We start from the raw sequence: 144,179 nt of genomic DNA, 5'->3' as shown, positions 1-144,179 counted from the left end.
GTACAGTCGACGTTTTGGGTCGAAACCCTTGATCAGGACTGGATAAAAAGATGAGGAGTCAGATTAAGAAAAGGTTGGGGGGGGGGAGGGGAGGAAGAACCACAAGGTGATAGGTGAATCCGGGAGTTGGGGAGGGATGAAGTAAAGAACTGGGAAATTGATTAGTGAAAGAGGTACAGGGCTGGAGAAGGGGAAATCTAGTAGGAGAGGACTGAAGGTCATTGAAGAAAGAAAAGGGGAGAAGCACCAGAGGGAGGTGATAGGCAGGAAAGGAGATAAGGTGATAGAGGAGAATGGGAATGGGGAATGGTGAAGTGGGGAGGGGCACTACTGGAAGTTTGAGAAATCAGCGTTCATGCAATCAGGTTGGAGGCTACCCAGATGGTTGCTCCTCCAACCTGAGTGTGGTCTCATTGCGACAGCAGAGGAGGCCATAGACTGACGTTCCGGAATGGGAATGGGAAGTAGAAATAAGATGGGTGGCAACTGGGAGATCCCGCTTTTTCTGGCGCACGGAGCGTAGGTGCTCAGCAAAGTGGTCTCCCAATCTACGTCGGGTCTCGCTGATATACAGTAGGTACACTGGGAGCACCAGATACAACAGACGATCCCAACAGGTGAAGTGTCGCTTCCCCTGGAAGGACCACTTGGGGCCCTAAATGGTTGTGAGGGAGGAGATGTAACACTTGTTCCACTTGCATGGAAGAGCGCCAAGAGGGAGATCAGAAGGATGAATTAACTTCTCATTTTAACGTGGTAGTCAGAGACAAGTTAACTATCAATATGATCTTGACACAACTCTGTTCCACAACTCAAAGTATCCGCAAAATAATGGAAAGCATGTTTCGTAATCCTAAAGATTATTTCAGAAGCTGCAAAGAGAAAAGTTGTTTTCTTAGAATAAACAAAAGTTCCACAAAGGCACTTGGCAATGTGTATAAAATTCTATCTGGCAGGGCAGCAATTGCCATAGCAACAACAATTTATATTCATACTCCTTTCATTGTCAGTTTCACCTTTTGCATTGAATTATTATCACTTGCAATATGAGGCAGAGATGGTTATGCTGTAGTAACAAGAGTAAGGCTTCTTGCAGCCTTTCTCCATGCTTTTCAACATTTTTTTACTGTTAGAAACTAAAATAATATTCAAAGCACATTTCTTTCATTGACCTCTTTCACTTTGAAAACAGTACAGATTGTTTTCAATGCATTTTCATGGCAAACAATTTGTCAGTCAATCACACTGAACTCAAAGTGACCCAGTTTCAGACTCTGCTTTTCAAGAAACTTTTCAATTGGGCCAAAATTTGCGTGTAGCACAAGGTTACGTTTTAGTGAATGTGTAAAAGCATAGTTCTTTTACATTCAGCTTGCACATTCTTTAGCTATTCTAGAAAATATCTAGCCTACATGTAAAATGAAAGGTATTCCTTCTTGTAAAAAACACAAAACTATTTTGAGCAGACAATTTCATCTTATCAAGTCCACAAAAATGCATGTTCAATTATTGAATTAAATTTTGCTGTGTAAATTTAGATCATATGGATTTGATCTCACCCCACGCTCCAGTATAGGTTTCTGCCAAATGGACCACGGCACATACCGAATTATTATGTTAGTCACACCCACAAAATGCTGGAGGAACTCGGCAGGTCTGGCAGCATCTATGGAAATGAATAAACAGTTGACGTTTGAAACCAAGACCTTTCTTCTGGAATGGAAAGGAAGTTGGAAGTTGCCAGAATAAAAAGGCGAGAGGAAGGGAAGGAGGATAGCTGAAAGGTGATAAGTGAAGCCAGGTGGGTAGGAAAGGTAAAGGGCTGAAGAGGAAGAAATCTGATTGGAAACATGACTTCCTGACTGGGAGACCTCAGTCAGTCTGGATTGGGAGCAGCATCTCCAACAGCATCACACTGAGCATGGGGGCTGCCCAGGGCTGTGTGCTCAGTCCACTGCTGTTCACTGCTGACCCACGACTGTGCAGCAATACACAGCTCGAATCACATCAAGTTCGGTGATGACCCGACCATGGTGGGTCTTATCAGCAAGAACGACGAGTCAGCATACAGAAAGGAGATGCAGCGGCTAACAGACTGGTGCAGAGCCAACAAGCTGTCTCTGAATGTGAACAAAACAAAACAGATGGTTGATGACTTTAGGAGAGCACAGAGCGCCCACTCTCCTCTGAACATTGACAGCTCCTCTATTGAGATTATTAAGAGCACCAAATTTCTTGGTGTTCACCTGGCAGAGAATCTCACCTGGCCCCTCAACACTAGCTCCATAGCCAAGAAAGCACAGCAGTGTCTCTACTTTCTGCGAAGGCTGAGAAAAGTCCATTTCCCACACCCCATCCTCACCATGTTCTACAGAGGCTGTATCGAGAGCATCCTGAGCAGCTGCATCACTGCCTGGTTTCGGAATTGCACCATCTCAGATCACAAGACCCCGCAGCGGATAGTGAGGTCAGCTGAGAAGATCATCAGGGTCTCTCTTCCCGCCATTACAGACATTTACATTACATGCTGCACCTGTAAAGCCAGCAGCATTGTGAAGGACCCCACGCACCCTTCATATAAACTCTTCTCCCTCCTGCCATCTGGCAAAAGGTACCGAAGCATTCGGGCTCTCACGACCAGACTGTGCAACAGTTTCTTCCCCCAAGCCATCAGACTCCTTAATACCCAGAAACTAGACTGACATCTACATTATTTATTATTATATTGTAATTTGTCCTCTACTGTGCCTATTGTCTTGTTTATTAATTATTGTACTGCCCTGCACTGTTTTGTGCACTTTATGTAGTCCTGGGTAGGTCTGTAGTCTAGTGTAGCCTTGTGTTGTCTCACTTAGTCTAGTGTAGTTTTGTATTGTTTCATGTAGCACCATGGGCCTGCAGGAACGTTGTTTCGTTTTTACTGTGTACTGTACCAGCAGTTTATGGTCAAAATGACAATAAAAAGTGACTTGACTTGAAGAGTTGACCATAGGAGAAAGGGAAGGAGGAGGGGACCCATGAGCAGGTGATAGGCAGGTGAGGAGAGGTAAGAGGTCAGATTGTGCAAGAGAAGGGGGGGGCTGGGAAATTTTTTTAATCAAAAATAGAAATCGATACTCACGCCATCAGGGTGGAGTATAATGTGTTGCTCCTCCACTCTGAGGGTGGCCTCATTGTTTCGCAAGAGGAAGCCATGGACTGCCTTGTTGGGATTGAAATCAGAATTAAAATGTTTGACCATTGGGAAGTTCCATTTTTGGTGAATAGAGCAAAGGCGCTCAATGAAGAGGTCCCCCGATTTACGGTAGGTCTCACCAACATAGAGGAGACTGTATCAGGAGCTCCAGACACAATAGATGACCCCAGCAGATTTCAGGTGAAGTGTTGCCTGAAACACTTCACCTGAAATGTTTGGGGCCCTGAATGGAGGTGAATGGGCAGGTAGCACTTTGGCCACTTGCAGGGATAAGTGCCAGGAGGGAGATTAGTGGGGAGGGGCAAATCACAGAGGGAGTGATCCCTGTGGAAAGCAAAGAGGGGTAGGCGTAAATATATGCTTGGTGGTAGGATACCTTTGGAGATATCAGAAGTTGAGAAAAATGATGTGTTGGATGTGGAGGCTCATGAGGGGTAAGGACAAGAGGAACTGTATCATTGTTAACGTGGCAGGAAGGTCGGGTGACTGCGAATGTCTGGGAAATGGAGGAGATGTGGGTGAGTGCAGCATCAATAGTGGAGGAAGGTAAACCCTGTTCTTTGAAGAAGGAGGACATCTCTGATGTCCTGGAAAGGAAAGACTCATCCTGGGAACAGATGTGGCAGAGATTGAAGGAACTGAGAATAGAGAATAGCATTTTTACAGGAGACAGGTTGGGAAGAGGTATTATCAAGGTAACCATGGGAAGTGATAGGTTTAGAAGGAACTGAATAAAAGGGAATAGTATTTTTACAAGAGACAGGGTGCGAAGATATATTATCAAGATAAATATGAGATTCAGTAAGTTTTTAAGAGATGTTATTGGACAGTTTGTCTCCAGAGGTGAAGACGGAAAGGTCGAGAAAGGGGAAGGAGGTGTCAGAAATGGACCGAATAAATTTAAAGAAAGGGTGGAAGTTGGAGGCTAGGTTGATGAAATTGATGAGTTCTGCATGGGTGCATGAAGCAGCATCAATGTGGTCTTCAGTGTAGCGCAGGAAGAGTTGAGGAGCATTACTGGGGAAGGCTTGGAACATAGACTGTTCTACATAACCAACAAAAAGGCAGGCATAGCTGGGGTCCATGTGGGAGCCCATGGCTGCTCCTCAAGTCTGAAGGAAATGGGAGGAACAGAATGAAAAATTGTTGAGGTTGAGCACCGGTCTTGCCAGACAGGGCTGGGTGGTGGTGGAAGGGAAATGCAGTTGGTTCTTTTATTCAGAAAAAAGCAGAGAGCATTAAGGCCTTCTTGATGGAGTGGGTGGAAGTATATAGGCACTTGATGTCCAAAGAAAAAATTTGGCGGTCTGCGCCAGGGAATTGAAAGTTAGTCAGGAGATCAAGAACATGAGAAGTGTTGCCGATGTAGATGGTAAGGGACTGAATCAAGGGGAATAGAATGGAATCAAGGTATGAAGACATGAGTTCAGTGGGTTGGAGCAGGCAGAGACAATGGGCCTACCCAGAGAGTCAGGTTTGTGGATCTTGGTTAGAAGTGAGCATGGAGAATGTGGTTTCCTTCCTCCACTATTGATGCTGCTCTGTCCTGCATCACCTCCATTTCCCATACATCTGTGCTCACTCCATTTTCATGCCACCTTAACAGTGATAGAGTTCCTCTTGTCCTTACCTACCATCCCATGAGTCTCTGCATTCAACAGATCATTCTCCACAGCGTCCGCCATCTCCAAAGGAATTGTACCACCAAATTCACCTTTGCTTCCCCCCACTCTCTACTCTTCACAGCGATCACATCCTCTGAGATTTCCTTCTCCATTCGTCCCTCCCCACTAATCTCCCTCCCAGCATTTATACCTGCAAGTGGCCAAGGTGCTACACCTGCCCATTCTCCTCCTCCATCACCTCCATGCAGGGCCCCAAACAGTCCTCCCAGGTGAAGCACACTTCACCTGTAAATCCGCTAGTGTCATTTATTGTGACCAGTGCTCCCAATATGGCCTCTTCTACATTGGTGAGACCCATAGTATATTGGAGGACCACTTTGTCTAACACCTTCACTCCATCTGCCAAAAGCAGAACTTTTTAACTTCGATTGGCATTCCCATTCCGGCATGTCAGTCCATGGCTTTCTCTTGTGCCAAGATGAGGCCATCCTCAAGGTGGAGGAGCAACACCTTATATTCCGTCTGGGTAGCCTCCAACCTGATGGTATGAATATCGATTTCTCCTTCAAGTTTAAAAAAAAAATTTCCTCCCCCTACCCTCTACTTCTATTTGCTACTCTGGCCTCTTACCTCTTCTCACCTGCTTATCTCCACCCCTTGGGTTCCCTCCTCCTTCCCTTTGTCCACTCTCCTCTCCCATCAGATTCCTTCCCCTTCAGCCCTATACTTTTCCTACTCACCTGGCTTCATCTTTCTAGCTATCCTCCTTCCCCCAATCTTTTTATTATGGCATCTTGCTCCTTCCTTTCCATTCCTAAAGAAGGATCTCAGCCTGATTTCCAGCATCTGCAGAATCTCTTGTGTTGATTATGTTAGTCAACTAGTAAGGATGATAAGAGCTGGAATTTTTATGTTCCATTCACACCTGATGAGAAACCAATTTCCCACCCACTTTTTCATGATTTGTCTTGAACAAGCCCTTTGGCCCACAATGTTGTGCTGAACCAACTAAATTAGTAATCAACTGGCTAACTAAACTAATTTCTTTTGCCTACACAATCTCTGTTTCTTTCCATTTCCCTCACATTCTTGTGCCTATCTACAAGTCTCTTAAGAGTCGCTAATGTTTCTGTATCCACCTCCATCCCAGGCAGTGCGTTCCTGGCATCCACCACTCTCTGTGAAAAAACTTGAACCTCACATCTCCTTCAAAATGACCCTCTCACTTTCAATGCATGCTTTCTGTATTATACATTTCAACTCTTGGTGAAAGATATTTACTCTATATCTCATAATCGTCTGAACCTCAGTCAGATCTCTATTAGAGTTGGAGAGGGTCATCAACTTTAAATTCCTCAGCAATATCATTGCAGAGCATCTGTACTGCATCCACCACATAAGTGCCATTACAAAGAAGGTATGACTGCATCTCTACTTTCTTAGGAGTTTGTGAAGATTCGGCATGTCATGAAAAACGTTGACAAACTTCTATAGAAGCATGGTGGAGAGCATACTGACTGGTTGCATCACAGCTTGGTATGGGACACTGATGCCTTTGAACAGAAAAGCCGACAAAAACTAATGAATACAGCACAATCCATCACAGGTAAAGCTCTCCCAGCTATTGAGCACATCAACAAGGAGAGCTGTTGCAAGAAAGTAGCTTCCATTATCAAGGACCCCCACCACCCAGGCCTTGCTCGCTTCTCACTGCTGCCATCGGGAGCCTCAGGCCCTGTACCACAAGGTTCAAGAACAGTTGTTATCCCTCAACCATCAGGTACTTGAACCAGAAGGGTTAACTTCTCTCACCCCAACACTTAACTGATTCCACAGCCGATGGACTTACTTTCAAGGACTCTAAAATTCATGTTATCAATATTCATTATTATCTTTTTTTTTGGTATTTGCACAATTTGTTGTCTTCTGCGCATAGTTGTTCATCTTTGGTGTGTGCAGTTTTGTATTGATTATATTGTGTTTCTTTGTATTTACAGTGAATGCCCTAGAGAAAATGAATCTTAGGGTTGTACAGTATATGGTGACATATAGGTACTTCAATAGTAAATTTACTTTGAACTTTGAACCCAGCCTATCCAGCTTCTCCTCATAACTGAAACACTCTATTCCAATCAATATCCTGGTGAATCTTGTCTGTGTCCTTTCCAGTGCAATTGTATCCTTCCTATAGTGTAGTGATTGGAAGTACACACATTACTCATGTGGCGAAATCAATGTTTTATCAAGTTACACCATAACCTCCTTACTCTAATATTCTATACCCTGACTAATAAAGGTCTCCCAAAATGTGTCAACTTGCACAAATCAAAGTTAAGTTCCAGCTGCCATTTTTCTGCTATTATATTAACTCATTAATATCGCTCTATTACTTAACAATAGCTTCCTCACTATCAACTAACTTTTGTGCTATATGCAAAATTACAAATCATACCACCTGTAACATATTAAAATCATTGATATATGTAACAAACTGTATGCACCCCGCATCAATCCTTGTGGATAACCACTAGTTACAGACTTTCAATCCCGCTGTCATTCAACCAGTTTTAGATCGAATTTGTCAATTTGCCCTGAATCTCCCAGACTTTAATCTTTTGGGCCAATCTCCCATGTGGGTCCTTATGAAAGGTCTTCATGATGTCCATGTAAGCACCATCAATCACATTCCCCTCACCAATTTACATTGTTTCTTGTTCAAACAATTCACTCAGTCACACTGTCCATCTTTGATTAATTCCCGCCTTTCCATGTAGCGTGATTCTGCTCATCAGAGTTATTCCTGAGGACCTCACTAAAACTGCTGATAGACCCTGTTATGTAATTACTTGGCTTATCTTGGCTGCTTGTCCTGAATAAAAGTAATAAAATTTGCCCTTCAATCATCTGGTATATCAGCAATGGCCGAAGAAGATTTAAAACCTCTAATAGGGTCCCTGAAATTTTTTCCCTTGCTATCCATGGCAGCCAGGGATGCCTCTCATTGGGCCCTAGGGATTTAGCCACCTTTATGATTTTTCAGATATCTGATCCTCCTCATTTTTTAATGATTACTTGTTCTGGAATTCTACTGTCTCCTCTCTGAATTCTCCATCTGTGTTGTTCTCCTGAGTGAATACAGTTGAGAAGCATTCATTTAAGAGCTTATCAAAACCTTCTGGCTTCATGCACAGATTACTTCTTTGTCCTTTATGGACCTGAATTTTTTCCTATTTCCTTTGCCCTTTTAATAGTAATAAAATGCTTTGGAATATTTGTAGTTAGTCTTCATGATACTTTTTGTTCCCTCCTTGCCTTCCGAACACTTTGTTAGAATCTACCCCCCCCCCGCCCCCCCCACTACATTTTCCTGTCTGAGCGTGTTAGCATATGCAATCAAGTTTGAATTTTTACCACAAAAGTGTCGGTAAATTAATGGAAACTGCAGTATCTGAATATCCTGCTTGAAAGTCAGAAAAGTATTTTAATGAGTGTTGGTAATAAACTTCAGGCACTCTATCAAGCTACTCCCTACTTAATGAACATAGTGCAATAAGTGGGCAGATAATTTATGTAGATACATTAGCTGAAGATACCAGGAGAGATTTCTTGCTCTTCTATGAATAATGCCATGAGGTCTTTCAAATCTGTTCAATGAAATAGACAGGACCCAAGTTTAACATACAATCCAAAAGATACCAGAGCAATCCCACATCAACAAAAAAAAATTAATGAACATTGTTTAACATTTTATAAAGGTGATTAAGTATGTGCTTAGCTATAGAAGATATTTTAAATGTTTGGATTTAGATTTATTAACTGCATAAGTGGGAATAAAATTTCACCTCCTTGTTAAGAGAGTCTTTAATATTGATTATTAGTTGTCATTTATTTTGGTAAGCAGATCATTCAACTTGTTAATTTTATCCTGATGATTGAAGTTTCTTTTATTTCTTACCATATAATTATTAATAAAAACTTCTGAAAAAACAATACATATAAAATCCTGTAAATGAGAAATAAAAATGGTTCTAGTGACAAGTCAACAATTTAAAACATTTTCTATTTCCTTTTCTGTAGATGTTGCCATTTCCAGTGTTTTCTGCTTTTTGATCACTGCCGCAACTATCTCGATTTGGTTCCACTGCCATATTCTTGATTTTGAATAGCAGATGGTACACTGACTGCAGTAAATTGTTTCAGTGCCTTCATAAAGGACAAATAATTGTTAAGGACATTATGTACTGTATGATCTGTTAGACCACAATACTAGCTGTCGATTGAAGTGTGTAGAACATAGAGCAGTACAGGAACAGGCCGCTTGGCCCATAGTATTATACCGAACCAATTAAATTAGTAATCAAGTGGCTAACTAAACCAACCTCTTCTGCCTACACAATGTTCACATCCTTCCATTTTCCTCATGTTCATGTGCCTATCTAAATGTCTCTTAAAAGTCTCTAATGTATCTGCTTTTACCACCACCCCAGGTGGCGCATTCCAGGCACCCACCATTCTGTATTAAAAAAAAACTTGCCTCTCGCATCTCCTTTGAACTTACCCCCTCTTTCCTTAAATGTATGCCAAATGGCATTAGACACTTCAGATCTATGTTTTAACCTGGTAAAACAACTCCATCACAATTTTAATCCTGGTGTCATGTTTAATATTTGTCTTCTCAGCCTGTTTACTTATTGCAACCTGAGATCTTTTGTATACAAAATGACCTCCTGCTCTCCCACCAAAGAACAGCATCCATTCTCAGAAAACTTAACTGCTTTTCAAATGCTATAGAATGTCCTGCAACTCTTTCCATTTTTTCCCTTTCTTCTGTCATTTCACATACTCAGGACTCTGTGGGTTGGGGGGGGGGGGACTGTTTAACCTTGTTTCTGTTCTGTTAGATTTCTCATTTATTTCCTATATACCTACATTTTTGATCCATAGTCTGAGTACTTTCACATCTTAGATCAAGAAATTCTTAATTGATATTCTAATTAACTCTCTCAATTGGCATGTCTTGTTGGAAAGAAAACTAATTCAACCCAGCTCAACAAAAAATTATAGATTTCAATATTCTTCAAATTATAGATTAACCATTGGGATGGAAGTTAATTAATTCACTTTATATTATTATCAGATTAAAAAAATAAAACTACCTGTGGTAATATAATTGGTCATATTGCTGTTTTGTATGTAAACAAATCAATATCATACATTACATCAGAACATGTAGTCATCCCAACACAGAAAATTTCTTAGAGCTCATTGGGTGAGCTACTGGATTCCTATTCTTCCGCTTAACTGGACTTTTGAGTTTATTGCCATGTGCAGAAGTGCAAGGAAAAACTTACTTGCAGTAGCATTACAGGCTCGTAGTATCAAAGACACAATATTCAAGAGAAAAACATGAATTGAACATAAATCGTATGAAATAATAATGGCTGTAATAATAATAACTTATTGAGTAGTTTTCATACAGTCGATGTAGTTCAAAGTGCTTTACAGGGGGATAAAGTACAAATATGAAAATAAAAGACAAAAGATGTTAGTTAAAAACAAGGTTAAATAAATAGATTTAATTCATAAATAAGTAGAAATTATACAAGGAAGAACACAGTTAGAACAGACCCAACAAAATGCATTATAGTACTAAATGGTCATTGTGTTGCTAGACTGAAGTAGTGATTACTGTTGTGAGGATGATTCAAGAGCTGAATTGGTTCTTTAAGGTTGTTATTAGCCAGCTGTAGTAATGAGGGCAAGCCCCCGCTACCTATTAAATGCTCACAAAAGCGTACACTTCAAGTAGCCTCTGCCTATCAAGTCCAGCTCCAGGCCTTCACATGTGGCTTACTGTAGCTACTCTGCCCTGTGGAACTATTTCTTCTGACAGGAGAAGGGGTAACGGTGGGTTACTAGCGCCTTAAAACCAGTTGCTTTGGGCAGATGGCACCCATTAGCTGTAGTGGGCAGCTCATCTAGGAGAAGGAAAACTCTGATCTCACTTATGGGGCAGGCTTTGGGAGTAAGCCCCGAAGGTAAAATCCAGACTTGGAGTTCTTGCCAGTCCTACATTGAGTTCACTGCTGACTGGCAACTTTTGCAATGGTGCTGGTGCCAAACTGTATCAGTCTCTGCTATTTCTTTGGGCTGATCAGATGCACGGAAAGGGCAAGCTTGCTACATAGGCAAGAGCCTGCTCTCCGTATCGTATTTCCCAAACTTGCATATCTGGACAGCTAGGGTGCAACATCCATGCTCAGCCCTGACTGACAGAGGCTTCATTCTCTCACTCATGAACTGAATGGTTGAAGTAAAGTAGCTGGTCATGCACCAAGTAGTGTGGCACGATAGATATTTTTAACTCCTGTGCGATGGCATGACCAGGATGGTGGGGATAATATCTTCTTGCCACAGTGTGACATGACAGATACTTCCCATGGTGGGAATCAGGATCAAAGTCAGGTTTAACATCACTGGTATAAGTCATGAAATTTGCTGTTTTGCAGCAGCAGTACAGTGTAATACATAATTCTTTAAAAAACTATAAATTGCTATACAAAATATTGTATTAAATTAAATAGGTAGTGCAAAAAGTCAACAATAAATACATAAATAGTGAGGTAATGGAAGTGGATTCATTGTCCATTCAGAAATCTGATGGTGGCAGGGAAGAAGCTGTTCCCAAAATATTGAGTGTGTGTCTTCAGGCTCTTGTACATCCTCCTTGATGGTAGCAAAGAGGAGAGGGCATGTTCTAGGTAAAGCAGGTGCTTAATGATGGATGCAGCCTTTTTTGTTTTGAAGATTGCTTTTTGAAGATGTCCAAGATGCTGGGAAGGCTAGTGCCCATGATGGAGCTGGCTGAATTTACAACCTCCTGTGGCTTTTTCTGATCCTGCAGTGGCCCCTCTATACCAAACGGTGATGCAACCAGTTAGAATGCTCCACGGTACAGCTACAGACCTTTGCAAGACTCTTGAGTGACATTTATTGATAATTTATTAACAAAGTACATATATGTCACCATATACCCCACAACCCTGAGATTCATTTTCTTGTGGGCAATCTCAGTAAATACAAGAAACTCAACAGAATCATATAGAACAGAGAAAATTACAGCATATTACAGGCCCTTCAGCCCACAATGTTGTACCGACCATGTAACCTACTCTAGAAACTGCCTAGAATTTTCCTACCGCATAGCCCTCTGTTTTTCTAAGCTCCATGTATCTACCTAAGAGTTTCTTAAAAGACTCTATTGTATCAGCCTCGTCATCAGCAGTGCATTCCATGCACCCACCACTCTCTGTGGCCTCTTTTGTAAATTTTAAGGTATTTCCTTTTCCAAGAGTAAACAGGAATCCATCAGCATTTCCACAATCAGCTGTCCTCTTGAATTTGATTTTGCAATTGCGTCCTCCAAGACACAGAGCCCAGCTTTGCCATTGAGTTGCTGATGTTAGTGGAACACCCTTCTGTGGACTGAAAATGGACACTTGTCTTTGATGATCAGTTACGAGGGTAAACTCTCTCCTATACAAATATTAGTTGAAATGTTCTAACCCCAAAGCTGACTCAAGGCCTCTCTGTCAATCTGTGCATAATTTTTCTCTGTAGCAGTAAGGGAAAATAATGCAAAGTCTATGGGCATTCAGCTCCATCACTCAGAACATGGGACATGACTGCATCTGTATTATAAGGTGGGGTGTCACAGGGGAGCTTCACTGGATGATGTGAATCACAATGTGTGAGTACAGTGTCTGATGTCACCACTTCCTTTGACTTTTGGAAAGCCACCTCACACTGCTTTGTCCTTTGCCATTTCTTCCCGATCTGTTGTAATGAGTTCAAGGAATGAAGCACAGCAGCCAGGTTCGGCAGAAACCTGTTAAAATAATTGACAAATTCTATAAAGGAATGCAACTGTGACATATCATTTGGTCTTGGAAAATCCACCACTGCTTGAATTTTCTCAGCACATTTTTCCTCTGACCAACCTATTTTTCTCGGCTACTAGAGCTAATGGTGTTACACACCATGGACTCAACTCAACTTTGGAAAGAACTCCTTCAGCCTCCATGCAATCTAGCTCACTGGCTACCTTATAAGAATATGATATAAGAAACTGAATTGGCTCTGTAAAATTTGGGAGTGGCATTTTCATTTTACAATATTTTACCCATGATACGTTTGTGTTTTCCAATGCCATCTTTGAACACTGCCATCTAATGCCTTTTTAAATTTTGCTTTTAATTGATTCTTTTGCAGGGAATGTGGCATGCAAATAGTGGAATGGTGTCCAATAAAATTGTAGTTGTCTCAGCCATTCATGACACAATGGCAGGAATGAATTCTCAATATTCCTGGATTTCAGTGCTTTAAAAGGGATAGAGAGATGGGAAAAGGGGAGGAGGGGTGGCATTACTGATCAGGGATACTATTACAGCTACAGAAAGGGTGGGTAATGTAGCAGGATCCTCTTTTGAGTCAGTATGGGTAGAAGTCAGGAACAGGAAGGGAGCAGTTACTCTATTGGGAGAATTCTATAGGCCCCCTGGTAGCAGCAGAGATACCGAGGAGCAGATTGGGAGACAGATTTTGGAAAGGTGCAAAAATAACAGGGTTGTTATCATGGGTGACTTTAACTTCCCTAATATTCATTGGCACCTGATTAGTTCCAATGGTTTAGATAGGGCAGAGTTTGTTAAGTGTGTCCAGGACCAATTCCTGTCACAGTATGTTGACAGGCCAACTAGGGGGAATGCCATACTAGATCTAGTACTAGGTAATGAACCGGGTCAGGTCACAGATCTCTCAGTGGGTGAGCATCTGGGGGACAATGACCACCACTCCCTGGCCTTTAACATTATCATGGAAAAGGATAGAATCAGAGATGACAGGAAATTTTTTAATTGGGGAAGGGCAAATTATGAGGCTATAAGGCTAGAACTTGCAGGCATGAATTGAGATGATGTTTTTTCAGGGAAATGTACTACGGACATGTGGTCGATGTTTAGGGATCTCTTGCAGGATGTTAGGAATAAATTTGCCCCGGTGAGGAAGATAAAGAATGGTAGGGTGAAGGCACCATGGGTGACAAGTGAGGTGGAAAATCTAGTCAGGTGGAAGAAGGCATCATACATCAGGTTTAGGAAGCAAGGATCAGATGGGTCAATTGAGGAATATAGGGTAGCAAGAAAGGAGCTTAAGAAGGGGCTGAGGAGAGCAAGAAGGGGGCATGTGAAGGCCTTGGCGAGCAGGGAAAAGGAAAACCTCAAGGCATTTTTCAATTATGTGAAGAACAAAAGGATGACAGGACTGAAGATAGGACTGATTAGAGTGAAAGGTGGGAAGATGTACCCAGAGGCTGTGGAAGTGAGCAGGTCCTCAATGAATATGGTATTCACCAATGAGAGGGAATTTGATGATGGTGGGGACAATATGAGTGAGGTTGATGTTCTGGGGCATGTTGATATTAAGGGAGAGGAGATGTAAATACATTAGGATGGATAAGTCCCCGGGGCATGGCTGAATATTCGCCAGGCTGTCCTTGTTGTCCACGGAAATGGTACTGGAGGATTGGAGGGAGGAAAATGTTGTCCCCTTGTTCAAAAAAGGTAGTAGGGATAGACCAGTGTGCCTTATGTCTGTGGTGGGAAAGCTGTTGGAAAAGATTCTTAGAGATAAGATCTATGGGCATTTAGAGAATGGTCTGATCATGGACAGTCAGCATGGCTTTGTAAAGGGAAGATCGTGTCTAACAAGCCTGATAGAGTTCTTTGAGGAGGTGACCAGGCATATAGATGAGTTGTAGTGCAGTGGATGTGACCTACATGGATTTTAGTAAGGCATTTGACAAGGTTCCACAAAGGGTTATTCAGAAAGTCAGAAGGCATGGGATCCAGGGAAGTTTGGCCAGGTGGATTCAGAATTGGCTTGCCTGCAGAAAGCAGAGGGTCATGGTGGAGGGAGTACATTTGGATTGGAGGGTTGTGATTAGTGATGCCCCACAAGGATCTGTTCGGGGACCTCTACTTTTCGTGATTTTTATTAACGACCTGGATGTTGGGGTAGAAGGGTGGGTTGGCAAGTTTGCAGATGACACAAAGGTTGGTGATGTTGTAGATAGTGTAGAGGATTGTCGAAGATTACAGAGAGACATTGATAAGATGCAGAAGTGGGCTGAGAAGTGGCAGATGGAGTTCAACCCGGAGAAGTGTGAGGTGGTACACTTTGGAAGGACAAGCTCCAAGGCAGAGTACAAAGTAAATGGCAGGATACTTGGTAGTGTGGAGGAGCAGAGGGATCTGGGGCTACACGTCCACAGATCCCTGAAAGTTGCCTCACAGGTAGATAGGGTAGTTAAGAAAACTTATGGGGTGTTGGCTTTCATAAGTTGAGGGATAGAGTTTAAGAGTCACGATGCAATGATGCAGCTCTATAAAACTCTGGTTAGGCCACACTTGGAGTACTGTGTCTAGTTCTGATCGCCTCACTATAGGAAGGATGTGAAAGCATTGGAAGGGGTACAGAGGAGATTTACCAGGATGCTGTTAGCCATTATGATCAGAGATGAAGGGAGCTAGGGCTTTACTCTCTAGAGTGGAGAATGAGAGGAGACATGCTAGAGGTATACAAGATATTAGAAGGAATAGATAGAGTGGACAGCCAGCACCTCTTCCCCAGTGCATCACTGCTCAATACAAGAGGACATGGCTTTCAATTCAGGGGTGGGAAGTTTAAGGGGGATATTAGAGGAAGGTTTTTTACTCAGAGAGTGGTTGGTGCGTGGAATGCACTGCCTGAGACAGCGGTGGAGGCAGATACACTAGTGAAATTTAAGAGACTATTAGACAGGTATATGGAGGAATCTAAGGTGGGGGCTTATATGGGAGGCAGGGATTAAGGGTCGGCACAACATTGTGGGCCGAAGGGCCTGTACTGTGGTGTACTATTCTATGTTCTGTAATGCTGGCCCTCCTGTTTTTACCACATACAAGCCCAATGTGACTTGTTGGATGTTATATTTCACTGCTACAAATGTCATCCCCACAGGAATTATCTTTTCTCCAGTATAAGTTCTTAGTTGGATATCTGCAGACTTCAATTCAGTATCTTTGAAATGCCATTCAATCTCATTTTATGGAATGACTGCAACAGTTGAGCCAGTATCTAATTCATCTTCAATTAATTCCACCTTTTAAATGTGAGTTGTGCTTCAGTTAGGAGCTTTTTTTGAACGCTTCCTTGTAAGATTCCACAAACTAAACGATTTTTCAGTGCACCATTAAGCCCATTAGTGAACTGGCAATGCTGAGACAACCTCTTTAATTCAGCCACATAAGTTGTAATGGACCCCCTTTCCTCTTGATTCCATTTATGAAACCTAAAGTGTTCAGCAATTAACAATGGTTTCAGTTCTAAATATTCTTGTATTACTTTGACACTGTCTGCAAATCTTATTTCAGCTGCTTTGGTTGGAGCAGTGAAATTTCTACATTGCTTTTCCACCCAATGCACTCAGGAAAAACTGGCAGCTGCTTTTCATTGGTTATTTCATTTGCTTCAAAATACTGCTCAATTCATTCAGTAGGCAATATCCCGTTATCAATGTGGCCAGCCATTGCTGCTTTATTTATTGATGATTATTATCACCCAGAACTCACTGTTTATAAACCCATGAATTTTGTTCATTTTTTACCTTTTTTTTTAAATCAGCCATCATGCTGCACATTGAAAGGGGAAAAAAAAAATGTGCTGGAGAGCATGCAGAGATTTACAAAGATACAACCTGGACAAGAGGATCTCAGTTAAAGAGAGACATTGCTCATGGTAGATTTTTATTCCTTGGAGTGCAGAAGAATGAGAGGTGCCCTCATAAAAGTCTATAAAGTCATGACGAGTATGGATAAGGCTGACAGACACAATCTTTTCTCTAGGGCTGGAGAATCCAAAACTAGAGAGCACAGATACAAAGTAAGAGGGGAGAGATTTAAAAGAGACCTGAGAGGTAACTTTTGCACAGAGAGGATCGTGAGTAGCTGGAATGAGCTGCCAGAGGAAGTTGTCAAGGCAGGCTCATTTGTAACATTTAAGCGGCATTTGGATAGATACATGGAGAGGTGGGGTTCGGAGGGTTATGAGCTGAACACAGGCAAGTAGGTCTAATAGGGAGGATGCTTTGGCCGGCATATACCAGTTGGACCAAAAGCTCTGTTTCTGTGCAATATTATTCTATGAGTCTATAACAGAAATAGCAACAAAAAATCATAATGGTACCATACAGCTAGTTTTTGTTCAAATTTGCTTATAGTGTGAGTGGAAGTAATGAACTTCCATCTACCATTCAGCTTAGGTTGACCTGTTGAACAGACACGCACATTCCACCTTAATCTCCCAGCAAGAAGGAAATATTTTCAAATGGATTACAGGGTCTAAATAGAGGTTTTCAAAATGGAGAGATGTGGATCAGAACAGACTGAGACTTGGCAAGAGGCTGGGGGAGCCGTGAATTAGTTGGGTTTATCAATAAATGCATTCTACAAGAAATGTTTTTTTAAAAATATAAATTATGATATTTGGTGTTTTACTCACAATTGCAGCATTCAGTTAAAATATTTACCAAATGTTGCAATGGCTAAAGCAAACATAACAATTTATTAACTTTCTAGTTGTGTACTATTCTTGTTCAGTTGTATTTCTGGTGAAAATCCCCTGCATTGCCACACAGGAGTTGCCTTGCTTCTCTAGTAACAGCCCAGAGGTATGACCCTGATTCATCAAAAGCCTTGGAATGTTCAAGGACTTTATCGTCAGTCAATTTATTTTATGAAACATGTGAAGTTTTGAAATACAACTAAGGGAGAATTATTCCAATTGTTAAGCTTATTTTTGGTGCAGCAAAAATCTTCAAAAACATGGAAAGAGAAGGATAATAAATTCCAAAAACTGTTCATACTATTGGCTAGAAAGTGTAGCAATATTCCATTTTGCAAAGCCAATCCTTTTAAGTTCAGTGGGAGTCATAGAGAACTACAGTACAGAAACAAGCCCTTTGGCCCACATACTCCATGCTAAACTACAACAGTCAACTCCAATCGACTCACACCACTCCCATTCATGTATCTAGGCAAATTTCTCTTAAATCTTGAAATTGAACTCGTATCCACCACTTCCACTGGCAGCTTGTTCCACTCTCTCAACACCCACAGGTTCCCTTAAATATTTCACCTTTCAACCTTAACCTCCAACCTCTAGTTTGTCTCATCCAACCTCAGTAGAAAGTGTCTGCTTGCATTCCACCCTACTTATTCCCCACATAATTTTGTATACCTCTATCAAATCTCCCCTCATTTTCCTATGCTCCAGGAAATAAAGTCTTAACCCAATTAACCTTTCTCTATAACTCAGATCCTCATGTTCTGGCAAAATCCTTGTAAATATTCTCTGTATTGTTTCAATCTTATTGATATCCTGTTAGGTACATAATCAGAACTGTATACAATACACCAAATTAGGCTTCATCAACATCTTATATAACTTCTAGTTCTGATGTGGTACCAGAAATTTTACATTGAGTTTGATTTTAAGCACCATCAGGAGCACCGATACATATCCGTATGATTCATTTGGCACAAAAAAATATCACAACAGATAAGAGTGTAAGAAATATAGATCAAAATTCACTTTGCCTTTAAAATCAATCCTCCTCGTGACAAAGTTCAAGATTTTAAAACAAACATTAAATGCTGTATGACTCAATATTAAAGATATATCTGCTTCCTTATTCAGCAGAACAAGCACTAGCTGTGTCAGAATGCATCACATTCCTTTGATCAGCTGATGTAACTTTGATACTTCGGCTGTGTAGTGCTTAGAAAGACGTACAAACGTAGGCTGATTGGAATCAGCCTATGAATCATGATAGCTTATGAACTCCTGAGAATCACTGAAACAGTCAAAGATCGATCAGTCCTTTAGTTTTCTCCCACATTCTTCATGATTTCTACCTCAGTTTTATTCACCCACCTTTATTTCATAACCTTTGACACTCATCTAACAATTAAGTGCTGAAAATTGTAATTAACCCAGTGTATTTTCAGAAGAGACACTGCCAGATTCTTACCTACCCTTTTAATGATAAAACAGATTTATATTCAAATTCTAAATGGTTCTTCTCTGAACTTTAGCATATTTACTCTAAATCTCAGTTTTGTGACTGTAGGCAATGGTTTATTTGTTCATTAATCTTTTAAAATAATTTAAATAACAACTCGGGGTGTATGGGATGTTCAGGGAGAGGTAGAACCCCTGGGTAAGGGGCTTGTCGTTTTCATTCTGGGGCAGCTAATTCACTGAGCTTGAACCTGTGGCTCCAATTAGCTGTTTGCATGTGGTAGTGGCCACACGCCGGTACACCGCTTCGACAGATGGGCTGAACCAGGTGAAGGTAGCCGGTGACCTTATGCCCTGGCGAGATACGGATATGCCTGTACTAGCGTGTGAAGTCAGCTCTGGTGGATTGGACAGATGACATCTATAGTGAAGTCCAACTGCCGGGATGGCAGTTCTGTAACACTTCATGGAGAGTAAAGGAACAGAAGGCGTCATGGTCATCCACCGGAACCAAGGAAGACCGCGGTCTGTGATGCTTGCTCACACCACTGACCTGGACTTCTGGAAATTACCCAGTGTACCAGCTTTTCCACTTTAAAAACTCACATGCATAGGACAGCTGCACAGACACAATGGACAGCCACCACAATTGACAATTCATATCACCTTCAGACTCAAGGGAATGAAATAAAGTTTGTGTAATCTCTCAAGTTAAACTGGTATTGTTCTGGCAAGCCTGTAATTAAATCACTGCAAGACCAATTTGCTCATCTTAGCCTCCATGCATCTGAAACTTTACCTCCTCATTCTGCTATTCCTGATCCCCTGAGATAAAAGCCAGTATTCCATTAACTCCTGATTACCTATACCTATTCATAATCTCTTGGTGGTTTGTGGGAATATTCATGGCTACTCATCTTCTGTAATTAGGAAATTCTCACAGTTGTATTTCTCAGTGCATATGGGAACAGCATTGCACCCAGTTCTGGAATTTCCACCTCCAATAGTTTTCTGATCCTCACTCAGAAATGTGGTTTAGCAATGCAGCTGATTATTTGCATAAATTCTGACTTCTGTTAGTCATATAAAATTCCATCAGTTTTTCACAGGCTGCTCTTTATCATCACCAGCTATGCTGAGAAGGGTCAACCTTCACATTTCCTTGCACAGGCAGCTATTCTTCAACATAATATATATATTTAAATTCATCTTTCAGGATATGGGCATTGATGGCAAGACGAGTATTAATTACTTATTCTATTAGCCTGAACAAATAGCATACTGGAAGATGAAGAAATCAACCATAGTAGTATGGCTGAAGTTACACACAGGGCAATGACTTGAACCAGTAGCCCCTCCGAGGGCAGCAACTCAAACCTAACGGCCTCTCCCAGAACTGTTCGCTCTCCTCTGCATTTGCCTCATTGTTTCAATCTTCCTTGATGCTTTAGCCGGCGAGAAATGTAGTCGATCATGGCCCCTCACCTCGTCACTGAGCTTCTTGTGATAGCTTGTGCTCACACGTCTCTCTTGGAGTTTTCTCAGGGACAGAGCGCTAGTTCACTTAATCGAACTACAGACTGTAAGTCGCAGGTTCCAACTGTTTCAAAGGCAAAATTAAGATCAAAAGAATAAGTAGAAGACTTGGAAAAACCAAAAGGATTAGCTATCTGGAAGATGGTGCCCGTTGTTCATTGGCACCATCTTGACTGGAAGAGAATGAAGGACAATCATGAACTGGATGTCTTTACGACAATCCACACTTCTCTTAATATCACTAAGGGTAATTATTTTTTTTAAAGAAAAGGTCCAGATTTTTAACTTAGTTTCAATTCCACAGAGGCTTTAGGGGAATTTTGTCAGTTCTTTATTAGTCCAGACCTCTGTGTTACTTGGCCAACTGACCAAGATTTCTTAGACAACACCTTCCAAACCTGATTTCACTAGCTTGAAAAACCAGGGCAATAAAACATGAAGACTACACCTGAAAGTTGCCCTTCAAGCTGCACATCATCCTGACTTGGAAATATATCACCATTCCTTCAATGCTGTGTCAGAATCCTGGAGCTGCCTCACTAACAGCACTAACACACACAGACTGCAGCGATTAAAGGCAACTCAACAACCCCTTCTCAAGGACAATTACAGATTGGCATTTAAATGCTGAATCAGCTTGCAAAGTTCATATCACTTAAATGAGTAAAAGTAGTAATTTAACCACTGCACTACCAAGATAAAAGAAGACAAAGCAAAGTACTTCAAAGGCATTATCAGTAGATAGGTGATTTATCAGAAGATAGTTCAATCATCATTTCGTGTCAGATGCCTGAGCTTTAGGCAATGTTAATTTTCTTTCTCTTCTATCTCTAGTCACTGAGATCATAAAATGTAGTAACTTCACTTCCCTTTTTCCTGACCCCAACCACTGACGGTGGTGGTGGGAAAGATGCTGGAGTCAATTATAAAAGATGAAATTACGACACATCTGGATAGCAGAAACAGGATCGGTCCGAGTCAGCATGGATTTACAAAGGGGAAATGTGCTTGACTAATCTTCTGGAATTTTTTGAGGATGTAACTATGAAAATGGACAAGGGAGAGCCAGTGGATGTAGTGTACCTGGACTTTCAGAAAGCCTTTGATAAAGTCCCACATAGGAGATTAGTGGGCAAAATTAGGGCGCATGGTATTGGGGGCAGAATACTGACATGGATTGAAAATTGGCTGGCTGACAGAAAACAAAGAGTAGCGGTTAATGGGTCACTTTCGGAATGGCAGGCGGTGACTAGTGGGGTATCGCAGGGTTCAGTGCTGGGACCGCAGCTGTTTACAACATATATTAATGATTTAGATGAGGGAATTAAAAGTAACATTAGCAAATTTGCCGATGACACAAAGCTGGGTGGCAGTGTGAAATGTGAGGAGGATGTTATGAGAATGCAGGGTGACTTGGACAGGCTGGGTGAGTGGGCAGATGCAGATTAATGTGGATGAATGTGAGGTTATCCACTTTGGTGGTAAGAACAGGAAGGCAGATTATTATCTAAATGGAGTCAAGTTAGGAAAAGGGGAAGTACAACGAGATCTAGCTGTTCTTGTACATCAGTCACTGAAAGCAAGCATGCAAGTACAGCAGGCTGTGAAGAAAGCTAATGGCATGCTGGCCTTCATAACAAGGGGAATTGAGTACAAGAGCAAAGAGGTCCTTCTGCAGCTGTACAGAGCCCAGGTGAGACCACACCTGGAGTACTGTGTGCAGTTTTGGTCTCCAAATTTGAGGAAGGACATTCTTTTCTTTCTTTTTAAATCTTTTTATTGAGTAAGTATACAAAAAAGGTAAGCCATATAAACATTAATACAATGTTAAAGTATAATAAAATTCCAAAAGATAACAATACCAAAAAGAAAATACTACAAACAATGTAATTTAAGCATAAGAAACCAAGATAACATAATAGTATACTAGATTTTATATATATCAATGGAAAAAAAGAAAAAAAAACCCCAAAAAAAAACCCACCGTGCAACTAACTAAAAGCAAAGCAAAGCAATGGGCTAACTTGAAACCAAACAGAGTTAAACTTAAAATCACTTCCTCAATCCCGACCTCCATTAAAACAGTGAAAAAAAAAACAAGAAGGGTAAATATTACATTAAATGAAAATATCGAATAAAAGGTCCCCAAATCTGTTCAAATTTAAATGAAGAATCATAAAGGTTACTTCTAATTTTCTCCAGATTCAAACATAAAATCGTCTGAGAAAACCAAAAAAAGGTAGTTGGAGCATTAAGCTCTTTCCAATGTTGTAAAATACATCTTTTCACCATTAAAGTAAGAAATGCAATCATTCTACGGGCTGAAGGGGAAAGATTACTAGAAATTTTAGGTAGTCCAAAGATAGCAGTAATAGGGTGAGGAGAGATATCTATATTTAATACCTTAGAAATAATATTGAAAATATCTCTCCAAAAAGTTTCCAAAGTAGGACAAGACCAAAACATATGAGTTAAAGAGGCTATCTGCCCCGAACATCTATCACAGAAAGGATTAATATGCGAGTAAAAACGCGCTAACTTATCTTTGGACATATGTGCTCTATGAACCACTTTAAATTGAATTAGGGAATGTTTAGCACAAATAGAGGAAGTATTAACTAATTGTAAAATCTGCCCCCAATCATCCACAGAAATGGTAAGCCCCAATTCCTGTTCCCAATCTACCCTAATCTTATCAAATGGAGCTTTCCTAAGTTTCATAATAATATTATAAATCATAGCCGATGCACCTTTCTGACATGGATTAAGGTTAATTATCGAATCTAAAATATATATAGGAGGAAGCATTGGAAAGGAAGAAAGTATAGTACTTAGGAAATTTCTAACTTGTAAATATCTAAAAAAATGTATTCTTGATAAGTTATATTTATTAGATAATTGTTCAAAAGACATAAGGGAACCATCTAAAAATAAATCCAAAAACCGTAAAATACCCTTAGTCTTCCAAGTTTGAAAAGCGCGATCCGTAAAAGAGGGAGGAAAAAATATGTTACCTAAAATAGGAATCGCTAACCCGAATTGATTAAGATCAAAAAATTTTCTGAATTGAAACCAAATACGCAAAGCATATTTAACGATCGGGTTAGAGACCTGCTTAAGGCGTTTCGAATCAAAAGGAAGAGATGAACCTAAAATAGAACCAAGTGTATAACCCTGAACAGATTGTAATTCCAATGCTACCCATTTAGGAATAGATAGTATGTCCCGGTCAAGTAACCAAAATTTCATATGTCGAATATTAATAGCCCAATAATAAAATCTAAAGTTAGGTAATGCTAAACCTCCATCTCTCTTAGCTTTCTGTAAATGTATTTTACCCAGTCTCGGATTCTTATTCTGCCAAATAAATGAAGAAATTTTAGAGTCGACTTTATCAAAAAAAGATTTAGGAACGAAAATTGGTAATGCCTGAAACATATATAAAAATTTTGGCAAAAAAAACATCTTAACTGCATTAATACGACCAATCAAAGTTAAATATAAGGGAAACCATTTAGATGAAAGTTGAGTAATATGGTCTATTAATGGTAAAAAGTTAGTCTTAAATAAATCTTTATGTTTACAAGTAATTTTAATCCCAAGATATGAAAGGTAATTATTAATCAATTTAAATGAAAATTTATAATATAAGGGAAGATGTTTATTAATCGGAAAAAGTTCACTCTTACTAAGATTTAATTTATAACCTGAGAAAAGACCAAATTGTGCTAATAACTCTAAAACAGCAGGAATAGATCTCTCAGGATTAGAAATATATAAAAGTAAATCATCAGCATAGAGTGATAATTTATGGGACTTTAATCCCCGAGTTATCCCAGTAATATTTGAAGATTCTCGAATAGCAATTGCAAGAGGTTCTAATGCAATATCAAATAATAGGGGACTAAGAGGACAGCCTTGTCGAGTACCACGAAAGAGAGGAAAAAAAGGTGAGTTTAAAGAGTTAGTACGAACCGAGGCTACAGGGGAGTGATATAACAGTTTAATCCAGGATATAAATTTCAAGCTAAAATTAAACATTTCAAGCACCTTAAATAAATAAGGCCATTCTACTCTATCAAAAGCTTTCTCGGCATCTAAAGAAATAACACACTCAGGAACATTTTGTGAGGGAGTATAAACGATATTTAACAATGTACGAATATTATAAAAAGAGTAACGACCTTTAATAAAACCCGTTTGGTCTTCCGAAATAATAGAAGGAAGTACTTTTTCTAGTCTATTTGCTAATAACTTAGAAAAAACTTTAGAATCAACATTTAATAAAGATATTGGTCTATAAGATGCACATTGAGCAGGGTCTTTATCCTTCTTTAGTATTAAAGAAATTGATGCTCTATTAAAAGATTCCGGAAGTTTACCAAGTTTCAAAGAAGCCTCAAAAACCTTATAGAGCCAAGGAATCAATAAAGAAGCAAAACATTTATAAAATTCAACGGTAAACCCATCAGGGCCAGGAGCTTTCCCCAGATTCATAGAAAAAATAACATTCTTAATCTCATCCATTGTAATGGAAATATCTAATAAAGAAGACATATCCTGTGAAATCTGAGGGAAGTCTAACTTATCTAAAAAATCATTCATATATTTAGAATCTCGAGGAGACTCTGATTGATATAAAGAAGAATAAAAATCACAAAAGGTTTGATTAATCCCCACATGATCCAATATCAATCGATCATTTTGGTTATAAATCTGATTGATTTGAGATTTAACATAATTAGATTTCAATTGATTAGCCAGCAGCTTGCCAATTTTATCACTGTGAACATAAAAATCACTTCTTGTTTTCTTTAATTGGTTTACAATCGAGGACGAGAGTAGTAAACTGTGTTCCATTTGAAGTTCAGTTCTTTGTTTGTATAGCTCCTCAGAAGGAGCCATAACATATTTCTTATCAATTTCTTTAATCTTGTCCACAATTGCCATCTCCTCCTGCTTCTGTTTCTTCCTCAAAGCAACGGAATACGAAATAATCTGACCCCGAATATAGGCTTTAAAAGTGTCCCAAAGAGTGTTAACCGAAATATCTTCTGTATGGTTAATTGTAAAAAAAAAGCTCCATCTGTTCATTCATAAAATTAACAAAGTCCAAGTCCTGAAGCAACAGCGAATTAAAACGCCATTGTCTATTGTTTGGTATATTGGCCATAATTTTAATAGAAAGCTTAAGTGGAGCATGATCCGAAATGGTTATAGAATCATAATCACATTTAATCACTGAAGGAATGAGACGAGAATCAATAAAAAAATAATCAATTCTTGAATAGGAATGATGAACATGTGAAAAAAAGGAAAAATCTTTTTCCTGAGGATGCAGAAAACGCCAAATGTCCGTCGACCCAGAATCAGAAAGGAAAAAATTAATCAAATTTGCAGATTTATTAGGTAAAGTCCGTAAAGGAGCCGAACGGTCCAAAGCTGGAGATAAACAGGTATTAAGATCTCCGCCCCAAATCAATGAAAACTCGTTCAAATTCGGAAACTGATCAAACAATGATTTATAAAATTCTGGACAATCCATATTAGGAGCATAAACATTAACCAAAACTACTTTTTTATTAAATAGTAAACCACTAACCAATAAAAATCTACCATTCGGATCAGAGATAATATCCTGTTGTATAAAAGTAACTGAGGAATCTATAAAAATAGAGACGCCTCGAATCTTAGCATTGGAGTTCGAATGAAATTGTTGTCCCTTCCAGAATTTGAAAAAACGTAGTCTGTCCCCCCTCCGTACATGGGTCTCTTGTAAAAATAAAATTTGTGCTTTAAGTCTCCGGAACACTTTAAAAACTTTTTTTCTTTTAATAGGATGATTAAGACCATTAGTATTCCAGGAGACAAAATTAATAATAAACTCCATAAATCCTAAAGTCAACCCACAACAAGGAGGATTGACAATAGGCGCGACCCACAAACCCGGAGAGGAAACAGAACATACAAAAGATACCGGGGAAAAGGACGCAACCAGTACTTCAATAATGTATATAGTCCAAAGAAAAACAAACTAAAACGTGAAGCCCCTCCCACCACCCCCCACCCCAAGACCCCAAGGCAAAATCTAAAGCAGACCCGCCAGAAAGAAGCAAGCGCTAAAACTACCCCCATGACTTCCGGTATACGCTCCCTAAAAAAAAGGTATAAATATGAAAAGGATCAGCTAATTGTAAAACAGTAAAAAAATAAGTAAAAAAAAGTTAGCTCAGAGGAAGGACATTCTTGCTATTGAGGGAGTGCAGCGTAGGTTCACAAGGTTAATTCCCGGGATGGCGGGACTGTCATATGTCGAAAGATTGGAGGGACTGGGCTTGTATACTCTGGAATTTAGAAGGCTGAGAGGGGATCTTATTGAAACATATAAGATTATTAAGGGATTGGACACGCTGGAGGCAGGAAACATGTTCCCGCTGATGGGTGAGTCCAGAACCAGAGGCCACAGTTTAAGAATTAGGGGTAGGCCATTTATAACGGAGTTGAGGAAAAACTGTTTCACCCAGAGAGTGGTGGATATATGGAATGCTCTGCCCCAGAAGGCTGTGGAGGCCAAGAATCTGGATGCTTTCAAAAAAGAGATGGATAGAGCTCTTAAAGACAGTGGAATCAAAGGTTATGGGGATAAGGCAGGAAATGGATCCTGATTGTGGATGATCAGCCATGATCACAGTGAATGGCGGTGCTGGCTCGAAGGGCCAAATGGCCTACTCCTGCACCTATTGTCTATTGTCTACTGACTAAAATGAATTACCTTTATAGATAACGGAGTTGAACCTGAGTTCAGTTAGTTCATGTACCTCGCTACCAATGCTATGTTACAAGGACCTCTTGCAATTAGGAATATAACTAAAGTAAGTTAACTAAATTTATATTAATAAATTTAACTAAATTTATCAGTCCTGAAGGAGGGTCTCAGCCTGAAACATCAACTGTTTACTTTTTTCCACAGATGCTGCCTGGCCTGCTGAGTTCCTCCAGCATTTTTTGTGTGCTAAGTTTATCATATTGGTCAATCAGGAGTTTTGTTCTGAGTGCCTGCTTGGGATGGATTTTTATTTTTATACACTTGGGTTACTTATTGTAAAAACCAGTCTGGCCTGCTTCTATTCTGTTTAACTTCATAGGACAGTGTAATATATTCCACTGTAATTAGATAAATACATAATTACTGCATGTGTGGTGTACAAGTGCTGAAGTGCTTTTCAAAGCAATTTTATTTTTGCATAAATTTCTTCACTTTTTCTGTTCACAGATGCACATTTTCTGAGATTCAAGTGCTCTGTCCAATCAAAATTATTTTTACAAATTCAAATGTAACTTGTTAGTTTGTGTATTAAATATAAATTTCACGAGCAAGAATCAAAATAAAATGATACTTAGGGATGATAGTTTTTAAACTTCCTAAAGTTCTCTTTTAATCAAGTGACTTTGACAGGAGACACTTTCTGCCAGATATTGTAATTTGTTGACTAATTCATGAAAAGCCATGTGGGTTGTAAGAACCCACAAAGGGAAGCATTTATTACATCCCCTTGCTGAATAAAGGATTTGTTCTATGCACATAAGTTTAATTAGAAAATACATCTATTATTAACTTTACAATTGCAAAGACCATCTCAGCTTGCAGTGCATACACAAGGTAAATGGAAAACAAATGTGTGTCTTTAGAATGCAGCATAGTGCATCATTGTGTGCATCATTAATTATAATGAATATAAACCAAACTATTTACATTTTGTGGTCAGCAGGCATAAAAGACATTTTGTGCACTGAAAACATTGTTTAGTTTATTTTTCCGAGTTAATAACTGCATGAGTATTGCTTCAATGGCTTGTTTCTTCTGTTATTGTTATATCCCTGTGCCTCTGCAGACAGTTCTCAGGCAGATGACCTACTTGTTCGCTGCATTGGTTTTCAATGCTACATTATATGTATGTGGCTGCACATTCGTCACGTCTGAGGTCTGCTTTCTGGAAAAAGACCCGAGGGAAATTAATGTTGCGTAGTGAAGAGCATTATTAATTAGGATCAATTACTGTGTTTTTCTATTCATTGAAGAACATTCAGATGTCAATACTAATTTATTTCAATACACAATGCCTAATGTGTTAGGGTGAAAGAAAGTATTCATATTTAGAGAAGCTTATTAGATAATGAATTTCCCACGTTATAAGGCAGGGGTGTTTCATAATTATTCCATAATATTCCAATTTAATCACAACTGCTTAAAGAACATACAGTAGCAATTAGGCATGGTCAATGCTAAGGATTGAGCTGATATTTGTCCAGTAATAATTGTGCTATGGAAGTCCCAGGTAATAACTTAATTACTGGAATTTACTGGCATTTCTTTCACAAGGTCCCACGCTTTCAACATTTAAAAAAAAACTTAAAAGAATGACCCTTTAAGTACACCACAGAGAAGCCTAAACCATCCAACACATCTTATTTGATTGGCCCTCCATCCACTCCACTCAAAAGTCACTCCCTCAATCTTCAGTTTTCACTATGGCTGCTGTGTGTGCCATCTGGAAGATGCACGGCAGCAACTTGCTCTGATTACACTTGCAAAATATGACCGAATGCACCTACAAAGACATAAGGACTCCACGCCTGTGTTTAAGACTTAAGTTTACACATCATCCCTCTTTAGAAATACTTTGTCAGATGTCATTGCTTCAAGGTAAAAATCCTATAACTCCTCTAAGCTACTAAAAATTGCTATATTTATGACTGCCACACAGAATTGTCTGTTTTTTTTCAGTCTAAGCATCCTTATTAGGAAATGCTTAAAATATGGTTAATTGGAGTTTCTAAAACATTATGAAATATAAAATGCATTGGTTAAAAAATTGCTTTTGTAAGAAATCCTCTGTCCCCCCATTTCTAGGCATTCTGCTCCTTAATCCTGCTTCAACTTCCTGTGATATTTCTTTTGATAGTGTGTGGATTGCAGAGTGTTTATGGGAAGTAATAACAAGTTATTTATATACAAATTTGATTCCACATTTGCTTTTGGATATTGGCTGGATATCAGAATGTGTTGAAGAGACGTATGTGAGCCCAGACAACACTAACAAGCCCATGATCTTGGATTTCGGCTTTGACATGATATCTACTCGCATAACCTTCAACATCCAGGTTACATTCATCCAATCACTTGTAAACAGCAATGGTACTTACTGGTGTCCATAATATAGTAAAACATCTGAAGTGTTTTAAAGGAGTATTTTCCATCAAAAGTTGATACTGTAATGCATAAGAGGATAGTACGTCAAATGGCCAGGAGCTTGGTAAAAGAACTTACATCCATTGAGGTAGCTATTCAAGTTCTCCATCATTTCACTGGTGTGTCGTATCCACTGCTAGCCTTTCCTTCACACCCTACAGCATGGATTCAAGCTGAATGACATAGAGGTCAATGGGAGAATACGATGGAGAATTAAAGTGATAGACCTTGCAGACTAAGTGCAGGTATTCTGCAGTGCCACCACCAAATTTGTGTTTGGTTTTTCCAGAAGACACTCTGTCATTAATATCAAATACTGAAAGAATTGCGAGTGAATCCTTCTGAATGGTGAGCAGGGAAGTGGTAAAAGATTAATTATTGTGGCTGTATAAAATTATTCCTTTGTACATTTCAAAAATATTTTGAGATTAATTACTTAAAATTTGAGAAAGTAGCTTGACTGAAATTGATCTGAAGTTAAAACTAAGGTATTTTGTTTAATAAAACCATAGTGACAAGAAATGCTGGAAACACTCAATAGGCCATTCAGCATCTGTGAAGATATTGCTTCATTGAGGCCCTGCATTGGTCAGGGTCAACCATGAATGTTGCATCCCAGCTGTCTACATGATACACAAGCCAGTGCAGTACAAGATGTTGCCCATGAAGCAGGCTCCCCCTCTCCGTGCAGCTGATTAATGTAAAGGAACAGCAGAGACCATTATAGTTTGGCACCAGCAGCATCACAACAGTTGCCAGTCAGCATTGAACTCAATGTAACTACAGTTGCCTTAGGGACTCCAGCTCTGGATTTTTCCTCAGTGTTTACTCTGAAGCCTTCCCCATGAGGGTCTATAGCGACAAGGCCATGTTGGTTTGAGATCAGTGTTTTCCTTTTCCTAGATGAGCTGAAGAGCTGCCAGCCACAGCTAATGAGCCCTGTCTGCCTGAAGCGACTGGTTTAAAGACACCAGTAACCTGCCTTTGCCCCTTCTCCTATCAGTAGAATAGTTCTGCTGGGCTCAGTAGCTATCTGTATGTGAAGCCTAGGACTTGGTTGTCAGAGGCTATTTGAGACACACGCCATTGGTAGTATTTAATAGGTAGTGGGAGCTATCCCCATTACCACCCCCGATTATAACAACCTTAAGGAACAAATTTAACTCCATTACGAAACAGCTAAGAAGGAAGAGAGAAAAGTGGAAAAAAAAGCAAGAAGCTTAAAGAAACAAAGTTTGTCTTTGAGATCTTGAGATCAGGGGCATGACTCCATGAAGAGGATGTGAAGTTGGTTTTAACTGAGAGACAAAAAAAGATTTCAGCCTGGGTAAAGAGAGAGGGAAAAAACAACTGGGCATTAAGTTCTTTAGTATCTCCATTATGAACGTCACACAGCCTATCTCACATTGCAGGAATATCTGTTGAAAATCATTTACTGTGTTCGGTGCTCCCAGTGTGACCACCTGTACATCGGTGAGACCCAACTTAGATTGGGAGACTGCTTCACCAAACAGATAATCTATGTTCCATCCATCAGAACAAGCAGGATCTCCCAGTGGCCACCCATTCTAATTCCACTTCCCATTCCCATTCCAATATGTCCATCCATGGCCTCCTCCACTGTTGTGATGGGGCCACACTTAGGTTGGAGGAACAACACCCTGTATTCCATTTGGGTAGCCTCCAACCTGATGGCATGGACATCAATATCTCGAACTTCTGGTAATGCCCCCCCAACACCCTTCCTACATTTCCCATCCCCTTTTCCCTCTCTCACCCTATCCCCTTGCCTTTCCCTCACCTCCCTTTGGTGCTCCTTCCACCTTTTTTCTTTCTTGCACGGCCTTCTGTCTCTTTCACCAATCAACCTCCCAGCTCTTTACTTCATCTATCCCCCTCCAGGTTTCACCTATCATCTGGTTGTTCTCTCTTCCTTCCCATCACCTTTTAAATCCACTCCTCAGCTTTTTCCCTCTAGTCCTGCCAAAGGGTTTTGGCCCAAAACATCAACTGTACTTCTTTCCATTGATGCTTCTGGGCCTACTAAATTCCTCCATTTTGTGTGTGTTGCTTGGATTTCCAGCATCTGCAGATTTTCTTTTTTTTCCTGTTGAAGAGGAATTTGAAGAAATTTGTAAATGGATGGATCAGCTATTACTTCTGGAACGCTAGAGTTTACAACTTCTGCAGAATTTCACCCTTCTCTTATCTTTTTCTATTTGTACAATGCAACACTAGTTACTGTTTATTCCTCTTTATTCAAAAGTTTTAATATTAAATTATATTATTTGAATTATTTTCCAAGTAAATAGAAATTCCATTGCTTCAGCATTTAAACTATTAATATAAAATTACTAATTAGAACTTGCATTCAGCAAAGAAATTTGTGTCTAGAGGAACCTGTGTCATGTGATTAAGATATGTTCCTCTGTTCTATCCTGGTTTGGGATCTGATAAAATTATGTCAATTTATTTAATTTTCTGGAATCAAATAACACCAACATTCCTCACAAATCAAGAACCCTTTTTATTTTAGTGTGTTCATGAGTTTTTCTTACAGCAGTGCATTGATGCTTTATATTTCAGCATTTTTTGACTCATGAACTCCCAATTCTTTGTCCCTGGTCACCCTTCCCCCTCTTCCTCCCACCCCCCCACATTCACAAAGCTAAATTTATTAAAGTCATTCCTCTTTATTTTGTTATAAAATATAACACACAGCAGGTAGTATTTTTACATGATTATGAGGTACCAAGAAAAAAATGTATAACACCCAAGATTAGAAGAGTGCAGCGTCATACTCTGAGCTTTTGCAGCAAGTAATAAATTTCCAAGGGTTAATTTAAGAATGAGATGAAGTGCAAAATTAAGTTAAGACAAGTTACTGATGCATTTCTGTATTTTGTCAATGTCAGTCATTTGAGAGCTTTTTAATTGACACTGTTGTATAAGCTCATTAAGATAGAATTCTTGGCTTGCTCCGCATCCTGGATTGGAACACTGATAACTTAGAGACCAATACTTTAAAGTTCAAAGTAAAATTTATTATCAGAGTATATACTTTAAAGTTCAAAGTAAAATTTATTATCAGAGTACATACAAATCACCACCCTGCGATTCTTTTTCTGCCGGCATACTTAGAAAATCTATAGAATGGTAAATGTAAACTTCAGAAACTGTAAACTGAAAACAAACTGTGCAAATACAGATGTAACTAAATAGCAATAAGTAATGAGCACGAAATAACAATATAACAGAGTCCTTAAATGAGTGTAGCTATCCCCTTTGGTTCAAGAGACTGATGGTTGAGGGGTAGTAACTGTTCTTGAACCTGGTGGTGCGTGTCCTGAGGCACCCGTACCTTCTACCTGATGGCAGCAGCAAGAAAGGAGCATGGCCTGGGTGGTGAGGATCTTTGATGATTAATGTTGCTTTTCTACGGCAACATTTCACGTAGATGTGCACAATGATTGGGAGGGCTTTACCTGTGATGTTCTGGGCTGAATCCACTGCCTTTTTAGGATTTTCTGCTGAGAGGCATTGGTGTTCCTATACCAGGCCGTAATGCAGCCAGTCAGCACACTTTCCACCACAGATCTATAGAAGTTTGCCATGGTTTTCGATGGCATGCCGAACCTCCACGGACGCCTGAGGAAGTAGATATGTTGTTGTGCCTTCTTTGCAATAATATTTATATGATGGGTCCAGAACAGATCTTCTGAGATAGTGACACCCAGGGGTTTAAAGTTACCTCCCCTCTCCACCTTTGATCATCCAATGATTACTGGCTCATGGACCTCTGGTTTCCCTTTCTTGAAGTCTACAGTCAGTTCCTGGTCTTATTGACATTGAATGGGAGGTTGTTGCTATTATACCACTCGGCCAAGTTTTCAATCCCCTCTTTAGTACAGCCCACAACAGCGGTGTTGACAACAAACTTGTATATGATGTTGGAGCTGTACTTAGCCACACAGTCATAGGTGTAAAGAGAGTAGAGCAGAGGGCTAAGTGCACATCCCTGCAGTGCCCCTGTGTTTGCGGAGATTGTGGAGGTGATATTTTTGCCAATCCGAACAGACTGGGGTCTACAAGTGAGGAAATCCAAGATCCAATTTCATGAGGAGGCATTGGGATCCATGTCTTGGAGTTTACTGATAAAGTTTTGAGGGGATGATAGTGTTAAATGCTGAACTGTAATATCATCTGCTGTAGAGCTGTTGGTGTGGTAGGCAAATTGGAATGGATCCATGTCACCATTCTGACAGCAGCTGATATGCTTCAACACCAGCCTCTCGAAACGCTTCATCACTGTGGATGTAAATGCCACTGGATGATGGTCATTTAGATAAGTTTCAATGCACTCCTTGGGCACTGGTATAATTGAAGCCTGCACGATGTAGGTGGTAACACACACTGCCGGAACAAAAGGTTGAAGATATCTGCGAATACACCAGAAATACATCTGTGAAAGCATCTGTCCAGACCGGATGCTTTCTTTGGATTCACTCTCTTGAAGGCAGCCCGCATGTTGTCAATGTCAATGATTCTTACCAATGTTCACAGCAAGGACATAAAGTACACAGCTAGATCAAGGAAAGGAAAATCAAAATTAAAAACGAATAAATAAAATTATCTCAAATACTTCCCATTTTGCTTTATTCTTCGTAGGCAAAACAGGACCTAATGCTCAGTTTGCAAATCAGTTTTAAATTTGAGATTTGAGATCACAAATACAACATTTTTATTTCTAGGACTAATACACATTGGGAGTCTTTATTTCTAGTTTTTCCACCCCATTTTCATTGAGCAAGTACCAATGCAGTCTTCTTGGTACTAATATATCATTTGAAAAAAACTATATCTTTGGTGACAATTCTTGGTTTTCCAATGTTAGGTACTTCTAAACCATGAATGTTAGATGTAATAACAGCAAGCGCTAATAACATTATTGTTATTTTCTGGTCATTTCTGACCTACAATGTAGAGTTTAACTGTTGCATATTCAATGAAAAATAACACCTTTAATTGCTGTGTTTCCTTATATTTATAAATTATAATCTCACTGCATTTACCTGGCATAGCACATTTAATGCTGTGAGAATTGTGTCTCTCTCTCAATGCTTTCACAACCTTTATACAGGATTGTGTGCCATGTTATATAGATGCTGAGAAATTTTGCTCCCCAGGTAAACAGAGAAGATTTCACAGTATGATTTGCAAACCCACATAAAACAGCTCTGATGTGAAATGGTCTGTGTAATATCACTGAGCTGGTGCAGGAAATGAACATTACAATCACCTTCACTGGCTCTACAAGGGCATGAGTAATGGTGCATGATGCCATATTGATCCTGAGATAGACCCAGTATTCTTATTAAATATAAATCAGTGATAACTGCAACAATTAATTAATATTTTGCTGAGACATTTCTATTCAGTTTTATAGTTCTAATTGTGTTTTCCTTCTCATAAAGATTCAAATAATTTATGTTGTAGGTGCTGCTTTTATGATCCTATGTGCCTTTGATGTAGCTGCAAGCAAATTTTACACTGCACCTGTGCTTACAGCAATGAACTCAACTTTGATTCATTTATACAGCATCATGACACGAAATGACTCCTTTTATTTACCGTATTAACCCACACACTAATTCTGTAAATAACATAATTAGATGCAAGAAAAGTCCATTAAAATCAGGTACTGGATTCAATGAGAGGGTCTCAGATTTTCTTGATTATATGAAATGCAATGACAAGAAAGATATTTTGTTTCATGGTACAATTTGTCATGCACCAATACAGCGAAAAAGAGTTTGCAACTCTCATACTCAATGCTATAAAACAAGAAATAAAATAAATAAACAATAAATAAAATCAAGTAACCAGCCAGTACAAGCGATGTCCAGCAGTACAAAAACACAACTCAGGTGCATGACAGCCATAAAACCAGTATTAAAGTAGCAATTATAACAAATGGATGATGCTTCATCGATTGGTTCAGAGCAACTATAGCTCTGAGGAAAAAGCTATTTTTCAGTCTGAAAGTGCGGGCATAGAAAAACTTGTAACATCTGCCAGATAGAAGAAGTTCAAACAGATGATTGCATGGGTGTGTATTGTCCTTACAGATGCTTGTGGCTTTCCTTAGGCAGCAAGAGCTGTAGGTGTACTCCAGGGCTGGGAGCTGTGTCCCGATGATCTTCTGTGCACTAGAGACGACTGCTGAAGTGCTTTCCTATCAGCTGCTGTACAACTGAGATACAACACAGAGATGCAGTATGTTAAGATGCTCTCTATGGTACAGCGGTAAAAGGTCACCAGCATCTGTTCAGGTAGACCAGCTTTCTTCAACGTCCTGAGGAAAAACAAGCTTCTTAATAGTTTCTTAACTATTGTAGTGGTGTTAGTGGACCACGTAAGGTCTTCTGAATTATGTATTCCCAGAAACCTGAAACTGGGCACTCTCTCCACTATGTCTCCCTTAATCTAGACTGGAGTGTACTCGTCATCCCGTAACTTTCCAAAATTGATAATTAGCTCCTTAGTCTTTGCTGTATTAAGAGACAGGTTGTTCTCTGAGCACCAGCTCACTAAGTTCTGTACCTCCACTCTGTACGCTGATTCGTCTCTGTTGGAGATCAACCCGATCACTGTTGTGTCATTGGCGAATTTGACGATGGTATTGGTGTTAAATGCAGGTACACAGTCGTAAGTGAAGAGGGAGTAGAGTACGGGACTCAATACACAACCTTGTGGTGTACCAGTGTTCAGGATAGAAGTGGAGGACAGGTGAGGGCCTGTCTCACTGCCTGTGAACGCTCTGACAAGAAATTCAGGACCCAGCTGCAGAGTGATGAGCTGATATACATTGGAGGTGGATGTTAAACGTGTATTAAACCAGTGTTGTATTTTGCTGTAATGCAAGTGAAAACAAAGTAGTTTCCATAGTAAGTCTTCAATCACCCTGCAGTAAAGTTTGTTTTTAATTAGTAAATTTGGATCTTTGCTGCTTTTGTTAGCCACCAGTTGATGTGAGCAAAACTGATCTCTGTAGATCTGTTGAGAATTCTGGCAAAGGCGATGTTTGCAAGCTTGTTAAAGCGCTCATGCATCAATCATTAACAACATCTAGAGTTGGCATATCATGATGTCAATCAGCATTGAAACTTGAGATCATGCCTGTGCGGTTTATGCCTTCTCATAATCTTACTCAGATCATCACAGTTTTAACAGTGTGATAGACTATTTAAAGGGATTGCAAACTGTTTACAAAGTTTACTGCTGGATTATTTTCCAATCATACGTGGCTTAGATGCATTGCATAGAGAGTTAGGGAGTCATAGAGTTTTACAGCATGGAAACAAACCACTGGCCCAACTCATCCATGACGACCAAGTTGGATAACTGAGTTAATCCCATTTGCCTGCATTCACCATTAGCCCTCTAAACCTTTCCTATCCTTGTACTTGTCCAAATGTCTTATAAATGTCAAAACCGTACCTGCCTCTTTCACTTTCTCTGGCAACCTGTTCCATATACGCACCATCCTCAAGTCCATTTAAAATGTTTCCCCTTACCTTAAACCTGTACTCTGTTTTGGACTCTTCTTTCCTGGGGAAAAGCCTGGGACCATTCATAGAAAACTAAAGCACTGAAACAGCCCCTTCGGGGCATCTAGTCCTTGTCAAACTATTATTCTACCCAGTCGTATTAAACTGCCCCCGGACCATAGCACTCCATATTCCTCCCATCCAAATTTGACTTAACTGTGGAAATCGAATTATCACCCACCAATTCTGCTACAGCTCATTCCTCACTCTTACCATCCTCTGAGTGAGCAAGTTTTCCCTCATGTTCCTTCGAACATTTCACCTTTCACCCTTAACCTGTGATGCCACTTTCAAGAAGTTATGGATCTGTATTCCCTCTGTTTTACCATACTGCTCAGTGCCCTTCTATTCACCACGTAAGTCCTAACTGATCTGTCCTCCCAAAGTGTAACATCTCACACTTGTTTGAATTAAATTCCATCTGTAATTTTTCAGCCCATTGTTCCAGCTGGTCGAGATCCTGCTGCAAGCTTTGACAACCTTCTTCGCTGTCCACTGCACCCCCAGTCTTGGTGTCGTCTGCAAATCTGCTGATGTGGTTTACCACATTTTATCCAGATTGTTGACATAGATGATAAACAACAATGGATGCTGCACTGATTGCTGCAGTGCACCACTAGTCACAGGCCTCCAATCAGAGAGGCAACCATCTACTACCACTCTCTAGCATCCCCCATGAAGCCAATATCAAATACAATCTACTACCTCTTCCTGAATGCCAAGCAACCTTGTCAAAGGCCTTACTAAAGTCCATGTAGACAACATCCACTGCCTTTACTTCATCAATGTCCTGGCAACTTGTTTAAAAAAAATTCTGTAAGATTGGTTAGACACAAAGCTACATTGACTATCCCTAATCAGTCCCTGTCTGTCCAAACACTGTGGATTCCAGTTAATTGGGCCATCAGTTAATCCAGGCAGCCACTTATTTGGGACAACTCTTAAAGAAAAAAAATTTGAGAAAATATTTGGGACTCTCTCTGTTTATTTGGAACACTGTGAAACTTATTTGGAGCAGAAGACTGTTGCTGAACCATTTCTAACTAGTATCAGTCAAGTGCACGTCATGTGGCTGTTAGACACTACACTGTGTTTAGAGTGAACAGTTTTCAAACAGCATCACTTGTATGTTTGTGTTCAAATATCAGTGATTTTTGTCACTGATAGTTGGTGAGTAATAAACAGTATGACAATGCAGAATTTTTTAGCTCACTACAGTTTCAAACATTCAGGGTTGGAGATGCCAGAGTGGCCAGGAGTGAAAATGAAACCATTTCACTACTTCAACAAGTTAGGAATGTGAAGGTATCAACTGTCATCTTGAATGTTAAAATGATAATGAAGAATTAGAGGATGAATCTTCAAATATTACTGGGATAACTCGGGGATTAAAGTCCCATAAATTATCACTCTATGCTGATGATTTACTTTTATATATTTCTAATCCTGAGAAATCCATTCCTGCTGTTTTAGAGTTATTAGCACAATTTGGTTTTTTTTCAGGTTATAAATTAAATCTTAGTAAGAGTGAACTTTTTCCGATTAATAAACATCTTCCCTTATATTATAAATTTCCATTTAAATTGATTAATAATTATTTCTCATATCTTGGGATTAAAATTACTTGTAAATACAAAGATTTATTTAAGACTAACTTTTTACCATTAATAGACCATATTACTCAACTTTCATCTAAATGGTTTCCCTTATATTTAACTTTGATTGGTCGTATTAATGCAGTTAAGATGTTTTTTTTGCCAAAATTTTTATATGTGTTTCAGGCATTACCAATTTTTGTTCCAAAATCTTTCTTTGATAAAGTTGACTCTAAAATTTCTTCATTTATTTGGCAGAATAAGAATCCGAGACTGGGTAAAATACATTTACAGAAAGCTAAGAGAGATGGAGGTTTAGCATTACCTAACTTTAGATTCTATTATTGGGCTATTAATATTCGACATGAAATTTTGGTTACTTGATCAGGACATACTATCTATTCCTAAATGGGTAGCATTGGAACTACAATCTGTTCAGGGTTATACACTTGGCTCTATTTTAGGCTCCTCTCTCCCTTTTGATTCGAAACGTCTTAAGCAGGTCTCTAACCCGATAGTTAAATATGCTTTGCACATTTGGTTTCAATTCAGAAAATTCTTTGATCTTAATCAATTCGGGTTAGCGATTCCTATTTTAGGTAACATATTTTTTCCTCCCTCTTTTACGGATCGCGCTTTTCAAACTTGGAAGACTAAGGGTATTTTACGGTTTTTGGATTTATTTTTAGATGGTTCCCTTATGTCTTTTGAACAATTATCTAATAAATATAACTTATCAAGAATACATTTTTTTAGATATTTACAAGTTAGAAATTTCCTAAGTACTATACTTTCTTCCTTTCCAATGCTTCCTCCTACATATATTTTAGATTCGATAATTAACCTCAATCCATGTCAGAAAGGTGCATCGGCTATGATTTATAATATTATTATGAAACTTAGGAAAGCTCCATTTGATAAGATTAGGGTAGATTGGGAACAGGAATTGGGGCTTACCATTTCTGTGGATGATTGGGGGCAGATTTTACAATTAGTTAATACTTCCTCTATTTGTGCTAAACATTCCCTAATTCAATTTAAAGTGGTTCATAGAGCACATATGTCCAAAGATAAGTTAGCGCGTTTTTACTCGCATATTAATCCTTTCTGTGATAGATGTTCGGGGCAGATAGCCTCTTTAACTCATATGTTTTGGTCTTGCCCTACTTTGGAAACTTTTTGGAGAGATATTTTTAATATTATTTCTAAGGTATTAAATATAGATATCTCTCCTCACCCTATTACTGCTATCTTTGGACTACCTAAAATTTCTAGTAATCTTTCCCCTTCAGCCCGTAGAATGATTGCATTTCTTACTTTAATGGCGAAAAGATGTATTTTACAATATTGGAAAGAGCTTAATGCTCCAACTACCTTTTTTTGGTTTTCTCAGACGATTTTATGTTTGAATTTGGAGAAAATTAGAAGTAACCTTTATGATTCTTCATTTAAATTTGAACAGATTTGGGGACCTTTTATTCGATATTTTCATTTAATGTAATATTTACCCTTCTTGTTTTTTTTTTCACTGTTTTTAATGGAGGTCAGGATTGAGGACGTGATTTTAAGTTTAACTCTGTTTGGTTTCAAGTTAGCCCATTGCTTTGCTTTGCTTTTAGTTAGTTGCACGGTGGGGTTTTTTTGGGGGTTTTTTTTCTTTTTTTTTCCATTGATATATATAAAATTTAGTATACTATTATGTTATCTTGGTTTCTTATGTTTAAATTACATTGTTTGTAGTATTTTTTTTGGTATTGATACCTTTTGGAATTTTATTATACTTTAACATTGTATTAATGTTTATATGGCTTACCTTTTTTGTATACTTATTCAATAAAAAGATTTAAAAAGAAAGAAAGAAGAATTAGAGGATGCAATTGTTGAAAGCACTATTTGAAGGCAGTCCACTATCTGCACCAGGTGTCTGTGCTGATTTTGTTCATTCACACTCAATCAAAAGAACACACTGGATGAATTCCTCTGTCAATAACTATTAGGAACTAATACACAGTTTTATAGTACTATAGTAGTTTTGACAGTGTTCTAATTTGGTCTATATTTCATTTAAATACATAACTAGCTACTCAGTTAAGCAATAGTTTGTCTTTTTGAATTGAACTGATTTTATTGCTTACATCCTTCATATACATGAAGAGTAAAAATCTTTATGTTACATCTCCATCTAAATGTGTAAAGTGCAATTAATAGTAATTTGTAATACATAGTATGTACAACAGGACAGTCAATATAACATAGAAATACAATTGTATCAGCATGAATTAATTAGTCTGATGGCCTGGTGGAGGAAGCTGTCGCAGAGTCTGTTGGTCCTGGGTTTTATGCTGTGGTACCGTTTCCCAGATGGTAGCAGCTGGAACAGTTTATGGTTGGGGTGATGGGAAGTTCACTTCTACAGATGCGCTGGGATGTCTGCACCACTCTCTGCAGAGTCTTGTGATTGAGGGAAGTACAGTTCCCATACCAGGCAGTGATACAGCCAATCAGGCTGCTCTCAGTTGTGCCCCTGTAGAAAATTCTTTGGTTTTGGGGATCCATACCAAACTTCTTCAACCGTCTGAGGTGAAAGAGGTGCTGTTGTGCTTTCTTTCACTACACAGCCAGTACGTACAGACCACATGAGATCCTCGGTGATGTGTATGCCGGGGGATTTAAAACTATTCACCCTCTCAACCCCAGATCCATTGATGTCAATAGGGATTACCCTGTCTGCATTCCTCCTGTAGTCCACAACCAGCTCCTTTGTTTTTGCAACATTGAGGTTGTTTTCTTGACACCACTGTGTCAGGGTGATGACTTCTCTGTTGGCTGCCTCTTTATTATTTGAGATCAGGCCAATCAGTGTCGTGTTGTCAGCAAATTTAATTAGCACATTGGAGATATGGGTGGTGACACAGTCATTGGTATACAGACAGTAAAGGAGGGGGCTTAGGACATAACTCTGAGGGGCACCTGTGCTGAGGATCGGGGGCAAAGGTGAGTGACCCCACTCTTACCACCTGCCGGCGATCCGACTGGAAGTCTAGGTTCCAGCTACATAAGGCAGGGTGAAGGTCAAGATCCCTGAGCTTCTTGTCAAGCCTAGAGGGAATTACGGTGTTGAATGCTGAACTGTAGTCCAAGAACAGCATTCTCACATAAGCATCTTTCTTCTCCAGATGTGTAAGGACAGTGTGTAGATCTGTGGCCATTGCATCATCTGTCAATCGGTTGTGCCATTAGGCGAATTGTAGGGGGTCCAGTGTGGGTGGTAGCATGCTGCAAATGTAGTCGTTGACCAGCCTTTCAAAGTATTTGCTTATTATTGAGGTGAGTGTGACAGGATGCCAGTGTTCAGACATGTTACCTTGGTCTTTTTAGGTACAGGGACAATGGTGGATATTTTGAAGCAGGAGGGCACTCTACACTGGGAGAAGGAGTATTTTATACATTTTTTATACCTTTTTAACTATTTCCATGAAACTTATGCTAATTGGAGCAGTTGCTTAATTGGACCAAAATGTACTGGTTCCAATGTGTCCCAATTAACTGGAATCTGCTGTACTTGTATATCTGGGTCGTTAGTATACCTTCTAGTAACTTAGCCCCCACTGACGTCAAGCTCACCAGCCTATAATTTCCCGATAATTCGTCTTACCTATTGGTCTTATGATCTTTCGCTGGGAGAGGATGAGAAGAAGAGGCCTCAGTTGAAGGCCATTTCTGAAGAGAGTGTTTAGGAAGCATATCTGTAACAGAACCAGCTGGAGTGCGCTGAATATCCTTTTACACATTCTTAGCTTGCATTGCAACAAGCTGGGATGAGAGGAAACAGCCTGAGCTCTGACTGCAATCCTCAGATGTTGGCTCCATCCAGTTTGTGCTGCAGTGGATGCTGAATCAGCATCATTTCTGATGCAGTCCTATGCTGGCTTGGTGGGTGCATTGATGGAGATGACTTATTAATCCATCCTGGAAAGGATGAGCTCCCATCATTGTATCCAGTGGGTATCAAGCTTCTCTGTGTTCTGACCAGTGTGGCCAGAACATCAATCCACCTTCTTCTGCCGTCAGTCCATTTAATTTCCCACTGAGCTTTTTGCAGACAAGTGCCAGTGCGGGATGGAAATGTTAAATACCGGAGGGCTTGATTTAAGGAGACGGGGGATAGCTAATAGAGATTTACGAGGAAAGATTTGTTTTTTTAACACAGAGGAAGGTAACTGGAAATGCTACCATGGGAAGTTTTAGAAGCAAATACAATAGCAATACTTAAGAGGCATCTAGACAGACACATGGACAGGAAACTGATGGAGATAGACCCTGTGCAGACAGATTTGCAGTTTAAATTGTCATTATGATCAGTGCAGACTTCATGGGTTGAAATACATGTTGCTATGGTGATAGTTCAATGTTCTATGTGCAGCCTTGGTCTCTAATACTTTTTGCTGCAGGACTGACTCCAAGTGATTTTCAAAACTCTAAAAAAACAAAAATGCTGGAAAACTACCATAAAAAACAGAAGATTCCAGAAAAATTCAGCAGGAGAAGCACAATCTGGGAAAAGAAAGTGTTAATACACCAGGTCCAATATCCTTCCTCAGAAAGGGAGAAGGCAACTTAGTATTCAATTGGAGAGAAGGTCAGAGAGAGATGGGTGATAGAGTGAGACCAAATGGGTTACTGTGACAGAAGAAGATTATGTTTCTTTGTATGTATTATGTTCTGCTAATATGAGTGTTATAAGACCATAAGACATGGGAGCAGTATTAGGCCATTTGGCCCATCAAGTCTGTTCTGCCATTTCATCATGCCCAATCCAATTTCCAGCCCCAATCTCCTGTCTTCTCCCCATATCCCTTCATTCCCTAACCAATCAAGAATTCATCAACCTCTGCCTTAAATATACATAGAGACTTGACCTCCACAGCTGCTTGTGGCAACAAATTCCACAGATTCACCACTCTGTGCCTAAAGAAATTCCTCCTTATCTCCATTCTAAAAGGATTCCCCTCTATTCTGAGGCTGTGTCTGCTGGTCTTAGACTGTCCCACCCTTAGTAATTGCCCTTATTAATCTTTTAACCATACATAAACAACTGCAATCTTGGTCTCACTCTATCAGAGAAATTCCTTTGTCCCTATCAAGTTCATACTCTTATATGTTTCTTACATTTTCCAGTCTTGCTGAAGGGTTTCTCCTTCCATATATGCTGCCTAACCTGTTGTTTAAATATTTTTGTAGTTTCTTGACTTTAGTACCACCTTCAATGCTGTCTCCATTTTAAGAACTGTATCATGTGACCATCTCCAAGATAAAGTTGAAAGGGAGTAAGATTTATAGAAAGTATTTGAGTGAAATCCTGCTGGCTAAGTTTGTGAACTGTTCCATAAATAAAATACTTTTAATATTTTAAATGACTGCCTATTTTCAGCATTTTAGAGAGTTAATCAGGGATTACTGAGGCCCCTACCTTTGGTATAACAGAGTATTGTTAAACTGCAATGGAAGAGATGAGGACTGGCTGTATAAAGTCAACCCAGGTTCAGGCCAAGGCGACAGTCTGACCAAGTGAACCAATATTATCACTTTCCATCATTAACTGCACTTCATGACTTTTCTAAGACCTGATGGAACACTGAAATAAGACTGGCAGTGTCAATGGCATTGAACGTCACAACCCTACTACAAATCCAGCAGTATAGGCCAAAATATCAGGAATTTTGGCAGGTGGCAACTGAGGTATCTCTATTGTCATTACCTCAGTCAAAAGGCTTTCCTGGATTAGCACCGGAGGAGATAATAGGGAAACCCTGGCACCGACCCAGGCAGATCATGTCTAACAGCATAAGGGATTTGGTACTGACATTCTATTTGCAGTGTGGCTCAGTTCCTACATTTTACACTAGTGGCCAAGTCCTTATTATTTTGTGTTTGGTTTCTCTGGAAAAAAAAAGTACTGTCTTTAATTCACAAAATGGCATCCAGATCTGTTGTGTCAAAAACACAAGAGATTCTGTAGATGATGGAAACCCGGCATTTTGTGTGTTTATTCAGTTCTGTCAACTAATTAAGATGCTTAAACACTGGAGACTAAACCAGTTTTGAAAATAAGAATTATTCCATCACATTAAGGAATAGGTAATAAGCAGATCGAAGGTCATTCATAAGCTACAGTGACTGGTAATTTACATCAAGTTTTATATCCTTAAGTGCCTGCCATATCTTATAATGAATAACTTTTGCTGATAATATTTAATTTTTCACAGATAATAAAGCCATGTCGAAGTAACCAAAGTCAGCGTACAAATCCTGGAATAATTATTTGTGGAAAAAAATGACTCCTGCCTTATTCTGTGCTGAATTATGATCTGAACCCCTCTTCAAATGGACAGGCATGTAATATACAAAGTTTTCAATCTGCTCTTAAAATGGAGCATCTGTGTAGAAATGACTCCTTCCTTTGGTATCTAAGGCATGCTATAATTGTTTCACTGTGTGTAATTAAGATGCAAGTAACATTGGCAAGGCATCATTTATTACCTGTTGCTTTTTGCCTGTGGGTTTTAATACTCATTTGCATACACGTGGGGCTAGAGAGGCATCAGTGAACTGGTTGAGAATGCTTAACTAAATATCACGTTAACAAATTACTGGATTATTGAGTTCACTTTGACACCTTGCAGGATTTTAGCATTATAACCTCTGGGTTGCTTATCCAGTTCTGTAAATCTGGTTGGGTCACCTTACCATGGGAGTTATTTTTTCTGCTGAGTATTTTCTTTCATCTCTGGCTATTACACATAACACTGAGGTCAATATCCAAAGACTAACTGGAGGTTAACTCATTCTATAAAACCTGTGGTATAAGTAAAACATTCCACAGTGCCCAAAAGGATGTAGTAAAGTAAATAAGTAAATGAGTTACCCAGCAGAAACAAAATCGTTCCACATATGAAGCACAAGGCATGAATGGAAACCCAAGGCCATGGGGTTTGAGTGGGGCCATTAAAAGAGGACAAAGCTGAGAATTGTTGTTCCAGATTACTGGGAATCAGGGATCAATATTATCAGACATCAGCAGTGAAGGGAGATGGGTGGGGGTGGGGGTGGGGGAGTGAGGAACTGGGGTCTCAAACCGAACCTCCCAAGGAAGTTATTGAAAAAAAACCTACCTACGAGTCAATGAAAGGCTTGTACTCCATGGCAACAAGCTAAGTAAGGTTTTAACTCTCCAGTGAAAGCATACGTCCGTGTGGGTGGTCCATGTTCCTGGTAGATATTAAGTGTGCAAAGAAATGACTTACTATTTGGCCCATCAGGTGATGTTACCTCACAGAGAAGCCATCCCATCCAGGTATTCACTCTCTCTTTATTTCCCTGTAGTCTCACAAGATACTCTCTCTCACATGCCCATCAATTGTCATTTATTTCCTTTTCTCAGTTACCTTTTCCAAGGGGCTAATTCACAACAGCCAATTAACCCACCAGCACAAACCAGGGGACTCACCAGAAATTCAGCAGTCGTGGGGAAAACACGCAAACTCTGCACAGATGCACCTTGGCTCAGGGTTGAACCTAGGCCACTCAAGTTTTGAGATAGCTATACATTATATTTTACATAATTGCTGCCAAAGCTTGTAATTCAAAAGCAAAATATTACATATGGGAAAAATCTGAATTTTTTTTTAAATTGAAAAAATACACAGCATGTCATACAGCACTGGGGAGAGAAACATTAAGTTTCAGGAAAATGAACAGAAGTTCTGACCAGATTTTCTGATTTATTTTTGTTAAAATGTGTTGTATGCTGTTTTGTGTCCTTGCTCATGCTCAATAATCTCCATGTTTATCTGAACCATATAATTGAAGCACCTATATATAATTTGGCATTGCATGCAGTCATAGGCCCTTATAATCTTCTATTTTCCTCAGTACAGCATCCAAAATATGCATTAGAATTCCCCTCCAAGTTAGTATTTCCTTTCACCCTTTAGTCAGCTCTGCTCTTTTCAGGATTGTTATTGAAAATTATAGTTATGTATTATTTTCCACTCTAAAAACAGTTTCTTAACATCAAAAGCAAGAACAAGAGGGAGTAAGAGGTACAGTCGATGTTTCAGGCCGAGACCCTTCGTCCTGACGAAGGGTCTCGGCCTGAAACGTCAACTGTACCTCTTCCTAGAGATGCTGCCTGGCCTGCTGCGTTCACCAGCAACTTTGATGTGTGTTGCTTGAATTTCCAGCATCTGCAGAATTCCTGTTGTTTACAAGAGGGAGTAAATAGCTTAGACAAGAAAGAAAGCATCAACCACATAACACTAGAGGCATTAAGAATTAACTGACAACCCTTATGGTGTTGCAAGTCAATTGTGAATGCATAGTTGCTTTCACTGTGCTTTTTGATTTTCTTCTCTCTCATTTGCTGTTGTCAAACAGGCTTTTTGTTAAAGGGGTCTCTGGTGCCATCTGTTGAGCAATTGAGAATGTTTCACAACAACATCTTCAACTGAGATCAATTAACAACTCACATTTGGAGCGTGGTTTTCATAAACCAAGGACACCCCTAACAATTTATCAGCCATCTGCAACCATGGAAATGTGGCAGCCAATTCTGATAATAGTCAAGTCCCACAGTCATCTCTATGATAACAAAAAATTCATCTGTTTCGGTGGTGAAGACTAAAGGCGAGGGGCAAGAGAAAGCTCTGCAACTCTTCTTCAAAGTAGTGTTGTGAGGTTTTTTTATAACTAAAGGATTGGATGACTTTTTGGGTTTAGCATCTCAAATGAAACTTCTAGAGTCATAGAGTGATAGAAAAGTACAGGCACAGAAACAGACCATTCAAATCTCTAGTCTGTGACTAACCATTTAAACTGCATACTCTCATCAACTTGCACTGGGACCAGAGCCCTCCATACCCCTACCAGCCAGATACCTATCCAAACTTTGCATAAATGTTGAAGTTGAGCTTGCATGGCAGCTCATTCCACACTCTCACAACCTGCTGAGTGAAGAGGTTTCCCCTCATGTTCCCCTTAATCTTCTCACTTTTCACCCTTAACCCATGACTTCTAGTTATAGCCCCATTCAACCTCAGTGGAAAAAAGCCTGCTTGCATTTACCCTTTCTATACCCCTCATAATTTTGCACACCTCTATCAAATCTCCCCTCAATCTTCTACGTTCAAAGGAATAAAATCCTAACCTATTCAATCTTTCCTTATAATTCGGGTTCTCCAGTACCAGTAACATTCTTGTAAATTTTCTCTGTACTCATTCAACCTTATTTACATCTTTCCTGTAGGTAGATGACCAAAACAGCACACAATAGGCTTCACCAACATCTTGTACAACTTCAACTCAACTTCCTATCTCCTGTATTCAATACTTTGATTTATGAAGGCTAATGTATCAAAAGCGTTTTTTAACAACCCTATCTACATGTGATGCCACTTTCAATGAATTATGAACCTGAATTCTAGATCCCTTTGTTCGACAGCATTCCTCAGTGTCCTGCCATTCGCTGTGTAAGACCTACTCTGATTAGTCCAACCAAAGTGCAACACTGTTCACTTGTCTACATTAAATTCCATCTGCTATCTTTCAGTTCATTTTTCCATCTGATCCAGATCCCAATGCAAGCTCTGATAGTCTTCCTCGCTGTCCACTACACCCTTAATCTTGGTGTTGTCTGCAAATTTGCTGATCCAGTTAACCACATTATCATCCAGATCATTGATCAACAATAGACCCAGCACTGATCATTGCAGCACTCCACTAGTCACAGGCCTCCAGTCAGAGAGGCAACCGTCTGGCTTCTGAAAGCCACTTTCTGGCTTCTCCCACAAAGCCAATTTACAACTTCATCTTGAATGCTGAGCAACTGAACCTTCTTGACCAACCTCCCATGCGGGACCTTGACAAATGCCTTACTAATGTCCATGTAGACAATATCCACTGCCTTGTCTTCATCCACTTCCCTAGTAACTTCCTCAAAGAACTCTGTAAGATTGGTTGGACGTGACCTACCACATACTAAGCCATGCTGACCATCCCTAATCGTTCCATGTCTATCCAAATATTAATATATTTGGACTTAGAATGCTTTCCAATAACTTTCCCAATATTGATGTCAGGCTTATCGGCCTATCGTTTCCTGGTTTATTTTTAAAGCCTTTCTTAAACAGCGAAACAACATTGGCTATCCGCCAACTCTCCAGTACCTCACTTGTCACTAAGGATGACTTAAATATCTCTGCTAGAGTCCCTGCAATTTCTGCACTTATATCCTACAAGGTTCTAGGGAACACCTTGTCAGGCCCTGTGGATTTATCCACCTAATTTGCTTCCACACAGCAGGCACCTCTCCGCTGTAGTCTGTATAGGGTGTATGACCTCACTGCTGCTTTGTCTCGAGACAAATTAGGGTGGATAAATCCCCGGGGCCGATACGGCGTTTCCTTGCCACAATGCAGCTTGCGCAATGTAGCCCGCTCTTCAAATTGTTTGTTTATTATGACACAGAAGGAAACTATTTGTCCATGTTGACTCCTGAATGAGTAATGCATCGGTTCAATCAATCTCTTGCATCTCTTCCTCCCTTCAATGTATTCTTTCACCTGTCCATTTGAATTTAAGACACAGGGGAAGGGGAATATCCAATAAAAACATACACAATCTCAAACAATTAAAAAAACACAAGTAAATAGAAGCAAGAGAAGCCCACCAGATCCCTCAAGTTGGTTCTGCCATTTGATATCATCATGATTGATTGATGCTGGCCTTAACTTCTATCTTTGTCAGCTCCCAATCATCCTCAATTCCTTGAGCTTACAAGTACATCCCTAACTCCACCTCAAGTATATCTAATAATATCTATTCCACTAACCTCAGAGGTAGTAAATTCTAGAGATGCATATCCTCTGAGAGAAGAAATTTCTATGCACGTAATTTTAAATGACTTACCCTTTATATTTTAGCTATGTCTGCTTGTTTGTGATGCTTCTGTTGGTGGAAACACCTCAACATAAGTTGTTATGGGATTAATTCCTTGAACAGGGACTCTTACTGAACACTGCCCACACATTCATTAGGTGTTTGCAATCTAGCAAAAAAGTAGAAGCAGAAGTGTCTGTGGTCATTGGTATCAAAGAATTCTATATATCAAGAAAAGGTCATGCAGCAAAAAAAAACAAGTTCAAACAGCTATTAAAGTAGCCTTGCTATTTGCTTAAGATATTGTATCAGAACCAACCAAATACTAGTCCCATCACAAACCAGAGAAAATCTGCAGATGTTGGATATCCAAGTAACACACACAATGCAGGAGGAAAGCAGCAGGCCAGGCAGCATCTATGGAAAACTGTATAGATGATGTTTTGGGCCAAGACCCTTCACCTTTTACTGATAGTAGTAACCTCAATGGTCTTAAGCACCAGTTAAGTCTGTTAATCATGACCAGGGGTTTAAGAACAATATACTGACAGCTACTGCAACTTTCTTTCATGCAGTAATGATCGCAATTGGCGATGTTTTTCTGTCCTTGACTCTAAAATACTTTCTCTTCCATTTCCTTAGTCAACCAGGAAGGCTGCAATAATTTGTGATCATGTCTTCTAGCTAACCACCAGGTTCAGGAACAGTTACCACCCCTCAATTATCAGATTCTTGAACCAAAAGGGATAACTTCCCTCAACTTCACTTGCCCCATCACTGTAATGTTCCCACAACCAGTGGACTCACTTTCAAGGGCTCTTCATCTCATGTTCTTGATACTTATTGCTTATTTTTATTATTATTATTGTTCCTTCTTTTTGTTACTGCACATCTTGTTGTCTTCTGCACTCAAGTTGAATGCACTAGTTGGTGGTCTTACATTAATTCTGTTATAGTTGTTATTCTCTAGTTTGATGCATATGCACACAAAAAATGAGCCTCACAGTTGTATATGGTGACATGTATGTACTTTGATAATAAAATTTACTTTGAACTTTAGGCTACCATCACAATGTTTCTGATTTCTTGCTTTTTCTTTTGCAGTCAGTACCTGGTAAGCAGAACAGGCACCCACCCCACCCACCCGTAGTTTTTCAAACCCCTCTATGGTTGCCACGCACTATGTTCCCTCATCCCTACATCCATCCAAGATCACTGAATGATATAAGCATTCTCAGCCCAAACTTTATTTAATATCTTCATAACTTTGATAAAGAAATGTAAAGTAATATTCAGTGTTCTTCTTTATTGACACATTTTAATTGGTTTCATTTTGTATATTCTTCCAGGCTTTCCATTGTATTGAGATAGATATTGTAGATAGATACCTTATTCATCTCAAAGGAATTTACAGTGTCACAGTAGCATTACAAGTGCACAGATATACAAATATTAGAAGAGAGGTAAGAAAGTTACCTTAAAAATAAGATGTACAAGATTTATAAGTGAAAGTTTACATGATCACTTCCCTGGCTATAGGTTAACTCATTATAGAGCCTGAAGGCTGAGGGTAAGAATGACCTTATATAGCGCTCTTTGGATCAGCACAGTTGTCTTAGTCTATTACTAAAAGTGCTCCTCTGTTCAGCCAAGATGGCATGAAAAGGGTGAGAAACATTGTCCAGAATTGCCAGGATTTTCTGTAGGGTCCTTTGTTCTACCACAGCCTCCAGTGTGTCCAGTTTGACTTCTATAACAGAGCCAGACTTTCTAATCAGATTATTGAGCCTGTTGGCGTCACCCACGTTGATACCATTGCCCCAGCACACCACCACATAGAAGATTGTACTGGCAACAACAGACTGGTAGAATGTGTAAAGGGTGGTGCTGTCAATGTCTCAGAAGCTTTGTTTTGCCTTTATGCACATTGTCATCTATGAAGCCCTAAAACTTAGCAGTCCCCAACCTTTCTCTTTGTGGAATCATTTACTTTCAAGTAACTATCTCTAGTGTATTTCACTTTTTTCTCCAGTAAAGTCAACAGCTCAATGTGACAGAAGTGAGATGTATAATAAATTTTCTTATCTATTTCTTTCAATGCTAGATTAACCTTATACCAAATAAAACTTTACAAGTAACAACTGCCTGGTGCAAGCATAAAATGCAATAAAGTACTTAAATATTCAAGCTTTTAAGTAAACTCTCCTGCTACAAAGTTATTTGGGATGCAATGTTTATGGCGTTAGCAGTTGTTAATGATTACACAGGGGCTGCAGGAAATGTTTATGAGGTACTTTGATACTAAACTTTGAAAGAGTGGCTGGGGTCAACTTGTCAATCATTCTCAAATTATGGTGAATGATGTCAGTCCTGACAATGGTGAATGTCGCTGAAGATCTCCCAGTAGAAAAGTCTTAAATTAGCTGTTCACAACAGCAGTTTTTATTATGATTCATCTGTTCAAAGGATGTGATTATAACAGGCAAGAGCATTATTACCTTTTCCTAAATTATCCCGAATTGCATAGCCTCCCAGGCTATTACAGGTTTAAACTCAACTCATTGCTGCAGGTTTGAAGTCACATGTAGGCTACACTAAATAATGATTACAGATTTTTGCCCCCACTTCATACAGATCCCATTATTGACATTTTCTTTTTGTTCCAATTTATTTAAAATTTTGCTTGAATTTACACTCCGCTGCTGCCAAGATGGAATCAATTAATTACGTCAGTAAGCAAGCTCTCTGCACACTGGTCAAAAAGCAAACTAAATTTTAAAAAAGAGCTATAAGTCTGCCTTATGGTAATTTAATAGCAGAAACAAAAGATTGTGTAGAATGGAGGAGAGGACAAATTTGTGTCTTTACCTATTGCTGCAAATCAAAGTGTCAAATGAAACATAGAAACACAGAAAACCTACAGGACAATACAGGCCCTTTGGCCCACAAAGCTTTGCGAACATGTCCTTACCTAAGAAGAGGTACAGTTGACGTTTTGGGCCGAGACCCTTCGTCAGGACTAACTGACCTCTTCCTAGAAAAACTGCCTGGCCGACTGCATTTTCCAGCAACTTTTATGTGTGTTGCTTGAAATTCCAGCATCTGCAGATTTCCTCGTGTTTGCGTCCTTACCTAAGAACTACCTAGGTTTACCCATAGCCCTCTGTTTTTCTAAGCTCCATGTATCCATCCAGGAGTCTCTTAAAAGACCCTATCGTTTCCGCCTCCACCACTGCCACCGGCAGCCCATTCCACGCACTCAGCACTCTTTGTGTAAAAAAAAACTTACCCCTGACATCTCCTCTGAACCTACTTCCAAGCACCTTAAAACTTTGCCCTCTCGTGCTAGCCATTTCAGCCCTGGGAAAAAGCCTCTGACTATCCACACGATCAATGCCTCTCATTATCTTGTTCACCTCTATCAGGTCACCTCTCATCCTCCATCGCTCCAAGGAGGAAAAAGCCAAGTTCACTCAACCTATTCTCATAAGGCATGCTCCCCAATCCAGGCAACATCCTTGTAAATCTCCTCTGCACCCTTTCTATGGTTTCCACATCCTTCCTGTAGTGAGGCAACCAGAATTGAGCACAGTACTCTAAGTGGGGTCTGACCAGGGTCCTATGAAGCTGCAACATTATCTCTCGGCTCTTAAACTCACGATTGATGAAGGCCAATACACTGTATGCCTTCTTAACCATAGAGTCAACCTGCGCAACTGCTTTGAGTGTCCTATGGACTCTGATCCCAAGATCCCGCTGATCCTCCACACTGCCAAGAGTCTTACCATTAATGCTATGTTCTTCCATCATATTTGACCTACCAAAATGTACCACCTCACACTTATCTGGGTTGAACTCCATCTGCCACTTCTCAGCCCAGTTTTGCATCCTATCAATATCCCACTGTAAACTCTGACAGCCCTCCACACTATCCACAATACCTCCAACCTTTGTCATCAGCAAATTTACTAACCCATCCTTCCATTTCCTCATCCAGGTCATTTATAAAAATCACGAAGGGTAAGGGTGCCGAAACAGATCCCCGAGGCACACCACTGGTCACCAGCCTCCATGCAGAATATGACCCAGCTAGAACCACTCTTTGCCTTCTGTGGGCAAGCCAGTTCCAGATCCACAAAGCAATGTCTCCTTGCATCCTATGCCTCCTTACTTTCTCAATAAGCGTTGCATGGACTACCTTATCAAATGCATTGCTAAAATCTATATTCACTACATCTACAGCTCCACCTTCAAAGTGTTTAGTCTCATCCTCAAAAAATTCAATCAGGCTCGTAAGGCATGACCTGCCTTTCACAAAGCCATGCTGACTATTCCTAATTATATTATGCCTCTCCAAATGTTCATAAATCCTGCATCTCAGGATCTTCTCCATCAATTTACCAACCACTGAAGTAAGACTCACTGGTCTATAATTTACTGAGCTACCCCTACTCACTTTCTTGAATAAGGGAACAACATCTGCAACCCTCCAATCCTCCGGAACCTCTCCCATCCCCATTGATGATGCAAAGATCATCGCCAGAGGCTCAGCAATCTCCTTCCTCATTTCTCACAATAGCCTGGGGTACATTCCATCCGGTCCCGGAGACTTATCCAACTTGATGCTTTCCAAAAGCTCCAGCACATCCTCTTCCTTAATATCTACATGCTCAAGCTTTTCAGTCCACTGCAAGTCATCCCTACAATCGCCAAGATCCTTTTCCGTAGTGAATACTGAGGTAAAGTATTCATTATGTACCCCTGCCATATCCTCCGGTTCCATACACACTTGATTGGTCCTATTCTTTCACGTCTTATCCTCTTGCTCTTCACATAATTATAGAATTCCTTGGGGTTTTCCTTAATCCTGACCGCCAAGACCTTCTCATGGCCCCGTCTGGCTCTCCTAATTTCATTCTTAAACTCCTTCCTGCTAACCTTGTAATCTTCTAGATCTCTTTCATTACCTAGTTATTTGAACCTTTTGTGAGCTCTTCTTTTCTTGACTAGATTTACAACAGCCTTTGTACACCATGGTTCCTGTACCCTACTATTCTTTCTCTGTCTCATTGGAACGTATCTACGCAGAACCCCATGCAAATATCCCCTGAACATTTGCCACATTTCTTCCGTACGTTTCCCGGAGAACATCTGTTTCCAATTTATGCTTCCAAGTTCCTGCCTGATAGCCTCATATTTCCCCTTACTCTAATTAAACATTTCCCTAACTTGTCTGTTCCCATCCCTCTCCAATGCTATGGTAAAGGAGATAGAATTGTGATCACTATCTCCAAAATGCTCTCCCACTGAGAAATCTGACACCTGACCAGGTTCATTTCCCAATACCAGATCAAGTACAGCCTCTCCTCTTGTAGGCTTATCTACATATTGTGTCAAGAAACCCTCCTGAACACACCTAACAAACTCCACCCCATCTAAACCCCTTGCTCTAGGGAGATGCCAATCAATAATTGGGAAATTAAAATCTCCCACCACAACAACCCTGCTATTATTATTATTACTCCTAGAGTCTGTCTCCCTATCTGCTCCTCGATGTTCCTGTTACTATTGGGTGGTCTATAAAAAAACACCCAGTAGAGTTATTGACCCCTTCTTATTCCTAACTTCCACCCACAGACTCTGTAAACAACCTTTCCATGACTTCCTCCTTTTCTGCAGCCGTGACACTATCTCTGATCAACAGTGCCACGCCCCCACCTCTTTTGCCTCCTTCTATGTCCTTTCTGAAACTTCTAAAGCCTGGCACTTGAAGTAGCCAGTCCTGCCCCTGCACCATCCAAGTCTCTGTAATATCATACATCATAGCTCCAAGTGCTGACCCACGCTCTAGGTTCATCCACTTTATTCATAATACTCCTCACGTTAAAATAGACACATCGCAAAGCATCGGTCTGAGTGCGTCCCTTCTCTATCACCTGCCATCCTCCCTCTCGCACTGTCCCCAAGCTTTCTCTATTTGTGAGCCAAACTCCCTTTCCTCTGTCACTTCAGTTCAGTTCTGACCCCCCAGCAATTATAGTTTAAACTCTCCCCAATAGCCTTTACAAGCCTCCCCGCCAGGATATTGGTCCCTCAGGATTCAAGTGCAACCCATCCTTTTTGTACAGGTGACACCTGCCCCAGAAGAGGTCCCAATGATCCAGAAATCTGGGTGCCTGCCCCCTGCTCCAATCCCTCAACCACGCATTTATCCTCCACCTCATTCTATGCCAATACTCACTGTCACGTGGCACAGGCAATAATCCCGAGATTACTACCTTTGAGGTCCTGCTTCTCAACTTCCTTCCTAACTTCCTGTAGTCTGCTTTCAGGACTTCCTCTCTTTTCCTACCTATGTTGTTGGTACCAATATGTACCATGACCTCCAGCTGTTCTCCTTCCCACTTCAAGATATTGTGGATGCGATCAGAAACATCCTGGACTCTGGCACCTGGGAGGCAAACTACCATCTGCGTTTCTTTCCTGCGTCCACAGAATCGCCTGTCTGACCCCCTAACTATAGAGTCCCCTATCACCGCTGCCATCCTCTTCCTTCCCCTACCCTTCTGAGCCACAGCGCCAGACTCTGTGCCAGAGGCGCGACCACTGTTGCTTCCCCCAGGTCAGCCATCTCCCCCAACAGTACTCAAACAGGAGTGCTTATTGGTAAGGGGGATAACCACTGGGGTATTCTCTAGCACCTGCCTCTTGTCCTTCCCTCTCCTGACTGTTATCCACTTATCTGTCTCCTGAGGCCCCGGTGTGACTACCTGCCTATAGCTCCTCTCTATCACCTCCTCACTCTCCCTGACCATGCGAAGGTCATTGAGGTGCATCTCCAGTTCCCTAACGCGGTCCCCAAGGAGCTGCAGGTCGACACACCTTGGCGCAGATGTGGCCGTCCGGGAGGCTGGGAGTCTCCAGGACCTCCCACATCTGACACCGAGCACACAAAACTGGCCTCACACACGTTCTTTCTGTCTGTATTCTAAACAGATAATCTACCTTGCCTCAACCCATTATCGCCGAAGCCCCATTGAACCAAAGCTTTCCTACTCTGTCTCCCTCTACTGACACCATCTCCCCCAATGCCCGCTCTGTAAATCTGTCTTCTTTTTAAACTCTTCCCGCTGTTCTCACTGGCGGACCTCCACGCGCTTGTGCAGTCGTGCCCCGTTTAAACTGCTGAAGAAATAACTGTCACCTTTTCAACTCTGCTCGCTTTTAAACTCTTCCCGCTGTTCTCGCTGGCCGACCTCCACGCACTTGCGCAGTCGTACCCCGTTCAAACTGCTGAAGATAATGAAGGCAGATCAAAATATAAAATGATTTATTGACTTGAAACATTAAGACTGTTTCCCTTTCCATGGATGCTGCCTGACTGTTGAATGTTTCAGGCATTTTCTTTTTTATACAAATTACTCCAAATGATCAAAATAAGAGAATAAGCATGTGTGAATAAGAAACACTGTCAGCATATTTTGAAGGAACAGATAAAGTTTTGACAAACAACACATTCTGTATATGAAATTAGTATGCAATAACACGACAGAACATTTTACAATGTATATGCATCTTAAATTATATTGCTAATATCATTAATCCATTTAATTTGTGAGATTACATTAATGGTTGCAGTGCTGTTGAATATTGGCTGATGTGATAATACAAAAAAGCATCAAGAATTACATAATTAATATGCATAATATGATCATATCAACATTCAGTAATTTTGTGTGAATCCGCCTTCCATGCCAATGAGAACAAGTTGACTTCTGTTCTGCTTAAGCTTGAAAATTAATTACATATGCATACCTAAGATATATAGATCAACTGAGCAAACATATTATACAAAATATAACAGTAACCCTTCAAATAACTTCTAAATCATATTAAGGGTTGTATGTACTCAGGCTTAAAAAGGCTATTCAACTTTATTTCTTCACTCCAGTGCTTAAAAAGAAACTGCAATTAATATCTCAAATCAAAATAACTGTGGATAAGGAATCCACTTTATTTGAGTTACTGTCGTTTTCCTGTCAGCTTGAACTAAAGGCTGATTTATACTTGTGCATCAAATGTATGCCGTAGGTACGGTGTAGCAACGTATCTACGCTGTACTCTACGCCAAACCCTACGCCGTAGTCTAATGCGCACCTCTCCCAAAATGTAATTACGTGTTGTGGCGACGCAGACCTCAGCAAGTGTAATTGGTCCACTTGGTAGCTTCGCATTTCTTCCTACGCTCCAATAGCTTCCCATTGGGTGACTGAAGGTCGGGGAAGGAACTCTGGCTGCAATGCTTTCCATAAAGCTTGACAGACCTCCGAAATTATAGAGGACCCTGTGCTTGACACCAGTTTGTAGCTAACTGCTACAGCCTGTTGACTTCCACCTGAAGCTAAAACTCGAATGGTGATTGCCAGTCTCTGAGTACACTGTGCGTAGACTGATGCGAAATAAATGGTTAGAGACGATGAACCAAATCGTCAAATCTATCTGCCAACATCCAAAAATATTTGAAATGCATTTCCTTGTCCATGTCTTTCAATGGCCGGACAAGCACAGAAAATTCACCCTCCTTCAGTTTCAGTCGCCATTGTTTGAAGTTTGAGTTTCTTGGTGTTGAGTTTCAACACGAAGAAACTCAACACAGTGACATAGAAACCCTACCGCCAACTAGCGTTTTGGCGGTGAATTGAAGAGCGAAGCAGACACATCAACACACAAGTGTAAATGCTCACAACACCATAGCCCACTTGCGTAGGCACTTGCATAAGCTAGTACACACAAGTATAAACCAGCCTTAATCTGGCCACTCTCCTCTGACCTCTCTCGTTAACAAGGCGTTTTCACCCACAGAACTGCAGCTCATTAGATATTTCTTTGTTTTTCATACAATTCTCTGTAAATGCTAGAGACTTTTATGTGTGTAAATCCCAGGAGATCAGCAGTTTCTGAGATACTCAAACCACCCCATCTGGCACCAACAATCTACATTTCTTCTCCATTCTGATGTTTTGTCTGAACAACAACTGAACTTTGTGATCATGTCTGCATACTTTTAAGCATTGAGCTGCTGTGATATGATTGGATGATTAGATATTTGCAATAACAAACAGGTGTACCTAATAAAGAGGTCACTGAGGATATGTCGTAAAATGTGTTGCTTTGCAGCAGCAGTGCTGTGCAATATATAAAAATAAACTAAATTACATGAAGAAATACACATGTAAGGAATTAAATTAAATAAGTAGTGCAAAAGAGCAAAAAATAGTGATGTAGTGTTCATGCACTGTTTCAATGTACTTAGTAAATCAGAATACTAGTAAAGAATAGTGTATTTTCAAAGTGAGAAAGTGTTTCATTGAAAGAAAATGGCTATTAGAATAATTGTGCAGTTCCTTCTGTGCAGATATGATAATCTGGTTGGTTTGTTAATTGTAAGTGTTTAGATGTCATGTATATCAACAATTCTCCCATTAAAATCATTAAGAAATTGGTAGATTGGTTTATTATTGTCATGTGTACTGAGGTCTTGCTTACTGTTCGTACACATCAATTCACAACAGTAGTGCATGTAGGTAGTTCAAGGTAAAGCAATAACAGAATTCAGGATCAAGAGTCACAGTTACAAAGAAAATGTAGCGCGGGTGGAAAGTGAGATGCAAGGACATAACGAGGCAGTTTGTGAGGTCAGGAATCCATCTTACTGTGCTAGGGAACCATTCAGTGGTCCTATAACAGTAGGATAGAAGCTGTCCTTGAGCCTGGTGGTATGTGCTTTCTGGATTTGGTATCCTTTGTCTGATGGGAGGAGGGGGAAGAGAATGTCCATTGTGGGTGGGGTCTTTGATTATGCTGGCTGCTTTACTTCAGAAGTGAAAAGAATAGACAGTGCATGAAGGGGAGTGTAATATTGATATGACTCGGACACCGCTGTAGATTGAACAACCGTATTTATTCAACAGACTTCCATTTTTTACCTCTCAACGTCCTGACGTCATACACACTCTGACACTACGAATACTCACACAATACATTACATCCCCCTTCTCAAGATTTTTTTTTAACAACACTGAATTACCAAAACAATGCCTCTAGGTGTGCCCTTCTTACAGTGCAACAACCATGACATAAACTAAAAAAAATCTTAACTTGTACTGTATTCTGCATTGTATCTTTCACTGCTGTTAGTATTGTATTTTCTTTTACTAACGTAGACTAATAAACCTTTTATTTCACATCTTGGAACTTCTGGCATGTGTGACTTTGCCTCAAACTGTGTGAGACTGTAAGTATGTCTAGTCTCTGTATCTAGCTGGAAGTTTGACTTGTCTCCCAGACCGCGTGTGATACAACTGTGACTGTGCTTGTCCTTCATCCGTGTCAGTCTCTCCAGTGACCTCTGTGTCTTTGCGGTCTGCATCACGCTTGGTGTCGTTTGTTTCCATGTCTGTAAATGTGGAAATGTCCTGTGCATCTGTACATGGAAACTCACTCTCGCCTGTCTTCAGCAAATGCTTCCTGTTCCTCCTGTAGACTCTTCTATCCGGCGTGCGAACTATGAAGGATCTTGGTTCCTGATGTCTGTTCACAACCACAGCTGGTTGCCAAGTGTCTCCTCTCTGTATTCTGACATTTTCACCTGTATGCAGATCTGGCAACTGTCTTGTATGTCTGTTATAGTAGCTCTTTTGCTTTATTTGCTCGTACTTTTGCTTGTCATTAACTTGAGCATTACCTTCAGGAGTCAGTAGAGTTGTGTACGTTGGCAGTTTGGACTTCAGACGACGTCCCATCAACAGCTGCGCAGGAGAGAACCCTACACCCTCAGTTGGTGTGTTGCGGTATTCAAGCAGAGCAATGTAAGGGTAACGGTTGCTGCTTTGTGCCTTCTTGAGCATGTTCGTGACAGTTTGTACAGTTCTCTCTGCTTGTCCATTAGACTGAGCGTGCCCTGGACTGGATGTAACATGTTGAAATTCCCAGCTTTCTGAGAACCCTCTGAACTCACCACTGGCATATTGTGGACCATTGTCACTAATGACAATATCTGGAATAACATGTCTTGCAAATGTCGACCTCATTGCGGTAATGACACCACGACTGGATGTGTCACTTAACTTGGTGATCTCCGGATATTTTGAATAGTAGTCCACACAAAGCAGATATTCTGCACCATTGTAGTGAAAGAGATCTGTGCCAATCTTCTCCCATGGTCTTCCTGGTAGTGGATGGGGAAGCAGAGGCTCTCTTGGATTGCTGTTTTTGTTTTCATTACAGACAGCACACTGAGACACAATCTCCTCTATCTGAGTAGACATGCCTGGCCAATAGAGAATGTCCCTTGCTCTTTCTTTATGTAGCCCCCACCCCCCCGGCCACCCTCAGGCTCGCTGGGCTCGCTGTCGTCTAGGGAAACAGCCTCGGCCCCGCCAAACTGGATAATTCGTTTGTGTGGATGCTGTGTGAGGTACCCCACCCCGCCCAAATAACAGACAATACACCAGATACAATTAAATGATTTACAGTTTATAGATATTACTGGAACTATATAATTAAGAGAGAATAAAATATAAAAGGAAAATAAAAGGCGCCACACTTATCAAAGTTCAATCTCTTCGTGCACAAAAACCGTTGGAGCTCAAGGACCTTCTTCTTCACCCCGCGACCCCTCGGACCACCTGGGACCAACAACGGTGGTCGACCAGACGCTCCACACGAGTCCGTCTCCGTCTCCTCGCCGAACGTCCCGCTCGGGGTCCGACCCCGTTAGCGGACATCACAGCATCTCGTCCATCCTCTGTATCGCTCTCCTGCCTTCTCCCCCAAAACCCCACGCATACAGTATCTTCAAATACACCAAAACCATAACAACTATCCCAATTGGTTAATAGCACTCTCTTATCACACACTAAAGAAAACAAGTTACTAGCACAAACTTTCTCAACGTTTAACACAACAAAGCCACATTCCCCAGATTAACATAACAAAAACGCCATTTTAATTGGCCTCCGCAGTAACATAAAAGTCGAAACCCCCTTACATTTACATTTCACTATCCCCAGGTGTGACTCATGAAGTCTGTTGAGCATTTTCTGTCTCATTTGGTTTCGTACGATGGGTTTTGCCGTTTTGAACATTAGTCTTGATGCATAGCTGATTTCCTCTTTAAATGTCCAGTATTTCTGCATTTCCTTTGGAACATCTTTTCTTTCTGTTGGCCATCCATTCATTGTAATGCCTCTCAGCATTTGCATTTCAGGATTATCTGCAGTCACTTTCCTGAACATGTTCATCTTCTCCTCAGAGATGGGTAGCTGAGGTGTAACCCAGTTGACCTCCAGCTCTTTTCCTAGCAACTCTTCCTTTTGCTCTTTGAGGTAAGCACAGCTCAAAGCATCAGCGATGTACAGTTCTTTTCCTGGCTTATAGGTGACTGTGAGAGTGTACCTCTGTAGCCTGAGAAGCATCCTTTGCAGTCTCATAGGAGCTTGGTGGAGTGGCTTTTTAAAGATGCTCTCAAGTGGTTTGTGATCACTCTCAATCTGGATTTCTTTGCCATATACATTTTGGTGGAACTTCTCACACCCATAAACTACGGCGAGTAATTCCTTCTCGATTTGAGCATATCAGCATTGACAGTCCATAAGTGCTCGTGATCCATACGCCACAGGCCTCCCACCCTGTAGTATAACAGCTCCTATTCCTTCCGAACTGGCATCCACAGACATTGTCACCGGTTTATTGACATCATGGAACTTGAGTGCTGGTGCATTGGTAACCAACTGCTTCAATGTGTCAAAACTTTTCTTTTGTTTGTCTTCCCAATGCCATTCAGTGCTGCTCTCTAGTAGCTTTCGGAGTGGAGCGCTGACCTCTGATAAGTTGGGAGTGAATTTGGCAAGATACTGTATCATGCCCATGAACCTCAATAGTTCTTGCTTGTCTTCGGGTGGTGGTAGCTGTACCACAGCTCGGACCTTTTCATCATCTGGTGTTAGCCCATCAGCACTGAGCACATGACCTATGTATTTGATCTCTGTACTTCTGATCTTACATTTACTTTTGTTCAGTTTTAGGTTGTACTCACGTGCTCTCTCCAGGAACTTCCTCAGTCTCTGATCATGTTCCTCAATTGTGTCACCCCATATCAGCAAATCATCAATGATATTGACCACCCCATCCAGACCTTCAATCATTTGTGCCACAGATCTCTGGAATACCTCTGATGCAGAAGAAATCCCAAAGGGTAGATGCAGGAAACGATATCTCCCTATGGGCGTGTTGAAAGTGCATAATTTGGAACTTTCTTATCCAGCTTGATCTGCCAGAAGCCTTGATTTGCATCTAATACTGAGAAGTATTTCGCATTAGGCATGCGGGAGACAACCTCTTCAACCGTGAGCAGCGGATAGTGCTCTCTTTTGATGGCTTGATTGAAATCTTGTGGATCCATGCAAATCCTCGTCTTTTGTCTTGTGACCACTGTCACCATACTATTCATCCAGTCAGTCGGTTCTATTTGTCTTGTTATGACTCCCATCTGTTCCATTCTGTGTAGCTCCTCCACTACTTGATCCCTGAGAGTTACTGGAATCTTTCTCGGGGCATGCACGACTGGTGCAATAGTTGGATCAATCTGGATATGGTGTTTCCCTGGTAAACATCCTAATCCAGAAAACAAGTCATCAAAGTCTTTGAGAATATCATTTTCTTTTTCAACACCATAGATTCGCTTCACCAGGCCTAGCTTTGTGCATGTTGCTTTGCCCAGTATTGCTGAAATATGTTGCTGTACTATTTCAAACTCGATCTTGTATTTTTGTCCTTTGTACACACAGGTGAGTGTTTTATTGCCCTATGGCACCGTCTTGTGGCCGAAATGTGCAACAAGCTTGCGGGTGGATTTTCTCAGTCTTCCTCTGGTGTCCAGTGAGTTGAATGTTTCTACTGACATTACATTGCACTTTGCCCCAGTGTCAAGCTTAAATGTCACATTCCTCCTGTTTATTATCAGATCTTGGGTCCAATCATCTTCATCCTCCATCCCTGTATTGTCACTATTCTTGATGCATACCTCCTGTTCCACTTCAACTGTGCCAATGAACATGTCACTGTTGCCCTCACTCTGTTCCACAGCATGCATTTTCCTTGCGTGCTCCTTCGATTTGCACATCTTTGCAAAGTGATTTCTTTTCTGGCATAACTTGCATGTCTGACCAAAGTCTGGACATTTTCTGTATCCATGTTTATAACCACATCTGTTGCAGTCAACTTCCTTTTGAACTTCCTGTGGAGCTGGCTTTGTCCTACTCTTGTCAGTTTTCACAGTTTTTACTTTGTGCACTTCAATCTCTTCATTGAGCACTTTAACCTGACTTGACGTGAAATCACTGGCATGGCAAACATCAATTGCCTTTAATGTAAGATTTGCCTCTCTCAATAGCCTGCCTCTCACTTGATCATCTCGTATGCTGCATACAATCCTGTCACAAATTAAAGAGTCATACAGTTGTCCAAACTCACAGTCTTTTGCCTTGTTCTTCAAATCTGTTACATAGGCGTCTCTGGTCTCTATTGGTCCTTGAACCCCCATGAAAAATATGTGTCAGATGTACGGTAGGATTTTTCTCGGTTCACAGTAATCTTGAAACTTTTTCTTCAACACTTCAATTTTATCTTGCTCGTCATCTTGGAAGGCAAACGTGTTGCAAAACCTTTACTGCGTCTTCTCCCGCCACATGCAGAAACATAGCACATTGCACTTTCTCCGTCTGTTCAGCTACACCGCTAGCGATGCAAAACAGCTCAAACTTCTGGATCCATATTTTCCAGTTCTCAGCAAGATTACCTTGTAGGCTTCAACTTGACGGAGGCTGTAACTGTGACATCTTTTACGTGTCTTCTCTCCCTGTTTTTCGCGATTTCTTCTGACACCATGTAATATTGAAGTGACTCGGACACTGCTGTAGATTGAACAACCATGTTTATTCAACAGACTTCTATTTTTTACCTCTCCACGTCCTGACGTCATATACACTCTGACGCTACGAATACTCACACAATACATTACAGGGAGGCCGGTTTCCGCGCTGTGCTGAGCTAAGTCCACAACTCTCAGCGCTTTGTTGCACTGACAGGCAGAGCAGTTGCCATACCAAGCCATGTTGCATCTGGATAGGATCATTTCTATGCTGCATTGATAAAAATTGATGAGGGTCAAAGGGACCTGGCGAGTTTCTTTTGCATGAGGAAGTAGAGCTGTTAGTGTGTTTTCTCGGCCATGGCAACTACATGGTTGGACTCGGGCAGGCTGCTGGTGATGTTCACTCCGAAGAACTTAAAGCTCTCAACCCCCTCAATCTCAGCACCTCTAATTTAGACAGGAGCATCTGCACTACCCCCTTTATTTCATTCTTCTTTTCTTTCTTAGTTTATGTTTCAATGAGGAAAATAATTAATAGGGTCGGAACTTAATTACATATTAATTCTCAATACAGGAATTGTGTCAGGAAATAATCAAAATGCACTTTTTAAAATTGTTGCAGCAGGTCTTTTGTTGTCTCAGAATTGCTAAATTCCTGGTCTAGGTCATATTGTTAGTTCTGGCAATGACCCAGGTGCTAAGTCAAACCTGGTACAAGCACAGCACTGACCTCCAAAGCTATAACACAGCGGAGTACAGCATGCAGGCTTTCTCTGCACAGGAAGCTTGCTGCTCTCATAAAACACTTTGATGGTTTGTGAGGACTTACCCCCTGGCTCACCAGATGTCAAAGCTACCAGTGTTAATGGTAGCTTTACTGAAGACTTGCTTACAAAAAAAAAGTAATTACTAAAAATTAAAATGTATTTTACAATTCTTTTACAATTAATGCTCTAAATACTGTACATATTTACAAAAAATTTAAACTAGTTGAAACAAACAATAAAAATTAACTACTAATCTTTTTCCTACCTGATGCAGACTTCCACTGATGTTAAGTGGAACAGCTGTTCCTATTGCAACCTCAGCAGGCAGGCGGCTGGATATGTCCACAGGAACAGAATAGAAACAACCAGCTCAGGAGGCAAGTTGGAAAATGCTGCTGCTGGGTTCAGGCTCATACCAGTGCTGGAAACTGAGATTTCAGAGGGAAAGCATGGTTATGTCCCAACATTAGTGCTGCCTTGGTTACAGAACTTCTACGTCAATTGTTTTTTGTAGCTGTAAAGTCTGCCTGGACTATTATTTCTGATAATCACAATCCCCATCTCCCAGTTCAGCTAAAATCATGCTCTTTGAACACCAGTACATCTAACCACACTGCATATATGGTATTGCAGGACTATGCTTGAAACCAAATGAAGTCTCATTAATTTCCCTTCCCAGCCCTAGCTTCCTTAGGCCTAGCATTGCAGAGGTTGGGCAAATAGTTCACATTTCAAAGAGAATTACAGTGACATGCAAACATTTGGGCACCCCTGGTCAAAATTTCTGTTACTGTGAATAGCTAAGTGAGTAAAAGATGAACTGATTTCCAAAAGGCATCGAGTTAAAGATGACACATTTCTTTAATATTTTAAGCAAAATTACTTTTTTTTTATTTCCATCTTTTACAGTTCCAAAATAACAAAAAAGGAAAAAGGGCCTGAAGCAAAAGTTTGGGCACCCTGCATGGTCAGTACTTAGTAACACTCCCTTTGGCAAGTATCACAGCTTGTAAATGCATTCTGTAGCCAGCTAAGAGTCTTTCAATTCTTGTTTGCCCATTCTTCCTTGCAAAAGGCTTCTAGTTCTGTGAGATTCTTGGGCTGTCTTGCATGCACTGCTCTTTTGAGGTCTATCCACAGATTTTCGATGATGTTTAGGTCGGGGGATTGTGAGGGCTATGGCAAAACCTTCAGCTTGTGCCTCTTGAGGTAGTCCATTGTGGATTTTGAGGTGTGTTTAGGATCATCATCCTGTTGTAGAAGCCATCCTCTTTTCATCTTCAGCTTTTTTACAGACAGTGTGATGTTTGCTTCCAGAATTTTCTGGTATTTAATTGAATTTATTCTTCCCTCTACCAGTGAAATGTTCCCCGTGCCACTGACTGCAACACAAGCCCAAAGCATGATCGATCCACCCGTGCTTAACAGTTGGAGAGGGGTTCTTTTCATGAAATTCTGCACCCTTTTTTCTCCAAACATACCTTTGCTCATTGTGGCCAAAAAGTTCTATTTTAACTTCATCAGTCCACAGAACTTGTTTCCAAAATGCATCAGGCTTGTTCCTTTGCAAACTTCTGACACTGAATTTTGTGGTGAGGACACAGGAAAGGTTTTCTTCTGATGACTCTTCCATGAAGATCGTATTTGTGCAGGTGTTGCTGCACAGTAGAACAGTGCACCACCACTCCAGAGTCTGCTAAATCTTCCTGAAGGTCTTTTGCAGTCAAATGGGGGTTTGATTTGCCTTTCTAGCAATCCTACCAGCAGTTCTCTCAGAAAGTTTTCTTGGTCTTCCAGACCTCAACTTGACCTCCAGCATTCCTGTTAACTGCCATTTCTTAATTACGTTACAAAGTGAGGAAACAGCAACCTGAAAATGCTTTGCTATCTTCTTATAGCCTTCTGCTTTGTAAGCATCATTTATTTTTATTTTCAGAGTGCCAGGCAGCTGCTTAGAGGAGCCCATGGCTGCTGATTGTTGGGATAAGATTTGAGGAGTCAGGGTATTTATAAAGCTTTGAAATTTGCATCACCTGGCCTTTCCTAATGATGATTGTGAACAAGTCATAGCCCTAACAAGCTAATTAAGGTCTGAGACCTTGGTAAAAATTACCTGAGAGCTCAAATCTCTTGGGGTACCCAAACCTTTGCATGATGCTCCTTTCCTTTTTTTCACTCCAAAATTATACAAAACAAAAATAATACACTAATCTTGCTTAAAATGTTGAAAAGAATGTTTCTTCTTTAACTTTATAACTTTTGGAGATCAGTTCATCTTCTACTCACTTAACTATTCACAGTAACAGAAATTTTGACCAGGGTGCCCAAACTTTTGCATGCCACTGTACATTTGAAATATTAACTTTATTCTCTTGTAACAGTTACTGTCAGACCTGCTGAATGTCTATACTACATTTTGTTTTTTATTTCAGCTTGCCAGCATCTGCATTTTTTTGAATTACTGTACTAATATGACTTTCACTTCTCTTTAAATCACGGCACGATTATAGGAGGCAAGGATGGTTAGCACCCAAGTATTGGTGTATCCAAAACTAGAATCGAGACATGATACGAGACTGAAACAGACAGGGTTCTAAACTAGATATTAGAGGAGATTCCAAAGTTGAGCTGACAGTTCAGCACAGAACCTCAGTTTCAGTGCTCTTTAAATATTAAAATCTTGGCTCCACTAAATAGAGGGGTGGGCCTGAATCTTTAAAGCCAGCTATCCATATTCCAGAGAATTGGAGTGTCTAAACCATGGAAGCTGGCGGGGTCAGGTGCATATCGTAACAGGACCCCTTCGTCTACTGCTCACTCCTGATGGCCCTGGCTGCTCGGAGAGACAATGATGATAGTCATGGATGAGAGCCGGATCCAAGATTTCCCTTTCAGGAAACAAGCACCGTTCCTTGGGCCCAAATCCTTCCCAGTCCACAAGGAACTGCTGAACCCCCTGAACAGTTTGGGAATCCAGAATTCTTTTACAGTGAAGAGCTGTTCCCCCACTGACAAACCTGGGTGGTGGCAGGACTGATGGTTGTAGGCTAAAAGGGCTGGTGTTTACAGGTTTTAATTTGGAACTGTGGAAGGTGGGATTGATCTTGAGAGTCTTTGGGAGTTACAGGGTGTAAGCCACCAGGTTTACTTTCTTGAGAACTTTGAAGGGTTCATTGAGCTTGTCTGCCAATTTCCTAGACTCCACATGGAGATGCAAGTCCTGAGTAGACAGCCAAACTTGTTGACCAGGCTGCAAAGCTGGTCCCTGTCAACTCTTGTGGTTAGCCTTTATTTCAGATTTCAGGGTAGAAGCCAACAAAAATCTCCCTTTTTCTTAAAATCTCCCTTGCTCTAGTGCATTTTTCCTTGCAGCATCAGATGATATCTTCGGCTGCAGGAACCCCAACCTCAGCCTCCTACTCAGGAAAGAGTGGCGGAGTATACCCAACTTAGGATTCAGCTGGGACATCCCATACATAGAATGCTGTAACATGTTGTGGGCAACCCCCTTCCCACATCAAATGGTCGCACAGCTCATCTGGTTCCTCTGAGGCCAGGCGTCTTGGGGTCTGTTCCATATCCTGGTTCACCCACTCCATCTGGCCATTGGACTGTAGGTGAGACCCTGAGGAAAGACTCCTTGTTGGCCCAATCAGCATACAGAGTGCCCTCCAAAAACATGACACGAATTGAGGGCCACGATCTGACACAATGTCTACCAGAAATCCATTGACCTGAAGACCTGGTGCAGGACAATTTTGGCCTTCTCCACTGCAGATGGCAATTGACTAAGGCAATGAATTTGCAGGCCTTCTACAATTACCATGTTGACGGCCTTTTCCTTGGAAATTGGAAGACCCGTGATAAAGTCGATGGAGATATATGCCCATGGTCTGTCGGGAACAGGTAGAGGGTGAAGAAGCCTTTGAGTTTGGGGTATGGGGTCCTTGTTCTGGGCACACACCTCGCAAGCCTACATGTATTATCAGACATCTAACGTCATTCCAGGCCACCAGTATCTTCTTGTAATGAACTCGAGGGTCTTGGCAATTCCTGGATGGGCGGTCATTCTTGATGCGTGTCCCCATTGAAGTACTTGAGAGCTGATGGAACTTGGGACAAACTGACAATCCGGAGGACTGTTCTTGGGAATCTCCCCTTGTTCCTGGGCCTTGTGAACAAGTGAGTCGATTCCTCAATGAATTGGCACTATCATCTTAGCTTGGGGCAAAATAGTGGTAGACTATACGTCATTAGGAGTTTGAAGAGATTTGGTATGCCAACAAATACACTCAAAAACCTCTACAGATGTACCGTGGAGAAAATTCTGACAGGCTGCATCACTGTCTCGTATGGGGGGGTGGGGGGAGCTACCTCACAGGACTGAAAGAAGCTGCAGAGGTTTGTAAATTTAGTCGGCTCCATCTTGGATGCTAGCCTACAAAGTACTCAGGACATATTCAAGGAGCGGTGTCTCAGAAAGGCAGCATTCATTACTTAGGACCTCCAGCACCCAGCGCATGCCCTTTTCTCACTGTTACCATCAGGTAGGAGGTACAGAAGCCTGAAGGCACGCACTCAGCGATTCAGGAAGAGCTTCTTCTCCTCTGCCATTCAATTCCTAAATGGACATTGAACCCATGGACACTACCTCACTTTTTTAATATATATTATTTCCGGCTTTTGCACAATTTTTAATCTATTCAATATCCATATACCATAATTGATTTACTTATTTTTTATTATTATTTTATTTTTTTCTTCTATATTATGTATTGCATTGAACTGCTGCCGCTAAGTTAACACATTTCATGATACATGCCAGTGATAATAAACCTGATTCTGATTCAGGTTCGTTGAGCCGACAACACAAGATATCTGGTTTCTGATTCTTTGTCTCCAGTCGATAGGTCAGGATGAAATTGAAGCAGTTAAAGAAAAGAGACCATCTGGCCTGACTGGAATTCAGTCATCTGCTCTCCTGAAGACAAGCCGGGTTCATGTGGTTCTTGAGCCCCTCAATCCAGTGCTGCCATTCCTCCAAAGCCAACCTAACTGCAAGTAGTTCTCTATTTCCGATGCCATAGTTCTCCCCTGCCAGGGATAGCTGGCTGAAGAGGAATGCACATGGGTGCAGTTAACTGTCCAAAGATGTCTGTTGAGACAACACTGCATCCATTCCAACGTCCGAGACATTCACCTCCACGATGATGGGAAGGTCCAGTTAGGTGAAACCAAAATGAGAGCTGTCGAGGACCACTGTTTAAGCTCTGCAAAAGCTTCAGTAGTGCAGATAAAAGAGCCGGTGAATCTCTTAGTCTCTTAGTTAGTGCTGTCAGTGGCACCACTACTGAGCTGAAATTCCTGATGAATTTTCTGTAAAATCCCAGGAATCGTTGGACTTGTTTCATATTGGATGGTTGTGGCCAATCTCTCATTCCCTGTGACCTAGTAGGGTTCATCTTGAGGTTGCCATTAGAGATGAGAAATGAAATGGTGGTTACGTGAAACTTGGATTTCTCCAGCTTGACATAAAGTACATGATCTAGAAGCCTCCTTAAGATATCTCTGACGTGAGCAATGTGCTCATCCATGGACTTCAAGAAGATTGGTATATCATCCAAGTAGACTAAGATGTACTTGTGGAGAGCTCCCTGGAGCACGTAATTTATAAAGGCCTGAAAAACTGCTGGCGTGTTTGCAAGACCCAGTGATCTGACCAGGTACTCATAGAGCCCTGTCAGTATGTTGAATACAATCTTCCTCTCATCCTCTTCCTTTTTTTGGACCAGATTGTATGCACTCCACAAGTCTAGCTTCAAGAATACTCTTGCCCTTTGGAGAATCTCGAAGGCAGTGTTCATGAGTGGAAGGGGGGTGGGGTAATGATTTTTGGCCCATATTCAATTCAGCCCTCTATTATGAATGCATATCTGCAGGCTCCTGGACAAAGAAGAAGCCAGCACTGGCTGGAGAGCTGGAGGGCCAAATGAATTCCATTGCAAGAGCCTCCTTTATGTATTCCTCCATAGCACGTCTCTCCAATCCTGAGACCACATATAATTGACCTCGCGGAGGACAAGTACCAGGCAGTAGATCTATAGCACAGTCGTAGGGATGATGCAGTGGAAGAGTCGAGGCCTTCCCTTGCTGAAGACGTTTTCCAAATTCTTGCAGATGGAAGGGATTTTTGACCCATTTGGGTGTTGCAGCTACCACTGAACCTCCCTCCAAGGATGACTCCTAAGGCTCCTTTGGTAGCGGGGGAGATTCAGCAAATCTGAGTCTCCTCCATAGGTTCAGCAGAATCTTTAGTTGAAACTGAGACCAAATCAGAATCCAAATCCTCATCCACATCTGCAAACAATGGCAATGAGGCGCTACAAATGGTCTTTGTGCTACTGGGACTAGGCTCCAAGGATTTACATTTGGAGCCTTTCCCTTAGATGAGACCTGGTTACTGGATCCTTAAGACTTGGCCAGTAGAGCTCCAGACTGCTTCAGCATCTCCTTGGCTCACTCCTGAACTAGAGATCCTCTAGCTAAACTAGACAAGCACCCCAAGTTAAGCTGACCCAACCACACTTCAGGTACTCCTTAAATATTAAAATTCTGCTGCGGAAACACAGCTGCCAGTTAGAGTGATGGGCCTGTATCTTTAAAGGGGCTGCACAAGCTATCCATATCCCAGAGAGTTCGAGTGTCTAAACCCCACAGGTTGCTGCAATCAGGTGCGTGTTGTAACAGGCTAATGTCGTAATGTTAATCATGCCTGTTGAGTCAGAAACTGCGGAAAATTAAGTACATGTGCACAGGTGACTGAAATTATCATTGCTGGACCTTAACAGCCTATTTATAGTTCTGTAGAATAAGCAACAAAATTTTCATCCACTGATTTGTGAAACCTGCTTTCATAATCCCAACAATTTGTTGGAACATTCTTTTAAAAGGAAAACTACAGACTTTCTGGACAAAACTATAGACAGCAACTCAGTATCAAAATATTACACACAAAATATTGTAATGTTTCATGATGCAAACAGGAGTATTTTGTGATGTAAATTTTCTACTTGCAAGGCAAATTACAAGCTTATTTACAATCTTCTTTCAAGATTACTACTTCCTTTTACAATATAAAGAGGTAGGGTTATAAATCTGACCACCTACAAATGCAGATATTTCAGAAACCTTTCTACTTAAACCTAAGCATTGAAAACATTTCACCCCCTGCACTCCTGTACAAAAGCAGGACTCTGATGTGGTGTTGACATTTGCCCACTGACACTGATGCAGGCAACTTGCCCATGTTGCACTGCTTGCTAGTTATTTGATTGTGTCATATTTAACACAAAGCACTGTGTTCAATGGCTAAATGCACCAGCAGGAGGGACAAATTTTAAGATGGCAGATTTTAGTGATTACGTTCTTACTGAACTCTATAAGCTATTCTAGCATCTCTGGAAATCATTAATGTTTCAGATCCAAGACCTCCAAAACTGATAAAGAGTCTCAGAAAACCTGTGGTTTTCTTTCCATGGGTCTGCCTGCCTTGCTAATTATTTCGAACTTTGTTTTTGTTTTTATACAGTGAAAAGTAAGTTGTTTCATTGGTTGAAATCTGAAGCAAATGTATTTTGGTGACAGCTTTTTCAAAAAAAAACAGCTAAGGTAATATTCTTCCTGAGTAGGAGACAAACCATTTAGAGAAGTCAAAATACCCTTTCAGCAAATAAAGAAATAATTTCAAGGGAACTGCTTCAGCATGACTGAGCTATCATTTCTAATATTTCCAAAGACTGAATGGATTGCTTCCATTCTCAATTCCTATGATTTATTAATGAATTCCCATACATTAAAAGCAATTAAGTGTGTGCACAAAGAATGTTTTATGCAGCTTCGACAGGCTGCTCACTAGCTGCAACCACTGGTAGGATTTAGCATTGAGTATAACACAGGGAGCTCATGCTGAACCTTTATAAAATATTGAACTGACCTCGGGTGGAGTACTATGTTCAATCTGGCTGTCTTATTATTGCAGGTGGGACGTGAAAGCATCAGAGAGGGTCTACAGAAGATTTATGGGAATAGTTGTTTGCATGAGGGACAACAGTTTCAAGGATAAATTTGAGAAGTTGAAATTGTTTTCTTTAGAGGAGACTGAGGGGGAGATCTGATAAAAGTACATCAAATAATGTGGGATTCTAGACAGTGGCTGGTGGGGGGTGGGTTTGTTTCCCTTTATTGATGGTTTGAGTACAGGAGTTCACAGGTATAAATTAAAGGGGAAGATAAATAAAACTGACATGAAGAAAACATTTTTACTTATCATATGGTTAAAATCTGGAATGTGCTGTCTGTAGTTGTGGTGGAGGCATTTTCCATTACATCTTCAAAAGGGAATTAGACTAATTGCAAGGTTTTAGGGAAGGGTTTGGTGAGTGGGGTGAAAATAGAGTGCCAATAAGGATTTGATGGATTGAATGGCTTTCTGTGCTGTAATCTTTCTATAACTCTAAAAGTCCATACGTTCACTGGTCCGCCTCTACAATTTAACAGTTTGCTAAGCACTTCATCGGTGAGTCACTCCCCACATCACCATTACAACTTCTCTATGGGTTTGAAGAAATGCAGTTTTCCCCAAAGTGGGAGAAGGTGAAGGCCTAAGAACAAGAATACAATGCCATGAACTATTTGTGAGATACATGAAAAATCTCCTAAGTCTAGCCTGTTGTCATCAGCCCTGCCAGCCTTGCACCTGTATTTGTTAATTGTCATTTTATCTGGAGTCGTTAAAGCCCTTGTGCTTTCTGTTTAATCTTAGTGAGTTTATTTTGACTGGCATGGGTCTTCGGCCTGCTGTGATTATTTAAAGTGGACTCTCACTTAGCGCTTATTGCAGGGTCCTTGTATGTGTTTCGAGCTTGATTCGTCTCACGGCATTGCTCGGTCATGCCACCGAAGTTTAGTTGGAGTTCCAATGAATACACTTGTTTGTCATTGCTCCACGCCTGGGTTCAGTCACCATGACAATGGTACTCTGCAAGGATTGTGGAGGTCTGCATATCTGGATTATTGTGCTCAGCGTCCCTGTCCCATGAGTGCTCACGGGGCATGTTAGAGGTTTAATCAACATTCCTAGCGGCTGGAGTCCAGGCTGTTGATGCAGTTGACATCAACTGATGTTCTAATTTAAGACTGAATCATTAATGAAGGCATGCTATGAAATACATCCCCATGCAAAGCTTTAGGCCTGAAGCAGCAATCAGAAAATAAGAATCTCAAGTGCAAATAAAACTGATTTGCCAGAACTTTGAGGGCTGAATTACTGGATGGCATTTTGGGCACCCCATGGTGGACATTTGTAGAAAAGTTACATTCAATACCTCTAAACAAATTGTCATTTCCTCCACCTTTCATTTTCCCCTCTGTGCCCTTCTCCCCCATTACTCCCAATGCCCTGCACTAAACTTTTCAGAACTTCAGAGCTTTGAAGACTGTGGAAAAATAGATTCTTTTAGCAACGTCAACTCGAGAAAACCAGAGTGTTGTTCTTGGCTGACTGCAGAGAAAGAGCTTTATTCATTGCCTCAGGTAGTATTTATTTGACCATATTGATGCTGAGTTTGGCTTCAAAGATGATAAAGGTTTGTTTTCTCCAGCACTCATTTACCTCACAGTGCCTTCCATAAAGAAATAATAAACTAAAATTTCTATAATCTATTTGTCCCTAATCCCTTACAAGATATTTCTGGTTCCTGTCCAGCTTTATGTGTATTCCTGCATCCACGACCTGTGTGCGTTCTGTCAGTTGGCAAAGAACATAGAGAGAAAACAGCAGTATAAGCAGTTGGAGAACAATAGAATTGTAGAACAGCAGCATAAAAAGACTGCTAATAAAATGGTTGCTAAAGGAGGAGCTAACAGAAATCAATGATCAAAACTTTGATCAAGTAGGTATGGCCTAAGTGCTTATTAAGGGAAGAAAGAATAATACAATCGGCTGATAGTATTTCTCACAACTGGGGATCCACAAAGGGTCACAGTGGGAAGGAAGAGGCAAAAAAGGTGGAGGTTACTTTACGAGAACTTGACAAGGACATAAAAGAATTTAAAGCAAGAAGATGCTTATTTTAAATTCATCATTTTAATTACAAAGGTTAAATTACAGATTAGCAGGGGTGAGATTTCAAGTTTTAGCCTCCTTATGGATTTAATTTGAAAACTCAGGCCTCTTTTTTCAGTCACCCTCAAATCCTATATCATTACCCCCTCATATCTCCAGTGTTCCTAGTTAGTCCATTTCCAACCTTGGCAACCCCAAGCTGACCTTTTGCCTTTGTAGATAGTTCCCTAGAAATTCTGATGCAACTAAGAACAGAGCAAATATAAAAGGGAGCTTTATCATGAGCATATCATAAGCTGCTTTCCACAGGAAAGGGCTGTGAATTACAGAAGCTAACAGGAGGCACCACCCTTCACAAGTCTAGTCAGCTGTCTGTTGAAGTGCATTGCGGTTACAAGACAGCTTCATTGCAGCAGATGTCTTAACCTTCCCAGGAGTGATTCATGCAGATGGAACTGCGTGGTTTCTGTCTCTGTTACTGAATCCTTCTGCAATGTACTGGTAAATAAGTTACAATGATACTTTTAAGATTGCCGCAGAAAATCTATTTCCAAGCTAACATTGCAGAAACTTCCAAAATAACTGACAAATAGAGTGGGTGGTCTAATAAACTAAACCATACTGGTGCAGGAAAAATACCATGATTCTCAGTATTCTATCTCAAAGATTCAAAGTACATTTCTTATTAAAAATGTATAAATTATACAACCTTGAGATTTGACTGTGTACAGGCAGCCACAAAGCAGGAAACCTGAAAAAACCCAATTTAAAAAAAATAAAGAGCAACACCCAACGCGCAGAGAGAGAGAAAAAAACACAAATTGTGCAAACAATAGAAATGAGCACAGCATCTAAACCAGATTGAGTCCTTAGATCCAAATTGTCGGAGGAACATGGAGTAGGCCCAAGCCTCAGTCTCAGTTCATCATATTAACTGGGCAAATCACTGCAAAGCTCACAGAGATGAAGCACAGCAACCGGGGTAGTCTCACAGAGAAAGCAGTGAACATCACTGGAGAGCAAGCGAAATCGGCCTGACTCTCAACTCCTGTCCCAACACCCTGCCTTTCCAGTCTATATGGGCCGGTGTCTAAATAGCGGACAGTTTGACGAGCTTTGCATTAGGACCCAAGCCCCGCAACAGCGTAACACTCCGGGCCTAGATTTGTTATGGGCCTATATTTTGCCACTCAGCCAGAAGCCGCTCTCGACTCTCCATGTGGTTAGAGTGATCCAATCTTGCATCCGGGTTCCTTCGTTAAAAAAGGAGCTATATTTGCTTTGCTACGCGGTGTTCTTCTTTAATAAACTGAGGTTTTCTACTTCAGTTTCTAAAGCAAAGCAATACCAATAGCAATCAGGAACATTTAATGTTCATTCTGGTCACATCAGACTGCACTACCCTTCTTTCAAAGGGTGCCCCAGTGGGTCACCCCGTTGTGTTATTATTAATAACTCACTATCATTTTAAAAAATCTTCTGAGCGATGAAACAGAAGTGTCCAGGTGAAAGACATTTTAGAAATTCCTGTCCAATGTCCCAAACATACAAAGCTGTACCCTACTTTCCTGGAATTTACAAAGGTAGGTTGATACACAGACATGGGTGTAGAGACATTAGAGCAGTGGGCTAAGTACACATCCCTGGGGTGCACTGGTATTGATTGTCAGTGAGGTGGAGATATCGTTTCCAATCCGTACAGATTGTAGTGGTCTGCTTAGGAAATGTTGTAGCCAGGAGGAAAAGGTTTTCTATTATTTATTCAGTGTTTAGTTGGCTTCAACTGCCAGTCACCTCCAAGGAGACCACAACTTTGCTATAGGGTTTGGAGGCTTGCATTTCTCAGAGAGCTGGAATCAGGGCCTTGTGCTTTGGCTCTTGGTAGGGTCACCCATGCCAAACAGGTAAAAGGGCAGAGGCCAGGCTAATATTGGTCCACTGGTCCTCCAGGTTTGGAGATTCAGCTCAGGGCTAACAACCCTGACTGGTCAGGAAAAAAGAGTTACAGAAACAGCAATGAAGTATCTTTCTACATCTGTGTGTGTGAGGTCCCTGAGCCACACCAAGGCACAATAGAGAAGATGGCCAAGGACAGACAGAGATAGAAGAACTTCACTGCTGCCCTAAACATAACTAACAACCAGTCAGTAATATCTTCTGCTTCCCTAAGCAGAAAAATTTGAAACAATACTAAATCAGGTCTGGTACACTATATATGGCCTCAACTAATTCTGCAGACCTCTTCACCAATGGAGAAAGTCTCAATGTAAAGGTGGTGGTGAATCTTTAGAAGAGTCACCTCATGATCAGGTCTAGGTTACAAGAGAACGCATGTAACACTGTCATCCTCAAGAGAAAACACTGCAGCACAATGAGTTGCCTGGGTTCCAGGGGCAAGGGCTACACTTCACTCCTTTGCTTTCTATAGCCGTGCACTCTCCAATCACAGAAGCTGAGTGCATATATGAAAGTCAAGCAAGTACCAGAATTTCTACAGATGTACCATGGAGAACATGCTAACGGGTTGCATCACCATATGGTATGGCGGAGCCACTGTACAGGACTGGAAAGAGCTACAGAAAGTTGTAAGCTTAGTCAGCTCCATCATGGGCACTAGCCTCCCCAGCGTCAAGGACATCTTCAAAAGAACAAACTGGGATCTTCCTTGGTTGCAGTGGATTGCTGTGACATCTTCAATAATAGATTAAGTGAAGGTATGACTCAAATAAGTACAGAATTGTATACATACAAAAATATGAAAAGCTAGAAATGATACATGGATTATTAAATGCCTCAGATAAATACAGAAAATAATCACAAAAGCTTATGTGATATGGAAATTTCAAAACAAACAATAATATTGGAAACACTCAAGTCAGGCAGCATCACTGGGAAGAGAAGTAGAATTAATACGTCAGATTCAAGATTCATTGTCAGATACTTGTGGAATACTGGCCTATAATGGCCAAATGACTAAAATGCAAAGGAATCAAAAGTATGTTCCAATCATACCAAGCCTAGGTTAGGACAATTGTGAAGAACGATATATACTGCGTCTTTGGAGAACTATGAAGAAAGATTTACCCATGTAACTCTTGGACTTCATGAATTTAACAACAATGACAGGTTGTGCAGTGTGAGATATTAAAAGTAACTTATAGAGTAGATAGATAGAAACTATTCCAACAGTTGCTAAATAAAGGATGTGGAAATGACTTCTGAAAGTTGAACTCAGCTCATTCAGGAGTGAAGTTTGGGCAAATTTCTACTTGTACAGGGTTATGGGAGACCGCTACCCCATCAAAAGAAACAAACAATTTTTCATCTAAGATTGCTAAAGTTTTGTTGATCAAATTTGTTGGGTGACAAGGGACAAATGCAATGGAATTAGTTCAAATACCAGTTAGCTCAAATTATTGTTGAACATGATGGGTGGGGAAGAATGGACTATTCAATATTCTGTGCTCCTACATTTCTGTAAATTAGTTTCATTGCATTTTCACTAGCATTTTCCTCAGAATATCTCCACAAAAGTCACAACCAAATCCAACAAAATTAGTTTGACCTAATTAAGTTTTTAAAATTTGGATTTACCTACTGCTTTACTCCTACTACCTATCGAACTAATAAAGTTGGTCACTAGATGGCAATAGATCCCAATTTAAATCAAGCAAGTCAACCCGTTAATATATTAAAATGGTACTTTTAATGTAATGTTGTTGGGATTTTTCTTCATTTTTTTTATTTCTTGAGATACAGCGCAGAACAGGCCATTTCAGGCCTTCGACCCATGTCGCCCTGCAACCCCCAATTTAACCCTAACCTAATCACAGGGAATTTACAATGACCAATTAACCTAACGACTGGTATGTGTTTGGACTGTGAGAAGATACCTGAGCTCAAGGAGGAAACCCATGGGAAGACAACAAATTCGTCACAGACAGTGGTGGGAATTGAACCCTGGTCAACCCTGGTCGCTGGTACTGTAAATTGTTGAGCAGGGCGGCACAGTACTGTAGCAATTAGCACAGGGCTTTATAGTACAGATGACCAGGGTTCAATTCCCACCATTGCCTGTAAAGAGTTTGTACATTCTCCCCATGACTACGTGGGTTTCCTCCGGATGCCCCAGTTTCCTCCCACATTCCAAAGACTTACTAGTTGGTAGGTCAGTGGCTAGCAATAAAATTGGGGAATTGTTAGATATCATGGCTCAGAAGACCTATTCCACGTCAATAAACAAATAAATAAATGACCACTACGCTACCAGGTCACCATTGAAATTAAGAAACACTAATAAGATTACCACAGGTTCACTGACATTATGTCCCTTTTTTTCAGAAAACTGTCTCCCTCCTCTCATCCTTTTTAATATCAAAACCAACTTGCAGGGAAGGGGCTGGTTAACAGAATACCCCCAGTGGGGCAAACAATCAGAAATCTTTAGCACTTTCCACTCCAGTAATTATGATCAAAGTTTATTTTCTCATTCTCTTTCCTTTGTGTACTTGGCCATTAAACATAATTAAGGAGTTGGTCCAAATGTAGAAAACTCACTGAAGTGACAATCTGTACACATGCCAATGATGTGGAAATTATGGTGAGGTCGAGTTGTTAGTCCATGTAATTTGGTTTCAGATGTGTTACTCAAATTTTTCAGAAGCAAGTTCTTCCATTTGCTCAAAAGCAAAGTACACCAGATGCTAGAATATTGAACTAAAAGTAGAAAATTCTGCAATCACAAGCATTATTATGGTTTAATGCCACCTGAAAAAATTGTATTTGATGGACTAACTGTTATTTGTTTATTTTGCTGGAAATGAGTGCAATTTGCAAGGCCAGCATGTGTTAATCCTTGAAAGGATGTTGGTGACCCAGTTTACTGAGCATCCCTGATGAGAGTTGCAGAATTTAGATCCAGCGACCCTGAAGGCAAGGGGCTATATTCCAAGTGAGGATGTCATGCCTTCATAAACATGCAGACAGGTCTTTTGTTGGTAACATCCACTTGGGTTTATTGTCGGTGATATCCTCATCTGTTATTAGATCATCGGGCACTTCTCCTCACGTGTTATGGGTAGTGGGCTGGTCTTTATTCCACGCTGAGCCAATTTTGAAGGAAAGTGATCTTCTGAATTACTGGTGCCCTTTGCTTGCCTGGTCGCTTGAGGGCGGCAGTGTTGCGATGCGGTGAGCAGGACTGGCGCTACCTGGTGTTCGCTCATCGGAGGGAGGAGATCTCAGTCTGCGGTGATCAAATGCAGCAAGCTGATTCCACAATGTCCGAGTGATGGGCTGCGGGACGAGTAAAGTGCTGCCAGAGTCGCCGAGGAACTGCTATGTGGACTTTGTGAAGACGGTGGTAAACTGCAAGTCCAAGGTGTGTGATGACGGACCACACAAAGCGGAATCCAAGGGACTGGGCAGTGGGCAGAGCGACGCTGGTTGTCCCGAAGGAGCAAGTAAAACCAAGGTGGCAAAGTACCGAGCCAAGTTTGACCCGAAAGTCACAGCAAGGTAACCGGGCAAACAATTCTCAAATTAGTTTTGAGGGGAGCAGCCGGTTTAGACCAACCTATAACCTAATTAACATTCTCTTTATTTTAATGAATACCAATTACTGCAGTTTCTTATCTATAGGTTATAACAGTTGTTAGTCGCTGTGCGCCGAGTCGCAGGAAGGAGTCCACGCTTCTCAATCATAGGTTACTGGTAAAGCAAAAAAAGAGAAATAGATGCTGGAAAAGAAGCAGAGAGCGCAGAAAATTACATAGCAGAGCAAACTTGATTTGTGGAGAAAAACAGTTAACACCGAGAGCTAATTCTGTTCCTCACATCACAGATGTTGCCCGCAACTTGCTATTTTTATTTGTCAAAACATTTAGTCATTGTGCCTAAAGGCGCGTGTATCCCAGCTCACCTTGTTCCATAAATTGTGCTCTACAGTGATTAATAAGGAGTGGGAAATGGCATTCTGTGTTAGTTTCCGAATGAACTTCCCTGCACACGGATGGTAAGGTCAAGATTCTTCCATCCTGAACGGTGGCGAGGATGGGGGCAATTTGGAGAGAAAATGCTTGGTTACAGAATTCGAGCACTGACTTTTGTTTTCTTATTCTTATCAGTAAACTCCGCCATATCAACGCAGTTGTTATTACGATAAAACGGTTTGTTTTTGTGAAGAGGATCCGAGATGTGGGAGCATGACCTTAGTGCAAGAGACCACCAAGCGAATAAGTGACAGTTCAGAGGTTGCGGGCGGATTATCCAAACGTGAGTGTTATTTTGAGGGGGCAAATGACCTGAAAGAAGTGAGAAGTTGTACAGTTATCAAATCCCGAGAAACGAGTTGAAGTTGGTGCGATGATGGTTTTAATGGTAAAGGGATTGCGCTTCTATCAGAAACTCGGATGAACGGCATCAACAGTGGGGGTAATCCAATGACTGGCACCGCAGTGACAGAGTGGGAAGGCATGTTGTGGACCGGAGCATGCTGGGGTGTGAGTCTCTCCAGCCATTTGTACGCTCTGTCAAACAATCATTTATAAAAAGTGTGAAACTAAAGCAGCAGATCTCAAACTATTCCCTGATGATCAATGAGTCGTTGTAGGGCAGTGGCAGAATTAGAAAAGGATACATAGAAACATAGAAAACCAACAGCACAATACAGGCCCTTCGGCCCACAAAGTTGTGCCGAACATGTCCCTACCTTAGAAATTACTACCATAGCCCTCTACTTGTCTAAACTCTATGTACCTATCCAAAAGTATCTTAGAAGACCCTGTCGTATCCACCTTCACCACCATTGCTGGCAGCTCATTCCATGCACTCACCACTCTCTGGGTAAAAAACTTACTCTGACTTCTCCTCTGTACCTACTCCCGAGCACCTTAAACCTGTGTCCTCTTGTGGCAACCATTTCAGCCCTGGGAAAAAGCCTCTGACTATCCACACGATCAATGCCTCTCATCATCTTATACACCTCTATCAGGTCACCTCTCATTCTCCGTCGCTCCAAGGAGAAAAGGCCGAGTTCACTCAATATATTCTCATAAGGCATGCTCCCCATCCAGGCAACATCCTTGTAAATCTCCTCCGCACCCTTTCTATGGCTTCCACGTCCTTCCTGTAGTGAGGCGACCAGAACTGAGCACAGTACAGTACTCATACAGATACAAAGTAGGCATGCATGTGAATTTTAAAGCTGAATTAAATAATAAAATGAAAGGTCATTATCTAGAACCTGTCCTCCCAGAGTACCTATAGTTAGAAATATTGCAGATAGCGTTCCACATGTAGCCATTAAAGGGACATTTAGGATGTTAGATGTGCAAGCTGTTCATTTAATTGTCTAAGCCTTTACCACAGCACTATCCCACAAAAACATTGTAGTGACAGTGTGTTTATATCATTTCATGTTTAATTTTAATGTCGTCTGACTGTACATTTATACAACCAAAGGAAACAATGTTCCTCCAGACTACGGTGCACCCACACAACATATATCACACACAGAACATAAACCAAAATATTATTATATAAATAAGTCAATAAAAATAATTCAAAATGCATGTAGAAAAATACAGTACAGATGAACATCTTGCTGACCTAGTGACAAGACCTCGCTGGTGTCAGGGTACTCATTCATCTCACAGTCTGAGGGAAGAAGCTGTTACTCAGTCTCCTGGTCCTAGCCCTGATGCTTCTGTACCTCCTTCCTGACTGACGGGAGTGTGTCAAAGAGATTGTGAGATGGTAGTGGGGATCCTCAACGATGCTTTGGGCCCTTCGTCTGCAACATACCCTGTAAATATCACAAATGGAGAGAGGGAGACCCCCGCTGATCCTCGCGACAGTTTTTACTGTCTACTTTAGGGCCTGCAGTCCTCTGCCTTGCAGCTTCTGTACCACACAATGATGCAGCCAGACAGGGCACTCTCCATGGTTTCTCTGCCATTTAATGGTTTGCTATACAAAGTGACTAGTCAAGGGTTGTACACCATGGCATTTGAATGGTGAAAAGATAGTTTGAATGATGCTTTCAATAGTTGAAAGGAACAGAAAGGATAAATTCCACTCTTAGTATCCAGGATGAGGAACAGGATTTAAAGTAAGGATACTGGTACCAAAACTTAGAATATTTATGTAAGTAACAGTTGAAGAATAGGCGGAAATATTTAGAGTTAATTAATAGATCATCTCTTTGGTGAGGAAACAGGTTAGACAAATAACCTGTTGCAACATAATTGTTGACCTTTGTCAGTCTATCAACAGCACACTTACAATACTTGATGGCCGCTCTTCACTGAGTTTTAATGTTTAGTAAAAGTGGTTTAACTGAAGGTCTTAAACTAAATATTTGCTTTTTTCAAAATGTGTGGACAGTATTAAACTAAAAAAATAGAATAATAGGTGACCACTGTCACCTGGGTACTAGAACCGGAGTTCTAGTGAATTTGAATTGGGTAAACAGATTCAATGTGATTGATGTTCAGCAGGAAGTAATAAAGAAAATGCTGAGGATGGAACCAATAAATAAATACTGGTAACAACAAAACAGAATAGTTCCTTCATTTTCCGTAATTTGAAGGAGCAAGAGGCAGAACCAACTAATTCTGAATGGAATGGAAATGTTATTCCCTTGTGCAAATATTTCCCTGCCTAGCCCATTTGGTAATATGTTTTATTCTTTCGCAACTCCTCAAAATAATTTTTCCCTAATCACTGCTCATTTATTTAACTACATACACTAATTTTCATCTTCTTGGCAGTGGTGATACTTATATTCTATTTATTCTATAAAAATCCTTCGTTACTTTAAAAATTGAAATAAAACTCCTCTTCACCCTCATTACTCAAACAGCAGTAATTGCAAAAGGAAATTCTCATCATATACTGAGAGCCTTTTGAGGGTGAATCAGTGCAGTAGCTTTCCTATACTATTTGCTGCTTCTGAAGTTGAGGACAGAGGACACTATATTTTCAACCTGACTAGCAGAATTGGATTGAAACAAGTTACTAACTACAAAAAAAGTAGCATTTGTTATTTCTATCAATTTTACCTAATTTTAGTACAATTAAACAAATAAGTGAAACTTAAATTCATAGTTTTAGCATTCACATTTTCCACATACAAAGGGAGATAGGCCCAAACTCAATATATTTACAGCATGAATCAAAACCAGCAAGAGTAGTTAGTATAAACCCAACAAGACATGCCGGAAAAAGGAGATCCTCTGGAAATTCACTGTCAGATTATGCTATACAATTGCAAACAGCTAATCAAAATGCAGTCAACTAAAACGTAAACAAAATAAGCAGAAATGTTGGCAATCCTCTACCTAATTCAATGGCTGAAAATAGATTCAAATTTATCACATGTACATCGAAGCTTACAGTGAAATGAGAGGTTTGTATTTTTTAAAACAACACATCTAAAGGTGTCCTGGGGCAGCCCTCAGGACTGGCTACACATTCCAACACTCACATAGCATGCCCACAGTGTTCAGCAAAACAACATGAGCAACAACAAAACAGAACAGCAACAGAAAAGCATGCACCTATTCCCCACTGTCACCAGTCATCCACTCACACAGTCTCCAACTCCAGCATAGGCTGCCTCTGGGCCTCCAGTCCTAGGTCACAGACTCTCAGACTCACAAACATAGAGCCTTTGACTTCCTGACATGTTGACTCATGCGGCTTTGATATTTGTGCCTTGACCTCTGGAATCTCCAACTTTGGGCTTCTAACTCTGGACTCAATTTGGACACCAGGACTTTGATTGGTGAGGTCAAGAGAGGCAGAGGAGTACTTACAGGGCTGCTTTGAATGGGTGGACTGGACAATATTCAGGGATTCATCTCCAAATCTGAATGAATACAGCCCAGTTGCCATCAACTTCATCAAGACCTATTGGTTCAGTGTGTGCCTTCGAGAATGTACCAGACAAAAAGTAGCTGTGGATGACCCAGAAAATTTGTAGTCTGCTGAGGGCTAGATCTGTGGCATTCACGACCGGTGATCCAGAGCTATGGAAGTAGTCCTGGTACAACCTATAGAAGGCTATTGTTAAGAGCAAAAAGACAATTTCGATTGAAGTTAGAGATGGAATTGGATGCATGTCAGCTCTGACAGGATTTGCAGGCCATTACTTCCCACAAGGTGAAACTTAACATTATGAATGGCTGTGATGCTTCGTTCCCAGATAAGCTCAATGCTTTTTATTCATGCTTCGAAACTACACCGTGTGAATCCCTGCTGACACCAACGTTTCTTTTGAGAGCATGAGCTCTCACAAGGCATCAGTCCTGGTAGGGTACTGAAAACTTATGCGACCCTCTGGTGGGTTCAAACTCTCAATGCTGCAGTCAAAGGTCCCCACCTGCTACAAAAGGACAACAATTATACCTGTGCCCAAGAAGATGCGGGTGAGCTGTCTCAATTACTATAGACTGATTGCACTCACATCTACTGTGCTGATGTGCTTTGAGCAGTTGTTCATGGCCAGAATCAACTCCTACTTAAGCAAAGACCTGGACCTACTGTAATTTGTCTATCGCCACAATAGATCTACAGTAGATGCAATCTCACTTGCTCTCCACTCAGGTACGGATCACCTGGATGACAGAAATACCTACATCAGGCTGCTGTTTGTTGATTTCTGTTCAGCAGTTGTCATCATCATCCCCTTTGTACTCATCAACAAACTTGAAAATCTGGGCCTCTGTACCCCCACTCTGCAACAGAATTCTTGACTTCCTCATCAGGAGACTACAGACAGTGTGGATCAGAAACAACATCTCCTCCTCACTGACAATCCACTGTGGAATAACTCAAAGATATGTGCTTATCCTAATGCTCTACTGTCTCTACATCCACGGCTGTGTGGCTAGGCAAAACTCAAACTCCATCCATGAATTCGCCAATGACACAGCTATTAGCAGAACTTCAGATGGGGATGAGGATGCGTACAGGAGAGAGATAGATCAGCTCGTTGAGTGGTGTCGCAACAACTATCTTGCATTCAACATCATTAAGAGCAAGGAATTGATTGTGGACTTTTTCAAGGGGAAATCGAGGGAACACTGACTAGTCCTCATTGAGGGATCAGCAGTGGAAAGCACGAGTAGTTTCAAATTCCTAGATGTCAGCATGTTTGAAGATTGATCCTGGACCCAACATATTGATACAATTACAAAGAAAGTATGGTAGTGGCTATATTTCATTCGGAGCCTGAGAAGATTTGATATGACACCAAAGACTCACAAATTTCTACAAATGTACTATGGAGAGCATTCTAACCGGTTGCATCACCATCTGGTATGGAGGGGTAACTGTACAGGACTGGAAAAAGCTACAGAAAGTTCTAAACTCTGCCAGCTCCATCAGGAGTGCTAGCCTCCTCAGCATCCAGGACATCTTGAAAAAGTGATGCCTCAAAAAGGCAGCATCCATCATTAAGGACCCTTATAACCCAGGACATGCCCACTTCTCATTGCTAATATGAAGGAGTTTCATAGGTCTGATGACACTCACTCAATACATTAGGAACAGCTTTTTCCTCTGTATTATATGATTTCTGAATGGACAATAAACCCACACTACCTCACCTTTTTTCCTTTTTGCACTACTTTAATTTTTAAAAATATATTTCTTAATTGTAATTTATAGTTACTTATTAGCATGTATGGAAATCTATTGCTGCTGCAAAACAGCAAATTTCACGAATATGCTAGTGATATTAAATATGATTCTGATTCATGGGACTTTGACCTCGACACCAGAACTCGCCAATCATGGGGCTTTGGCAACTGGGCTTTCATACACCTTTGACCCAGGGACTTGCTGACCTCAGGAGGTCACCGGACCCTGTTTCTCCTGTCCGCATGGACTTCCATCCCTGGGGCTAGGCAACCTGAGGGGTTACTGGCCCTCATGCTGCCTACCTGTATGGTCTTCTGACTTGGGAATTATTGGTCTCTGTCCTCAGCATCTGCCAATCTGAACGTTGGATAATTGGCCTTTTGACCACTCAGCGCACTGACCTGGACACCGAAATTCAGCTCCTTCCCTTAACTCTTCATTGACTGCCTCTAAACCCTAGCTCCTCCTCATCCCTTCACTAAACCCTAACCTGACCCTCAACTCCCTGGCACCGCCACAAAATACTTTATTCTTTATACTTTATTGTCGCCAACCAATTGATACCAGAGCGTACAATCATCACAGTGATATTTGATTCTGCGCTTTGCGCTCCCTGGAGTACAAATCGATAGTAAGTATTAAAAATTCAAATTATAAATCATAAATAGAAAATAGAAAAGGGAAAGTAAGGTAGTGCAAAAAAATTGAGAGGCAGGTCTGGATATTTGGAGGGTACGGCCCAGATCCAAGTCAGGATCCGTTCAGCAGTCTTATCACAGTTGGAAAGAAACTGTTCCCAAATTATCCCTCCATAACTAAATCTGTGCACAATCTGTTCAACTTCATTGCAATTCAGCAATAAAGATGTCAGCAATAATTCATGCAAATATTCTGCCTGTGATGCTTTTGATAGTTGTTCTTTAGTGTTTAGACACTACACTGGAAATCCATTTGAATTTATTGCCTTCTACCTCCCCACATTTCAGGTGTTTTGAATATAAAGTTTTGGTCAGCAACTGTGATATCTCTTTATAGTTAGTTGCTAAATTCTATTTGGTAACTCTCCTGTGAAGTGCTTTGGAATATTTCAACATAAGAAAGGTATCATATACTGTAAATTCAACATTTTTATGATTGTACAGATAGAGAATGAATTTCTTTTTTCACAATGTGTAAAGTTATGCAACCAATTCAGTGGCAGCGCCAGAGATTTTTTCTTGCTGGTGCTACAGTGGGGCTGAATGATTCAGTGATGGTGCTAAGGGATATACTGTATGGTAATATGTATTCACAAGGCCAGACGCATGGCGTTCAAAAGTCAGTTTCAAGCATTATGTGCCTGCTATAAATGCCGCTGTTGATTCACAAGCAACAGCAATTGATAGATATAATATGGAAGTGAACTGTGACAGTGTCAACAACATCGGACACAACCTGAGCTACACAGAGCATAAACAAACAAACCAACAGAGCATCTGACCCACAGCGCACAATGTGAATCACGCACCAATCCCGCAATCAGCGTCAAATGTGTCCTTTTCAACTGAAAAACACAACACTAACCCACAACGTCCACTGCTATTCACAATACATAGACAGACAATGCCAAAAGATACACCATTATTAAAGTCAAATAAGGCAAACAACAGATGCAAGGCTTTACCAGGAGTTGGACAAATCGTACTCTGACCATGCAATACCTCAATTAATTCAGCTACTGAATTTAAAACAAAAATCAACAGAATCACCGCTTGGAGGTCTAAGTAAAACCAGTAGGCTTAATAGCAGTAAGTGTAATATTTTAAGATTTGCAGGAAACATGAGGACTATGGGGTATCCACCACAAAATAATAGTAATAATATTCAGCATTAGTCTTGGCCCAAATTTTTTTAAAAATTAACTGCACTCAGCATTGAAGTTTTCAGAGAAGAACAATCCATCTGTTGTTGTGATTGGTAGTGAAAGCATCAATGATTTTCTGGATGTCAAGTGCTTTGGTCCTCCGGCTGTTTATGGCCAACAGGGCCAAGTTGCTGTTCCAAGCATCGCCGCTGCTATTCCTTAGGTAGTTTTTGAGGCATCTGAGGCAAGAGAAACTCCGTTTGCATGAGGCAGATGTCACAGGTAGAATCAGTGATATGCAGATCTGTTTGCATAAATCTATAAGTGCATTGCGGTAGGGTCTCATTGGAGCTAGAAATTCCACTGTGTCATTCACTGTCTGTCCTTGCTTTTGTTTTGTTTCCAGCAGACACCGAACCTGATGTAGCTCTGCAGTCAGGTTCACTTCAGTCACTCCATAGTATTGGGCCATTGACCAAAGACAATCATCAGAGGATGTGACAGGTGTGTTCAGTTTATGCCTGAACAACAAAATCATGTAGGCAGCGGGGTGCTGGGCCTGTCTCCTTTCATGTGCTCTGTATACCGGCCTTGACACACAAGTCCCTAGCTCTTCCCTGAATTTCACTCCATGATTCCTCTCCCCATTTTGCTGAGAGTGCATTGATAACAGACTGAGCCAAGTCCACAGCAGATGAAAGCTCCAAACTGGGAGATTGTAGCTGGTCTGACATGAACTTGGTGACTCGGAATAAATCCTCAAACAGAGTGAGAAGTAAAGCAAACTGCTTGTCAATCAATCCATTTACAGCTCTGGCCTCCGTTTTCCTCCGTGCATTTGGTTGACCCATAATATCCTGTAGTGTAGCTAGAATGGCAGGGAGTGATTTCCTTATAGCCCACAAAGCTGTATACTGCCATGCCCAGCATGTTTCTGACAATTTCTTCAACTCAACAGGCTGTGCAGTTGATTCCAGTTCTCTCTGTTTCTTCATGAAAAGATCGTGGGCAACAGAGTTTGAAAAGAAGTTGTAAAGCAGCTGCACAGTTTCAAAAAACTCACCTGCTCGTTATACATTGCTCACAACATCCACTAAAACAAGGTTAAGTCTGTGAACATGGCAGTGTATATATAATGCCTGGGGACCTCTTTCCTGAACCTCTCTTGTACTCTGTTATTGCACCCGGACATCACTGCCACCCCGTCATAACACTGACCTATACACGCGTTCTTATCAATAACACACTGGGCGAGTGTCTGTTCAACGCTTTTAAGAAGCGACTCAGTGTCCAACCCTTCTGCTGGAGTGAAGTGCATGAATTCTTCAAGCACTGTTTCGTTATTCAAATACCACACCGCCACTGATATTTGCTCTTTTTTACTCAAGTCTTTACTTTCATCGACCATGATGGCAAAATATCCAGCTTCCCTGATTTCTGCACTTCTTTGACGTCTGACCATATCTGCCATAATACCTATAATTTCATTTTGGATACAGTGATGGGTGTCCTTTGCATTTCCAGGATTGTCCTCTTTTTTTTTAGCTACAGTCTTATCAAACTTCCCAATTACACTGAGCAACTCAACAAAGTTTTCCCTATTGCCAGATCCATCATCCTCTGGTGTCCTCGCTGGGCAATGCCTTGTCACGCAGTATAGCGTAGAGACACAACCACTGCTCTCATATACCCACGATTTTCTTGGACAATCTTTGCATGTCATTTATCAAGCATATTTCCCAATCTTGAACCGTCTTGTTTTCTCAATCTGAATTCGGCCCATGCCTCCATAGCAAACTTATAAGCTGCACTTACATGGTGGGTTTTCAAAGCTGTTGTAGCTTTCCGCCAGTTGCGGTAACCGGTGATAGTGAAGGTAGACTCAGAATGGAACCCATGTCCTCCACACAGGAAATGCCTGCATGCGAAGCAGAACGTAGTATCTTTCGTGATCGAATATTCCAACCAGGAGTACAGGTCAAACCAGCCATGAATAAAACTCCTTTGCTGATTGCCAAACTGTTGCAAAGGGTACTTTTTCAATGCTGGCCGACGTGGTCCTTCCTCAGGCCGCTGGCTAACATCGCTGACAGTATTCCCACTAACACTAAAGAGCAGATTCATCCATGTTCTCTTCTGAATTCCACTCCATTTCTTGTTCCTCTACTTCACCCTCACACTCCTTCGATGAACTGCTGTCATCCTCATCCCCACTTACTTCTCTCTGCATGTCAGTTTCAATTAAAACAGGCTCAGGCTGAGAAACCACTGATTCCTCTGGATGAGGTCGTTTTCTGACTAAAAATCAATCCATTTTTCATACCGGCCAAAATAATGCACGTGCCAGGCCCACGCTCGCTTGTAAAAGCACAATGTGTGTGTGTGTGTGGCATCCATTAGTCTCGCGAGACCATGGATCTACGCCTGGATGTATACTATCAACCTCTCACGTGAGTGAGAGTGAGTGATGTCACCACCTTAAGTGATCTTAGATCAGCTTAACTGATCTGAGGACAGCAACGGCAAGATACTGACAATGAACAAATAAGCAGAAGTGTAGAGTGGATCTGACCTTAGACCAGCACAGAGTTTATAACTTTACTGCTGCGTGGGTGCTATGGTAATTGGGGGAGCTGCTTCACTAGATCAACTGGAGAGACAAGCTGTGTTCAAAATTATACAGAGAAAGCAAAACAGCTGTAATTTGTATGTCAAATTTCAGTTAATTTCTTGGTGGTGCTATGGTAATTTCTGCTGGTGCTATAGCACCAGCAAGCACCACCTCAGCACCACCCCTGAACCAATTAGTCTTTACAGTGTGGATCAAATAGCTAGTCTCGTGGGAGTTAGTCCTTTGGTTGAAATGTGCTCCCTTCTAACACTTGCAAATATTCCTTCCACAAATTGAATAATAGGCATAGGTATCAAAAACCATCAGCTTCCTTTATTCTTGATGGCTCTATATTCCTCCCTTTCTGTCTCTTATATTGTTAGCAGCAAACCTTCAGCTTTGTAGGCCAGGTTTGTGGAATTCCTTTTGTGTTTGCCTTTGACCATAAATGAAAATATTTATTGTCCATTCTTGTCCACCGTGCCTTTGAAGCAACTTGGAGCTTATTACCATTTTACAAACCCCAAATCCTGAATTATTTGTTCATGGCTTTTAAGTCTTAAGAATTCATTTGTTTTATTTCAGATTTCTTCAGTATGCAGTAGAAAAAAAATCCTTTGCTACATGTTTGACATAGAGCACCAAATCAAAGTGAACTTTTGAACGAAATGCAGAATGAAGATTCCTGTCTAAATCCATCCATCACTCTATACTTCAGTGGAGATACCATGCAATGGTACTTTGCTTGCTAAAGCACTTCATTAGACTATCTGGATCAAGTCTCTGGTAATCAGAAAGTCTGAAGGCATGACAGATGGCTATCTGTATAAGGAGGGTGGCTAAGTGTGAAAGATTCTGCTCTGTGGACCATTCCCCATATTGAAAACAAATATCTGTATATTGCTGAGATATAGTTGTAAAGTTGATCAAGAACAATGGAAAGAGGTTGCTGGAAGATCTTCCCTGAAATAGAGATGTACAGACACGCAGTTGTATATCTAAAGTTTGATGATTATCCCACTCGTTTTGAAAAGGGGCAAGACTATGGGGGAGGGGTGAATCCACCATTTTGTGAGAACCAGCGTGTAATCAGGCTGTATTTGGAACATTAACAACAATATACTCAGAATATATTTATGGTGGATTGCTGCATGTGACAATTCCTGGAATTTGCTGTTTGTCTATTGACAGTTCATTACTGTTATTTATCCAGTTGTTAACTTGGAAACGTGTGAGTTACGTGGTAAATATTAAAGGACAAATTATCCAAAAAATACCAGTTGGTAGAGCATTTGGGGACAAATCAAATATTAGGGGCAGACTCAGAAATTCAATGCATAGTCTAAGTATCTTCACAGTATTGTTTACTTATGATTGGCCAATGAACAGGTAAAAGTTTAATCTATGCTGATACATCAAATGTTTCCAACTTCATAAAAGAAAATCTGTGGTCTGGCAACTGTATGCCTGGTGGGGAGTGATGAAGCAAGCTTTATCTAAGTTTCTATCTAGACAAATGAGCTCATTTATTTTCAGGTTAGGAAATGCTCTCCGTTTGATATTTGCCTTATTGACTTTGTTTATTCTCATGAAATACACACTGATTGAATAAGCAGGTAAATTTAGTTAGGAGGGATTAAGTTGAAGTTTACATTTTTATTATATAATTATATGAATATCTCTTGTAAGGAAAAAACATAAAACTTGGAAGTTTTGATTTATTTATTGTTTTTTTACCCATTGCGTGTACATACTTGTCCAAAAGCCCGAACATTTAATTCAACTTTGATTTTTACGGTTCTGCCAAATGGTCTCCAACTTGAACTGTTAACTTTGTTTCTTTTGCCACCAATGTTGGCTGACTTTCTGAATGTTTCCAACATTTTTATTATTTGATTCCAGTCATATCTTGTCAACTGTAAATTTGAAACAATACATTTTAAAGAGATTCTATCCAAAAAATGTAACCAAAGTTACTGCTCATTTTAATCAGGTATGACATCAAGGCTCTTATTGGAAGAGGAAGTTTCAGCAGGGTGGTGAGAGTTGAACACAGGGCCACCAAGCAGCCCTTTGCCATCAAAATGATTGAGACCAAGGCAAAAGAAGGAAAGGAAGTTTGTGAGTCTGAGCTCAGTGTGCTCAGAAGGGTCAGTCACCGCAACATCGTCCAGCTGATTGAGGTCTTCGAGACTCAAGATCGCATTTACATGGTGATGGAATTGGCGACTGGTGGAGAACTTTTTGATCGTGTCATTGCCAAAGGATCGTTTACAGAAAGAGATGCCACGAGGGTACTGCAGATGGTTTTAGATGGGATAAAATACCTACACACCCTGGGGATTACACATCGAGATTTGAAACCGGAAAATCTACTTTATTATCACCCAGGATCAGACTCCAAGATCCTCGTCACTGATTTTGGACTAGCCAATTCTGGGAACAAAGGTGGAGATTGGTGCATGAGGACCACTTGTGGTACACCAGAGTACATAGCACCAGAGATCCTACTGAGAAAACCTTACACCAATGCTGTTGATATGTGGGCTTTGGGTGTGATCTCTTATATTTTGCTGAGTGGAACTATGCCATTTGAAGATGAAAACCGGACCAGGCTTTACAGGATGATTCTCAAGTGCAAGTACAGTTACGTAGGTGAGGTAGGTGAAACTTATGGAATAGTTTGTTTAAAGTTGTAACTCATTTTTAAAGTCTTTAAACTTTAAACTTCTCAATTACAAGCTGTGAGCTGTTCATTTCTTGACTCTGTATAGCCCCTTCTCGAAATAACCATACATACATAAGCCCTTTAGAATTCTAAGGCTGACTTTAATGATAAAGGTAAAATTAGTTTCTATTTTGACAGCCACTGTCCACTTGAATACTAACATCTTGAGTGAGGGAATATTGACCTTCTGCAGCAACTCATGAGGTACAGTTTTTGGATCAGGATGCAATATTGTATTGTAATGTGTGCAATAAACATGATTGCCTCCTGCTGCACTGGCCTTCAACTTCTGTGGAGACAATCTTCACTGTGCTGAATGATTTGTAGAATATCAGACTGGCCTAGTGCCCTCATGCCTTATATATGAAGTAATTTGTTTCATTTCCCCTTTTTGACAATATTAGCAAAAATAGCAAATGAACAAGAAGATGTAACTTAGAGATAACGTGCTAATTATTGTTAAGATGAGATTTTTTTAAAAACACATCCAATGGAGATAGAGACACCCACACCTTGATCCTCATCCTGGTCATGCCAGAGTCCAATGTTCTCTAACCCTATAGTTCCTCAGCTGGACTGCAGGTGAATACTCCTCTATGCCTTTCATGAGTAGCAGGATGAACATAGAGGACTCTGATAGATACTAGAATGCTTTATGGATCAATGGCTTCCATGCTCTAGATTCATGCTGTCAAAAGTAAAAGTCCTGCAGTTAAGTTAGTTAACACTATGAGGCAAACACTGCAACTCTCAGCAGTAAAGCTTTTGAAAAATGTTGTGCTATCTCAGGGCTTGCATTCTTAACTTTTGTGCAAGAGCATTATTCTGGCACCAAGAGCTCATCCTCTGTACTTCATCATTATCAGTACCAAAGCATATATGACATGTACGACCTAGATTCTGTGAAAATCCTGAGAAGCTGGACACCAACAACTTCCACCCAGATGATCTATATTTGATCGCATGGGCTCCTGCTTTGTGATGGGAATATAAGATCCACCTGGGGTGACCAGGCAGTTGATTTTAGGGATAACCTTTCTAATCTTATTTATATTTGGTTTACTATTGTCATATACTGAGATATCCTGGAGAACTTTGTTTCAAAGGTACATTTAATGTCAGAGAAATATACATCCTGAAATGCTTTTTCTTTGCAACCATCCACAAAAACAGAGGAGTGCCCCCAAAGAATGAATGACAGTTAAATGTTAGAACTCCAAACCCCACCCCCCAGCTTTCCTCCCTCCTGCCGTAAGCGGCAGCAAGCAACAATACCCCTTCCCCCCCCCACCATGGGGAAAAAAAGCATTGGCACCCACCACTGAGAACTCAAGCGTGTAGCAAAGCAACAGCAAAGACACAGACATGCAGTACCCCAAAGACTACTCATTCACCCAGTATTCAACATACCACAGGCTCTCTCTCTCCCTAATAAGAGAAAAAGAAATGTCTCCATTTCACAGCGAGGGGGGAACGTACATCTTCGCAGATTATTTCATCACATCAGTACATCAAGGCAGTGCAGGGAAGGAACAATAACAGAAGGTGCAGAATATGATGCTACAGTTACAGAGAAAGTGCAGCTGAACAAGTAGGTGCAAGCCTTTAACGAGGTAGACTATGAAGTCAGGAGTCCATCTTATCATACAAGAGGTTCATTCAACGGTCATAACAGGGATAGAAGCTGTCCTTGAACCTGGTGCTTTTTCCACTGAGGTCGGTGGGACTACAACCAGAGATCATGTGTTAAGAGTGAAAGGAGAGAAGTTTAAAAGGAACGTGAGGTGAAACCTCTTCATTCCTGAGTGTGGAATGAGCTACCAGTGCAAGTGGCGCATGCGAGCTCGATTTTGACGTTTAAGAGAAGTTTGGACAGGTAATGGTTAGTAGGGCTGTGGTCCAGGTGCAGATTGCTGGAAGTAGGCAGTTTAAGTGGCTTCGACATGGACTAGATGAGCCAAAGGGCCTGTTTCAGTGCTGTACTTCTCTATAACACATGACGTAAGGCTTTTCTATCTTCTGCCCAATGGGAGGGGTGCAGAGAAGAGTGAATGTCTGGGGTGGGAGAAATCTTTGACTATACTGGTTGCTTTACCAAGGTAGTAAGAAATGTAGACAGAGTTTATGGAGGGGAGGCTGGAAAAAGTCAGTGTACAGAAGGATAACTTCTCACTGACTCCTAACTGGCCACACTCAGCAGGACCCACACTTTAAGTGGAAGAAGCAATAACAAAAAATGAATACAAACGAATAGTTGAATGCTGTACCTATTTGATTTTAAGTAAAACTGAGCTTGGTAAGATCGCTGTTAGTAGTGATCCACATACATGGCTGTCAAGTCGATATCATTGACTTGTCAAAGACTAGACAACATAACAGCAGTGTTCTTTCAGAAAACAGACTAGGTTCTGGGGTAGGATTCCACAAAGGCAAACTCATTTGTATTTAATTACCACAGCCAACAGCATCAATATCTAAACATCCTAAGGACTGGCCCAAAAACAACTTTCTAGCAAATTAAGTATTTATGTTCTGATATAACGTGTTCCCCATTCTACAGCCAGACGGCGAATAGGGAGCAAGTGAAACTCTAAATCTGATACTGCACCTACCTTGTCTGTCAGGTTTTGATCAATTGACTGGGTTCAGAGTTCCACAGCCTTCTGCATGTTGGCCCTTATCAGTTTTTGTACTAAATAGATATTGGCTTACTAATTCTTCAGTGCCTCGAAAGATGCATGGCTGATTCTGGAAAAGTTTAAAAGGAGCTTGGGTTAGTCATGTTGCAGAGTGCCAGTCGTTGCAGGGAAAAAGGCTTGGTAAGTGGGTCAGACTAGAAGAATACAGACACCATTGAAGTTTTATCTGGGCATTGAAAGGATGACTGGGCTAGCAAACAAATTGCAGTGGCAGGAAAGGTGTTGTGACCATGGAAGTTTTTAAACAAAATAGACTTTATTAATAATTTTTAAAATACTTATAAGAATAAACCATTCACTGCCTTTTCATTCTTTACATTCGCAGTCAATGCTTTCCATACTGTTCAATTGCATTGGTACTCGTCAGTGGTACTGCTGCCACTGGTGGCACTCTGGGGTGGTACACTGCTACAACAATAATTAAGTGGCTTCTTTCTCCAACCGGGCCCCTTCGTCTCCTGCAGGTGAAGAACCCCACAATGTGGTCCTTCCCCACTAAGTCCTTGTGGTGGCTGCAACAAACTTCAGTGGATCCTTCAGCACGTATCCCTGCAGCCTAGAAAGTGCCAATCAGCAGCATTCCTCCACAGACATTTCAGTGTGCTGGTAGACCAACAAATTTCGGGCCGACCAAAGAGCATCTTCCACCAAGTTGATGATCTGCCAGCAGCATTTGATGTTTGTGTGTGTGTGTGTGTGTGTGTGTGTGTGTCTGTGTGTGTGTCTGTCTGTGCATCTGTCCGTCCCTGGGAATACCCTGTAGGTCAGAGACTCCTCTGTCATGCAGCTGTTTGAGCTGTTTAGGATGAGCCGTGACACGGGTGCAACTGTGGAAGTTGGGAAGCCCAACCAGGAACTGTCATTAAGTCAGGTTTCCAGTGGCAGAATTCATGGTCTAAGACCAGATCAGGCAGGCTCCCTTTAAGTCCTGATGACTAAGCTCTCATCTGCTGCAAAGGACTGTTTCCACATATGTGGCCATATCAACTCTGGTTGGTTGAGGGCATTAAAAATGTGGCAGAACAGGAAGATAGGCTGATCAGTATTAATAAGGGATTGAAGAACAAATCCCCACGGGAGAAGATCAATCCAGCAGGGCCCAATTTAGGCCCTGGCATGTGACTAACAATGAAGCAGCATGCCTCTATCCAGTGGATGAGGCCCACACACCATTAGAGCACCTTATATACGCGTTAGAATTTTGCACAGGTGGTATTTACATATTTGACAAAAATGCTCATGCCTGCAGATGCCTTGCATGTATATTCTCACAAGTGTGTCACTGCCACACAAAGTATTCCGTGTCAATTTGTGGTAACCCTTCTAAACCAGGGATCTTTCATAGTATTAGGCCAGCATTTATCCTTCAACCAACATCTTAAAGATAAAGGTGACCTGATTGTTTCCTTCTGTGCCATTTGTAGGACACCAGTTGCTATTTTTCTGCATTCTTCATCATCATTATGTGCCATGTTGTATGACCATGGTTGTTCTTGGCAAATTTTTCTACGGAATTGGTTTGCCATTGCTGCCTTCTGGGCAGTGTCTTTACAAGATGGGTGACTCCAGAAATAATCAATATTCTTCAGAAGTTGTGTGCCTGGCGTCACTGGTTGTATAACCAGGACTTGCGATATGTACCAGCTGTTCATATGACCATCCACCGTCTGCTGCCGTGGTTTCACGTGACCTCGATTGGTCGGTCAGGGGGTGGGGGGGGGAAGCTAAGCAGGTGATACACCTTGCACGAGGATGATTTGTAAGCTAGCAGAGGGAAGGAGTTCCTTGCACCTCCTTTGATAGAGTTGTATCTCTACCCCACCACCCATTTTTCTGCATTACAAATCTCAAAGAGCATTTCATTGCCTCAGAACTGTTTTTTGTTGACATCTCGAAAGGTGTTATATGAAAAAAACATTGTTTTTTTCTCTTTAACTAATACTTCTACACTCACCAAGTGATGAGTGTAGTAGTAGAGCAGTTGATACTTCGATCTGGACCTGCCACATATGAATTTTCATTGAGAAACAGGTGGATGCACAGTTTGTAACAGCATTCAGTCTTCCAACTTGCAATTATATTGTTTGGACAACGAAAGGTGTTTGTTTTGTAGATTTCAACATTCTCCTTTTGTTGTCTTATTCAATTATATTAAAGTTGATTGGACACAGAAAATTGATGAAGGATGATTATGTTTTTCCTCATTTGTTAAATGCTCTCTCCCATAACCTGACTTGATCCAACCAAGCAGAGTTCACTGCCAAGAAGGCCCACCAGTGCCTTTACTTCCAGAGAAAACTAAAGAAATTTGGCCTGTCCCCTAAAACCCTCACTAATTTTTATAGATGCACCGTAGAAAGCATTCTTCTAGGGTGCATCACAACCTGGTATGGAAGTTGTCCTGTCCAAGACCGAAAGAAGCTGCAGAAGATCGTGAACACGGCACAGCACATCACACAAACCAATCTTCTGTCCGTGGACTCACTTTACACCACATGCTGTCGGAGCAGTGCTGCCAGGATAATCAAGGACACGACCCACCCAGCCAACACACTTTCCGTCCCTCTTCCCTCCGGGAGAAGGTTCAGGAGCTTGAAAACTCGTACAGCCAGATTTGGGAACAGCTTCTTTCCAACTGTGATAAGACTGCTGAACGGATCCTGACCGAGATCTGGACTGTACCCTCCAAATATCCAGACCTGCCTCTCGGTTTTTTTGCACTACCTTATTTTCCATTTTTCTATTTTCTATTTATGATTTATAATTTAAATTTTTAATATTTACTAATTTCAACTATTTTTAATATTTAATATTTGTAATCCAGGGAGTGTGAAGCACAGAATCAAATATCGCTGTGATGATTGTACGTTCTAGTACCAATTGTTCGGCGACAATAAAGTATAAAGTATAACCATACTCAAATGTAGCTTAACTTTGCAATTTTCAGACTACAAACACATTTGATATAACGTTAATCAATGGCAAGTCCTGAGTGAGGCAGCCAAAGTCTCACACTGAGGTTCATTTAAAGATTTTATTGTGATAATGTGTCCATAATTTTGTGCATGTGATAGGTGAATTATCAAATATTAAGATTATTCTGCCAGTTCAGTAAGGTATTAAGTTCTCCACCATAACTGAAGGATTCTTATTAGTTACATCTTCATTTTCTATTACTTTCCTCTGATGAAAACAGTCCCTCAGAATCCTGTTTAAAAATCATTCCCTTACAGTCAGCAAATTAAAGCATACGCCCATATTTTCTGTGCTATTGGAAAATGAAGCCCATTGAGAGTCCGTGCAATTTATATACATTCAGTTCCTTGAAAAAGTATTCATCCCCTTTGTAGTTACTATGCCAACTCTCCTCATTAGCAATATATTACTGTACCAATGCATCCAATATGTTGATGTAGAAAATTGGAGGATCACCTGTTTTCAGTGAATTCATAAGAATACTGTACACCACCTCCTTGTAATCCAATAGTACAGTAGGTTTTCAATAGACCAAACCAAAATGAAGACAAAAGAGCATTCAAGGTGATTCATGGAAGTGATAATAGAGAAGCTCAATTCTGGGGAAGGGTACAAGACCATCTCAAAGGCACTGAACAAACCTCAAAGCTCAGTGCAGTCCATCATGAAATAGTGGAAAAAATATGAAACCACAGCCACTTCCTATGTCAGGCTGAACCCTCTAATCAGTCGCTGGAGAAAAATAGCACTGTATGAGAGGCAGCTGTGGCGCCAACCATCACTCTGAATGAGCTACAGAAGTCAGTGGCTGCAACTGGAGATGATGTTAATGGTTCCATAATCTCTAAGTCCTTGCACAAAAAGGGTATTTATGGAAGAATGGCAAGGCATATCCTTGCCCATAAAGACTTTGCAAAGCATCACTTAGAGGATATCATAAAGTTGTGGAAGAAGCTTTTGAGGTCAGATGAGACTAAAGTGGAACTTTGTAGACTCAACACTATGCAGTAGATCTAATACTGAATCAACCAGGTAACACCATCCCTACTGTAAAGTATGGCAGAGGCAGCAGTGGGGACTGGAAATCTAGTCAGGACTGATGGGAAGATGAATGCTGTTATATACAGAGATTCTGGATTAAAAACCTGTTAGCATCTGCCAAAGGAGTTAAACTGGGAAGGAATCTGGTCTTTCAGAAGGACAACAACCCAAAGGACACCTCCAGAGCAACCGTGGAGTGGCTTCAAATGAAGAAAATTAATGTTCTTGAGTGGACCTGTCGGAATCCTGACCTTAAGGCGATAGAACGTCTCTGGCAGGACCTCAAGGTTGCTGTCCACCACTGCTCCCCAGATAACCTGACACAGCTTGAGCAATTTTGCAAGGAGGATTGAGTAAATCTTGCTCCATTTCATTGTGCAAAGCTAATAGAGACTTTATCCCAAAAGACTACTGGCTGTAATAGCTGCAAGAGGTGGTTCGACTAAGTGTTGAGCAAAGGGGATGAATACTTTTGAACAGCTGACATTTCAGTTTTTAATTTCTCATTCTTTACAATCTTCCCTGATTTTTGGGCTCTACTGTGTGTGTGGTGGGGTGGTGGAAGGAGTATGTGATTCACAAATAAAAATTCTCATTTAAATTGATCAAAATCCCTAGTTGTAAATACTCATTTATGTGAACAAAGGGTTGCGGGTGAATACTCTTTCAAGGCACTGTATAATACCTTTAACCTGGTAAAACATCTGAATCCATTTCATATGAGCATTATTGAGGAAAATTGAGCTCTAAGCTACACAGGGAGAAGTCAGGGCAAGTAACCAAGAGCTGCTCAGTTTTCAAGCAAAAGTACTGTATGTGTCACTTGTAAATCAAAAAGATTTTCAATTTATTGACTTTTTACATGCCGGACTCTACAGAACTGATCTGATCATTGGAAGCTGATACATACATACAATTTTCATTGTCTCCATTTGTGTTTTAGATGATTTTAAGGCAATTAGGATTTCTCAATTGCAAATCTTTGCACTGACTCTGTCTACTATACCTATGTTAACCTCTTTCAGTGAGAGTCTTCATCGTGTTTTATTCAGTCTCTAGTGTAACCAAATAGACAACCACTGAATTTATTTTCCAAAACCCTACACTGAAAGGCACAATAAACAAGCCAATATATGGAACAGCCATCAAAAGGTCTTTCTTCCTTTGTAGTTCCCAAATCTTTCCCATTACAATATTTTAAATATATTTTTCGACTCATGGTTTGCAGTTTACTGAAGCAGATTGGGTATATTCATTTCCTGATTTTCTATATGTGTTGACATTACTTGGATATGTAACTGCTTCTATCCACCTTTTTTAAAAAAAAACATCCTTTTTTCATCGTTTATTCATTTCACATAGTCAGCGGCAAAGAATATGTTTTGTTTTTAATTTTCCTAAAGAATCATTTTTATTCAGCCAAAATATCCACTGAAGGTATAAAAGAGTCAAGGTATTTTGAAAAGAGACAAGTAATTAAAATGTTTGTGAATATTGTCCTTCATTGCAAGAGATGGGGAAGTTTGATACAAATTTAAACGGCAGTGGCAACCCTGCACCGAGAGTACTGCAGAAAGTTTTACTTTCTATATTTAAGGAAATACAGTGAACATAGTGGATTCCAGTTAATTGGGACACATGGGGATCAGTACATTTTGGCCCAATTAAGTGGCTGCCACAATTAGACAAAGTTTTGTGGAAGTAGTTAAAAAGGTATAAAAGACACAAACTGAGTAACAAATTATGTATTTAAATGAAATACAGAGTACTACCATTCTACTACAGCATTATAAATCTGTGTATTAGTTCTTAATAGTTATCGATGGAGGAATTCATCCAGCGTACACTGCCATGTTCTTTTGACTGTAAGTGAACAAAATCAGCACAAACACTTATTGCAGATAATGGACTGCCTTCATGCAATGCTGTTGACAGCTGCATCCTCCAAATCTCCAATGTCATTGTAACAGTCAAGATGATTGTCAGTACCTTCAAATTCTTTATAGTTCCTAACTTGTTGAAGTAGTGAAGTTATTTCATTTTCACTCCCGGCTATTTCTGGCATTTCCAGGCCTGAATGCTTGAAACCACAGTGAGCAAAACAGTTCTGAATTGTCTTACTGCTTATTTCTTGCCAACTCTCAGTGACAAATATCACTGGTTTTTGAACACAAACGTGCATCTGCCGCAATTTAAAAACTGTTCGCTCAAAGCACTGTGTAGTGTTCAACAGCTATGCAACTGACATTAATTAGAAACTGCTCAGCAACAGTCTTCTGCCCCAATTAAGCAGAACAGTGTCTCAAATAATTAAAGAGAATCCTGGCTTTTTTAAAAATTAGTTTTTGTTCTTTAAGAGTTGGCCCAAGTAGGCTGCTACTCTAATGGGTCAATAGCTCAAATAACCATAATCCACTGTCCTTGCATTACAGCAGTGCCGAGGTTGATTCCTGAGGTTAAAGGGTTGATGTATAAAAAGAGCTTGTGCAGGTTGGTCTTAGACTTAATGGTGTTTAGAGATAATTTTATCGAGGGGGGGAATTGACAAGGTGGATGTTCAAAGAATGGTTTTGTCCACCAAGGATTCCTGGAACCAGGGGACATAGTTTCAGAATAAGAGGAGAACAATTAATGATTGAAATGAGGAAGAATTTCTTCTCTGAGGGTTGGGACTCTCTGGAATTCAGGAGTGGAGTTATTAAATATATTCAAGGCAAAGCAATAAATATTTGACAACAAGATAGTCAAGAAGTAGAGAGTAGGAATGGAATGTTGAGGCCAAGACTGAAATGGCAATGACCTTATTGAATGGCGAGACAGGCTTGCAGTCCAATTGGTCTGTACTTGATCCTGTATGTGCTTATACAAACCTGCTATAGTTGTCTTTCAGAAAAGGCTTGTACCAGAAGAGAGATGTTGCTGAATCCAGAATATCTTCACAGACAGAAAATAAGCTGGAATGGCAGAGGGAACCTTAAAATACAAAAGCACAAAAATGTACAGGAAATTAAAAGTTTCTAGTGAAAAAAAACTTTATTTCAGAATGATAATCAAATATTTTCATTGTAACTAATTTTTTAACAAGATCCTGATTCAAAACCTGTAACTTACAGTACACATAGTAATTGTCAAGCAGATTCTAATTTTGCTTTGGGTTTCCAATGAGCAGTATTTTATCTATGAAACACTTTGGTTTCCTCGGCTGCATAAGTCTAGGGAAGATAATCTCTGGCCCCACCAAGCGTGTGAGATTGAGGCGCGAGCCTGCCCCAAGACCCCCTGTCTGTGTGGATACTGTGTCATTTACTACCCCGTTACAAGTCAATGAAAACACTGCATACAATTAAAGAATTACAGGTGTCCCCCGCTTTTCGAATGTTCACTTTACGACACCTCGCTGTTACGAAAGACCTACATTAGTTAACTGTTTTCGCTAACAGAAGGTATTGCCACTGTTACGAAAAAAGGCAGCGCGCGCCCCGAGCAGCCAAGCTCCTCCCCAGGAACTGCATTCTAGCCGGCATTGCCTGTGACCATCTGTGCTTTATGTGGATTTATTTTGCGCATCCGTTAGCAAGATGAGTTCTAAGGTATCGGAAAAGCATTAAAAGAGCTTGTAAGGGTGTCGCACTTAGTGTAAAACTAGACATAATTAACTGGTTCGATCGTGGTGAACAAAGTAAGGACGAAGTAAGTTTGGCTTGTGGAAGTTGACGAAGATGATGTTGGAAGAGGTTTTGGCATTCCCTGACCAAAATGAAGAGCTAATGCAATTGGAAGAGGAAAGGATAACAATCAAAACCGAATGCAGCAGCAAACGGACCAAAAGTGAATTCGTCCAAGGACTGAACGTGAAGCAACTGCGTGAGATTTTCACTGCAATTGACAACAATGATTGCAGAAAAGTACGACTTTAATTTTGAAAGGGTACTTAGGTTTAGGGCATATTTGCAGGATGGTTTGAGTACTTACAAAGAACAGTATGATAGAAAAATGCGCGAGGCTAAGCAGTCAAGCATACTGTTGTTTTTCAAGCCTTCCACAGCAGACGACGAACCTCAACCTTCGACATCGAGGCAGGCAGACATAGAAGAAGATGACCTGTCTGCCCTGATGGAAACAGACAACTATGAGATGACACCCCAGTTTCCCACCACCCCAACCTCCGATGACTCAGCCTAACACACCAACATCAGTGTACTCACTGTCTTCCCAATTCCGGTTAAGTGATACTACACTGTACATACATTATTTCTACTTTATATAGGCTGTGTATTTTTATGTGTTATTTGGTATGATTTGGCAGCTTCATAGCTAAAAGGTTACTGGACAGAGTGTTTCTGCCGCGAGCGCTTGTGCCGAGTGTTTCTGCTGAGAGCGCTTGCGTGAGATTTCGCTATGGTGGACATGCAGAAAAGAATTTCTACCTTATATAGGCTGTATATTTATCATATCATTCCTGCTTTTACTATATGTCACAGTTATTTTAGATTTTATGTGTTATTTGGCATGATTTGGTAGGGTTTTTTTTGGGTCTGCGAATGCTCACAAATTTTTCCCATATAAATAAACGGTAATTGCTTCTTCACTTTACGACATTCCAGCTTACGAACAATTTCATAGGAACGCTCTACCTTTGGATGGCGGGGGAAAGCTGTATATTTATGAATCTTAAAAACGCAAACAACAGGAATTCTGCAGATGCTGGAAATTCAAGCAACACACATAAAAGTTGCTGGTGAACGCAGCAGGCCAGGCAGCATCTCTAGGAAGAGGCGCAGTCGACGTTTCAGGCCGAGTCCTGACGAAGGGTCTCGGCCTGAAACGTCAACTGCGCCTCTTCCTAGAGATGCTGCCTGGCCTGCTGCGTTCACCGGCAACTTTTATGTGTGTTATTTATGAATCTTAACTGAAGGGGTTAGTAAAGAATAACAAGAAGAAAAGGGTCCATTCTAATTAAACAGTCAAATGTGCACAAGTTGGAGCTCACGTTCAACTTCTCTGTCACTCATACGCTGGGCCCTTGGTCAACGTGAAAGCACACACCACCTTCCAAATGTCGTTCGCAATCCATCTTGAACAGGGTCTCCCACTGGATCGTATGCTACGACCGGTTCTTCCCAGCTTCTTCTCTCTTCATCTCTTCTCAAACAAAAGCCCAAGACCAACCTTATTGTCCCTCACCAAGAAAAACCTCCCGCTAATTGGATGGCACTCATTCGACATCACCCCTTATCTTCAACAATAACCCAAACAGGCTGAAAGCAGAACAGACTTCTCTTATAGAGCTGCTAAATGAAATACCTACAGTATAACAGTAAAGATGTGAACTAGAGCATTACATCTAAATCAAAATAGGATGTTCCTAAGCAGTTAGTTATTTATCCTATGATGCCTTCATTTATTTAAAAAGTATTTTTTATTCCTTATATATTAATGAAATAATATTGATGAAATTACTGAAGGACTATGCAAATCAATGTTATCTTGAAAGTGTGAGAAAATGAAAGAAATTCATTCAGGTCCACTGGTCAAAAGTCGCAGTTATCCTGAAAGAGCACAAGCTGCTCCACACGCCCAGAGAGAGTTTAAAGTGTTGTACAGAAGCACTGCTGCTTCCTCATCTTGGTATCTCAGCAAACCTAATAGTCCATTGATGGAGAGATTGCTGGATCGCCATGACATACACTATATGCAAATTACTTTCACTGTGGCATCCAAAGACATGGCCGAAACACTCTGCCTTTGCGTGAAAATCGTGCTTGCTTGTATTATAATTAGCTGGCATTGAATGCTAAGCAATGCCAAACATAAAGGCATGACAGTGAATTCTCATGAGAGTTCAGTAGCCAAGTGGTATCACTTTCCCTACCTGTTTACTCAGTCAGGTAGAACCTCTTGATGTACAATTCTGTGTGCTGTTTGAACTATGTGTTCAGGGCATTTTCTCGTGGGGGAATGTCATCCCCACCGCGTCTGCTATATTGTACGTAGAAATATATTTAATATATTCCTAAAGTGTTTAAGGTGTATACAGTAATCGTCTGTATGGACTGAATGCAAAACAAAATTTTTCACTGTACCTCACTACATGTAACAATTGTAAAACAATTTACCATTTTATTTGTTTAAATTATATATTGTTTAATAAACCTGGCTTTCTGTAACATGAAATCAACAAGCTAATGTTTTCAGCATGTATGTGCCAACCCTGAGAATTATAGAGGCCGAAGAGGATCTTCAATCTTCAGGAAAACTTTGCCTGTGCCCCAGTGAGAAATAAGCTGATCATTCTTCGTGATCTTAGTGTCAAATTCAGAAAGGACACAGAGCATCGGAACAGTGTACGTGTGCCTGTATGCCCATACAGCAAAACCTGTCAAAGCAGGAGTTGGGCAAAGCGAATTCCAGTGGAGTTTTCTTAAATATTGCTTAGAAAGTGGTTGTGCCATAACTAGAGTTCTGATTGTTACCAATAATGGTTGGACTGACTACTGCCTCTTCCAGGAGGACCACAACCATGTGGTTTGGAGGCTTGCATGCCTCAGTGATGACCTGGAGAGCTATGTTGGCTGGAGTCAAGGCTTTATGCTTTGGCTCTTGGTAGGGTGACCCATGCCAAACAGGTCAAAGGGTAGAAGCAAGAGTAAAAGTGGTCCACCAGTCCTGCAGGTTCGGGGGTTTAGCTCAGGGCTGACAAACCTAACTGGTAAAGCAGAATTGTTACGGAAACAACAATGAAGAACCCTTCTATACCTGAGTGCGATGGTATTCCTGAGTCTCCACCCAGAACTTGAATGACTGACAGCAGAGAAAGCTGAGCTTACTGACATGATGAAGGAAACCCTGAACACTGCTAGAGATGGAGGACCTTCACTGCTGCCCTAAATGCCAATGCCGTAATGGGCAGTAGAGCTGAATACTGCCAAATCCACTCAGTTATCCCCATTGGAAGCACTTAAATCTGTTGCAAGAAATCAACATCAAAAGTCTCAAGGACTCCACAAGGAAAACCCTTCTTAAACTTCACCTACCTCACCTCCTCCCTCCCATCCTCTCCCAACAATGAGATTGTGGAAATTTATTTCCATATCTCCAGAACCAATACCTTCACTATATCAGTACCTGCAGTAAATTCAGCTTGACCCCATAGGGGACTGTGCTGGTCACATTTTTAGCATTTGTTGATGGAAGTATAATGCCCTAAAACTTTACCATATTTGCTTTTGACTAATTTCAGGATGTATTGAGTAAAGCACAATTTAGTGCTAGGATTCTTCAAATAAGTCCAATGTAAAACTTTCCAGATCTAGTTACTAATATTTGATTATATTATCACCAAAAGTGGGAAAATATGATTCATTTAATTTTCTGACCTTCCCTGAGTCAATTTCTCTCCTGAAATATTTATTGTGTTTTTCAGCTCTATGGGTTTTATAGTTTCTAATCTCTCCAGCTGTCTTTTTGTAAAATTAATATATCAATATTTTTGCATCTGCCTTGAAGTTTTAGTGATCTGCATACTTGGATCACTGATTTTGTTTTTAGATTCCTGTTGATTTGTTTATAAAATCCTATTTTCTTTAGTGGCATATAGAAGGAAGATTGAAAATTCGGCTGAATGGTGTCAAAACAATAACCTCTCAATCAATGTCAGCAAGACTACGGAACTGATTATAAACTTCAGAAGAAGGAAACCAGAGGTCCAAGAGTCAGTCCTCATTGGAGGGTCAGATATCAAATGGGTTAGCAACCTTAAATTTCCAGGTGCTATTATATGTGTGTAAAGAGGAGTTTATTGACTGGCTGCATCATAGCCTGGCATGGAAGCACCAAAGGAAAACTCTGCAAAATTAGTGGGTATGGCCCAGTCCATCATGGGTAAAGCCCTCCCCACCATTGAGCACATCTACATGAAATACTGTTGCAGGAAAGAACCCCACCCCTTCTTGCTGCAGCCATCAGGAGAAAGGTACAAGAACGTTAGGACTCACACCACTAGGTTTAGGAACAGTTACAACCCCTCAATCATCTGGCTCTTGAACCAAAGGGGATAACTTCACTTGTCCCATTATTGAAATGTTTCCACAACCAATGAACTCACTTTCAAGGACTCTTCATTTTATGTTCTCAATATTTATTGCTTATTTATCATATTACTCTTTCTTCTTTCTGCACTCTGGTTTGGTGGCCTTTCATTGGAGGATCTGTTATAGTTACTGTTCTATAGATCTACTGAGTATGCCCACAAAAAAATTAATCCCAGGGTTGTATATCGTGACATATATACACTTTGATAATAAAATTTACTTTGAACTTTGGATGAACTCACATTTGCCTGTAATTAAATTCATATGGAACACTTCTCAATCAATTAATCTATTAATAAAGACATAAGAAACAGGGGTTGGAGTGGGCTAATTGGCCCTTCAAACCTGCTTAACCATTCAGTCGGATCATAGTTGATTCAAATTTGTTCACAATGTCATTTCCAACTTTCTTTCCATGTGACGCATTTTTAGTTTACATGAATAACTAAAGTATACTGAAGTTTGAATATATACAATGACTCCACATCAATAGCCACCTGAGATAAAAATATTACAAAGGTTTCCAAAGAAAACCCTAGGAGAAATAGAAGTTCATTTTTGTCCACATCTGAAATAGATGAAACTTTTTTCTGATGTCCCCTATTTCTAGAAAGGGAACATCCTCTCCGTCCACCTTGGCAGTCCCTCTCAGAATCTTACGTTTCAATAGAAGCGACTTTCATTCCAACTCAACATTTTTCTATCAGTTCATTCATCCCAGGAACCAACCTAATGAACCTTCTCTGTAAGCACCTTCTTCCTTAAATGCAAGCAAAAAAAAGTTTTATCACATTGATTTCCCCCTATTTTACATGCAGTTAGTGCATTACTCATTGTCTTGTGTGTTTCATTGTGGAATGGTTTCTCCCTTCAAGATGCTGAAGGTGTATTACTAAACTGTTACTTGAAAGCTATTGAATCCTTGTGTTATTCAGAAGCTATATCTCTCCATGATACTTAAATTTCAATCAAATCCAGTTGCAAAATTGAAACAGGTATGAATTTGAATCATTGTCACTATGAGCCTGAAATATATTTTAAGAATTCTTCTTGCATACCTTGTTGATCATAGAATGATGAATTATTACAGCACGAAGGAGATAATTCAGCATATGAAGTTTGTACTGATTCCATAAAGCAATCTGGACAGTTCTCTTGATCCATTACAGAAGCATTCTAGGAGGTACAGAAGCCTGAAGGCACACACTCAGCCATTCAGGAACAGCTTCTTCCTTCTGCCATCCGATTTCTAAACAGACATTGAACCCATGAGCACTATCTCACTACTTTTTCATTTCTCTTTTTGTACTACTTAACTATTTAATAGACATATGTATACTTAATGTAATGCAAATTTTTTCTCATATTTATTTATCATGTATTTCATTGTATTGCTGCTGCAAAGTTGACAAATTTCATGACATACGTTATGCTGGTGATATTAAAATTATTCTGATTCAGGTTATTTCCCTGTAACTTTTCTTTTAAGCAGTTCTTCAGTTCTGTTAAAGCTCTGAATGAATTCTGTGATTAACCATTTTCTGTTTAAATTACTTTACCTCATCCTTCCTTATATCTTTTATCATATGGTTTATTGTAGCAAAATACATGATATCTCTTCAATTTCAGGATTTTCTAAAACCTTTATTTTTCTGTACTTTTATTTCTCTATATTAACACAGAATAAGGAGAAAGAAGCCATCAATTAATTTAGCCCTGCAACAAGACACCGTCATCTTGGGTTACATTCCTGCTCATGCACACTCTGTGCACTGCTTTCTTTCTGAACCTGTGAGTTCCTATCCACGTATTGAATGAAAATTCAGGTGAATAACAAGTTATGGTCAGATTGGACTTCAAAGTTAAAAAGAATTAGTTACTTTCTTTCTATGCTGTCAAACTGAACTCGTGGAATCAATAATGAATGTAAGAAAATTCCAGAGTATAGCATGCAAGCAAAAATGTGACAGATTTTTTTCAAACTGGGAGACAGGAAAGAAAGTTAACTGTAGCTCTTGATATTTGGTTTCTTGGCAATTTTTTGAAACTTTATATTTTGATGACCAACCAATTATAGAGATCACGATAAGCTATAGGAATGTAGAAAAACATGTCCAGAAACCCTTTACAATTTATCTAGGAAGCTGTGATTCTGTCTGTAAACTGTAAATATAATCTTACAAACCAAATATTTCATTTGGAAATATGAATTTTAATTTGTCATCCATGTGGAATGGTATTTACAAATTTAGTCTGCTTTATCGGACCATTTCACAATGAGACCAGTTGTCCTGCCTCAGCATGCACTAATGCATTCTTCCCCACTGCTTGTCTAATTCTGCATGTACAAAGCTCTTGTAATCACAGCTGTCTTGTAGATCATGAACAATACTGAAAATGCCCTCCTTGCAAATGAGAACATCTTTTACAACCAAGCCATGGCTAGTTCTCATATTATCTTAATTAAACTGTCTAAGTATTATTATTATATTTTCTTTCTGTTGGTAGCAGACATGTCCTTTGAGAACGGATTTTCCGAAGAAATTGTACTACTTTACCCAGCCGTCAAGAGTCTTATTGTATTTTATCTTTAAGCATTTGGTTTCATGGTTCATTCAGTGACAGTTCTCTGGGTAAGCAGCCAATGGCTGTTAATCTCTGCCAAAAATAGTGTATTGTTTCAGTCAGCGCACCTATTATTATGTATTGGTCAAAGGGAAGTCTCCTGCATGCTATGTTACTGTGCTTCAGCACACAATACCCTCTAGGTATGTGTAACCATGCAGGGGATGTGTACCAATGCCAAAGTTAGAGTGCCTGCTGATTTTGGGAAAGGATTCCACAATATAAAGCTTCTCATAGTTCATTAACAATTCATAGAATATGACCATATTTAAATTTCATAATTATCTTTTTGATATTTTCTTTCAACATTTTTAACAAGAGTTATAGCAAATCATGTACCTTTAACTTCCAAGATAGGGAATTACACTTGGATGCAGCTTGGCAAAAATTACAGCTTCAACCATAATAATTCATTATCTTGGCCGGTGCGTACATGCGAATAACATTATAACTTTCAGGAAGAAAATGCATGAAATAGTTTAAGAAACAATAGTTATATGAAATATAAAACAGATCAAGAAATTTGCTTGAATGTATAAAATTTAGTACATGTGGGAGTGACGGTGTGGTGGTACATGGTGTTTGTGACCTTCCGTCCATCATAAGGTGAGAAGTGAGGATATTTACAGATGACTGCACAATGTTCTGCACCATTCGTGACTCCTCAGGTAGTGAAGCAGTTCATACCCAAACACAGCAGGACCTGGCTTGGGCTGACAATAGCAAGTAACATTCAAGCCACACAAGTACCAGGCAATGACTGTCTCCAACAAGAGAAGTTCTAACTATCGTCCCTTTACATTCAGTGGCACCACTATCACTGAATCTCCTACTATCAATGTCCTGGGGGTTACCATTGATAGGAAACTGAACTGGTCTAGCCATATAAACACTGTGGCTACCAGAGCAGGTCAAAGGCTAGGAACCCTGTGGCGTGTAGCTCACTTGCTGACTCCTCAAAGCCTGTCTATCATCTACAAGGCTCAGGTCAAGAGAGTAATGGAATATTCGCCACTCACCTGAATAAGTGCAGCTCCATCAGCACTCAAGAGGCTTGATACCATCCAGTACAAGGCAGCCCACTTGATTGGTACCCTTTCCACAAGAATCCAGTCCCTCCACCATTGAAGAACAGTTACAATAGTGTGTACTATCTACAACATGCACTGCAACAACACACTAAAGTTCCTAAGACGGCACCTTCCAGTCCCACGACCACTACCATCATTCTAGAAGGACGAGAACAGCGGATACCTGGTTACACCACCACTTGGAAATCCCCCATCCTGACTTGGAAACATATAACCATCCTTTCATTGTCGCTGGGTCAAAATCATGGAATTCCCGCCCAAACAGCACTGTAGGTGTACCTACACTTCAGGGACTGCAGTGGTTGAAGAAGGCAGCTCAAGGGCATCTAGGGATGGGCAATAAATGCTGGCTTAGCTGGCAATGCCCACATCCCAAAAATGACTTTTTTTAAAAGCGACATTTGCATTTGCCTCCACTGGTATTAACCAGATCATGAGGCTCTCTGATTTCTTTCTGCACTGCAATCAGGTCAATGTTTCTCCTATGGCATTTATCACTCTAGCCACCTCTTACAATGGTGCTTTCTCACGACCCAGTTGGTAGGTTGGAGATAAAGAGACTTCCTACAAACTGCTTACCTTCGAACTCATTCTACCAGGATGTTATGGTTAGCACTTGTGAATCTGGGTGTCCACTCCCACAAAGCTGCCAACTCCAGGGGAGGAATAATACAGTTTGCATCACAGAATTGCCTTCTAATTGCTTGTTAAGTTCCACTATTGTGAACTGGAATCTGTATATTAATAGCGGTTGATTTCCAGACGTGTTCATATTCATGAAATAATTAGCATCTAGTGTGCTCTAATGGACAAAATGCTAGTGATTTGCAGTCCCAAGGCACACATGCTCTTATACAAAGGGAAAGGAAGAAAACCACACATCAGTGATATTAGGAAAAGGCAGTCATGTTATCATATGTTTATAATGCTATACAATTTCTCCCTCATACATTTTATTTGACATTTTTTGTTTAATGTCCTCGAACACTACCTCATTACATTTTATTTATGTTTTTGCACTATTTATTTAATTTAACTGTTTGATAGATAAATTTTCTGCAATTCACAGTTATTTTCCTATATTATCATGTATTGCATTATACTGCTGCCGCAAAGTTAACAAATTTCTCAACATTACCAGTGATATTAAACCTGATTCTGATGATCCCTATCCTCATAGTCCTACTTCAACATCTTCATTTATGCAGAATAAGTCCTCACAATCTATCCTCAATCCAAATTTTGCTCCTTGGTGACATAATCTACAGATAGATTAGCTTCCATTTGCATTCTGCAGAATTTGAGCCTTTGTTTCACCATTTCATTTCACTCTGCAGCAGCCTTTTTGCTGTCCCAATACCTGAGTGAGTCACTGTTTTCCTCTAGCAGAATTGGAGAAAGTGTAAAGAAGGAGCATTAATCTCTTCCATGAACTCTTCTGCCTTGCCTGCCTAGAGAAGATCTTGCCAAACGTTATCCATCTATCACAAAGGCTACTTTTATCCAATTTTCTTTCAACTACTACTGCTACAAAAACACTTATCTATTCCTTAAACAAGCTTCAAAACAATGTCTTCCCTATCCAATTTGCTAACTCACTATGATTCCCTCCTCCTTGATCAGTGTACCAGCCTTGTCGAAGAAATGTATCCAAGATTGTTTCTTGTCATTTCCTGTACACAAGTGTAAGGAGAATAAAATAATTGTTACTCTGGATCCAATGCAGCACAAAAGATAAAGAATACAATAATAATACTAAAAAAATACACAAATATAAATACATTAGGTAGTTTATGTACACAAATTGATTGTATATCCACAAGGCTGTACATAAGGTGACCGATGGGAAGTAATAAAGTAGTGGTGGAGTTTGTGGATGGAGGTGTTGATCAGTCTTTTTGCTAGGAGAAAGTTACTGCTATTGAGTCTGGTGGTCCTACATAGCCCCCTCCCTGAGGGGAATGGGACAAGCGGACCATGCGCAGGGTGTGTGGGATCCTTCATGATGTTACTGACCCTTTTCCAACCTTTCAGTAGGTATGCCCTTGATGGTAGGTAGACTGGTGCCAGTGATGCGTTTTGGCATATTTGACTAAGCGTTGTAGAGTCTTCCTGTCTGCTGCAGTGGAGTTTCAGTACTGTACAGTGATGCACCTTGGTAGGATGCTCTCTACTGCACATCTGTAGAATGATGTGAGTATGGGTGTGCAATGTCCAGCTCTCTTCAGCCTCCTCAGAACGTAGAAGCATTGGTGAGCCTTCCTGATTGAGTAGGATGAGTTCTGGGATGAGTTAATGAGAGGTTGTGTGAGATGTGCACACCCAGGAGTTTGAAACTGCTCACAGTTTCCACTGCTGTGCTGCCATTGTAAAGGGGAGTGTGAGTGGTGCAAGTTCTCCAGAAGTCAATAATCACTTCCTTTGTCTTGCTGACATTGAGAAAGAGGTTATTTGCCTGGCACCAGGACTTGAGCTCTTCCACCTCCTCTCTGTAGGCAGTCCCATCGTTGTTGGTGATGAGCCCTACCACTATCATGTCATCAGCGAAATTGACAATGTGATTGCTCAGGTGTTTGACTGTACCGTTGTGTATGAACAGAGCGTACAGCAGTGGGCTCAGCACCCAGTCCTGGGTTGGGGGTTGGGGGACGCCTGTGTTGAGGATGATGGGGAGGGAGGAGCAGTTGTGCAAAGCGGTCTCCCAGTCTGCGTCGGGTCTCACCAATGTATAGAAGGCTACATCAGGAGCACCGGACGCAGTATATCCTGATGTGGCCTTCTATACATTGGCGAGACCCGACGCAGACTGGGAGACCGCTTTGCTGAACACCTACGCTCTGTCCGCCAGAGAAAGCAGCATCTCCCAGTGGCCACACATTTTAATTCCACATCCCATTCCCATTCTGACATGTCTATCCACGGCCTCCTCTACTGTAAAGATGAAGCCACACTCAGGTTGGAGGAACAACACCTTATATTCCATCTGGGTAGCCTCCAACCTGATGGCATGATCATTGACTTCTCTAACTTCCGCTAATGCCCCACCTCCCCCCTCGTACCCCATCCGTTATTTATTTTTACACACACATTCTTTCTCTCACTCTCCTTTTTCTCCCTCTGTCCCTCTGACTATACCCCTTGCCCATCCTCTAGGTTCCCCCCCCCTTGTCTTTCTCCCTGGGCCTCCTGTCCCATAATCCTCTCATATCCCCTTTGCCAATCACCTGTCCAGTTTTTGGCTCCATCCCTCCCCCTCCTGTCTTCTCCTATCATTTTGGATCTCCCCCTCCCCCTCCCACTTTCAAATCTCTTACTCACTCTTCCTTCAGTTAGTCCTGACGAAGGGTCTCGGCCTGAAACGCCGACTGTACCTCTTCCTAGAGATGCTGCCTGGCCTGTTGCGTTCACCAGCAACTTTGATGTGTGTCACTTCACAATTGTCTGGGTTGACCTCCATCTGCCAGTTCTCCACCCAGTTCCAATGTCCCACTGTAACATCTGACAACCCTCCAGACTATCCACAGCACCCCCAATCTTTGTGTCATCAGCAAACTTACTAACCCACCCTTCTACTTCTTCATCCATGTTATTTATAAAAATCACAAACTTGGGGGGGGGGTGTCCCCAGAACAGAACACCATTGGTCACTGACCTCTATGTTGAATACAAACCATCCACAACCACGCTTTGCCTTCCATGGGCAAGCCAATTCTGGATCCACAAAGCAAGGTCTCCTTGGGTCCCATGCCTCCTTACTTAGTGAATGAGTCTCGCACGGGGACTCTGCTTGGTTACAACATTATACTGCAGAAATGAGATAACAGTGCTAAAGTGCTGCAAATTTCCTTTTAGTGTGAAGCATTAATAAGACATATGAGCAGCATTCGGCCATTCAACCCAATGTGTCTGTCCCACCATTCCATCATAGCTGACTTATCACTTCCAGTCACATCTGTGCCTTCTCCCTGTAACCTTTGGCACCCTTACTACTTAAGAACTTATCAACCTCCGCTTTATATATCCCCAATGACTTGGCCTTCACAGCTATCTGTGGCAATGAATTCCACAGATTTAGCATGCTCTGGCTAAAAAGATATCCTTGTTTTCCTGTTCTAAAGGAATGTCCTTTTATTCTGAGGCTATGCCCTCTGGTCCTAGACTCCACACAATTGGCAACATTATCTTCATATCCACTCTATTTAGGCCTTTCAAGTTTCAGTGAGATTCCCCTTCATTCTTCTAAACTCACACAAGTACTATCCCAGAGCCATCAAACAAACCTCATATGTTAACCCTTCAAATATTTCCTGCAAATTCTGCTTTTCATACAATTCATTGTTGTTCAGACAGTAATCTACTTATATCATGTTAGATCCATACATGTAGTAGTCTATAATTATCATCTAGTTGCAGTAAAGAGTCTGTGAACCATGCATAAATAATGCAATGCCAGAAACGATGATTAGAGTGCAATGTTTCCATAAATTTCATTTTTTGAAAATTCATCTGTATATATGGGCATCAATGCTGAATTTATTGCCCATTACTTGTTAAAAAGATGATAGCAAAACACCTCTTTGAATAGCTCCTCAAAGCTGGAGACTATTAGATACAGAATGTGAGAGAAGTATCCCATAATCCCTTATTGGTGCCATGGTAAAGGACATCTTCAGCTGGGCTAAAAGGATGTCAGAGAATTGGGAAAGGCATAAACATTGTGGTCCATATATTACAGCTGGTCTGTTCTATTAAATGATTGATGTCAGTTCTCCGTCTCTGAGGCATCTCATCAGCTGCATCTTTGCGACCAGAATGCAGCCAATATATACTAGCTATTCTCAGGTTTCTGTTTCATAACCAACAGCAATTTGTTAGCACAGCATCTTGTTCTCCAATTTTGTTGAATAACCTCTTATTGTAAGCTTTCTAACATCCAAATTCACTATATCCACTTGGTTCTTCTGATCTGCTAGTTACAGCTTTAAAGAACAGTATCAGAACTGTCAATCATGATTTTCTTTTCATAAATTCATATCTATTATTATTTTCTAAGCCCTTGTTAACGCTTTATTGCAAATAGATTCCAGCATTTTCCTATTACTGATGTCAGGGTAGCTGGTTTGTAATTCTGGTTTTTTTTTATCTCAACCTTTTCTTAGATTTGCTTTCTTCCGATCTATGGGAACCATTATAGAGTATAGAATTTTGGAAGTTGACAACCAATGCATCCAGTATATCTTCAACCAACACTTTCATGGTCATCGAGTAACAGTGCTGTACTGCATAGAAGTGGGCCTTCAGTGCACTAGACCATGCTGAGCATTTTGTCCATCCACACTTACTCCATTTCCCTACGTGTCCTTCTCTACCTTGTCTATTTAAGTACCCGTCTAAATGTGTCTGTGCCAATTGTATTTGATTCTACCAGCTCCTGTAGTAGTGAATTCCAGATATCAACTACTCCCTGTATATTAAAAAAAAAAGAATCTTTCCCGTCAGATCTCATTTAAGTCTCCTACCTCCCACCTTAGTCTTTATACTCTATGGTTTTTGCTACCCCTACCTGGGGTAAAAGATTCTTATCATGGAATTCTTATAATGCTGAAGTTGTACAAGATGTTAGAGAATCCTAATATGGAATACCGTGTGCAGTTCTGGTCATCTACCTACAAGAAAAATGTCAATAAAATTGAAAGAGTAAAGAGAAAATTTACAAGGATGTTGCTGGGTCTTCAGGACATGAGTTATAGGGAAAGGTTAAATAAGTTAGTGCTTTATTCCCTGGAGCATAGGAGAATGAAGGAAGGTTTGATAGAGGTATACAAAATTATGAGGGTGTTGAATAAAAAGGGAAGATGAAAGAAGGCTTTTTTTCCAGTGAGGTTGAGTGAGACTAATGCTAGACATTTATGGGTTGAAGATGAAAGGTGAAAATGAGGGGGAAAATTTTCACTCTGGGTGATTTGAGTGTGAAAGAGCTGCCAGCAGAAGTGGTAAATGTAGGTTCAATTTCAACTTCTGAAAATACATGGATGGGAGGGGTATGGAAGGCCAGGTACTGGCTGAGGGGACTAGGCAAAATAATAGTTCAGCATGGACTAGTTGAACTGAAGAGCCTACTTCTGTGCTGTAGTTCTCTATGACTCTATTCTGACTACCATATATGTTCTCTTATAATTTTATCCACTTCCGTCAGATCCCACCTCAGCATCCTTCGCTCCAGGGAAAATGAAATCAGCCTATCCAATCTCTCCCCATAACTTAGGTCATTCATCCCAGCATTCCTGGTGAATCTCCTCTACACTATCTACAGAACACCCACCTCCTTCCTAGAGTGTAGTGACCAGAAACATATGTAGCACTGCAAGAGCAGTTTAACCCATCCTACATGAAGTTGCAATGTATTATCCAAACTTATAGACTTGTGCCATTGACCTGTGGATGCAAACATGCCACATACCTTCTTCACCATCCTATTTATGACGTTGCAACTTTTAGGGAGCTGTAAGCTTGAAACTCAAGGTCCTTCTATCCATCAATAATCCTTAACATCCTACCATTTACTTTTTACCATCCACCAATGCTTTTTGCCCAGTTTTCCATTTGATCTATATCCTGGTTTAAATAAACTTAAAGATTATTCACAACACCGCCAACTTTCTTGGCATGTGCAAACTTTGAACATTTTGGGTTGCAAGTTATCAAGTCCTGAGCATTTAACATTTTTAAGTCCCATTAATTTCTCTAATGCCAATGTCTCTCAGACCTTCATTCATTATAGTTTCTGGGAGACTTACTGCCATAAAGACAGGAAAAATATACATTTTTGCCTGCCTTTATTCTCCAATCTAATTTCTTTCCATCCGTATTGGACCCACATTGACTTTGATTTTATTTGGCATATCTTCAGAAGCTTGTACAGTTTGTGTCATTAGATTTGAATACAGAAAAATGAATGTCTTGCTGTAGCTTTATAGTGCCTTGTTGAGAACCCCATCTCAAGATAGTTTAATGTCATTTCCTGCATATAGGTATAAATGAGAATGAAATAATTGTTGCTGTGGATCCAATGCAGCACAAAAAAAAGATAAAGAACACAGAATCTTCTGCGGCTAAACTGTTCACAGTGTTTTGAACCAGCCAACCAGGTCACGATGTCTAGTCAATATCCATTCGGATCCCAGAGGAGTATAGAAGCCAGCATTCTGAGGAGACATACCTTTCTGTATATATGTCCTTAGTGGGTAGGCAGGTGCCAATGATGCATTGGGCAGTTTTGATTACCCTTTATAGAGCCTTCCTCTCTGCTGCAGTGCAGTTTTTGTATCTATGTTTCAAGATTGTTTAATATCATTTCCTGTACAGCGGTGTAAAGGAGAATGAAATAATTGTTATTGGCACGTGGCCTAGTGGTTAAGGCGTTCGTCTAGTGATTTGAAGGTCACTAGTTTGAGCCTTTGCTGAGGCAGCGTGTGTGTCCTTGAGCAAGGCACTTAACCACACATTGCTCTGCGACGACACCGGTGCCAAGCTGTATGGGACCTAACGCCCTTCCCTTGGACAAAATCAGTGGTGTGGAGAAGGGAGACTTGCAGCATGGGCAACTGCTGGTCTTCCATACAACCTTGCCCAGGCCTGCGCCTTGGAAACCTACCAAGGCACAAACCCATGGTCTCATGAGACTAACGGATACCTGTTTGTCTGTTATTCCAGATCTGATGCAGCACAAAAAAAAACACAAATGGTAAAGAACACAATAATAATTTAATAAACACAATAAATATACATACATAATATAGTTCATATACATTGATTGTATGTCTATAAAGTGATTATAGGCTACGCATAAGATGACTGACAGGAAATAATAAAGTAGTGGTAGACTAAATTAACTAGGGTTTTGTGTGTAGTTTTGATCTCCTTTCTAAGAAAGGATGCTCATGCTAAGAAGGGAGTGCAACAAAGATTTACTAGGCTGAGTCTTGGAATGACAAATCTGATGTGTGTAGAGATTGGGTTGTTTAGGCTGATATGTGGTGGAGTCCAGAAGACTGAGAAGGGATTACATATAAACATGGGAATATAAGAAGCTCAGAAAATAGGAGTGGGAGTAGGCTACTCAGCCCCTTGAACCTCTCCTGCCATTCAATAAAATCGTAGCTGGTTTGCCCCAGGTCTTCCCTACTTTTCTCTGTCATTTCCCCATGGCCTCAATTCCCTTATATTTCAAAGATATTCTCGGTACACTCTGTTAACTAGTCCCAGCATCCCTGGGGTAGGGAATTTGAAAGATTCCCCACCCTCCATGAGCACACCTCAGTTTTAAATAACATCCCTGTAATCCTGTTGTCTCCTTGTCCAGATTCTCTCATCTACCTTCCCATGTATCTTAGGGCTTTTTTTTGTGTTTTAAACAAAATCACCCGTCATTCTTCTAAACTGCAAAGAAAGTAGATCTAATTTCTTCTGCCATATGTGTTATACGTATTAGGATAAATCTCTCATCTGAGGAATTAGCACAGTAAATTTCATTTGGACTACCTCTAATGCTAGTATATCCTTTCTTAAATAAGGGGACCAAAACTGTGCACAGAACTTAAGGTGAGACATCATCAGTACCCTATACAATTGTAAGAATGCTTCTTTCTTTTCAAATTTGAATATTTCATTGCAGTATTTACCAGCCATCCTTGTTTTATCCTCCACAGATATCTACCAAAACATGCTAATATTGTCTTGCTCGCCTCAAATTGCATCCATCTACCGTCTTTGTACCTTCTAACTTGCATTTGTCCCTGATTAAAAGGCACCTTAGTTTCACAATTTTTACCATAATTTTCAAATTCTCCCTTCAACCTAACAGTCATTACCTCTGCAGTCACCATCAACCATGAATATATACCATCAATACAGGACTCTTAATCATCCTAAAGTTGATAGCCATGACTCCAAGCTCTGAAGTCCCTACCATTTTTTCATGCTTTGCGATACCTACTAAGACCTACCTTACAGACCCGGCTATTGGCCTTCTGCTTTAATAGCACATACCCCTAGTTCCGTTGCAAAGTTTATTTGACAATTCTTTTGTGATATATTTTCTTTGTTAGAGCCACAATAAAATTATAAGTTGTTATAGCTCATGAAGATTTCCAAACATTAAAAAATAATATTGCAATTTCATTTCAAATACTGGCTAATAAAAATCTTCTAAAGTATTTTTGGTTAACATTTTGGGTGTGGTGGGTTTGCAATTAAATAGTTAATTTTGAACTTAGTCATAGTCATAGTCATAGTCATACTTTATTGATCCCAAGGGGAAATTGGTTTTCGTTACAGTTGCACCATAAATAATAAATGGTAATAGAACCATAAATAGTTAAAGAGTAATATGTAAATTATGCCAGGAAATAAGTCCAGGACCAGCCTATCGGCACAGGGTGTCTGACCCTCCAAGGGAGGAGTTGTAAAGTTTGATGGCCACAGGCAGGAATGACTTCCTATGACGTTCTGTGCTGCACCTCAGTGGAATGAGTCTCTGGCTGAATGTACTCCTGTGCCCACCCAGTACATTATGTAGTGGATGGGAGACATTGTCCAAGATGGCATGCAACTTAGACAGCATCCTCTTTTCAGACACCACCGTGAGAGAGTCCAGTTCCATCCCCACAACATCACTGGCCTTACGAATGAGTTTGTTGATTCTGTTGGTGTCTGCTACCCTCAGCCTGCTGCCCCAGCACACAACAACAAACATGATAGCACTGGCCACCACAGACTCGTAGAACATCCTCAGCATCGTCCGGCAGATGTTAAAGGACCTCAGTCTCCTCAGGAAGTAGAGACGGATCTGACCCTTCTTGTAGACAGCCTCAGTGTTCTTTGACCAGTCCAGTTTATTGTCAATACGTATCCCCAGGTATTTGTAATCCTCCACCATGTTCACACTGACCCCCTGGATGAAAACAGGGGTCACCGGTACCTTAGCTCTCCTCAGGTCTACCACCAGCTCCTTAGTCTTTTTCACATTAAGCTGCAGATAATTCTGCTCACACCATGTGACAAAGTTTCCTACAGTAGCCCTGTACTCGACCTCATCTCCCCTGCTGATGCATCCAACTATGGCAGAGTCATCCGAAAACTTTTGAAGATGACAAGACTCTGTGCAGTAGTTGAAGTCCGAAGTGTAAATGGTGAAGAGAAAGGGAGACAAGACAGTCCCCTGTGGAGCCCCAGTGCTGCTGATCACTCTGTTGGACACACAGTGTTGCAAGCACACGTACTGTGGTCTGCCAGTCAGGTAATCAAGAATCCATGACACCAGGAAAGCATCCACCTGCATCGCTATCAGTTTCTCCCCCAGCAGAGCAGGGCGAATTTGCCACACATTTTACTCTTTTCCCAATTCTAACACATCATATTCTCTTTGTGATGGTAGTTAGAGAAAATCCCACCCATTGTGTCAAATACATTTCCTCTATCTTTATTTAATATGCATGTTACAATATGGTGAAAGAAAGACTACTGAATATTCCAGAAGCACAAACTACCAGCAGGCGACCTATATAATGTGCTGAAGAATTCAGATTGGAATGGAGTGAAAAGTTAATATTACTATTATTCTCTGTAGGCAAAATAATTTCTTAAGAGCATCCTGCTACTCTGTAGGATTATTTGACAGCTTAGGTATGTAGGGTATTAAAAAAGAAACTCCTTAATAAATAGGGATTACATTTAAACAAGAGAACACCGGAGTTATTGTTACACAATGCTTGTAGACAGTGTATGAGTTAAGCTGGCTGATTTTAATTCCATTTCTCCCTGCCCCCTCGAAGAAAGTTTTATTATACTGTCCCTCTTTGGACTTGCTCAAGTTTCTTCAACTTTTAAATCAACAAAGGCCTATTTCTTTTTCAGTACATTAAAAAATCTAGCTGTGAAATCTGTCAGAGACTGTATCCTTTTGTGCTGTAACAAAGTTGATGGAGAGATAAGGGCTATATTATCCAGTCAGATATTGTTTTACCTGCTTGTTATCGATATCTTTTTAGCTTTGGTTTATGTCACTGTTGTATGTCCCCTTTGTTCTGCTTGCGTGCAGAAGGAATGAAACCTGCACTTACCAGACATTGAAAGCAATATGCTTCTATCCGTCAATTTCATGCCCTGATGGATTTCAATTATAAAATGTATGACAAAGAAGAAATGTGATCCAAGCAGATCCAGTGGGGTAAATGGCAGAATTCACAAGCAAAAAAAAATTAATGAAAGTCAGCACAGAAACAAGAAGGTCACATTGTCACCAATGAAATACAAATAGTGCCTGTGTTTTTTTTGTCATCATGATAACTATATATTTAAAGCAGTCACTTTTTTGGATCCATTGGTTGAAATTCTGCACACTATTCTTTATCTTGGTATATTTTTAGTCCATGCATTTGTTTTCAAAACTTGAAATATTATGATTTTTTTCTAGAGTATCTCAGGAATGGATGCTTTAGGAGCGTTAATCAGATTCCTGATTGTTATATCCGATATAAAATAGCATGCAAAATACTGATGGAATTAGATACCTGAAAATGTGTATTATCAGATTGCAAATGAAGTCAAAACCTGCTGTCGCTGAAATATTGCCATTTTCTTAAGATTGAATCTGATTTAAAGTCAACCTATGGAAAAGTGGAATAAATTCCCTGCACAAATTTGTTACACCAGGAAGTGGTTAGGTTCACAAGATTTGGACTGTCTACAAATCTTGTCAGCAGCATCAGCTTTGGAAGGGGAACACCCTTCTCAGGTATTGCAGTGTAAGGATTCTGCCAGCTGCTATTAAGTAGTGTCATGTCAGGAAATCACCCACCCTTTCATCTTGATGCTCTAGACATAAGCCTGAATTTTTCGTGTAAGCAATTATTTCAAAGGAAAAATGCAAGAGGAAGAGGAAAAGGATAAGGCATGTAAGGGAAGTCTTCACCAAAGGTGAATAACTTGTGCTGGGGACCAGATCAGATTACTGTTATAAGTAAATTCTGAAGAGATGCTTTAGTAAGACAACTTGTAAATGTAAGATTTTCTAATTAAATTGATCTTCAAATATCTCAAACACAAAACCAGGATTTCATATGACAGTGGTCTTCTTGGGTAGTGGAGTGGTTGAAGCCATCAGTCCACTTACACCACACTTGACTGGAAGGCAGCCCAATATCACAGATAATTTAGAGTCAGCTTTATGGGAAATAACCAATGCCTTAGGCCTTATAATGCGCGTAATCTGCTTTACATGAGGATTGGGTTATTTGTACTTGCTGACTTAAAGCTCACTCTTCATAGAAGAATATACTGTGTTTTGTACTCTGTGTGGGATGTGGGAATTCTGGGAGACCTCCAGTCTCCCAGATAAACACATCTGCACCAGGTGCACCAAGCTGTAACCCCTGAGAGAATGTATTAAGGAACTGGAGCTGCAGCTTGATGACCTTCGACTCATACGGGAAGATGAAGCAGTGATAGACAGGAGCTACAGTGAGGTACTCAACCCTAGATTGCAGGAGATGGGTCAGGAGAAGGAGGGGAAATGCACAGCCAGTGCAGGGTACACCTGTGGCCATTCCCCATAATAATAAGTATACAACTTTAGATACACAATTGAGGGGAACAACCTACCAGAAGAGAGTCAGTGACCAGGTCTCTGGCACTGAGTCTGGTGTTATGGCTCAGAAACGCAGTGAGTTGAATAGGACTGCAGTGTTGATAAGAGATTCCCTAGTCAGAAAAACAGAGATGAGATTCTGTAGGTGCATTGGAGACACCTGGATGGTAGGCTCCCTCCCAGTTGCCTGTGTGAAGGATGTCTCGGATTGGGTCCATGCCATTCTCAAGGGCAAGGGTGAGTAGCTGGAAGTCTTGGTACATATTTGCACCAATGACATACATAGACATGATGATGTCCTGAAAAGAGATTCTAGGAGCTAGGTAGAAAGATGAGAAACAGGATGTCCAGGGTAGTAATCTCTGGATTGCTGCCTATGCCACATGCCAGTGATGGTAAGAATAGAATGATTTGGCAAGTGAATACGTAGCTGAGGAACAGGGGTTCAGAATTATAGATCTTCAGGATCTCTTCTGGGAAAGGTACAAAAGGGTTGAGTTACACCTGGACCAGAGGAGTTCCAATATCCTGACAGGCATGTTGGCTAGAGTTGTTGGGGAAAGTTTAAACTAATTTGGCAGGGGAATGGGAACTGGACTGATAGTGCTGATGATGGGGTAGTTTGCTTACAAACAGAGGCAACGTGTACTGAGACTCCGAGCAAGGAGAGACTGATGATAGAGTAACATTGCAGTCAACAGGATGAGTTGCAATGTAAAAGGCAGACAAAATCAAAAAGGGTGCATACAGGACTGAAGGTATTATTTGAATGCGTGAAATATATGGAATAAGGTAGATGAACTTGTAGCACAGTTACAGATTGGCAAGTATGATGTTGCAGGCATCTCTGAATCATGGCTGAAAGAAGGTTATAGCTGGGAGCTTCATGTCCAAGGATACACATTGTATCGAAAGGGCAGGCAGGAAGGCAGAGGGTGCGGTGTTGCTTTTTTGGTATAAAATGAAATCAAATCATTAGAAAGAGGTGACATAGGCTGGGAAGGTGTCGAATAATTGTGAAAAGAGGTAAAGAACTGCAAGGGTAAGAAGGCTCTAATGGAAGTTGTATATAGAACCCCACACGCAGTAAGGATGTGGTCTACAAATCACAATGGGAGATAGAAAATGCATGTAAAAAGGGCAATGTTATATTGTCATGGGAGATTTAAATATGCAGGTAGATTGGGAAAACCAGGTTGGTGCTGAATCCCATGAGGGGAAATTTCTAGAATTCTTGCAAGATGGCTTTTTAGAGCAGCTCATGGTTGAGCTTACTAGGGGATCAGCTACTCTGGGTTGGGTGTTGTGCAATGAACCAGAAATGATTTCAGAGCTTAAGGTAAAAGGACCCTTAGGGGCATGCGATCATAATATGATTGAATTCACCCTGAAATTTGAGAAGGAGAAGCAAAAGTCAGGTGTATCTATATTTCAGTGGAGTAAAGGGAATCACAGAGCCATGAGAGAGGAGTTGGCCTGAAGTAATTGGAAAAGAACACTGGCAGATATGACAGCACAGCAACAATGGTTGGATTTTCTGGAAGCAATTTGGAAAGCACAGGATATATATATCCCAAAGAGGAAGAAGTATTTTAAAGGAAAGATGACACAACTGTGGCTAACAAGAGAAGTTAAAGCTAACATAAAGCCAGAGACAGCATATAATAGAGCAAAAGTTAGTGGGAAGCTAGAAGATTGGGAAGCTTTTAAAAACCAACAGAAGGCAACTAAAAAGCAATTAAGACTGTAACGATGGAATACAAAAGTTAGTTGGCTAATAATATTAAAGAGGATACCAAAAGTTTCTTCAGATACATAAAGTGTAAAAGAGAGGTGAGAGTGGATATTGGACCACTGGAAAACAATGCTGGAGAGGTAGTAATAGGGGATAAGGAAATGGCAAATGAGCTGAATAAGTATTTTGCATCAGCCTTCACTGTGGAAAACAATAGCAGCATGGTGGAAGTTCCAGGGGTTGGGGGCCACGAAGTGTGTGAAGTTACCATTACTGTAATAGGGAGAAGGTTCTTGGGAAACTGAAAGGTCTGAAGGTAGATAAGTCACCTGGTCCAGATGGTGTACACCACAAGGTTCTGAAAGAGGTAGCATAATAATAATCTTTCAAGAATCAATAGATTCTGGTATGGTTCTGGATGACTGGAAATTTGCAAATGTCACTCCACTCTTCAAGAAGGGAGAGAGGCAGAAGAAAGGAAATTATAGGCCAGTTCATCTGACCTCAGTGGTTAGGAAGATGTTGTAATCGATTGTTAAGGATGTGGATTCAGAGTACTTGGAGGCACGTGATAAAATAGGCCGTAGTCAGCATGGTTTCCTCAAGGGAATATCTTGCCAGACAAATCTGTTGGAATTTTTTGAAGAAATATAAGCAGGATAGACAAAGGAGAATCAGTCAATGTTGTGTACTTGGATTTTCAGAAGGCCTTTGACAAAGTGCCACACACCAGCTGTTTAACAAGTTGCGAGCCCATGTATTACAGGAAAGATTATAGCATGGATAAAGCAGTGGCTGATTGGCAAGAGGCGATGACTAAGAATAAAGGGAATCTTATTTGGTTGGCTGCTGGTGACAAGTGGTGTTCCACAGGGGTCCATGTTAGGATCGCTTCTTTTCGCGTTGTATGCCAATGATTTGGATGATAGAATTGTTGCAAAGTTTGCAGACAATATGAAAATGGGTGGATGAGCAGGTAGTTTTGAGGAAGTAGAGAGGCTACCGAAGGACTCAGACAGATTGGGAGAATGGGCACAGAAGTGGCAGATGGAACACAGTACCGGAAAATGTATGGTTATGCACTTTGGTGGAAGAAATGAAAGGGTTGACTAATTTGTAAGTAGAGAGAAAACACAAAAAACTAAGGCATAAGAGAATTTGAGAGTCCTTGTGCAGAATTCCCTAAAGATTAATTTGCAGATGGAGTCTTTGGTAAAGAAGGCAAATGCAATGTTAACATTCATTTCAAGAGCACTAAAATATAAAAGCAAGGATGTAATGTTGAGACGTTATAAAGCACTGGTGAGGCCTCAATTGGAATATTTTGAGCAGTTTTGGACCTCTTATCTTAGAAAGGATGTGCTGAAACTGGAAAGAGTTTGAAGGTGGTTCACAAAAATGATTCCAAATTTGAATGGCTTGTCATATGAAGAGCACTTGATGGCTCTGGGTCTGTATTCACTAGAATTCAGAAGAATGAGGGCTGACTTCATTGAAACCTATTGAATGGTGAAAGGCCTTGATAGAGTGGATGTGGAGAGAATGTGTATGATGGGAGAGTCTAAAACCAGAAGACACATTCTCAGAATAAAGGTGCTTCCTTTAAGAATGGAGAGGGGGAGTTCTTCTACTAGAAAGTGGCAAACATGTGGAATTCTTTGCCACAGGCAGCTTTGGAGACCTAGTCTTTATGTATATTTAAGGCAGATGTTGCTATTTTCTTGATTGGTCAGGGCATGAAGGGATATGGGAGGTGGGGGTGGGGTAGGCTAGAGACTGGGTCTGAGAGGAAAACTCGATCAGCCATGATTCAATAGGCCAAATGTCTTGCTCCTATATTTTATGGTCTGGAAATGTTAAGTGTTACATCATTGTCAAGCAGAATATTTGAAAAATTTCAAGGGGCTTAATGTAGGAAAGTATGTAATGTGTAAATGAAATTACAATAAACAGGGAAGGTGTTATAATCAGTCACTAGAAGAAAGCTGAGGCACTAATTCAGTAGTTTAACAATGCTTTGTGTTATACAGTCATTTTCATAGCAGACCCATTCCAACAGCAGTATACTGTGGTTACTAAAAATACCAAAAGAGCAATGAAGTGAAAATTTGACCAGAGTAAAAAGCAAATTAAGCAAAAAAAGCAAATCTGTGGAATTTGTTGCCACGGGCAGCAGTGGAGTTCAAGTCATTGGGTGTATTTAAGGTAGAGATTGATAGGTATCTGAGTAGCCAGGGCATCAAAGGTTATGGTGAGAAGGAGGAGGAGTGGGACTAAATGGGAGAATGGATCAGCTCATGATAAAATGGCGGAGCAGACTCGATGGGCCGAATGGCCGACTTCTGCTCCTTTGTCTTGTGGCCTTATAGTCTATTAATGCTGTTACTGATAGTGTAAACAAGGTAAAAGTCTTGTAGAATGTAACATGTCAGTCTATATCTCCGCATAGAAAAGGTGTTGATGGTTCAAATTTTTGCTTCCTTCAAAACTGAAAGATAAGGGCTGGAGACATGTTTAAGCTGGGAAAGGGGAAGAGGCTAAGTACATAGTTTAAAGAACAGGCAAACCCAAAGAAACATCATGATTATGATATTTGTGATCTTAGTCAATAATGAACAGAAATACATCTCTCTAATAAAACTTGCAGGAAAATTATTTGTGTTATTGATGGTTGGAATGAATATTAACACTGCTAACTTCCAATTTTTAAAAGGATATTTAAAAGAGCCACAAGGTAATGATGCAGCGCTATTAAACCCTGGTTAGATCACACTTGGAGCATTGTGTTCAGTTCTGGTTACCTCATGTGGAAACCTTGGGGAGGATGCAGAGGAGATTTATCAGGATGCCTCCTGGATTAGACAGCATGTCTTATGAAGATAGATTGAACAAGCTAGTGCTTTTTTCTTTGGAGTAAGGGAGGTGACTTGATAGAGGTATATACAACGGTAAGAGGCATAGATCAAGTGGATATACAGAGACTTTTTTTCCCAGGGCAGAAATGCCAATATGAGGGTGGATCATTTTGTGGTGCTTGGAGGGAAGTATGGGGGGAGGGTGATGTCAGAGGTCCATTTTTTGTACAGAGATTCGTGGGTGCATGGAAGGTTCTGCCTGGGATGGTGGTAGAAACGGATAAATTAGGGCATTTAAGAAACTGTCAGAAAATAACATGGATGATAGAGAAATGGAGGGCAGTGTAGGAGTGAAGGGTTAGGTTGATCTTAGAGTAGGTTAAAAAATTGTCACAACTTGTGGGCTGAATAGCGTGTACTGTGCTGTAATATTTATGATTTATCCTGAACGCTGTCACACAATGTGGTGCAAGCCTTTACCTTGAGCCCAACATCTTAACTTTCGAAGAAGTATGTATAATCCATATATATTTCATTAAAGGTAAAAAAAAATAAAAGTCTGTTTCCTTAAACCACCTTTTACAGGAAGGAAGTTGTATGCAGAGATGCCTGGCTTTATAGCGTAATATAAACAACCCTTGTCTAAGTGCCAGTCGTATAACTTATTACTGCTATCTTACTGGCTGAGTGCTGAACTGGTGTCATCATCCCCACATACGTACATGTCTCACACAGGCAGAAGCAGCCCCAAAGTAAACTTGAAAAAGAACATGCTTGAAAGAATGAATCCTGACAGGATAATAGAGTGTCAGGGCTGAAATGAAAACAGAAACCATGGAAATACTCAGCAGGTCAGGCAGAATTTGCAGACAGAGAAATGGGTCAGTGACCCAGCTGATAAAGGGTTTTGACCAAAAACATGAAATCTCTTTCTGGCTTCACAGATGCTGGCTGTACTACTAAGTATGTCCTGCATTCTTTTCTTTATACACATTTCCCAGTTTTTGATTCTCAGTTGAAATTTCATGGCAATGGCCTTTCATCAGAAATAAAGTTAGCGATGTAACTGCATTAAAAAGACGTACGGAGCCAGGAATCAGAAATTAGGAAGTGGAAAGAGTAAAAGGAAAGACTTACAATAAAGAGGAAGATGGAAATGATGAAATGCCTCATTAGAAGATGATCCAAGGCAGAAGCAGGATGATAACATTTCATGGAATAACACAGAGCATAGATCTAGAGTGGGGTGTGATACCAACTGTATTACCAGAATCAGGAAGCCAGGGAATTGGGACCAGTGATTATGACATCACTCCTAAACTCAGTAATGAGAAGAGAAACAGGTAATTAAAATATGAGGTGCTATTCCTCATGCTTCATTGAAATAATATGCAAGAACAACATAGTCTGAACCAGAAGTGGGCTGGGAACCAGAGATGAAGGCTGGAAGATGAGTGTTGGGTTGTCATTGGTGGTATTCAGCAAAGTAAGGGAGATCACTTTATAGGGATTTCAGCAAGGCATTTGACAAGGTACCCCATTCAAGGCTTATTGAGAAAATAAGGAGGCACGAGATCTAAGGGGACATTGCTTTGTGGATCCAGAAATGGCTTGCCCACAGAAGGCAAAGAGTGGTTGTAGATGGGTCATATTCTGCATGGAGATCAGTCACCAGTGGTGTGCCTCAGGGATTGGTTCTGGGAACCCTACTCTTCATGATTTTTATAAATGACCTGGATGAAGAAGTGGAGGGACGGGTTAGTAAATTTGCTGATGACACAAAGGTTGGAGGTGTTGTGGATAGGCTGGAGGGCTGTCAGAGGTCACAGCAGGACATTGTTAGGATGCAAAAATAGGCTCGGAAGTGGCAGATGGAGTTCAACCCAGATAAATGTGAGGTGACATACATCAAAGGGTGAGGTGGTTCATTTTGGTAGTGTTGCAATGGGGCGTAGGGAGCGGACCCAAGTGCAGGACACAGGAATGGAGACTTGACACAGAGATGGAATTGGACGACTTGGACACAGAGACGGACTTGGACTCAGAGCCAGGACTTGGACTTGACCGGAACACAGAGCCTGGACTTGGACTGGGACATGAAGAGACCGAATACCCAACTTTGAGTGGCGGCAAATGGCCGGACCAACTCAGCTGGAAATGAGATGACTAAACCAAACCACAGACAATATGTATCTTGACATGGAGTAGCTCATGAAGCGGCAAACATCTGGCAATCACTTAGTTGGACACGAGGAGACAGAACTCCCAACTTGAAGTAGCGGCAAATGGCTGGACCTACTCAGCTGGAAACGAGACGACTAAACCAAATAACAACAGATAATACATATCTTGACACGGAGAAGCTCATGAAGATGGCCCCTTATTCTTGGCAGCTCGGAAGACGGTCCTTTATTCTTGGTGGCTCCGAAGACAGTCCCTTATCCTTGGTGGCTTGGAAGACGGTCTCTTATTCTTGGCGGCTCGGAACATGCATTACCGCACCAGCTACGGTGACGAACCAGCAGCGAGTAATCGTAACCCGGAGTTTTATGCTGTCAGTTCGAATGAGGATCAGGTGCCCTAATCAAGGAGCCCAGTGGAAATTAATTGAAATGAGGAGTCAACGGACCGGACCGTGACAGGTAGGTCAAATATGATGACAGAATATAGTGTTAATGGTAAGACTCTTGGCAGTGTGGAGGATCAGAGGGATCTTGGGGTCCGAGTCCATAGGATACTCAAGGCTGCTATGCAGGTTGACTCTGTGGTTAAGAAAGCATATGGTGCATTGGCCTTCATCAATCATGGGATTGAGCTTAGGAGCCGAGAGGTAATGTTGCAGCTATATAGGACCCTGGTTAGACCCCACTTGGAGTACTGTGCTCTGTTCTGGTCACCTCACTATAGGAAAGATGTGGAAACCATAGAAAGGGTGCAGAGGAGATTTACAAGGATGCTGCCTGGATTGAGGAACATGCCTTGTGAGTGAAGTTGGCCTTTTTTCCTTGGAGTGACAGAGGATGAGAGGTGACCTGATAGAGGTGTATAAGATGATGAGAGGCATTGATCGTGTGGATAGTCAGAGGCTTTTTCCCAGGGCTGAAATGGCTAGCACGAGAGGGCACAGTTTTAAGGTGCTTGGAGGTAGGTACAGAGGAGATATCAGGGGTAAGTTTTTTACACAGAGAGTGGTGAGTGCATGGAATGGGCTGCCGGCGACGGTGGTGGAGGCGGATATGATAGGATCTTTTAAGAGACTCCTGGACAGGTATACGGAGCTCAGAAAAATAGAAGGCTATGGTTAACCCTAGCTAACTTCTCAGGTAAGGATATGTTTAGCACAGCTTTGTGGGCCGGAGGACCTGTATTGTGCTGCAGGTTTTCTATGTTTCTACGTTTCTATCACGTCCTGAGCATAAGTACGGATCACTAAGTTAAGAAATGGACATAATTGTCTCACTCTTGCATTCGTGTTAATCATTGTAGGTTTGAGTATCACCCTAAAGACATGAGCACCTAGCCCACGTTTAATCCTGACCTCAGGTACTGAGTGTGTACATTTGCCACGTGACGGCCTGAGTTTCCTCCGTGAGCTCTGGTTTCCTGCCATATCGCAAAGATGTGGCGGTTGCTAGGTTAATTGGCTGTAATGGTAGAGGGCAGTGGTCCCCAACCTTCAGGCCGCGAAGTATGCAGGGGTGCAGCGGTAGCTGAAAAAAGCTGAAATAAACAAGCTAATTAATTAGGTGCCAGGCTCTTTTCTTAAAGATATGCTGGGTGCGTTCTGGCTACTGCTGCACCCCTGCATGCTTTGCGGCCCAGAAGTTGGGGACCACTGGTATAGTGAGTGGTAGATTCTGTGGGAGATTGTTGAGAATGTTGGAAGAATAAAATGGGATTAGTGTTGGAAGAATAAAATGGGATTAGTGTTGGATTATGTAAATAGATTCCTGAGGGTTAGTGAACTTGCTTCCATGCTGCATCACTCTATGAATACAGTCTATTTTATAACTAATCATAAGTGTTGGAATTCCATATTAATTCTGCCACATTGCACTTCAAACAAACATAACCAGCTTAATTCTGACATTTGAGGAGCAGCATTATGGCTTGAGTGGAGGAGTCCTATTTATGCTATTGGCAGAAATGCGCCCAGCATTTTTCTGCCAAGTACATTCATACCTGTTTACAAGAAATGAATCAAGTGTTAATGATACTTCTTTAACAAAGTGGCAATAGTTCTTCTTATCCTATCAGTGAAATCAGGCAGCAAGGTGTGAATTTACAACTTTCTGAGCATTTTTATGTTTGGAGAAAACAGACATATTGAAACATGCATCTGCATAGATGTTTCTCACATGCTCGGTGGTAGATACTGAATACTTGGTGTATTTATGTGTGTGTGTAGGCAGGACTTTATAGGGAAATGTTGAGGAATGGAGAGTGATAACATTGAAGTTCTGACAACTAGAAGGGAGGAGAAGCAGGTGAAGGGAGGAGTTTTAAAGGAGAAAGAAGAACGACAGCTCATTACAAAGATCAGCAAACCAATACTCAGTCAGGTATATGAATGTTAATTGTAGGTATACCACCAGCACATGCACTGAGACTTCACGCAAATAAAAGCAATGGAGAAAGCTATGTTCACTCTGTTAAGGCCTGGTTGATTTTGAGTTTAATGTGAACTTTTGTTGGTCTAAATGAAATAAAGTTTTCAGCTACTTTAGTCTTATTGTTCAGAATCACTTAGATAATACTGAGACATCTCCCATTTTTGTTGATAATGTAAATATAACTGATGCTTTTAATTACTTTGCTTCATCCTAACTACAAATGATAAAAGCAGACAGATGTTCCTGCCAAACCCTTATGAAACAGTTGATTATACCTATTAACAACAACATGTAACCTCATTTCCTTACCAAGAAAGAGATCTCTTCTCTCAATTCTGCTTCCTGGCTTGATGGATGGATGGATAGATAGATACTTCATTAATCCCAAAGGAAATTAGTGTCACAATACAATTACCAGTGAACAGATATACAAATATTAGAAGAGAAGTAAGAAAGAATAAAAAAAGTTACCTCAAATAGTCTAACAGGAGGGGGCCATCACTTCCCCAGCTATAGGTTGACTCATTATAGAGCCTGAAGGCTGAGGGTAAGAATGACCTCATATAAAGCTCTTTGGAGCAGCGCAGTTGTCTTAGTCTATTACTAAAAGTGCTGCTCTGTTCAGCCAAGGTGGCATGCATTGGGTGAGAAACATTGTCCAGAATTGCCAGGATTTTCCATAGGGAGATGCCTACCCTGAAGAAGTTTAAATCTTCCCTTCAACGGGAGTTTAGTGAAACCCTCTCTCACTGCTCCCCTTCTGTAATCTCTGCGGCCCTCCAAATCTTTGACCACGTGCTTACCCAGTCTCACTACCACAGCCATGTATCCTTTCTGGGAACAAGTCTTCACCGCCAGCTTGTACCACAATGTTTCCAGATTCATTTTCAAGCTGCTCGACTTGGACCCTCTGAGGACCCCCAGTGCTCACACTCAATTGACTGTTTCTCTGCTGCTTCTCCCACCACGTTCTATGCACCACACCTTCCACCATGAGGAGGTACTTGGTGTCCCTATCCCACTCAATTCCACAGCTCCAGGATTCTCTCTCTGCCGCCTGTTATAGACCTGTATGCTACTTTATCCTCCACCAGATACACACTTTCAATAGCCAATTCTTTGACTTTCTCATGTCCTGCAAGGATTGGAAGATCACCCGTCTACAGACTACAGAACCTGCAGGCCTGGGCGTCACCAAACCACGATCACTGCTGCTGACCTCAATGGCTCTAATGATCCAGAGCAGATTCTAAAACCTGGAGTCCACCGCCATCAATGTGGATTCCAACAACTTCAGCCACCTCCAAAGTGCCAATTGCGCAACCTCCAACTCCAGCCTTGACCTCCAGCCCGGGTCTTCACACGCTGCCACTGGAACACCCCCATCTACCCCACCACCACTCCACAATCCCATCTCTCTCAGGTCCCACCACCAACTCATGGGTCCTCAGAGACTCCTTCTTCCTCTCCCCCTTCCATTCCTGAACACCACAAGCCTTCCATCCCCTCAGACACTACCAAACCCCTTCCCCCTCCAATCCCAGCTGTCATCCATGCAAGGTCCTTCTATGAGGCAAAACATTCCGTTCTCAGTAAGGGCCTCACCTTTGTCCCCCTGCGCCCACACTCAGTGAGTTCCGCGCCCGTCGTGATGCTGAGCTCTTCTGCCGCTTCAGTCTCCAAGCCTGTTTCTTTAGCAAGGACTCCCCGTCCTGCAACTATGACCCCTTCTCTCATCTTCACCCTCCTCCTCTTCCTGGACACCCCGCACTGGTCTTCTGCCTGCCCTGGACCTTTTCATTTCCAACTGCCGAAGAAGCATCAATCGACTAGACCAGCGGTCCCCAACCACCGGGCCGCGGACCGGTACCGGGCCGCAGAGCATGCGCTACCGGGCCGGGAGGAAACGATATGATTTGGTGATATGAGTCAGCTGCATTTTCCTCATTCCCTGTCAAGCCCACTGTTGAGCCATTACGCACGCAAGGTCATTACCTGCGCATCATCCATGTCAGCGCGGGAAGGAGATCAACTCCTCGAGCTTACAAATGACGGCGGGCTGAAAAGTATGTTTGACATAACATCTCTGCTGGCATTCTGGATCAAAGACAAGGCTCAATATCCTGAGATAGCCACGAAAGCATCGAAAACGTTGCTTCCATTTCCAACATATCTCTGCAATGAATGTAACAAAAACTAAATTGCAGATTATACTGGACATAAGGAACCCCCTTCGAGTATCGTTGTCTCCCATCACCCCTCGATAGGACCGTCTTATTGCAGGAAAACAAGCCCAGGGCTCCCACTGATTCAGCGATATTGGTGCGTTGCAATGATTTTATATGTTCATACGGAGAAAATATGCTGTGTGTGTTTAATATCCAAATGTTACGTAAAATGTTATGATGCTATTGACTTATATAACCATATAACAATTGCAGCACGGAAACAGGCCATCTCTGCCCTTCTAGTCCGTGCTGAATGCTACTCTCACCTAATCCCACCGACCCGCACTCAACACATAACCCTCCATTCCTTTCCTGTCTATATACCTATCCAATTTAACTTTAAATGATAATATCAAACCTGTTTCTGACACTTCTACTGGAAGTTCGTTCAACACTTACTTCAAACTCTCCTGATAATTGACTTATCGCTATATTCATGCGAGGAAAATATGTGCTGTGTGTTTAATATTAAATTCGTTAGATAAACCCTTTTAGAAACAAAATTGAGTGTATTAGCCACTGATCACCGATATTCCGGTCGTGATTAACACCCCCCCCCCCGCCGAACAGAATCGCCAAAAACGATCTGTAGAAAAATAATTGGCAGGTGCACACCATGCACAAGTCACACATGCGCGCTTGTGCCCGTGCAAGGCTTCACGGTCATTGTAGTCTTTCTCTGGGTAAACACAACGTATTTGACTGCTACTCTTGTCCGTTGGCCACCAATCCCCCCCTATGTCGGCCGGTCCGCAAGAATATTGTCAACATGAAACTGGTCCGCAGTGTGAGAAAGGTTGGGGACCCCTGGACTAGACTTCAACACTCCACTCTCCTATTCCAACCAGACTCCTTCCAAATACCCTGCTCTCCACTCTCTCTGCACTAATCCTAACCTCACCATCGAACCCACAGATAAGGGAGGTGATGTAGTACTCTGGCGTACTGACCTCTACCTTGCTAAGGCCCAGTGCCAACTCTCAGACTCCTCTTCTTACTTACCCTTGTAACAAGACCCCACTAAGGAGCACCAGGCCATTGTCCCCCACACCATCACCAACCTTTTTCACTCTAGTGTTCTCCCATCCACCGTCACCAACCTCATTGTTCCCGCACCCTGAAACTCCCATTTCTACCTCCTACCCAAAATCCACAAACCCGCTTGTCCAGGTAGACCCATTGTTTCTTTTTGTTCCTGCCCCACACTGAACTCATATCTGCATATCTCAACTCTGTTTTATCCCCCCGGTTCACTCCCTTCCTACCTACATCTGGATTTTTTCAATGACTTCAGGTTCCCTGGTCGCCATCATCTTATTTTTACTATGGACATCCAGTCACTATAGACCTCCAACCCCACCAGGAAGGCCTCAAAGCTCTCCATTTCTTTCCGGACACCAGACCCAACCTGTTCCCCTCCACCACCGCTCTCACCACCGAGCAGAACTTCTCACTCTAAATAATTTCTCCTTTGGCTCCTCCCACTTTCTTCAAACAAAAGGTGTAGCCATGGGCACTCGCATGGGGCCCCAGCTGTCCCTGCCTGTTCGTTGGCGATCTGTATCAGTCTATGTTCCAAGCCTACACTGGTGACCGTCCCACACTTTTCCTATGCTACATTGATGGCTGCATTGGTGCTGCTTCCTGCACCCGTGCTGAACTCATCAACTACATCTACTTTGCCTCCAACTTCCACCCTGCTCTCAAATTTGCCTTGCCCATTTCCGACACCTCTCTACCCTTTCTTGATCTCTCTGTCTCTATCTCTGGAGACAGCTTATCTAGTGATGTCTATTACAAACCCACAGATTCTCACAGCTACCTGGACTATACCTCCTCCCACCTTGCCACCTGTGAAAACGCCATCCCCTTCTCTCAATTCCTCTGTCTGCACTGCATCTGCTCTCAGGATGAGGCTTTTCATTCCAGATTGAAGGAGATGTCCTCCTTTTCTAAAGAAAGGGGCTTCTCTTCCTCCACCATCAACGCTGCATCTCTTTCATTTCACACACATCTGCTGTCACCCCATTCTCCCACCACCGTACCAAGGATAGGATTCCTCTTGACCTCAACTACCACCCCAGCAGCCTCTGCACCCACCACGCAATTCCCTGCAACTTCCGCCATCTCCAATGAGATCCCACTACAAAGCACATCATTCCCTCCTTCCCACTTTCTGCTTTCCACAAGGATTGCTCCCTATGCGAACCCCTTGTCCTTTCATCACTCACCACTGATCTCCCTCCAGCATTTATCCTTGCAAGTGGAACATATGCTACACCTTCCCCTGCATCTCCTCCTTCGCTACCATTCAGGGCTCCAAACAGTCCTTTCAGGAGAGGGGACACTTCACCTGCGAGTCTGTTGGGGTCATCTACTATGTCCGGTGCTCCCAGTGTGGCCTCCTGTATGTCAGTGAGACCCGACATAGATTGGCAGATCACTTCACTGAGCACCTACGCTCCATCTGCCAGAGAAAGCAGGATCTCCCAGTGGCCACCCATTTTAATTCCACTTCCCATTCCCATTCCAATATGTCCATACATGACGACCTCCACTGTCGTGATGAGGCCACACTTAAGTTGGAGGAACAACACCTTATATTCCGTCTAGGTAGCCTCCAACCTGATGGCATAAACATCAATTTCTCAAATTTCTGGTAATACCCCCCCTTTAACATTCCTCATCCCCTTTTCCCTCCCTCACCTTATCTCCTTGCCTGCCCATCTCCTCCCTCTGGTGTGCCCCCCCTCTTTCTTCCATGGGCTTCTGTCCTCTTCTATCACACTCCCCCTTCTCCAGCTCTATATCTCTTTCACCAATCAACTTCCCAGCTCTTTACTTCATCCCATCCATTTCAGGTTTCTCCTATCACCTTGTGTTTCTCTCTATCCTCTCCACAACCCCCCCCCCCGCCTTAGCTTTTTTTCTCCATTCCTGCCGAGGGGTCTCGGCCCGAAACGTTGACTGTACTTTTTTTCCTTATATGCTCCCGGGCCTACTGAGTTCCTCCAGCATTGTGTCTGTTGCTCGGATTTCCAGCACCTGCAGATTTTCTCTTGTTTTCCATAGGATTCTTTGTTCTACCACTGCATCCAGAGTGTCCAGTTCGACTCCTATAACAAAGCCAGCCTTTCTAATCTGTTTACTGAGCCTGTTGGCATGATCCATGTTAATGCCATTGCCCCAGAACACCACCACATAGAAGATTGTGTTGGTGACAACAGACTGGCAGAACATGTGAAGGAGAGGCCTGCATACTCCAAAGGACTTCAGTCCCTTCAGAAAGTAGAGGCAACTCAGGCCCTTCTTGTACACAGCTTCTGTTTTGGTGCTCCACTCAAGTCTGTCATCAAGATGCACCCACAGGTACTTGTAGGTCCTCGCCATCAATAATAACAGGGAGCTGTGCAGGCTTAGTCTCCCTAAAGTCCATCACCAACTCATTTGTCTTTATGATGTTGAGCTGCAGATGATTCAACTTGCACCATTTGACAAAGTCCTCCACCAGGGCCCTGTATTTATCCTCCCGCTCTCCCTTTATACACCCAACTATTGCTGAGTCATTAGAGAATTTCTGCAGATGACATGACTCAGTGTTGTATCCAAGGTATACAGGATAAACAGGAAAGGAGCCAATACAGTCCCCTGTGGGGCCTCAGTGCTGCTTATAACCATGTCTGACACACAGGTCTGAAGCCATACAGACTGTGGTCTGCCAGTCAGGTAGTCCATTATGCAGGATACAATGGAAGTAATCCAAAATAGTAGCTTTATCTTCCTTCATCTTTGGTGGTATCTCTCCAGTGCTTTGAGGTGACTGCTGGGGGTTGTGCAAATTTCAGAAACACATAAGTGTGGCAGGAATCACTTCTGCCAGGGATAGTGCTAGGACTGGTCTAAATCTTCTTGCAGATTTTCTCCAAAGAGCCAAATGCTGCTGAAGGCAAGAGATAATTTTTGTATTAAATAAGAGATGGCTTCTGCTATAAACAGTGGTCTACATTATTCATGGTCTCAGTGTGGACCGTTACTCTCTGAAATATGGTCCAGCAGGAACAGATTGTTACAGGAGTTTTGTTTTGTAGAAGTGGATTGTAAGATCCATTATCTTAGATGCTTCAGTGAACAAACCTACCGTAACTTGGAACTTACTCTCCAAACGTTATATGCGTTTACCAACCCCACCAGTGACCTTGGTTCAGGAATGGAGGTAACGTAGGTTGAATAGATTGCCACCAGCTTCACTCACCAGATGATGGAAGGAAACAGCTGAAGATGGTTGAGCCCAAGATACTACCCTGAAGAGCTCCAGTACAGATATCTTGAGTGTATTTAGAGGTTCATTGTTTAGATTCAGTTAATTTACAATGGCAATAACTGTTTTATTGTACATGATATCCAACAGAAAATTGCTGTCAGGGGGCTACAAATAAGTTGTTGAGGGCTCACCGCACTGTACCGGTTTAACACACCTGTTCAGGGGACGAAGAATTACAAGGACAAGCTTTTTTTTGTCATGCAACACACATAACATGCTGGAGGAACTCAGCAGGTCAGGCACCATCAATAAAAATGAATGAACAATCGACGTCTTGGGCCAAGACCCTTCATCAGGATTTTTTTTTTCTTATCACTTTTTCTATAAACATGCCTGTAATTCAGCACTATATTCTCCTGCAATCAAAAATAGATTGTCTACAAAAGGGAACTTTTTTTGCCTTGTATCTGTTTTCCTTTTAACATCACATTTTACTGTTCTTACTGAATGTGTTACTGGCTGTTAATTGAATTATCTGTTTAAGCAATCTGTACATATGACCATTTGGCTTGCTGTATTTTTTTGGACTGTTATTTCCTCACAGGCATTTCTTTGTACATTGTTGGGTTAGGACTTTATTGGCAATATTAAACATTTACAACCTTTGATGTCTTAATATATAATCCAAAGAAGATCTTCATATCTTCCTTTTGCTTTTCCATGTTGCCTATTTAATATAAGCGTCACACAACAAAATAATGGGAAGAATGAAAGTAACTCCAATTATCATTTGCAGAGTAATCATAATGTATGAACCTCAACAGAAAATTTTGACAATGAGATCTCCCAAGCATAGAGATCTCAGGTCTTTTGTTTCTCCAGCATGTTTCTCCTGTTCAAATCTCCTACCCATATGGAGAAACATAAATGAGGAATGAGGAATTGGAGTTCTGCTACAGAAGCTGAAAACACTTACACAAATTTTCTTTGTTTTTGTCTGTCTTGAATAATCATGATGGTACTTCATATGCTGATTCAGCAAAAAGCTGTTTTGCTATTGCAACTTTACACCATCAATAGGGTATTAGTTTACTAAGTCTTTATATTAAAATGAAATGGAAAGTTTCCTTTGTGCGCAATGTCTAATGTTTAAAAAAAGTGTTTATGAAGCTGTTGCTGATGAAAATGACTCTGAATTCTTTTCCAATGAGATGTTCTACTTTTTACCTAAATCTGTTGTATTTCAGTTTTTATTTTCTGGCTTATAAACTAACAATAACTTTTAAAAATGCAAATGCTTCTGGGTCAAGCTTATTTTTAATGTTACAGATTATATAAAGTATGATTGTCAAGCAAATTGTTTGCATAGTGTTTGCATAGTCACTGTTGAATTATTGAAAATTGATTTTTGCTCTGAATTGAGACACGATAACATTCAGGTGTCATTTCAGAAATACAGATAGGTTCTTCTATGTGTGAGGTGCCATTTACGTTCCTGTGGATTATAGGGGAACAGTGATCATGTTGCCCTGGAAGTAACCATCATTGGTCTCTCTTGGGATATCTGGGTTTTACCAGATTATCTCTAGATTGCCAGATTAATCAACTTTATACTCCAGTATTTTTGGTCATCTTCTCTGTTTCTGTACCGCACTGACCACAAACTTCCAGTTATACTGAACCCAACCTCTCCTCCACAATCTCATGTCATTATGGTTTTATGTCCTTAATACATCTCTGCAAAATCCAAAATAAAAGGTTACATGAATAGCAATTTGTTAGAGTTTATTTGTTTACTTTTAATTAATTCATTAATATCATGCATCACAATTGTATTTATATTAATTTCTCTTTACATTGTCCTTTGGTTTCAGCCATGGCCGAACGTGTCAAACCTCGCCAAGGACTTTATTGACCGGCTGATCACAATAGACCCTAATGAGAGAATGGCAGCTGCCCAAGCATTGAAACATCCATGGGTTGTGACAATGGCTGCATCATCTTCCATGAAAAACCTCCACCGTTCCATCTCCCAGAACTTGATGAGGAGAGCATCCTCCTGCGGTCAAAGCTCGAAGTCAGCAGAGACCACCAAATCTAGCCGCTCCAGCAAATCACGCCGTTTGCGTGAGAAGGAAATCCGGGAATTCAACCTGTGGTACCAGCAGCACATAGAGCAAGAGTAATTAATTTGTTAGTAAGCTAACTATAATTTTCTCCCAATAAAAAAATCATATTGAAATAAAACTAAATTTTCATTAGTTGCTTTATCACTTAGAATTATTTAAGTGATATTAGAAGGATTATACATATTCTGAAGACTGCAGCTATAATTCTCCACTGAACAATGCTTATATCAAATTAATTAGGCTCATTGGTGTTTAGCATTTGTTTTTATTCATCAATGGAGACTACTATATATATTTATACAATGAGATGTAAAATTCAAACTTTGTTTACGTTTGCTAATACTGATTTTCCTTTAAAAAAATTGCTTAGTCCACTTTAATGCCAGTCTTTTCATGGAAGGAGCTAAGCAGAATGAGCCAGTTACTTCGCCTATGAGAACAGACCGACAACTGAACTATTCTAATGGTTAATCCTAATATTGATAAATATTAGAGTGTTAGATGAAAAATCAGTCTTTACAAAGCTTTTAAATTAGTTCAGGGAAAGACTCAAGAAAATTGATTGAGTTAATCTACTGTATGTAGGACCAAGAAGAAAATTAATGCCTTGAATCTTTTTGTCCCTTTTGGAGCAGCAATTTGCAGTTCTTCTCTGTTAGCCTTCTGGGCTGGTGG

The 144,179-nt window shown here is 40.8% G+C and overlaps 1 protein-coding gene across 4 annotated transcripts; it reads left to right on the top strand.

Annotated features, from left to right (window-relative positions):
- The first annotated feature begins 80,903 nt into the window (after window positions 1–80,903).
- On the top strand, window positions 80,904–143,715 carry LOC134342764 (serine/threonine-protein kinase H1-like). 4 transcript variants are annotated; one of them, XM_063041324.1, is made up of 5 exons: window positions 81,004–81,067; window positions 81,813–81,960; window positions 92,373–92,523; window positions 93,781–94,447; window positions 143,250–143,715. In XM_063041324.1, exons 3-5 carry the CDS (start codon window positions 92,456–92,458, stop codon window positions 143,559–143,561), a joined length of 1,047 nt encoding a protein of 348 aa, XP_062897394.1. In that variant the 5' UTR covers window positions 81,004–81,067; window positions 81,813–81,960; window positions 92,373–92,455; the 3' UTR covers window positions 143,562–143,715. The 4 variants fall into 4 exon arrangements, with proteins under 4 accessions (XP_062897374.1, XP_062897394.1, XP_062897385.1 ...); XM_063041315.1 differs by having other exon boundaries at window positions 81,067–81,204; XM_063041304.1 differs by lacking the exons at window positions 81,813–81,960; window positions 92,373–92,523 and having other exon boundaries at window positions 80,904–81,204.
- Window positions 143,716–144,179: the final 464 nt, after the last annotated feature.

The sequence above is a fragment of the Mobula hypostoma genome, chromosome 1 (genome assembly GCF_963921235.1).
Source record: "Mobula hypostoma chromosome 1, sMobHyp1.1, whole genome shotgun sequence".
Classification (NCBI taxonomy): domain Eukaryota; kingdom Metazoa; phylum Chordata; class Chondrichthyes; order Myliobatiformes; family Myliobatidae; genus Mobula; species Mobula hypostoma.
This window is presented reverse-complemented; position numbering and strand designations above follow the sequence as displayed.

Coding starts and splice junctions, on each gene's coding strand:
- LOC134342764 (XM_063041304.1), top strand. CDS start 80,978: ATGGGCTGCGGGACGAGTAAAGTGCTGCCAGAGTCGCCGAGGAACTGC. Junction 81,205..93,780: donor GACCCGAAAGTCACAGCAAG/GTAACCGGGCAA, acceptor CATTTTAATCAG/GTATGACATCAAGGCTCTTA. Junction 94,448..143,249: donor AGTACAGTTACGTAGGTGAG/GTAGGTGAAACT, acceptor CTTTGGTTTCAG/CCATGGCCGAACGTGTCAAA.